We start from the raw sequence: 138,137 nt of genomic DNA, 5'->3' as shown, positions 1-138,137 counted from the left end.
AGAGATCCTGAGCTGCAGTCGCTTGGGTGTGAGATGAACAAGTCACCAGAGTTTAGGTCCGTTTTGATGCAGGCAGCGAGTTGTATAGGATCAATAAATATGTATTGATGTCGTTGTTGTTGTTGTTGTTACTCTGGTGTATATTTACCCTGTCTTTCCACCCCTATGCCCTGTTTGTATCCGTGACACTGTCCCGTCACGGCGGTTGTGTATTTGGAGTGTCCTTCTCTTCGCGAGGAGCTGAAGTCGAGGCCCATCAGCCAGCAGCACCTTTTGTTTGTCTCTCCTTGCACGCACAAAAGCGTGATTGTAAATGCAGCACTGGTTCCACATCGAGCTGGACGGCAGCGAAACTCGCGCTTCCCATTCACACTGCGACAATAGACGCACAATGAAAGCACAGAAGTAACTCCCGGTTTGGTCGTTTCCATTCAGTCTTGTGTCGACTCGGTCAGATCCTGCAAGAAATGAAGGGATGCTTGTTCGATAACCAGAGTCCTCTCTTTCAACAACATGAAAAAGTCTCAGATATGCACAACTGTAAAAAAAAAAAATAAATCTGTGGGTTCAGATGAAGGTTGGCGCTGCTTTGAAAAACAACTTTCTTCGTATTGAACTCATTTCGAGGGCCCACGTGACTCCAGAGAGAGAGAGAGAGAGAATATGAGATGCATATTTACAGCCACAGTTGTCAGAAGTCATGAGCAGTGTTTGTCGGCGTCTTCAAAGTGGAGCTGACTCAGCACAACGGCGACCTCCTGCATCATTCGGGGGCCTCGAATCGCTGAGAGACAAGAAGCGTTGAATCACATGCACCTGCACACGTATCATTATTGAACCACCGGTCAGTCCACACACGACTGATTTTCCTCCTCTCCCCCCCTCTCTCTCTTTCTCTCTGTATGCAGTTGTACATGAACACATGACAAGCTGGCATGAACAACAATGTGATCTCTGTGTTGGCCCCCAGGCTGCCGTGAGAAACTAAAGCCAACCACGTTTGGGAGTAATAACAACATGGAACTGATTACTATGATGAAGTTGGAATGAGTTTTTTTTTTTTTTTTTTTCTCAGGCAACTGAAGCCGCTGTCTCTCTGTGTCCCGCTCCCTGGACCAGCTGTGGAGCTTCATCATTAGTTGACGTTAAACACCCGCCATACTCTTTCTTGTTGCAGGGCCTTGTGTTGCTGAAAATATTCATCTTTAATTATGACTTATTAACTGACGTAATTGAGCGAAATAGCATGCGTGTGCCACATTGGACCAGTGAACCAAAACGAATAATCTGCAGATTATTAAAACCCCTTAATTACATAATGCATATAGATTCTTTTTTTTTTTTTTTGGTCTGAGTAGTAAAGTAAGTACTGCAATCAAGTATGCGTTTTCTCTCAATTGCACAACAATGAGTTAAACCAATCCCTCCATGCATCATCACTACTTTATGCACTTCAGGTCTGTGTGAACTGATTGTGATGATTTAGGAAGCGAATGAAACCTGACCATTTTATTCAATCGTATTATACTTATTTGCATTTAAAATCACTGTATATTTAAATTCTACTACATTTTACAGTGTTTTGCACTGTATTTCACAGTGCATGCCAAACGCACACATATCAGACGCCTGAACTCGTCCAACAATCTTCTTAAACACAACAGTACCTAACAGTACCTTTCTTTCAGCAGTTACTGCTTGAGTTGCATCTTTGACATGTATAGATGTATTAAGTACAACAGGTTTGCGTAAATAAGCCCATCATGTTATATTTCAAGTCAAAAAATGCACTGTTTTTAGTAACGGTAGTGAAATGAAGTGAAATATCCCGTAAGGAACTGACATTTGTAGAAACTTTAATGTAGGCAAACAATACTGAGAACAAGAAATAAATAATAAACAAAAGGGAGAATTCAGTGTGTGTCGCAAACAGTCAAGTTAAACTGAACAGAAAACAGTAACTTAATGTACACAAGAGGTCATCCCAACTGATAAGGAAAGAAAGCCACACTTTAAAGGAAATGACAAAACTGCATGCAAAGACTTGTTCCTATATATACACAACAGAGTATTTACAAGACAGTTTAGTACAGCACATAACATGACATGCTCAGGAGCAAGATTTTCATGTGTTTACGAAAACATAGAAAATAGAAAACAATGGATGAATGGATCACTGTCTCACGAGGATGGCCCAACTTTATGCTTGTTTACTTATACAAACAGTACAAAACAAAACATTTCTGGTGGTGTTTAGCTTCTGGTAAAAAAAAAAAAAGAAAAGAAAAGAAAAGAAAGAAAGAATGAGGACCTGTGCAGTTGTCAGCTGTGCAAAGTTTGTCTCTGCACAGTATGAAGTCATTTAAAAGTAACTAAAGCCGATTTGTCTACGACCGAGAGCGCACCGACACAGGAAGTCTGCGCTCTTCATCCAACTGACAGTAAAAATAGCAAAAAAAAGAAACAACTTATGGATGTGAACATCTTATTAACTCATGGTAATCATCTCGTATTTGTCCTTCAGGCTGCTGTCGTCGTCATCCTCGTCCTCTTCGTCCTCCTCCCCCTCCTCCTGGTGGGGCTTCTCCTGCTCGTCGCGGGGGTGGTGGAGCTCGATGAGCAGGTAGTAGATGACTGCCGCGATCACGCCGCCCACCATGGGCCCTGCCACCGGGATCCACCACCAGTGGTCCGCAGTGCTGCGAACAACAGCGGAGAGAAAAAAAAGACTTTGAAACAAACAAGTAACCGCAGTCTGTGGCTGGCAGTCGTCACTGGATCATTCAACGAGCATCGACTGCAACCGCCGAGTGCATGTGACATTATACAACGACACATGTCATCGGCTCGGGGTTGGCAGCTCAATGAACAATGATGTGAAGAGAGAAGTGTCCATCTGACACCGACGATAACAATGATGGGCGGTGGAGCAGTGGTTGGTGCTGGTTAGAAGCAAAATCATAAAGTCATTTCACACCCACATGAACTCTAAATTGCATCAGTTTCCCGATATATATTCCTCACTCGTTTTCTCATTTAGAGGGTTCAAAGCGACGTTATGCGTTTACAAGTGAGACCCTGATTCCGGTGTTACCTGAACACCTCCATTCCCCAGCCTGCCACGGCAGTGAAGAGCCGGGGCCCCAGGTCTCTGGCAGGGTTCAGAGGATAGCCACAGTTCAGCCCCATGGACACGCCGATGGCCATGATGATCAGGCCGATGGCCAGCGGCTCCACGCCTTTGGGGGCGCCGATGTTCCCGCCATCGATGATGGCGAGAATGCACAGAACCAGCATGCCGGTCCCCACCACCTGCAAGGGGCAGAGCGTCAACACAAAACATTGAGGAAGGAAAAATTAAAGACCCATGACAAGCAAACTATTTTTCTAACACTGCTCTTGTTTTTTAAGTTTTCTTTCATTGTTGTTGTCGGGCTTCAAATGCACTAACCACTCACATCAGTTGCACAACATTTGATTATCATTAACATTTGAAAATCCAGACATTGTGGCGTCTGGTTAAAGAAACACTGAAAACCTTCACATATTGTTGCGACAGTGCAGTTTTTGATTTGCAAGACTAGGATTATTTTTATTATTCCAATGCTGTGCGTGAATGTGTTAAATGTGTAAACTACCTTGATGAGATGTCTGATAATGTGTACGTTTATATAAATGTATCTTTATAATTGCACTCAACTTGGTAACAATTGAAATTCATAGCGTGTTTGGCTGTCACCGAGGTAACCTGGATACTTGTAGTGTACAAGTCATGTAATCTGAAGAACTGAAATGTTCAGATTATTATCAAACTCTTTGTAAAGGAGCCTATTTTTTAGGCTTCTGCTCAAGAATTATAGAATCAAAAAAGGCAGAACTTCTAACCACCAAAGTCATGTCAATTATAAAAAAGTAGGTTGACGAGATTCCACTGGAGCAATTTGTTTGTCTTTTAAAGGGTTAAACAAGGATCTTCAGCTTAATGTGAGCTGCCAGTCATTAAACGTATCTCTACACCTCACCTGACTTGGTTCTAAGCACTTCTAAGCCAGCACACATGTTATTTTTGGACCGCTGCAACAACTTTGTGAAAACAGTGTTAAGTAGTTGTGACCTTCCAGTGAATGGCAGGAAATGGGTAAAAGAAAAAAAAAGGGGGGGGAGGAGTGTTCTCAGACAAAAGAGGACAATCAATTTTGCATTAGCCACATTTGCCAGACTTTGCAGTGTTTGCGAGGTGAAATTGGGAGCAGACAGTGCAGGGGAGGTCAGCGGGCCACAGGCTCACCTGATCAATGAAGCCGCCGAGCACCGACAGGTGCCTCGCAGGATACGAAGCAAAAATATGACCCGTTGCATTGATTCCCGTCACCGACAGTATCCCACTGGTGAAGTCCATGAAAGCATCTGGCAAGACGACAGGAAGACAACTTCAACAACAGTCGTGCTGGTCAAAGCATAGCTGATTGTCATTCCCAATATACTTTAAATTTAAATATATAACAAATTCATGGAAATAAACAGAAAATAAACTTATGAGTGTAACAGTTAAAGACAACTGTAGGCAATAAATAGAGAGAATAACCAGGTCTTTCAAAGTAAAAGACTCTTATCTACATGTGGTAATGTGTCGGGAGTCCCAGCTTTTGAAAAGCCAGTCTATTTGGAGATCTAATCATGTGAAACACAGGAAGTTCAGCTTTCGGCTAATAACTGCTGTTTGGCACGATTCTTCTTCACGGGTGACTTTCTCTCTCTGTGTTCAGTCTCTCATCCGTAGGAGTCGACACAAGTAAGGAGCCAATTTTGAAAAAAAGCAGATAAGTTGTGTTCAAATGGAGAGAGCAACAATGGAAATATATACTCAGAGTTACAGCAAGTACTGAGCGATCTACAGAGGTACTCTGACAACAATATATGCAGTGAGACACTTCCCACTTCTCCGTCATTTTTACATACAAGCACATATTTTGGGGATGATTCACCATAGTATAATCCAAAGACGGCAGCAGCTCCTGTAAACGCTCCGAGAAACTGAGCGATGACATAGAAGGGAAACTTCCAGATCTTGAGTTTTCCTAGAATCACCATGGCCAGGGACACAGCAGGGTTCACATGGCCCCCTGGGACAGAGGACAAAGCACAGTGTGAGGGGTGGGGTGGGGGGTTGGGGGCGGCTGGCATTATATCCTCTCCATCATTAGTGAGGCCGTCACATCTACGAGAGGCAGCAGAAGGGGAGCAGGCCTCAGGGCGGATCGGGCCTGTATAATGTATGTTCCAGAGCAAAGATGCAGAATAATAGTCATTTATTAGAAATTCACACCCGGGGAATAAATACACACGAGGGGCGGAATTAATCAGTTCCCATTTTTTAATTAAGCCGTAATATATATGTGCATTATAAGTCTGTCTTCATGAAACGCTTCCGCTGCTGCTGTGATGTGGCTGCTTCAGACGATGGCGTCCATTCCTGTTTGGACTGAGTGTGGAACGCTGTCATGGACGAGTGGACGTCGCTCCTGATCGATGTGCTCCACAGGACATTTAGTGCCCGGGGTTATGTACGACCCCGGCGAGGCAGCGCGCTAGTGCTCACAAATCAATGGTCAGTACACGTTCATGGAATCTGGACAGAGAGCTGGCACGTTCCTGCCGACACCGGAGGCGGCATATGGCGGGAGGGGCAGCCATAAAGTTATATTATTACAAGCCTCCTGAGTAACAATGTTTTCACAACAACACACGCGAGAGTCTGTGTTTTATACGCTCTGGCTAACGCTCTTGAATATAAATTATTCTAAATGCATCAAGGAGCGTCTGGTGCTAAAAAAAAAAAAAAAAAAGTAGATCCAACGGCAGCAGAGGTGCCAAATTATCATATATATATATATAATATATATCATTACCAAATATAATTATATTATTACAACTTTTGCAGCTGATTTGACAGGCCCCTGATATCCAATAGAGTAGGACACCGATCTCAGTGCATCCTTTAACTATCATTCATAAAATTGTATTGCATAATGGGTATCCAGTTCACTGATCGATTTGGAAATGATTTGTGCTCCCAATGGAGGAAAAGTTGAACTTCTGTAAATATAGTCAATTAACTCTTGCGAAGATATGTGTTTGAGTATTTGATTGATATTTTCATAGGTCAGACATCAAAGTCTGTATTTATATGGTATTTATACACTCAAATATCTTGAATAGAGGTGCACAACTGCCTAACGGCACACATATCTCATAATTTCTAGTTTGTAGATTTCTTGAATAACCGATTTAAGATTATATGCGGCAATGTATTGTTTTATTTACAAAATAGTGCACCAAATATGATTCACATTTGGGATGTTTGCTTAAAAATGGGAATATCTGGAATATCAGATCTTTTGATAAAGCCACAGGGGAAAAACACAGCAGTGTTTCTGCTTTGAAAGAAACAACTTGAAAATAACACGATTGTCTTTTTTAATTCTACTATTGCCTTCTGTTTATCATTGTTAGTTGAACGAAGAGGTGAACAAATGACCAAATATCAAGGTTGCAAGTGCAAACATTTCACCTGAAACGCCACCGGCCACATACGCCGCCATCATCAGGCCCACAGAGAAGCCAATGTGGACGGTGAGCGGCTCGCCCAGGGTGTTTCGACTGAGGACGGTCTGGGCGACGGAGCCACAGCCAAACAGCTGAGAAACAGAGGCGGAGAAAACAGCAAGTACCTCCACTGCATCTCAGACAGAATCGCAAAAGTGGTTACACAACATTTCACAACATCCAAGCTGAACTGAGCATAAACAACATCCGAAACCTGAAGAATAGTGAGGTTTTTTTTTTAAAAAGAAAGAAATTCTCACCACCAAGACAAATGTTCCCAGGAATTCTGCCAAGAATTCCTTGAATATTCCATGTTTCAGAGCACAGTGTTGCCTCATGCTTCTCTTGTGTTGTACTTCCATGTATCACTGTGCCAGCAGATGTGAAAAACTGATGGAAATTCAGCCCTGAAGCTGATCCGAGGCAAAAAAAAAATCTCCACCTCTGCACCGCCGCAGCCATTCAGCACAGGCCATTGATCCGCGAGTACAACTCTCACTCCGTCTCCTCAGCCTCATCAACACCAACTTTCACCGCTTCCAGGGGTCAAACGGGTTCACGGCTGCTGTGTTTCACTTCGGAGTTTACATGTTCTCCTTATGTGTGGGGTGCCCCCCCCCCCCCCCCCCCCCACAGTTTTCTCTTGTAGCCCAAAAACAAATTGGATTTGAAATTGCATGTGAATGTGTGAGTTTGTGTTTTTTGTGTGATCAGCTGGGATCAGCTGAAAGCTGTATAAAAGATCCACACTTACGAAGATGTAAAAGTACAAGCAAAAGGGGGTATGATTTTTTTTTTTCAAAATGTAATTTATTTATTAGTTCAACGCTTTTTCATTTTGCACACCAGTCAGAATAACTTAGGAAACATAAAGGTAATCACTGTGAATACATGAGTTTGGGTCATATTGCTCCATCGACAGATCCATGTAGTTTTAAACATTGCCACAAGAGGTCAGCCTTCAGCAAAGTGCCACTTAATTCAAAGTGTAAGTCACACTTGAGTTACTGAGTGAATTATGGGGTTAAAATTTCGTAGTGAGTCAACATTTTTTTTTTAATAAAGTCTATAAATATTCTTCCAGTTTAAAAAAAAAAAAAGATAAAAAAATCACAGTGTGGTTCGTCAATCAGAGCCAAAGTCGTCCACGTCGTTCACGTCGTTCTCCACAACCTTAATGAGAGGAGGGGATTTCTTCCTGCGCCTGTCAAAGCAAAAAAAACAAAACAAAAAAAACCCAAGTTGCTAGAGTTTCAGAGTGAAGCAGTGAAATGAAAGCAGCGGAGACAGAGAGGGATACAGGCTGAAGCAGAGAGCCCGGGGGGGGGGGTCACCTCATTTCGTTTCGCAGTGCACTCAGTTGGCCGTGAAGCTGCTCGTTGGCCTCGATCTGCTCGTCCACTTCTCTCTGCAATTTCTTCTTAGCGTGTTCCAGACGCTCGATCTCCTCCTCCGCCTCATCCATCTGCCTCTTCGCCGTCTTCAGCCTCTGAGTCAGCTGCAGAGGTCACGGAGGTCAGATAGTCAACCATGACTCAGGCTCTCCGGTGAAAAAAAATCCGGCGTCTTTTAAAAAAAAAATTTTTTTATGTCTACTACCTGGTCTGTCTGGCTCCGCAGGTTGACGTGCTCCTCATCCGACTGCATCTTCATCTCCTTCACTTTGCGCTCCAGCTTGCGGTTCACTTGCTGCAGGCTGTTGTTGTCCCTGTGAGCACAAAGCGCCCGGAGATCACGTCGCTGCTACAGCTTCCTGTAACTAAACACCCCTGGGCAGTGGGTTTGTATGAGAGATGCTCTCGGTGTCACAACCAGGGAGAAAGTGATATGAGTGGCTTCACCGCGTGACAGCAATAAAAGTACCCGATGGAGTCATGATTCACAGTCCCAGCATCAAGTGAAAGCTTAAACTGTGTGGCGCAGACTCTGTATGTTTTGCTCAGATGTGAACCAGCTCACTTCTCTTCTCCTTGCAGCCTCTCCTCCAGTTCCTGGATGCGGCCGTTGAGTTTGGAGACCAGCGAGTCCTGGTTTGTCTTCTGGGATCCCTCCAGATGAGTCACTCTGCTCCGAAGGTCTTTATTCTGAAAAATAAAAGAGAATAATGTGAAATTACCAGCCAAATATCTGACCAATGAGCCACGAGTCTGAGGAGAAGGCAACCGAAATAAAATTAAAAAAAATTCTAAACTGGGAAGTAACATTGAAGATAAACATGTATAGTTTTGTCCCAGGTTGTTTATGTGTCTGAAGATTTGGTTATTTGGAATGTCAGATTGTTTTATCCTGACTCAGCAAGTTTTCAGACAATCATAATGACAACAGCAAATTAATAGTGACTGTCTTGTGCTGTTAATCCTAATCTCCTTATGGTTCAGGCCCCCGTCTAGCAGGGGCCCAGAAAACTGAGCAATATGTTGCATTCACAACCTTTTATGAGTGAGGAAAGATGCAAACAATGCATCAGTGCAAAGTGAGCTTTTTTTTTTTTTTAACCATTCAAATTTGGTCGGTACAATTCAAAGTGCTTCACAAAAAGGAAGGAAGGACAAGGAAACATGAAAAAACAGAGCAGCTCGAAGTAAGTCTCATTTACTCTCATCAAAGCCTGATAAGCTGAAACTATATTTAAAGTGATCCCGTTAAGTATTAAACTATCTGTTTTTTGTATTTTTCATCATACAACATTGAAAATAGTAGATGTAAAATAAGAAATGCAACATTGACTTTATGGACAAGGTCAGTGGTGTTCGGTGATGTCTTGTATCCACAATAAACACGATGAGTTTGCTCATAGAAATAATCCCATTTATCGAGCGTGAACGTTTGATACACTCCCTATGTCAATATATGCCATGGAACGTGAGGATGAGCCACATAGCTAACATGTTATCATGATATTTAGAAAGGGGTTTATACAGTTTGTCACTTTTACAAGAAGTCATGGAAACTTGCAGAGTAGATTTGACACATGAGGCAGAGGAACTTTCAGGTAAACGTAAACAACGAGAAAAGTACTTGTGAATAAAGTATAATTAATTCCGAAAAACATGTCCTTTTTTTTTTTTTTTTACAGTTGATTTTTAAGATTAACTCACTTTAATCCATATCGGTGTTCCGTGACACTTTTTAACCAATCCGAAAGTCGACAGTCAGTAATGTCTGGTTTGAGTTTGGTGCAGTAATGTAGAATGCTCATGAGTGGTTACCTGTCTCTCCAGACTGGTCTTGTCACACTCCAGGTCCTGTCTGAGCGCTCTCTCCTGTATCAGCTCGCTCCTCATCTGGTCCATCTGTCACACACACACACGCACACACACACACACACATAACCAAGCCGGAACGAGGTTTTCAGCAGAGCATCTCGTGTAACCTAACAGGTTGGTAAAGGTCAGGACTGGTGACAGCGCAGGACAACGCAACGCTGCCTTCATTTGTACTCCCCGGTCGGTACCGAGGGATAACATGGCTGTACATTATTAAAAAGGGCAGGGCCGGGTGACACAAAAACACATTGAATGAAAAGCTGACAGCTAAACTCTTAAGGCCAGAGGAAATGCTGTCTGGTCTGGAGTGGCCATCATCAGATCTAAACGCTCTCCTCGCTTAATAACATCTAGAGGCCCCCGGAAAGGGAGTGTAAATAGCTGCTCACAATAGTTTGCTGTTTCTCGTCTTAGCGCTGCGACCAAAACAGCATTTTGTGTCAATTAGTCCACAACGAGCTTCGCTCCCATGAATGGTGGCCTACTTTACCAGCACACTGAAGATGTGCCACACCAGAATTTTAAGAAGTTCATATTGATTCAGAGGGGTTCAGTCATAAAAGCTTCTGTGCTGGGAGACAATAATAGCAAAAAAAAAGACTCAGTTTGAAGCTCAGTTCAAAATGTCAGTCAGCAGCTTTTAGTGTCTTAAACGGGAGGAAATTCAATCACTCAGCCCGACATCTGTTTATGATTAAAAACACATTTCCTTTGACAGTGATTCTCGCACTGAAGCTGAGAAACACGTGAACACAATATGAGCGTTTAGTCCAAGGAAAAAAAAAGCACGGGAGACAATGAGGGAGGGAACCTGCCTGCTCTTTGGTTTTATCTAAGCGCTCCATCAGACGGTCGGCACTGCTGCGCTCATCATTAAGATCCTCTTCCAGCTGACTAATCCGCCCCTGAGATGAGAGGAAGACAAAAGAAAATGTGTCAAACCAAACAAGAGTTCAGTTTATAGGGAAGCCCAAGACAGAGGACAGGAGGGAGTTTTCAGAAAAAAATGGACTCAGGTTACTGAAAGTTGATGTTGAGTAACAGCACACCAGGAAACTGGAGGGAAGAGGGGGGGAAATGCAGTCATACAAAAATAATCGCTGAAAAAACAAAGATTTTAATTTGACTTGCCCACCGCTGTCAGACTGTGAATGTGTGACCGAAGGAAACTGGAGTTGGGGGGGTTGAGCATAAAGTTTTCTGAAAACACCCAGACAGGTCTGATAACTTTTTACAGTAAACACAGGCTTCCTCAGCTGATACGCAGTGTCAACAGTGAACATGCAAGTGTCACCGTGTAATGTTTTGTCATCAGTAAGACAAACAGTGCTGAGCCGTGAGGTGTTGTTTCCAGTTCTCTCGCGGTCCCACAGACGACAGGTGAGAGCGTGATCGCGGGTGTCTGAACAGATCGACGCCGGGGAACGTGATCAAAGGGTGAATGTGGGCTTTGACGCGTGTGACGACGGCGAACAGTGAGCATCGCGTGAAGGCCTCGCACAATGTCACCGCTCAGCAGATTTAATCTTTCAAACTTCAGATGGAAGCGCTTGATAATTCTCCTGATATAATTTGTTCTCACAATCCCATAAGACGAGCTGAAAATATCAAATAAACTACACTGAGGAGTTACACACATGGATGTAACAGGTACGACATTTGGACGAGCATACTTTCATACGGTCTTCTTATTAAAAACAAGATGTCTTCCTTAATCTTAAAGTGCTGGATGTGATTTACCGTGTCATTTTCAGACATCATCTCACTTTAATGTGCTTCCATTAGACGATTGTACCACTGTAGCTTTTGAAAAGCCCAATAGCAACACACAATTGAACGTATTCCAATAACATAATAAAATAACCACCACCATAAGAGACAGTTCTCAAGGAAAACATTTGATTCAAAAGTAAAAACACATACTGGAAGATAATTAATTAATCCCAATAAAGGTTAATACCTCGAACACTGATACAGACGTGGTTAAATAGTGTAATTCAAAGCATGCACATGATGCACACATGACGCACTTGACAATCTGTTTCACAACAGTAACTTCACGTGATCTTCTATTTATTGATGGGGGGAAAAAAACATCCCTGCTTGACGTGGACTCTTAAAGACTTTGGATGTGGACCCTGGACGTTTACCTCCATGAGCTTGACGTGCCGCTCCCGGTCCTCCACCGAGGCTGCGTTCCTCTCCTGCAGCTCCTCCACCTTTTGCTCCAGCTGCCGGCCCCTCTGCTGGGCCTCCTGCTGCTCCCTGCGACACCGCTGCAGATCCTCCTCCAGAGGAAGCAGCTGGACGCAAGTACAGAGCGCAGAATAAACACACACACCACCGACTGCAAAAGCAAGACGCACACTGCGTCTTCTTCAGGAGAGGTTCGTTACTCAACGTTCATTAGTAAAACACGGGATGCGAAAACATCCGAACGCCCCCGCAACGTGTGTTTTAACCCACGTTTATAGAAATCTGAAACGAGGCAAAGTCATTTCCAGCTAAACCGTTGCCTTCTTAAGAAATTTCGTCAGGAACTAAGTCATCTGAACTTCCATACCGATGGATCAGAGGGACAATGAGCACCACACCTCTTCCTGAAGTTTTTTGGCTGCCTGTCTGGATTTCTCCAGCTCAGCTCCCTTTTCCTGCAGCTGTCTCCGCAGCTCGGCCAACTCCCTCTGACTCCTCTCTTTGGCCTCATCGACCTGGTTCTGAAGCACATCTGTAGACGCCTCACACTCCTCCATGATGCAGTTCATCTGCCCGTGCGCATAAACAAAAGTTTCCGATAAGTGAACGTGGTGGATGAGAGAAGCAATGCACAGGAATTAGGAGCTGTTTTCTGCTGATGTCATGCTGTTTGGAGGTTAACGTAACAATCTATAAGCCCACATTTGGCTCAAAGAAAGGATTGGATTTCTACACAAGGCTAAAATAATACCAAAAAAAAAAAAAAGAATCCCCTATTTCATCTCACCTTCCTCTGCAGCTGCTCCACCGCCCTGTCCTGCAGCCTCCGCTCATCCTCCAGGTCAGTTTTTGCCTTCCACAGCTCCTCGATTTGCTTCCTCTCATCCTTGAGCTTCTCTTTCAGCTCCCTGTGCTCATGGTTCAGTTTCGTCAGCTTACTCTGTCAGAGGACGGAAACAGACAGGAGGTATGTTTTGGCATTCAGCCATTTTTTTTTTCTTTTTCTTTTTTTCTTTAAAAATTTTTTGCTTATTACCTGCACGTCCTCCAAACGAGTGAGCAGCGACTGATTGGACTGACACATCTCCTCCTCGTTCCTCCTCACGTCACTCAGCATCTCCTCGACCTGCTGCTTTTCCCTCTGAGGAGGCAGAAGAGAAAACTGAACATTCAGTTCTGGGGGAGGAAGAAAAACCCAAACATTTGAGAAACTTTCAGAACGAAGTACTGCTCTTTCCACATCAGCTGGCTCAGATTCTTCTGTCTCCATTATTTTGGAATCAGGACTCCTAATTTCTATTTATATCTAAGATAGTACTAGTTGACAGTTTTTTTTAAATATTGTACTCCCCTGCAAAAGCTATAACTCATTCCAATTGTCATGGCAACTTCACAGAATCGCAGAATCGCAACAGTACTGAGGAAAACCTCTATTTGGACGATCCAAACTCAGAGGCCGCTGCATTTCTGCTGTACTCGTCAGGAGTTGACGAGTAATAAGAGAGGAAAAAGATAGGACAGAGACAGAAAACAAATAAACTATAGCAGCTTATCTAAAAAAAATGATACCTACAGGATTTGCCAAATATCCTAAAAGTAGAGACTGCTGAACTGAAACTGGAACTTGGTTCCACATTAGAAGAGCCTGTTAACTTAAAGTTTTACCTCTCACTCTACTTTGGATTAGAAACAATAGGAACCTTCAATGCTCTAAAGATGGAGTGTTCTGGCGGGATAAAATGCAAACTGTCAACCTCAACACATGCATCACTCAAGAGTTCTTTTAAAATCCACAATCTGACATTCTTCCTTGAGCAGAGATCTTACAGCGTGGTTAGAATCGCATTATCCAAGCAGAACACTTTGTTCTTGAGGTGCTGTTTACTGGAGGCCTTTACTCTATAGTCCCTGATTCGTGTTTCCGTCTTTCTTCACCACTTTCAGTTTTCTGTTCAATCTTGTTGTTTCTCAACTCCTCCGTATTGGAAGGTGGACGCCTTGAGTATCCGGTGCTGAATAGATCAAGTTGAATGTGGTGATGGACAGCACAGAGGCGTATCAAAAAAAAAAAAACAAGAAGGTGAAAAGGGGTTCACACGTGTTCTCACGTTGTACCTCACCACCCCCGCCCACCCCTCCTCCACCTCCTTCCCACCTCCAGCTGCTTCGTTCTCTGCTCCATCAGCCGCTCAGTTGTCTTGCAGTCCTGGAGGGTCTGGCCCAGCTGATCCACCTTGCTGTTGAGCTCTTGTACTCTTCCCCTCAGCTGATCTCTGTCTTGGCTCAGCTCCTTCAGCTGCACCTTCGCCGCTCCGCTCTTGTCCTCTGCCTCCACCTTCGCCTGACCCAGCTGGGCATTGCTCTGAGAGACGGAATGAAAATGTCAAAGATCAACTCGGCAATAATCCTCTTCACATGTTTTAAAAAAAAATCAAAACACATTTACTTTTCTCCCGTTACCTCTTTGGCCTGATCCAAATCCCTGAGTAGTTTCTCAAGCTCGTCTTCAAACTCATCCTTCAGAGCGGCCAAGTATTTATCGTGGGTCTCCACCTCCTCTTTCAGGGCCCCCTTCAGGGCACTGAGCTCCCGCTCCCTATGGCGCAGCACTTCCTCCTGCTCCTCCTTCACCTGTAGCATCTCCTGGAAGTCCAGGCGGAGCTGTGCCAGATCCTGACAGACAGGACAAAAAAAAGCCTTCCAGCTGTGGATGATTTCAAACATGTGTTTTGCTCCGCGAGTGTAATTTACCTGCAGGAGGACTTCTTTCTGTGCATTTATCACCTCTGCCTTCTCGGCTCGGTCCAACTCATCATGCATCTCGGAAAGCTGATGCTGGAGATCTTTCATCTCCGCCTTTGATCGTTCCTTCTCGGCCTGCAGCTGAGTAAGCCTGACAAAATAAAATAACATTTAATAAAAATGCAGGAAAAACACATTCCAGCTCAAAAATCTTTCATCCTGGGGACACCCCCCCACCCCCCCCAAAGCTGTACACATGTTTGATAGAGGCAGATAAATTGTGGAAATCTACATAGATAGACTCAATAGGAATTCATGTGTTTCCAGTCAAATGACCTTTATCCAATCACGCGTCACAGTTCACTTGAATGACCAAAGGGTTTGAGCGGAGGTGCGGTGAAAGAAAACGGAACACAGTATTAAGTTAAAGTTCACAGGTAATCTGTTTAGTTCTGCATTATGAAGCTGTCTCTCCCTCTGTCTCTCTCTCTCTCTCTCTCTCTCTCTCACTCTCTGGTGAAGGAAAACATGTGACTTTATCTGACAGACTTTGTTCTGAGTAAAGACGATAAAAAAAACAAAAAAACTTGTTAAGAAGGTAAAAACACATACAATAGATCAATTGCGACCCATAGCATAAGTAAACTGCATAAACCCATAAAGACCATCCGCGCCAAACCAGTTCATCTCTCCATAAAGCTGAACGCAGATGAAAAACGGTATATTTATCCACATTGAGCCCAGTTATTCAGCTCAATGTTTCACATCTGCTTCCTTTTTTTATTGCGTTTGCTTCCACCCACATCGAGAGGAGCCAGCTGAGGTGGCTCGGGCATCTATTTCGGATGCCCCCCGGACGCCTCCCGAGGGAGGTGTTTCGGGCATGTCCCTCCGGTAGGAGGCCTCGGGGCAGACCCAGGACACGCTGGAGGGACTATGTCTCTCGGCTGGCCTGGGAACGCCTTGGGGTGCCACCGGAGGAGCTGGAGGAAGTGTCTGGGGCGAGGGAAGTCTGGGCAACTCTGCTCAGACTGCTGCCTCCGCGACCCGGCCCCGGATAAAGCGGTAGCCAATGGATGGATGGATGGATGGATGCTTCCACCCGCCAACGTTCTACTTATATGTTAACAACTCAAACTGTCACAATTAAGACATTTCTGTTGAAAAATAACCGTCAAGTAATCTCCTACTTTAACTAATTTGATTCACATTTTTAATTTGGCAGTGTGTTGTTGCTTTGTAATGGTGGCGCCGGTTGTCCTGGCTTGCTCATCCAACATCACAAGTGAAATACCTTGGATGTTACTTCTCCACATGTGCTCTGAAACCGTAAAAATAACATAAAACAACTGATGTGAAGATGGTGGGGGGGAAATGTGTTATCACTGTAGCTTTAAACAGATAATGATGAAATAGCAAATGATTGAACAAAATAAATGCAGCGTCTATTAACTGACTGAAGCAGGTCCAATTCCAGTCCCTCCCTTTCAAGTTGATATGTGTTGACATGTGACCATCTTCACCCAATGGTTTGAAATGTGCTTCCTTACTGCTGTTTTGTAGACTGAAGTTCTGCTTCAGTCGCAGCCAGTCTGTCCCTGAGTTTGCTGAGCTCCTCCTGACTTTTGGCCAGCTCCTCCTGGAGTTTCTTCTTCTCTGTCCTTGCCTTCTCGCAAGCTTTGGCGAGAGTCATTTCGTTCTGTACAAATAAACACGTAATGAGCCACAGGAGCGGGGAAACAAGGAGCAAGTTTGCAGGACGAGACTGAAGTACACCTTCATCTCAGTTTCCAGTTTTTGCTTCAGTTCGGATACTTCATTCTCCAGCGCGGCCTGGTTCTGTTGCAGGAGCTTCGCCGCCTGTAAAACACACGGGCGCGCACGCAAAGAAAAGCAACGCAGCGTCACCAGCAGGTTCAGGCTCAACGCCGACAACACATCTGGTTGCAGCTCTCACTTTCTCCTCCTCCTCCACATGCTCGGCAGTCTTCCACTTGAGCTTCTCGATCCGCCCGAGCAGCAGGTTGACTTTTCTTTGGGTGGTGGAGTCGTCATCAGTCGTCCTGAGGAGCCACAAAAGATATTTCTTGAACACACATGCAACGGCAGCGAAAAAAACTGTAGAGTGGAAATGAAATCTGATCAGTTAAGAGACAGTAAAGCGTCTCTGAACGTTTAGTTTCGGTTCAGTGAAAGGAAAATGTGTCACTTTTCTTTAAAAAAATTTATTTTTTTATTTGATCTGTCTGGGTGTGCAGTGGTTTTTGCAGATAATGGTGGTGCCACTGCACATTTTTTTCTTAAAAAAGGGCAGGAGACAGGCACCGGTAGATCTTATTTTATCTGTGAAAACAAGTTCATGCTCTGCATTCCTGACAGCCGCGTGTTTGAGCACACACAGCTGGAGCAGAAAGCCTCTGCCCCCCCCCACCCCCCCCCCCCCCCCCCCCCGACGACGCCACATGATCACAACCACAACGAGATAACGGTATAGAAAAACACAGAGTTTCAACAAAATTTGTTTTTTAAAAAGTTGTTACTGTATGTAACTCTTCATCTCTCGTTTCGTTTATTTTGTGAGCCTTTTTAACAGTCCCAAAAACACAGCACCGGATATGTGTAATTGAACACCAGCCTCACTGACCATCTGTGACAGGTTGGTGTCGGCTCGATCGTGCAAGACTCAACATGACGTCATTATTTGCTACATTACTACGTTAAATATGAAGCAACGGACTCTCAGATTATCTCTGATAATCTACAGAATTACGGATTTATAGCTCGGCGATCTATAAATCACAGGAAACCAGCATCACTCTCACTAATAAGATAAGTGCAGCCTAGAGGAACACTTCTTACCAGAATATATTTACAACACACTAATTAAAAGCTTGAAAATGTTATTTTATGTTACCGAAAGACTAATCCAGAAAAACGTAGCCTGACGTTACTTCATGTTTGTATGTTTGTTTGTTTATGCATAAAGCAAACCTTTAATTTTGTGAGCTTCAAAGGTGAGGATTGGTTCTGACTTCTTACAACCCCCAAAGATTTGATGGACTGATATTATTACTAAGTGAATCTTTCTGTAGGTTCGTTTAACTTTTAGCATTTGGAAACCTGGGATGTCTTCGGTCAGGCGCTCACCCGTCTTTCAGGTACGTAAACAGCATTTGTTGTGTGGCTTCTTCTGGCGGATCCGCTGAAAGCTCTTGCTGTCCTTTCAGAAGATCAGGAGTGACCTGATTAGGGAACATACGGCAAATAAATACGACCTTTTCAAATGAACACTTTGCCTCGACGCTAAACTCCTTACCAGAACGTCCCTGTCATCAGATTCATCAGTTTGGTCGAAACACAAGACAGAGGTGGAAGATTTCTCTGCGAAGGAAGGTTGTTTGGATGCAATCTGAGACCCTGCCTCTTTGCCACGATGGTCTTTGAACAGTGCGCTCGGCTTATTTTCCTCCCTCCTGTTTGCCAAAGTGTTGTCGCTGAGGAGTCGAGCTCTTGCTGACCCCGGAGGGTAGATCCCACCGGGGGTTTCGCCCCTGATGCCCCTCAGAGACGAGGCTCTGCTTGAAGCCGACGAGGACGAGGAGGAGTCTGAGATTCGACCGCTGTCCACGCTGCGTGACCGGTGGCATGCCTGGGCGTCCAGCCTGTGTCTCGGGCCCCTTCCCTTCCGCTGGCTGTTGTTGAACTGGCTGATTAGCCTTCCCACAGACACGATGGAGTCCGTCTCCACTATGTTTGGCGGCTTTGCAGGGATTTCTATGCCTGAGGGAGGCACCTTGCTTTGGGTCACCTCGTACGGATCTCCTCCTGCGCTCTCGGCAGGCAGGGGGATCCGGGGTTTGGTCGTATTGCCGGTGTGGTTTGGCCTGGCGTGTTGCTGTCCGGGCCGAGACGCTGAGGCTGCTTGTGAAGGGATGACGAGGTTCAGGTTATTACTTTCAGGGTCATAAGGTCTTAGGATCTCTGGGTGGTTGTGATAATGAAACATGGAGGAGTTCACCATCCTCTGTGTTCCCAGTGAGGAGCATCTTTCATCTACTGACCTCCTCACCATACCCGGGTTGTACCCCGCCTGGTGAGTGATGACAGAAATGTCCCTGTGGCTCTCCTGGACGGTACTGTTCAGAACCACGAAGGGTTGACCTTTGATCCCTTGAACCTGAACCCTCACGCCGAACAAGTTGTCCTGGCTGCCTCGGGGACCCGGCTGCATCACGTAGCCCCGCTGTGGCCTGACGTCCGGAGAGCCGCTCATCCCGTGTGAGTCCATCCTGACTCCGCTGGATCTGGAGATGAAAAACTAATGAGAACACAGACAGGTTTGTTAGAAACGACACGGAAGGAGCCACGGCCTGCATGGGAGAGTGACGTGAGAACCGACGCTTCAGGTCGGTTCGAGCCGAATGAATTGTTTACACAACACCGGAGCAGGGTCGAAGCCTCAGCAGCGCGCAGCTGCACCCACGTAAAGCCAGAATAAATGAACGACAGACGAGAGCCTGATATTGCTGCGCAATGAAAACAGCTCCTTCTGTGTGCTAATGACAGCGTACTATTGTGCAGCCGGAGCTGAGCCAAGTGCATGACGACTTCAACTGGCCAAAGTCACCGAGGTGTCGTCACCCTCCTCTTGGTATAACTTTAGGAAGAAAGCGTCTGGCAACAAATGTATTAGTGTCAGGCTGAGGCACACAAGTACAAGAGGTGCTGTTGTTAAAGCCAATATGGTTTCTTCTGAAGAGCCTAATCCTGCATAAGTCATGATAACGCTACAGAACACAACAAATTCATAAGAATATAATATTTCAAATGATCGGTGACGCCTCTTAAATTAGTTCTCTTGACATGTATTAATGCTTAATGAAACAGTTTTTAATACTAAATATGCTTCAAGTTGCCAGGTTGGACAAAATCGATCAGCGTTTTCAAAATGCCTGAAGTCGACCGTCCTGATCTTTTTTACATCATAAGATATATATGTCAATGATGGCTGTTAGAAACCATTTCCAAAGCAACTTCTCATAGTCAGTTTTAATTCAAAACATCTGATAAGTCCTTAAAGTCTGAAACTGCCATAACTGTTACCCTTGGGTTTGTTTTTTTTTAAATTATAACTGTTTTTTTTTTTACTTTTCAATTGCGTTTTTATTACATTTACATTCAATTAAGTTCTAAAGATGCATATTTTGATAGAATAATGACAGTTTTATCATGTCTTCGTTTATTTCCTTCACTTTCTTTCTTTCTTTTTTAATGACTTTCTCATTTTTCTGCCATCATCACATGTTTGACTCGGACTGTGAGGCAACAAATAACACAAGACTCAAAGCGAGGGCTATGGTATTTAAATAGTCAACACAATAAACCAAAAGGTCACTGCAAAACTTAAGTTCTGTGTCAAGTTTTAAAGAAAAAAAAATGTCTCTCAGCTCAACAAACCGTTTACTACAAACTTAATAAAAGTCATTATTAGCACTGTTGTAGGAGTCAAGTCTTCATGCCATCCAAGCAGAGATAGTTAAAAAATAGTTAGTACCATGAAGGAAGAACTTTTTCAACGACTTTCTGTTTCTCTTGGAAGATTTAAAGTTCTGAGTGTATCGGTATCAAACAAGTTACAAACTGACGTTTGTAGATTTGTCAAAGTTGTGCCGAATGGCAGCGTTTGTTCCAACCAACGGTTTGGACATGCGTTTTCTTCTCACTTTCATTTCAAACATCTGAACTCTGCAGTTTTAGGACAGAAGAACAAACTCTCGTCTGCGCCAAATGTGTCTTCCAAGAGAAAGACGTGTAAACGATCCGCGTTCGGATCGATCGGGTTGAACGTAACGTTGATTTAAAACGTAAGCGCGTGGAGGAAGAACGGCAGAGGAACTTACCGGCCGTGCGTCCGTCCGGGGGGCTGCGCCGTGCGTCGCGTCGCGGTGCGGTGAGGCGGCGACGGCGTCCGGTCAGAGTGTCCTGGCCGCTTCTGCCTCCTCCTCCGCCCGGACGCGCTCACACACTGGGGCGTTCACCGCCCGCTCACACACACACACACACACACACACACACACACACACACACACACACACACACACACACACACACACACACACACACACACACTTTCTATGTCATACCCCATATGGAAACAACCTATACGAGGATATATGCGCATATATGAAACCTATAAGCAGTTTATATGCTATATATATATGGTCTCCTGTACTGCTTCTTTATTTCCACATATATATATATAGCCCATATCTCACTTTGGCAACTGTCATACATTATCAAGGCAATAACTAAGAACTAACTAAAAAACAATTACGCAAGACGAACATATAGGTGCATATATGCACACATGTATACGTGCACATATGTACCTATATAGGTACCTGTATGCACGTATATGTGTACATATGTGTATTTATGTACATATAGTATAGGAAAACGGCCGATTTTCTATATGTCACATATATTAAAAACGTATATCAAAACCTATATTAAACCATATGTGTATATAGGTTCTTTCCATGTGGGACTTTCTCGCTAAACCTCAAAGTCAAATCAAATCAATCACAGGTCATAATCCTCGATTGTATGTGTGAAATTGTGGAAATAAATAAAATCAAATTGTATTTAGATAGCACATTGGTGTCGCACAAAGTGCTTTACACGTTACCCAATAAAAGTGGAAATACAATGACACTTTACTATTCTATTAGAATTATTTACCTGTATGCATTTTTTCGGGGGGAAATTATGATATAATTTACAGAATGTGTAAAATTAGTATTATCTTTTTCTTCATTTTTGTACAGGCATATACTATATGACGGGTTATGAGCACAACTGTTTTGATAAATCGTTTAATTAACCATTTTGTGAGCCTGTGGTGGGAACAAAATATAAAATACCTGCACTCCTTATTTGGTGTAAACATGTCTTGTCTGTTTTAAAAGTTATTCATACTGTGTGTTGAGGGTGGTCATAGTGGGATCCCTTATGGGTGTGAACGTGTGTGTTTGAGACACTGACGGTCAGACTTGTTGGAAAAAGAAACATTTATTGCTACAGTATTGTTTTGACACATGCCTGTAGGCTACTTCAAACTGTACACATACTGTACATGTGATAATAGCAGTATTTAAGGTTAATTGTATGTAATTATTAGCTGTTCAGCAGTGTGAAGCAAACAAGACATCATTTATTCTGTGACACAGTTTCTCCTCAACATGAAATGAGTCTAGATTTAGAAGACTGCAAAAAATGGAGTACTGTGTAAATTCAGCGAGAAAAGCAAAAAAAAGCAAAAAAAAGACATGAATAAATTCACAATATTTGTATAAAAGATAAGTTACATAACTTAGAAAACAAAACTTATATTCAAAACTCAAACATTCGAAGAGCTTGTTTGACTACATCTCAAAAGGAAAACTGATAGGTTTGTCGACCAGTGTTTCAATAAGTGTGATCCTGTTCAGTGCAGGAACACACATTTAAAACAAATACATACTAATACAAGATGAAGTCCACACATTAAAGAACATTCTGGGAGATCTATTCCATTCACAGAATGTTCAAACCCCTGAAATATTCACACACACACACACTCGCATCCGCAGACATTACACACATACATAGTACAGGACAAGCAAAATCTGTTGTTTGAACACACACACACATGTGGGAATGTCAGCCCTCTGAGCTTGGTGGAGTACAGGGGAAATAGTAGCCTGCTGTAGAAGTGGGGGGAACACATCTGGCTGGGCCATAATCAAACCGCAGAGTCCGAGTTTTCATCCATTCATTTATAATCGAACGGAAAGATCCATAAATATACAAAATATGTACAAAACATCTGCAGCTTACAATGCATTCGTCTCTTACAAGGTAAAGTTCAGGCACAAAGTTAAAAGTCCGTTTGAGAAGTGAGGAGATGATTGTTCAACTGCATCACGTTTTCCGCTCAGAGCGCACGGCCCAATTCAGAAATATACGCTGGATGTTCCTGGGATATTCTCCGTGTCGCACCTGGACATCAACGACAAAGCGGCGTAAGAAACCATTAATATCACCATTTTGAAAAGAGCATCACCAGTTCACTGTTTAATATTCGTTAAAAAAATACAAAGTTCCTCTTTCTTGTGTTTACTGAAAATAATGTCGCGTCTGTTTGAATTGTGACGAGTGTTAATCAGTGATATTGAATACTCATACAGTTTCGGAGTAAGCTTGATAAGAGTCGTCATGGGGTGCTCAGAGGTGGCCCATGGGGTTGGCTGGGTCCGTCAGGCCCGGGTGGAAAGCGAGATGCATGGACTGCGGATCCGTCATGATGGCGGACGCCTTCTCCTCCTCTCTCCTCCGCAGACACGCCGCCTTGGGGTTCAGGTTCCTCTCTGCAGGATTCAACCAACACAGAGGCAGAGCAACGATAAGGATGTGAAGGGGAAGGATTACAAACGTGTAATAACATGTAACACACATCTTGTAAGCTTGGAGTGCGTGTGTGATCTCTGGATTACTCATTTGGATTTATTCTATTTGTTTCTTCTTTTTTTTGGTACATGTTCAGAAGTGAATAGATAGATAGATTAATAAGATATTAGAAAGACATGAACTATTAGTGTTTCAAAAACGACAAAAGTGGGGGGGGACAATCAATAAATGATGCAAATCAGAACTAAGGCATTGGGAGTAAAGTTATCACCCTCCACATCTGGACACTATTATCATAGTCAAATTATGTATTTATGGAAATAAGAACTTTGCTTCACAGGATGTTCACATCACTGACAATGCCAAACTGGTGAATTAAATCTAAAGTTGCTGCCATTCATTGAATAAATCAGTAAAAACAACTCAGATTTTATAATATAATAGGATAGCTGTCTTTTGGAGTGGCAGTGGCTCCCTTGATAGAATAGATTATCTTCTGATCTGCAGATGATGTCGTTTATCACCAGTCTGGTTTTCACTGAGCTTAAAAACTCAATGTACAAAATACAAGCAGGCAGGAAGACTGTGTGTGTAACCAGTTAGTGGAAAGCAGCGCTTAAAGGAATCTGAAATTGAGTCTCGACTATAGAGTGTCTAAAGTGAACAATTAAAATGCTTAAATGTTTGTTAGAACTATTTTTTTCATCGTCTTCATGAAGATTATAGATGATGCGTTTATTCTAATTTCACGAGAAACCGCCATGAATTTTTGAGATTCTGACCTCAGATGCCATCAGAGGCATACAGATACAATATAAATATATATATAAATATGAGTGTGGACTGTTCAACCTTGACCTGACCAAAAAAATCCACTGAAGATTGAAACATAAAAAATATTTTACTGTGGCTTGGATTCACATGACACTGTAGTGTGAGCATATCTGATCGAAGTATTTGTGGGAAAAAAAGGGGGGTGGGGAAAAAAAGACATAAGATATAATAAAGAATGTCCCGTCTTTATGATAATTTGAAGTGCGAGACGGAAGAGGTCCCGTCACATTTCCCCGAGGCGGCCTCACGGATGCACTGACCTCTGACTTGCTGTTCCAGGCTGAGGATCACGGCCACGGCCTGATGGAGCACCAGCAGCTTGGTCTGCGGCTTCTCACTCTTCAGGTGCAGCTGACACATGTGGCCCAGCTCCTTGAAGGCCTCGTTGATGTCTCGCACGCGCAGGCGCTCCCGGGCATTGTTCGCCATCCTCCTCTCACGCTCGCGCTCGGCCTTCTGCTCCGGGCTCAGATCCTCATCCTCGTGGATGCTAACAGCATCAAAGAGAAGAAAAACCAGTGTGAATGTTTGCATGCACACGCGCACACACACGCATGCCATGTCGCACCTGAGTCCTTTAAACCTGCAGACTGGTGCTTTTCAAAGTGACATGTGACCCTGCCTGGATGGGAAATGAAGTGAACTGCATTCTGTGGATTTCTCTGCCCTCTGCTGGCCTCCGAGCCAAATTCACATCACTCCGCTTTCATTCCTATCATTTATAGAAACTAAGGATTATCCTGAGGCTGAATACAGATGCATCTCATATTATAGAAAAGTTAGATGTTTTCAAATTTATTTCTACAATCACAACACAGGAATTAAATAGTTTCACAATCGATTAACTATTGATTGTCAAAATGTTGGCCTCCAAAACGAACAAAAATAGGAAAAACACCAGAAATATTTCAATTCGATTGTAATAAATTGAAAATATCTTAAAGTTTGACTTCAATTACATGAAAAATCAACTTTCCCATTGTGTCACTGAAAAAGCAGAAACCCTCTGTGCACCTCTCAGAAGCATATTGTGGATATTGTATGTTTAATGAAAACTACAAATAAATAAAAAAAATAAAAAAAGAATACACAATGATGTGAAAAAATCTGATAAAAAAAAAATCAGTGTTTAAAGAGTTCTGAGGTCAGCTAGTGGAACAGACGAGACGGTTTAGCTACTTTAATTTATAACACAAGCAGAGAAATCGTTTCACCAGCAAACAAAGGCAACAGATGAGAATGATCACAAAATGTATGTAAACTACTGGGTTTTGAACGATGGGACTACTTTTGCTTTGTGAAAAGTATCCTCAGAAAAAAAGCTGATAACGCATCAATTGAGCCTCTTTGCGAAGATAAAATTCACTTATCAGAAGACCATAGTTTTTTGTTTTTTTTAAAGCCATTTAACAGCCAATATCTAAAATTTGTGTCGTATTTGAACAATTTCCGCTTTCCCCTTCATACATCTATTTCAATTCTTTTTTTTCTTTTTTTTTTTTTTAATGCAGAAAAGTGATGCTGGAGGTCATCCGCAAATGTCAGTCCTGATATCAGTCAACCAGATTACAGATCTCAGTAAATAGAAAACATGCACTCAGACATCAGGGCTGATGTCATGAAGAGGTTTGGCCTGAAGTGACCTTCAGAGACACACAGAGATTTGCACTTTAAGCCGCAAGAATTTCAGGACATATAGTGCAGTTTCAGTCGGTGATACACGGACTTATAAAAAAAACAACAACATTTGAAACAGGGAGGCTCAGAAGACTAAATAGTAATCAACAGATGATGAAACTTGTAGAACTGCAGTTAAAAAAAAAAGTCATTTAACATAATAATCTTAACCTTTTGAAATATGCCATAATTTCTGGCCTGAATGAATTTTATCAAGATAAAAAAATGTTGAGTTTTGAGGCATTTGTTTCAAACACGCGCTGCTTCGTCGTTGATTATTTTCCTCTATACTGTACCTCCTGGCAGCTGTTCTTATCCTCTCTTTTTTTTTTCCTCTTACGTGAATTGATTGCAACTTAAAGCAACATGAAGAAGAAATACGAGGCTGAGCTAAATAGGCTGGTCTCGGCCCAGCTGTCGGTCACCACAGGGGGTCTGACAGCATTTTAAATTAGTGAAACCAGACAGCAAAGAAGGTTCTTTTTTTCCCTGCTTCTGAGTGAAACACTTCAAACATACAAAAAAATAAAATAAATGAAATGTGCACTCATTAAACTCCACAAAAGTGAATAATTTCTTTTGTAGTTTTTGCTTGTTGTTGAAGCCTGTTAATCACACATCTCTCTTGTTCTTAGATACTCTCAGTTAATACCCTCTGAATGGTATTAACAGCCCTCGTTTATTTCATCCTCAAAATGTATTTAACTGCGGTAGTTTCATGCACTTAATTTACAGTTATTTATTTTTATTTAGCAAATCAATTTCTGTATTACACCTCTTTCCTTCTTTAATCTGTGTATACATTTGCATAAAATAAATTTTGCTGTTTTTGTAGAGCGTTTAACATTTTTTTGTAGTATACTTAAAACTGAGGAACTCTTTCATCATGCAGGAGGTGCTGGCCACTCAAATCTCCGCTGGGATCCATCTATTCACTGTGTCCAAGAGAAAACACGAGTATCCCACCTGTTTCTTGCACTGTTTTCGTCTGGTGTTTTGAGTTCGCTCTCTTCATCTGACCGCTGGCTGTCTGGGCTGTGACCGTGATTGGCGTGGATCATTTCTTCTCTTTCTCCACTCTCCATCTTCAGGTCCAGGTCACCCTGAGGCCCAACACTTCCTGTGGGAACGGCCACACAATGGAGGTTTAAAAAAACAGCGGACTACATTTTGGGGTTTAAATGTTTGTTGAGAGTGTGACTTAAAAGCGGCGATCAAACGAGACGGATAACTTGCCTCGGCCTCCTCCTTGAACGGGCTGCAGCGCGGCCCTCTGTCTGGCTGGATACGGGTGGCCGTTTTGCGTGCGGCTCTGGAACGCCGGGTGGTTGTTGTTCAAATTGACAGTCTCAACCTTTATGACAAACACAGAATACGATCAGATATGGAGAATACTGATGTGCCCATAAATTCATGCTCGGGCATTTCACAGATGGGGGGGGGGGGGGGGGGGGGGATCCTTTAAATGTCGACTTTGAACAACTGAGTGGCTCCATAAATCTTCCCGAGACAGTCAGTCACATACAGTACTCACATCCTCCATCCAAACAGTGACACAAACATCTGCCCTCCCATCCAACCCTTGAGTGGTAGTGCTCGCTCGGCAGAATTTATTTAATCTCAAGACAATCTTAATCCTTCTCTTAAAACTACTGTATACTCCCCGAACACACCCCTAATTCTCTTCAGGAATGATTCACTTCAGACTGACACATCATTTCGGGGGAAAAAAAAAAAAAATTAAAGTGAGACACGTTTAATACCCCTCCCCCTCCCCCAAAGGATTAGGATAAAAAAAAAGAAAAAAAGAAAAAAGAAAAAACGTTTTCCACTGCATACATTTTCACTCCAGCTGGGCTGAAATCCCCTGGTCTGCTGGAAAGGAAACGCGTTGGAATGGGAGTACATGATCCGACCCCCCCCCCATCATACCCACAGTGGAATTAAGAGTCCGCACATACTGTATGTACGCTTTGCACACGGGGCCGACGCGTCGCGGCGCTCGGCCATTGTGCTCAGTTTACGATTTCAAGGGCAACATGAGGGAAACATGCAGACAGCATGTGGAAAATTCCTGAAACTGAATACCAGGACACACACACACACACACACACTTTCCATGCACACCCTTCCACGTCCATTAAATACTTCAAAGAATTGGTTATTAACCATGGTTGGAGTGTGACAGTTGAGTGGTAGAGTGCTGCCGGTGGAGCCGGCGTGGTTCTGGTGGTTCTGCTGGTTCTGGTGGTTCTGGTGATTCTGGTGGTTCTGGTTCAGCAGACCATGGATGTCACTGGGCAGACCGGCCGTGGGGCCCACTGCGTGGTTCCTCAGGACGTGGATTACATCGTCCAGGCGGTCGAGACGGTCTTCAACCTGAGACTGAAAACAGTAGGAGACACTTCTTTCAGACTAAGTAAAGGTGAATACTGGTTAATCATTCAGTCTTTCTTTTCTAGACAAAAAAAAAAAGAAGCAATTTATATTTCACTTCTTAAATCACAAAGGTCTTCGAGAAAAGGTTGGTTTCGGTGAGAGAATGTTTAGGAGCCACTCTAATGGTTGCATATTAGACATGAATCTATAAATTATCTTGAGACTGGAAATGTGACAAAACTGCACCTATGATTCTTTTTCATTAAAAAAAAAATTAAAAATCCAAATAGTCAAACAAGACACCTCAAAAGAAACCATCAAATTGATATGTCGCTGGGTTAGTCGTCTGGATGGTCAGTCAGTCGTTTGCCTATATATTGTTCATTTGTTAGTTTGGTCGCTTGGACTTTTGGTCAGTCTGTTATCAAGAATAAACTGTGGCTACCTGCTTTATTCAGTTTTTGCTCATCAGTTAATTATAATCACTGCTGGATGTGTACAAAGAAGCACTGCTTTGTTTATTAACTTTGAATTAGGTCAATAATTAAACATTGTCCTTATTGCCATTGTATTGTTGTGAAAGTGATTTAACATGTTTCAGGTATGTTCACAGGTCACGTGAGGTCAGGTTATGTCATTACCATTGATATGAGGGAAGATTCATAATGCGGTGACACTGGAGCTTGAACTGAACTGCGGGGCCACATATTGGTGCCTGGAAGGCAAAGAGACAAGCGCAACACAACAAGCAGGGGTTAAAATGGGGCTAATTTCATTTCACCTGTGCAACGAGGAAAGCCGTTGGGGGGCCTGCACTCCAGCTTACCTGCAGGTTCGGCGGCGTTCGGCAGTGGAGACGGAGACCTCACTGGTGTGGAAGAGCTGGAGGGGAAGCTGCTGCTGGTGTGATCGGGGGAATAAATCTAAAGGCAGACAGAGAGAGAGAGAGAGAATCAGAGTGAGAGAGGTGGGGGGGGGGGGTGCAGGAGGATCAGAGCATGGATCATTTTAAAAGCACCCCTTGTCATTTCTGCGCAGGATTTTACAGCTGCTGCCACAACCTTTGGAGGAGCCTCATAACCTGAACTAAACTCGTCAATTCTGGCGATTTTACAGTTCGGGAGCCAATAAAAAGAAGAAAAAAAGTGCTGCAGCACTAGAGTAGCCCCGCTTTAATATTCACTGACCTGCTGTTTGAGGAAGTTTCGCATTACACCACCGGGGCTCTCAGGTCTTAGTTTTTACGCTCTGACCCGACCGTTCGAACATAACAGGACAGAGATGAGCTGGTCTAATAGGATTGAGGTGGTGCATACTTACAGAGGCCAGAGCTTTGCCCAGGGTGTCACCCGTCTGCGACCCTCCCGACATATTCCCCTGACTCCCTGCGACTGGAAAAAATGGAAGTAGCTCACATGAGATACAGCAGTGAGAAGCAGTAAAAAGTCTCAACTTCTTATCTGCCTTTCCTCACCTGTAGAGTTGTCCGTGTTGGTGATGGATGGCGTGCGAGGCGCTGCCGTGTTGCGGTGAAACGTGGACATGGGCGGGAGGCCTCTGTTCATATCGACAGCCATCACTGAGTGCGGCGAGTAGTCCTGAATAAGAGTGCAAACACACAGTTAAAACACTCCCGAGGTGGGGGGGGGTTGCTTGTGAACGTCCAGCATCCTCGCAGGTGAGTCTCTCACCAGGTGACCGTGTGTCGGCTGCAGGCTGCTGTAGCTCCCCGCCTGTGTTTGGTGGGTTGTAGCTGCTCCCAGTGCACCTTCATAGCCCTGCTGGTTCAGCCCATTTACAGCGCTCCAGATGTCAGGTGAATTGCTCATCCCCTCTAAAAAGAGTAACGATTTGTTATCGCCTGCACTGGAACAGCATCTCAAACAGCCGCGCAGCTCAATAGCAGGCTCCACGGAAGACAATGAAAATGGCTGAATTAAAAGGTGATCACCTGAAATGGCTTCAACACCATTGTACACAAGGTGATGTTTATTAGAAAATATGGTTAGAGTTTAGGTTTTTTTCACTCCAGCGTGTAAACTGAAATCAAAATGTGAGCTCAACACTTCTCACACACATATTCCACAAAGTGCTATGAAGAAACTAAAAAGACAGTGGGATGAGTGACGCATATAGAGAACAAAATTGTGTGGTTACACAGCGTGCAATTATTCCAAGGGATCAGATCATAGAATTAAATAGATAAAAGATAGAAACAAATCCAAAAGATAACATCACTGAGAGTGGACTGAAGAGCCACAGCGGGTGCACCATTAATTACGGGATTTTTTTTTTGTAGATGTTTTTTTTTTGTGGAAACCATGCTCCATGACGAGACACGCATGTTGACTGTTAGTGACTTGCAAAGATACTTACAATGCAGAATCACTGAGATAATTCAGATATATAAAAAAAAGCCCAGACCCTTCAGAGCTCTAAACACACCACAATCAATAAGAAGTTAGTAAAGGATGAATCCACTGTCTACCAGCTGAATTAGACTATGATCCAGATCAGCTCTTCAGGATAAATGTCAGTTTAAAGTCACTGAAGGTGTGTTGTTGCAATAGTTTTCTGTGGCTCCACAGAGAGATGAAGAATAGTTACACGTTTATCTCGTTTTGTCTCTACATTTTTCTTCAAACATATATATATATATTTGACTGATGGATTTGTTGGAATATTTCCAACAGTTTGCAAAGCTTTCCAAATGTACACACACATATCATCTTGCTCATCATTGGGTGGTTTTATTGTGACGTTGAATACACAAAATTGTATGAGCTCACCGAAGAATGTGCTCGCAAACACATTGTTGGGGCCCTTGGCTGACGGATGCAAAGATGAATTCTGGTTGACGTTGTCATTGCTGGGAGACTGCCCATAAACCTAGAAAGATCATTGAGGGAAAAGGAAAACAAATCTTTAGATACATTTCCATGTAAATGACAATGCACGTTCCATGTGCCTATATCAGCCAAATAGATCTGACCGGGACAAACATTTGAATACAGTCGGAGCGAGCTGAAGCAACAGTATTATGAAAACAAAGCAGAGAGCTGATGCACACTTAGAGCTATTGCGATAATCCGTAAGCTGCAGATCCATGCACCTCCTCATCCGGACTTAGGAGCCATTCACCATGAGAAATCCCTGCCCTAATCACGATCAGGTTCGGCTGGCTTCAGAAGACTGGGACACAATTCCCTCCCAAATAAAATTGAATTTCAAGCCTTCTCATGTTTTATCCTCAGAAAGAAACCAAACAGAAAACTGAATTCCCCCTAATAATCCCCCCCGGCAACGGAAGGCAACACATTGCCAATCTCAAGCAAATCTAAGAATTAAAGTCAACATAACTTGATCTTGTGCTTTTTATTATTATTATTCTAAAGTATGGTGCTGCACATATGCAGAAAACACACCAACACATGCTCTCTCTCTCTCTCTCTCTCTCTCTCTCCCTCTCTCTCTCAAACACACCAAGAGGTCTGGGCTGCACCTGCACCTCTCTCCACCGCTTTGATGTGCCCCAGGAAATGAAAATAAACCTCCCTGCGCAGCATCAATGGGGTGTCAGTTACCCGGACGACAAGTTCTGTAAAGCAGGCTATTAAAGACTCTCTTGAGTATGCTTGTGCGCACGCACACGCACACACACACACACACACACACACACACACACACACACACACACACACACACACACACACACACACACACACACACACACACACACACACACACACACACACAACCCCAGCCGTGACCCTGGTTGGCATGAGTCCCATGGTGATTGTGGGCTAGGCCAAACAGAGGAGCCCCTGTCGACACTGGGCCCGTCTGAGCCGCCATGGGCAGCATATGGCAGAGGATAAAGCCAATTGTCCTCCTTACCATCAGCATAGCAGGCGACCCGTTAATAATGGTCACACACCCCCCCCACCCCAGCACGCCCTCTCTAGGCCCCCACTGGAGAGGGGCCGTCACCATGGCATCCTCTTTTAACATAGCATTGATTTAGGAGCCATCAATCACGGGATCACAAATGATGAGGGACGTTTTTTTAAATTGGCAAACGAGAAGAGTATGAGAAGTTTTTGGCTTGATTTTGGATTCTATGTAATAATCTAGAATCTTAAAAAAAACAAAACAAAACAAAAAAACAGTCATAAAGTTGTACAAACAGGGCAGCCACAGCATGTTTTGTTTTTTTCCCCTCTCTTTATAAATGTACACAGTGAAATATCAACTTGCTATTCAAGACCTATGCTGTGCTCCAGCATGGCCAACTCCAGCCACATGCAACCAATTTTCTGCCTCTGTGATCCACGATGTCTGGATATGGTTAGTCTCACAGAGATCAAAGCTGCCTTTGATAATGGCTGCAGCGGTGGAGGGACTGCTCCAACATAGCAGGGTTAAATCAAATAGAAATAGCAGCAATCTGCTTCATGTCAAGATGTTTTCTGCTGCTAGGCTTGACTACATGGTACTCAGCAAACAGGAAGCGTGAGTCTCACTGGGTGCATTTTAACAGGACTTTTTCTTTTTCTTCTTCTTCTTTTTTTTTTAAACAGCCTAAATCCAGAAGCCAGTGAGATGAAACCATAACTGAATAAAGCGAATTATCTATAGGGTGTTGTGCATGGCTGCTTGTTTAATGTGTGTGGATTTTATTAGACAGGAATTAAATTATCATGTGGATTAAAATCCTCTTGGGGAAAAAAAAAACAACAAAAAAACACATCCACAACATGCATTCAATTGACCCGTAAATAATTCAACCTGATAATGTGCACATGCTTATTCTTGCATTAATGCTACAGATATACAACTTTAAAGTTCAGTGAACTTAGTGTGTTTACAGCTCATCACTGTGCTCACAGCTTCAAATCACAAACACCGGTTCCCCCTGTTTCTCACAACAAAACACAAACGTCACATACATTTTAATTCTTGTCAGATGTGCAATTTGGAAACATTAAAAAAAACCTCAACTAACTAACAGCAACTTTTATACAAGTTGCAAATTCAAATTGGATGTCTCAGTGATTTTAATTTGGAAAATTTCCCATCCATCAAAGGCACATTGTTTAAACTCATGAATGCAAACAAACAAACAAACAAACATCATCGACGAGAAGACAGTTTCACAGCAGCAGCATCTCCAACACACCCTGGCAGGGTCACGTAACCTCAAGAAAAAAAAAAAAAAAAAAGCGGACAGACACAATGAAAGAGTGTACTTACTGGTTTCATGTTGTAGCAGTACATCAACGAGTTGTTGCCTGCGCCAGAGGCAGGGTGAGCACAGTACATAACTCTGTTTGCTTCAGTGCAAGACTCCGGGCTGTCAAGTATAGTTCCACACACAGCTCCTCTGTCCGTCTCTCGACTCATGTGGATGTAGTCCACATGCACTCCTTCCCCCTAACCCTACCCCTGCTGGTCATGCAGCAACCCGCAGACAACTTATGCAAATCAGGGCTGGACCATTTCAGGCAAGCAGAGAGGGGTGGTGTTATTGATGCTGTTACAGGAGCAGGGCTGGACTGGTGACTGGACATCACTGTATATGTGAGCTTCATTGTTTTATAGGGAGGAAATTCAGCCAAAATAAGTAAATAAATGCAGAGTCTCGCAGTGCTTTTCACGGTTTTGTGTCTTGAATAATGAGATTGTGCAAACATGCCTTCATGAAAATAGCTCAGAGTTGTAATGATGAGGGAATTCCCCTCCTAAGTATGGACAAATGCCTCCTTAACCACATCAGAGGAGCCCAAGACAGTCATCTGTGTGGTGATGCATGTTTTTCTGGTTACATTTGACCCTGTTCTGGTGTCTGTTAGTGACAGATCAAACGCAAGTGGGTCCAGAAATCCCTCCTCAGCACCAAGGAGAAGTGGTGAAGCCACCAAGATAATCTTCTAGTGCACAGGTAGGGTTACCCAGTAAACAGAGGAGACCACACCCTTGTCTGACCTACATTTACAAATAGATCCAAATCTTAATTTGTAAGCACGTGTGGCGTAGAAGGCTCATCCAGAGGCTGGGTTAAAGGTTATTTATACCCTAGTCTGTCTGGGCGATCTGTTGACTCCCAACATTAAACTGTCAGACTTCCTGTTGTAGGTCAATTCCACTGTCTGCTGTCCTCCAGCCACAGTGCAAGTCAACAACCCAATCAAATCACTCAACGGTGTTCCTTCTGTTGAAACGGCAAACTTTTATAACTTATGGTATAGATTTCCTTCCGTGTCTTTGCACGTGATAATTTCACATTTGTCAACACGAGATAGAGGAATGTGTTCATGTAGACTGCAATCTATCATATGAACCATCCTGTGCGCATTGCATGAAAGCCAGCCGTGACAGAGAAGAATAAAGCGGGACAATTGGCACAGTGTACAGAACCGCGGCGTACGTGGCTCACTGTCCTGGCAATGCATTTTGTCCTACGGAGACCTCACGGAAATCCAATCAAATAATTCCCACTGAGACAGCAGTACAGTTTTATTTTGGGTTTTTTTTGTTTTATTTTATCATTAACACACTGTCCTACCAAATATTACATCTACCGCGTTTACATTAAAGTCGCATTAAAGGAAAATCTATCAGTAACATCTTCAACACTGTCAGAGGTATGAATGCATTTATGAAATAGTTGTTATCTATTTTGTACAAAGTATTTTTGGGGCACATTTTCCTATTTGCGTGAAGCGAAATAAAACTACCCATCAACATTGCTTTTTCAGGAATATATTTAGAAACCTGCAGTTGTGCTATAGAATCTCTAAACCGATCACAGAGCAGAGAGAGACATAGACATTACTGACTGCTTGCTTCCTATAGTATCCAGCTAAAGGTGAGCCGTGCCGTCCGCACAGCTTCCTTAAAGTCAAAGTTTAATCCTCGCTATTCACGCTAGTGCTAAACTGGGTTAGGGGGTCAGTCACAAAACAATCATGCGTGGACTTCACAGACAGGTCATACAGAGAAAATCCTCTCAATGCAGATGTAACAAAAAGCTAAAGACTTTTCTTTTTTTTTTTCCCCTCTAACAAATAATCCAAATACATGGATGGCTGCTGAATGACATTTTCCCCTGACAGAGATCAGTCCCAGCTCTTCTATCTAAACACACTGAGCATGCATAGCAAACACACACATATATCTCGGGTAAGTGATCCAAGAGCAAATATATACAGTCCTCCAGCCCTGAACTTTGCATCAATCTTAGTTAATTGCAGTCTTGTCAGGAGTGCGATTATTCAAACAGGTAATGCAAATGTTAATGAGTTCAAATTTGCATATCTTTATTTTCCCATGGTTGAAATGTCATTGGTTATGACGCGCTACAATGAAGAATGTCACTGCTGATGGCCCCCTGATATGGCGATGGCCATTAAGAGGCCAAAAAAAAAAAGAGCATCTGAAGGAGAAGGTGGGGGGGGGGGGGGGGGGGGGGGGGGGGGGAAACAAATGTGGAGCTGTGATCACAACAAAATGAAGACTTTTATATGCAAACAAATAAAACACATGTTCACACCATCACTGCATTAGTCACAGCAAGTGAATGCAGATTTGCAGAGTGCGGTTGTTTGTGAGGAGCAGAGAAGTTTATTACATCCTGTGATGTGAGCAAAAAAACAACAACAACAAAAAACAAGTTCCTTCTTCTTTCTTTCCAAATGGATGTGCTTTTATTGCGGACATGCTGTTGTGCATACTCCGCCTGCGACACACAGTTTCAAGCGTTTGCTGGCGCACCGCTCGTCGTCATGCGCCTGATTTGACATGGCTTAAATAACTATCTTCCTGCCAGTGATTGGCATTCGCACAAGAAGGGGTGAGTGGGACTTGGGGGGAGCAGATGGTGACATTCCACATGACCAAACTGATCAATCAGCATGCTGGGACGCAGGTGCAGCACAGGCGGGCAGCACCACACCATCTATTTCACCATCTACGGGGCACAAACACATGGGCACCAATCGTGGCACCCTGAGGGTCCGCATGCTCCTCTGTCCCGCTGTGCCAAGGTTGATGACATCAGAGTTTCCCATCCGCTCTTCCACAGGATGCCAAAAATAATAATAAAAAATAAAAAAAAATGTTTAAAAAGGAGGGAGGGGAATTAAACCTGTACAAAATCTGCAATAGCAGCCTGGCCTGAGAAAGGTTGCGTACGTGACGTCAAAATCAGGGACTCCCATATTTTTTTAATCACATTCGAAAGTGGGGAAAACCGACATATAGAACATATAGTGGACGTCAATTCAGACACATTGTGGTGTATTTGTTGTAGTGGGCGCAGTTCTTATAAACGGAGGAAGACGTGGGGAACTTTGACCATCATGAGGGCCGTAAAAAGGTCATCCTCCTCAACTGGAGGCCCTATTAAGACTTTATGAAGCTATATTGAGCAAATCTAAGAATAATAAGATAAGATAAGATAAGATAAGCTAAGATAAGATAAGATAAGCCTTTATTGATCTCACAATGGAGACATTTACTTGCTACATTCAGCTCTTAAGGACACTTATGAGTAGGAAAGACACGAAATGTGTAAACAGTTAGGTAAGAATAGAGGTATCTTATATATAATGACTATCAAGAACTCTAAGGGCCAAAAGTATTTACAGTAAGAGTAATAATAAGTAGATTAAAAAAAAAAAAGTTGGACTAAAAAATAAGATAAAAATCACAAACTATAATAAAGTAGAATAAGTTCTAAGGGGAGCAAAATATACAGTAAGATGAAATACAAGGAAAATAAACTATGATGGGGGGGGGGGGGGGCAAAGTGTAGAATAAAGTACAATAAACATACTATAGTAAAAAAAATAATACCAGTGTTGGCAGTGCAGGTTCAGTCCTAACAAGTGGTCAATTAGTGACGTAGATAATGACCAATGATTAAAAACAAAAATACCAATATCTCTCTGAATTACACTTATTAAATCATTATGTATGCATTTAATGTTTTGCCCTTTGGGCGACTATTAATAATGCAATACATACTTTTAGTATAAGGTTCAACTGCAGGCAAAATGTCTGTCCTCCTTTCCTCACCTGCAAAACCAACATCTTTTGAATGGAGAATATCCAGAAATTGGCTCATGGTTTGCACAAAGAAGGGACGGGGGCTTATGTGCCTCACCATTTGCACAAGTTGGAACTGGAGTAACAGATAGTACCTGCTTATTCCAGGCAGAATTTAAATCGTACGTTATTTTTACAATTAGAGAATGATGTTGCAACGCCGTCAATAATTGACAACTTGTCAAAACAATTGCTTGTTTGGCTGTAAAAAAAAAAAAAAAAAAAAAGATTTAATACTAACATTGTTGATGTTGCAAAAGAATTCGAAATGGTTTGAGAAAAAAAAAACAATCTTTAACAAAAACTTCTTTTTATCAAGTTGAATTATTTCCCACGAAGAAGTCAGGCCACCAGAAGCCAACAGCTGGAATCATCAACAACATTTAGCATCTTTTCATGAAAAATTACACAATTAACAGATGCAAATACATTTTTCTAATGAGCGGCTCATTGGGTAATCATTTCAGCTCAGGTTACTTTTCCATCCATTTACATTTCTTTTTCGGCGATTTATGGGCTTATGACTGCTTCGTTAAAAGTGTGTGTGTGTGTGTGTGTGTGTGTGTGTGTGTGTGTGTGTGGGGGGGGGGGGTTGTTACATATGGTCTGTGGACGAGGGGGAAAAAAAAGAGGCTTCAATTCTTGCCTGGATGTAACATTTCAAAGTGTAAAAGTTATAAATGCACAATAACTGTATTTTCTTTCAATAAAAGTTACTTATTTGTGTGGAAATGTTCATAATCTACTCAAACTCCTTTCCACTCAAATGAATGGGAATTTATTATGACCACATTATGTCTGGACAAGCTATTAACAACAAAGTCTGCTTGTGGGTTCGGATCAGAGGAGAGCTCAGCCAGAACATGCAGGCCTCTTTATAACCGAGCAGAGGTGAACAAGTTGGCTGTGGCGTTTGATAGCTGCTGGCGTGACTCTGCTCCGAGGATCTGCCGTGTCTTCGGGATAAGACCTGAACACCGGCGAGCTGATCTCATAGTCTGGCCTGAGCGCTGGAAGAAGTGGGGGTGGTAAGAGGATTGGTCGACTGGCCACCGCGGCACGTGAGCGCCAGACTCGCCGACCTCTGCGCCACAATGACCTCGCTGTCCCACATTCGCCAGCGAGCACCTCTGAGGAGACGGCGGGGGACGAGCCGGGTCACCGCCTGATCCCGGGAGAAGCGTCACCCGCGCCGTGATTCGCGTTTATAACTGCTGACCTGCGGTGTTTTCTTTCATAGAATTATCTGATAGAAAACATTGTTGTTTTTTTTTGGCTGATTCATCCACAATCACAATTTATTTTGGGGTCATTTGCAGTTGTAACATTTTATTTCTAAGTATGTAACGTTACACCATAAAGCACATTTCACTGAGTCTACCAACAAATTGGATGAGCATTCGTACTGTTACAGCTAATACCTTTATTTTGGAAGAAGAGGAAATTCTTGCTTTATGTCTGCAGTTGTTTCCCGACGTTCTGGTTTGTCTGAGAATTGAGCTTTTGAAAGAAGATAAAATACCTGCTATTGACAGTGAAACGGGGTTACGAGGCAACCCTTACTTTGAGTGTAATTGTGAGAGAAGTACTTTTACTTGATTATTTTTCAAACAACAGTTCTTTCCTGGATGGTTTAGTCTTGGCCTTCAACGTGTGGGACCCTGGTTTGACAGGAAGTCTGCTGAAGAACAAACTTGTCAAATTCTACCGTGGAAGTGGGTTAAAATAAAACCAACAGCCACATGTTTGTCTATTTGGAAGAACATCTTGGTGTTTATACTTGACTACTGATTTTCTGTGCTCACTCTACCAGGTCCTGTGAGCCGCTACCATGGAGTCTATATATATATATGTGTGTGTGTGTGTGTGTGTGTGTGTGTGTGTGTGTGTGTGTGTGTGTGTGTGTGTGTGTGTGTGTGTGTGTGTGTGTGTGTGTGTGTGTGTGTGTGTGTGTGTGTGTGTGTGACCACAAAAAACGGCAGCCGGTCTGAGAGGAGTATTTTTCCAAGTCTCAACATTTGAAGGAATGAGCAAGGGCAACGACTACAGTCAAGAGAGCCTCCAGCCCAAATCAGAAGCGACAGGAGATTGACAGTAAAACAAATCAGTCAGGAATAGCCAGCAACCAAAGGTCAGAAATAGAGCGGGGGAAAAAACAATGACGAACGAGGAAACAGCATTTTCTTGAGATTCAGACAAAGTGCCGCCACTCGACACCTCCGGTGGCGTTAACCAGTCAGTAATGACAGCTTCTGATGGACGCTCGCGACTTGTTATGAAAAGGTGAAGGGAAGGCCAGGAATAGGCAAAAACAACAGAGATCTGATCAGAATGTATTTGCACGATTTCTGTCTCGGATATTTTAATATCAAGCTTTTTTTTTAAGGTTTCAATATTTGACACTTCTTCAGTGAATCTAGGTTGGATTTATTTTTTTTTAAGTTCCAATGTGGTTTTTGCATCTTTGTGTGGAGTTTTCCTGTGTGTGTGTGTGTGTGTGTGTGTGTGTGTGTGTGCGTGCGTGCGTGCGTGCGTGTGTGTGTGTGTGTGTTCTCCAGTTGGTGACCTTAAATTGCCCCCCCCAGGTGTGAAAAACTTTTTTCGTTATCGTACTTTGAAATTTAAGTATTTATTTATTTGAAACTTCTATTTCATGCGCGGCCAGAGAGAAATCACCACTGTTATTAGTGCTGATGAACTAAGGTTGGTTGTTAACAGGAGCAATGACGACAGAGGCAAGTTCCTGTGAAGTGTCTCAGTATTTATACACTTGCATTGGTCATAAAATGATCAGATTTTTTTTTTTTTGTCAGGACTAACTGTTGCATAAAATCAGATCAACATGGGAATATCAATAGATGACGTGTAATTTATATGTATGATTAAGTACCACTCCGCCTGCAGAGGCCAGTCTTGCACCCTGAAACAGAAAAAAAAACAAGTTCTCGCAGGTCTGTAATAGATCAGGAAGGGGAATCTGGGATCATTTTGAGGGCCACAAAGACGTCATCCTCACTCCCAGGGCATCGGTTCGCACTGTGGTGAAGCGGTTAGAACTGATCATGGTTTACAAACACAGTCCTACCTTTACCGGTGAAATCAGTACTTTGTGGAATTCCCCAGGTGCCCGCATTTATTTTACATGACCAATTTATTGTTTGGAATGATGCAGATAAAAATACTGAATGTCTTGTTCCTTTCTCCTTTGTGTTTCGTCTTGTTGTTGTTGTTATTATTGTCATCTGTCTATTGATCCATCTTTTAATCTTTCATCCATTTTAGCAGTTTGAGTCCAGTTGTGATCTTTCTGAGTGGAAATGTGAAATAAATCGGATAGATGGATGGATGTTAACAGTTTACCACATGTCTCTGTTCCAACTTTTTAGTTGCTGCCAATCAACTGACCAATCTCATGAATTTACATATTTACAAATTGTTTCATCTCTTTGTTTTGATGATGATTATGATCAATTTCCCATAATGTTTCACTGCATGAAAAAAAACAAAAAAAAAACAACAACAAAAACTGTCACACTCCATTCGGACAGACGTAAAACAAAAAATACAAGCATATCTGGGACATAACTTCAAATCCTCAAAGCAAAGACTGAACAAAGACGGAAAGCACAAACAAGATTCCTGTTATTTCCTGCTGTTCCTGCTATTCTTATCCAGGCGGTATGAAGGCAAGCCAGGTCGCTGTGCACTTGTACGTACACGCCTTCCCTTCTGCGCGTCTGTTGCCGCCTCGCGTTATCTCTCACGAGCCTGAGAGCCACGGAAGCAGTGGAGTAACGTTACACTGTTCCATCAACAGATGGCAGCATAAAATAAGTCACAATGAAATAATTTATCGAGGGCTTGTTTTTCTTGACCTGGTGACTTTAATTCTTTTGAATTATCTTACGTGTAATCCAAGGGAGGTGACACACGCGAGGCCATCACTGATAACTGACTTGTCATAAAGAGGATATTATCATTGCATTACCAGGAGTGTGAGAAATGATGTGACATTTATAGACGCCCAATGTGACATAAGTAATATATTATATTACATTATATTTTTATCTGGTTATAATGACCTCGGTCCACACCACACTCTCTGGTTATTTTTCTTCTGACCACAACTGTGGCTCAGATTTCAGCCGAAGGAGAAAAATAGTACGCTCTTTGATGAGCAAAGACAATCTTTGGACGAGTGTTTTTTGTGAAGCCTCCTCACATGTTTTAGCTCCTGCATTAATCTGATGGAAACGTATCGCCGAATCGAAGGATCAATAGGTGCATTGGCGAAAGCTCCGTCCATGCTGGAGTGATACCATTCTAGCTGTTTACCCGTCATTGTCACTATCTGATCCAGCAGCTTCCTGCAGCATCGCCCCTGCAGGCTGATAGCGGTACTGCAACAAGTAGGCCCCATCAAGCCAACATATATTGAAACACGGCAAAACCGGCCAGGGCTTTTCACAATAAAGTGATAGAAAGCAATATAGTGGCGTTTTCGTCCAGAGGTTTCACAACAGAGTGGGTAAAATAGGCAATTGTCGACAAAGGAGGACCCCAGTGAGGGCTGGACTGTTATTCACTACAAGAACTTACAAAGTACGCATGGATCCAGTCAATCCACCGTTTGTAATTTATCCAGCTGAGGGTCACTGGAGTCAACTATGGATCAAGGCAGGATATAGTCACATTTACAGGCAGATCGGGGTGGTCAATCAACCTCGATTGATATGCAATCGCTGTGGAAGAAACTGGATCACCTGGTGAAACCGACAAACTCAGAAAGTCCCAGGCAAGATTTGAAACTATGATTCTCTCGCTGAAGTGAGAGCGCTTAACCCAAATGCCACCATGCAGTCCTTCATTTAAAACATTTTGCACTGGAAGAGGAAAAATTCTTACAGTCCATCAAATATTTAAACAATGAAATGATAACTATAGAGTGAGGCTATTAAAATAAATATTTTACACTTAATCATAACATTTATTTATTTGTTATTTTATTTATTTAGTTCGATAGACAATCCAAAATAACATGTGTGAATCGGAGCGACTATAATCAGTGGATTTAAAAAAAATACATTGAACATTTCAAGAAAATTGGTATTTTTTGTTTTTATACACCAAAGCTTATTTGACATTTTAATTCTCGATCATTGCAGTTGGAATAAATATAAAATATGTCTTTTGGTGAATTATAGATAGTTTTACCCCTTCACACATGCTGGTTCCCCACACTTTTCGGGTTAAAAAAGAATATACATTGATATATTTATCAGTCGTTCTCGCGGGTTGTTTTATTTGCGCGGCGCGGCGCTCCGTGTTTCCGCCGTGCGCGCGCGCCTTGACGCAGTCAGCTCGTCTGTAGCTGCTGCTGCTGCTGCTGCTGCTGCAGGCGTGCTATTTGCGGCAGCGGAGGAAAAAAAAAAAAAAAAAAAAACCTTTGCGAAATGCCTTTTGTATTCCCCGCCGTCTTTCTGTTCGGTTCTGTTCTGCGTTCCGCCGGGGGTCCGATCGCCGTGTTCGTCGCCATGCTGTGCGGTGGATTCAGCGGGCTGTCCTAGCTGACTTGAGCCGCTCCAGCGGCGGTGGGTCCGGTGCAGTGCACAGCCGGGGATGAGGCCTAGTTGTTAAAGCGCCCCCTCCACCACCGCCACCACCACCACCACCCCTCCATCGTGATGGCTGATGATCAACAACAACCTGGTCAGAAGCCTGCCTCGGGATTAGGCTCTCTTCCAGCGCTGGTGCCAGGACTCCAGGGGCCCGAGGCGAACGCGTTGCAGTTCAAAATAAAGAATTCAATTTGGTAAGGATGGGAGCGACGGACACCGCCACACTGTCCTTCTCGCTAGCTGTAGCCTCGTAATTAGCGTGTGTGTGTGTGTGTGTGTGTGAGACTGTGGGGAGCTGCAGGGAGGCGGCGTGTTGTTGCACAAAAGCGGAGGAGCGTTAAAAAATTTTTTTTAAATTAAATTAAAAAATAATAATAACAACCCGAGTGTCGCCGAGCAGGATGTTTGAGCCGCGGCGACGCGAGCCACGCTGTCCCTACCGCCTCCTCGCATCGCGCGTGAGCCGTCAGGTTTACCTGCTTGCACGAGCCGGGATCATTAGCGGGGAGCCACGGGAGGCCATGTTCTAATAGACGGTGCTGATGCTCTCGTGTGACAGGTGTCAAAGCTCAGTCCCCCTCCCAATGCCTCCAGAGCAGCTCTGCATCACACCACCCCCACCACCCCAAAAAAACAAACAAACAAACAAACAAAAAACCCCAACATCCCCTGGACGAGTCACATCTCGTGCATGGGTTTTAATAATCATGCAGCTTCGCATTGCGTTGTCAAGGAACGGTCATCTTTTGCACCGCTTCACTCGTGTCATTTAAATTAAGATGATTTTTTGCAGCCAGCGAGGGCTTTTTGCATGTCATTTTCAAAGATGCAATATGTCAACATTCTTTTGTTTGCATCCTTTTCGTGCACCTGCTTTCATGCAGCCCAGAGAGTGTCTCCAGGGCGGCCAAACCTTTTAAAAAAAGACACTCATCAGGACACTTTGGAAATTAAAATACCCTCAAACCTTGGGATTCCTCAATCCTAAACCCTCCTCTCTAGCTACTGTACCACTACGGCCCTAATAATTATCACTGTGTCATGGGAATGTAGGCTATGTTTGGAAATCTGTACTAGTTTGTGTCCAACCATTTTTTTTAACAGTTTCAAAAGATAAAAAGTCTCAAATCCCTAAATGGACTTCTCTTCTGTATCAACTGAGGTGTCCCAAAGCGCTTTACATTAATCACATTCACCCATTCACACACTAATGGAGGCTGCAGCCAATCCCATTTGGGAGCAATTTGGGTGTTCAAGTTGTTTTGCTCAGCGACACTTCGGCATGTTGGACAAGGGGAAGATGGGAGTCAAACCTGCAACCTCCCAAGTGGGAGACGACCGCTCCACCAACCGAGCCGCGCCTACTCGAAACTTTAAAAAGCTGTAAAACATCTATTGACTGACCTGTTGGGATTTTTGTTTTCTTTTGGGGTTTTTTTAAATAAAAAAACATAATAAAACAGTCTAATCAACCTGGACCCGCCCAAACTCTGGAACTAAACCAGAAGAGATTTGTTCGAGGAGCATTATTGCGTTATAGCAGAGGCAGCATCATGATGTAGATCAGTTGAATAAAAAAATAGTAGCCAAATTTTTAAAAAAGCAAAAAATTCTTCATGAGGAACATATTTTAATTAAATCACTGCTGTCACATAACCCTGGAATGACATTTGTTGAAGTATTTGGGTGTTTCTTGGGAAAGAAATCGAATTATAATCCACAGTTCATCTCAGGTTCGACAGAGAGATTTACAGAAGTTGGAAGAGCTTTTCAAAAGCATGCATGTATAAAGTTGTTTTTATATTTTGAATTTGTGATTTTCTTTTAATGACCACGTTGCAGTCTGTAAATCTACTCCTGTAACCCAGTAAAGTGCAGTCGTCACGTCGGTCTGTTTACGAACTTTTCCAAACGTACTATATGTTTACTACTTAACTATAAAACAAAGTTCAATCAATGCTTTGTTTTTATACCATGGAACAAGGCGATTATATTTCTTGTGTTTCAATTTGTAGCTTTAAAACTAAATCCACGGGGCCCTGATGAACTTCATAATAGAATCATATGCAACTAGTATGGCTTATTGTCATATATACGTTGCATAGGAAGTAGAAATACATGTGGAATGTGGCAATTTTAGTCTTGTTTTGATCATATTTCTGTTTTTTTTTTCTCTCCGTCTTTGCAGCAAATCTGTACAATCAAAAGTGGACGGCATATTGGTGAGTGTCCTCTTTTTTACTGTTCCTGCAAGTTGCAACATTTTGTTCCACATCCTGTTTATCCAAATAATCTAAAATAAACACGTGAGCCCGGTGCCGCGTCGACCCGCTGCTGTCGTCAGTCGATTATTTCTGGATCTCTTTGCAGAAGTTTTTAGGGAGGCAGCGTCACAACGCGCTTGAAAATAAACTTGTTCATCTGCCCTGTGAGCCAGAATGTGTGAAGCATTTCGGTGACCCCCCCCCCCCCCCACACACTCCTGTCGGGTTTCATTTAAAAAAAAAAAATAGGTCAAGTGGGTCTGCTGTGATGTTGCTGACAAACAAATAAATGACAGCAAAAAACGACGTCACTTCCTCGTGATCTCTGCTTCACGCTTGGCAACCTCAGGAAGTGGGTTACAGGTCCCTCAATATACAAATGACTCAACTGAATTCTTGTACTTGCTTTTACCTCACGCATGTAACGTTCATTTGATTTCGTCAATTCTTTGTTATATGGGAGGTTGTTGGGGGTTTTTTTTGTTGTATTTTTCAGAAGCCATAAAAATTTGAGTATAATGTACTTGAGTAAATTCTTTTGTAATTGTCGAATAATATAACAGTCATCTCGTCGAATCGCCGCTTTTCCTTTAATCTCCGGTCTTGTTATCTATTTATGCGCATTTTGTCTTTGGATTTATCTGAAGTGTCTCACACTTCTCGCCGCTGTATTCAGCAGCACAGCAATGTCAGCCGCATCAAAGCGCCACGATACAGCTTTGTCTATTTTCTTTTTTTTTTTTTTGTGTGTCATCAATAAAACACACACACACACACACGGCTGGAGGCTGCATTTTAATTTCAACGAGTCTGTCTGGTGTTTGGCAGCTTTAAAGTCTCTTTCTGTCCTGATAACGTGTCCACTGTTTGGCACTTCTAACGCCGCCGCGCTGACATTGTCGCACGCAAGCACATCAAAAGGGGGGGGGGGGGGGGGGGGGGGGGGAAATCTGGTTTATATGTAAATGTGCATTCGGCGGGATTGATATCGGCGGCGTCCTGCTATTTTTTAACAACGTTATGTTTACATCCGCTGCACATTAACAGACAAAACATTCAAAATTGTATTGCTTGTACAGTATATTCAGTTATGCATGATGCAGATTCCGAATGTTTGAAGCGCATAAGTTTACTATTGAAAACAAATCTTGTCCTAATATATAAATAACTATAAAGAGCCCACTCTTTAGCCCACTGAAGGCCGCTAGCGACATCCTTGCTCTCGGCTCTAAATCGCTGGTCCTACTCCGCAGTCTGACAGGTCCAAGGACGGTCGTTATAATTGCCTTGCAACAAAAGAAAACCTGCGATAAAATTCTGACGTCAGAAATTAGGCGTGATCGTGACTGCCGCCGCTCAACTGACTAATCAATAGGAATGCAGGATGGAAAAAAAATGACATGCTGATGGTTGCGGCTTCAAAACGTATCAAAAATTCTGTGGTATGTTAATAAAATGTCTCTACAAACAGGTGAACGCCCCAAGAGCGAGGGCGCCGTTCATGTCTCACTGGTTTCTTATTTGTGAATGGGTGACGTAGGGCTGTGCAAAAAAAAAAAACAAATCGATTTCATTGATTTATCGATTTTGTAGCTAAAAAAAGACTTATTTTGCAAATTTGACACCCCTCCGACACAGTTTTTTCACATTCCGTTATACCAATACTTGTGGGTTTCTGTAGTTGCTCTTGCACTTTTGCGTAAAACTGGGTTAAAGTTTGACTTTAAAGCTTCATTCACTTTTTATTTTGGGATTGTTTACATGCATTTTAGCCCCAAGGACAATCACAGCAATAACGTTGCACTTTTGACATGTCGGGAGTCATTTTTAAGTGTATTGAGGGAAAATAAATCAAATCAAAATGCAAATTTTTTAATTTATTGTTAGGCCAAGTCGCCTGGCCCTCGGGTGGCGCATGCTTATGGTGTTTTAATCTTTCACATTCACTCGGTTGAGTTTTCATCGTGCAAATTGCTCACATCAAACTTCACGTCGTGCCCAAAGTTGTTTGAATTGATGTCGTACAGTGTGGCGAGCTGCAAATTTATGAGATTGTTTCAAATCCGTAGCCGGCTTTCGAAAGGCTGCAAAATTAATATTTGGATTTGGAAAATTAAAGGGAACAAATCGCAGCCTTGAAGTGGAGGATTAGCAGTGACAGCAAGTAACAATAATTGACAATAATAGGCCATGACTTTTGGGGGGGGAATAGTGCAAAGAAAGTTGCAGCCACGGCGTCAGAAGAAGACGGGGGGGAGGAATCACTCTGTGCTTTGTCGCTGTAGTGTGGAGTAAATAGTGTTTTCATTCACTGCATATTGGCTGACAGCTCTCACCGCATTCATTTAAGTATCGGTTCCCCTGGCAACAAAGAGGCACATAGAAAAAGACGAGGTAAGACGTATCCAGTCGAATCCACCCGCTGAAAAGCGGCCAAGGTGGGGACGAGCTGGGAGACGGACGCGTCGCAACTGTCACAATGCGGGTTCGCGCTTTCAAAACTGCTGCCGAATACAGAAACGCACACTCAAAACATTCTTACATCACAACTGTTCTGATGATTTTCTGTTTGCTGGGGAAATATAAACATAGCAAAATAGTTCTTAATGAAAAGTGAACTGCTTAGTCACGCATTTCTAGATTCAAATCATTTTAAATGTGCTTTTTTTTTTTTTTTTTTTTTAGCATATTTTTATTGTGACTTTTGGTTAAAAAGGATTCTAATGTAGCACTCTAATATTACAAAAATACTAAAATCATAACGAATAAAGTAATGGGAAAATGCAATTTTTGCAAGCAGTATATTGCCACCTGACTGCCTATTAAATTTAAATAATCTTGACGGGTTTTCTCTCTTTGCTCTGCTTGTTTCCATTCCAGCAAGATGTTGAGAAGTTTACAGACATCGAAAAACTCTACCTCTACCTTAAGTTGCCTTCTGGTCCCAGCAGTGGCAATGATAAAAGGTACGACACAGACACGCTTCTTCACCCCAAGGTTTCGACTTTGCTCTTTGGCCACCGCCTTCTTCTTCTTTTTGTTGTTGTTGTTGTTGTTGTTATTTTTTGTTTTGTTTTTTTGTGTCACACACAAACGCTCACATGCTTTGCTTTGGCTCTCGTTAACATGTCGGCTCTGTTTCATTGCTTGTCAAAACTCCGAGTCACCTTCCTCTGGTGGCCACACAGACTCAGGTCAGGCCGATAGCCCCTCCAGTTAAATAGAATTTAATTCCGTTTTTTTGGCTTTGTGGAGTTATTTATTTATTTATTTATTTTTTAAGTGAGGGTTGTTGGACACTGTTGAGGTTTCCCTGACACAAACCTCTCAGTCATTTGTGTGACCGATTCTCTTTATGAAGCAAACCACTGAACTCTGTAGACTTCTGCTATACCTAGCTGTCTGTGTTTCATTTGTTTCCCCATATCTATTCATCACCCCAATCCCCAAATTCTGCCCATTTGGACTGAGAATGAGAGGGGGTCCTCCACTCCTGGATTATGGTATTAAAGTTTCTGTATTAACAAGAAAATGATGCGCAACCGTTGGGGCAAATCGACTCACCAGATTTATTCTTTCTCTTGTGCGCCTATTCCAGTGACCAGAGTTCCATGTCGTCGAGCCGCACTCAGCAGATGTATGCATTCAACTGGATACGCAATCACCTAGAAGAGCACCCGGAGACGTCCCTCCCAAAGCAAGAGGTGTACGATGAATACAAGTGAGTGCTGCCGGCGGCCGAGCTGTGGGGGGGAAAGGTCGATAAAACGCCCGTGATATAACGTGGACCCTCTTCTCCCACAGGAGCTATTGTGACAATCTCGGCTACAATCCACTGAGTGCTGCAGACTTTGGAAAGATCATGAAGAATGTCTTTCCGAACATGAAGGCACGGCGCCTGGGCATGAGAGGCAAATCCAAATATCCTTAACACTCAAAACTGTCACCAGGGTTCTTTACTGGGGTGGTTTGGATTGAGTTTTTTTTTTTTTTTTTTTTTTAGTCTGTAAATTCACGTCGGTGACTTTACCCGGAATAAAAGTTACCGTTTGAGTGATCTTGGTAATAAAACCAGACTTCTGTTTGTCAGAAAACATGGTACCACACCCAGCCAGTAAAACGTTTATTAGTAACTATCAATATTATGTCTTTAAAACACCTTCGGCAATACTTCACTTAGTTCAGAAGTTGCTAATGAAATAAAATGTTCTCACTTCATGGACGATTACGGTGCAGAGACGTCTTGGTACGATACGTTCAGCTAACCAGACTTGGACCTTGTCATTTGTTATGGCCTCGTATTGAAGGGTTTTGTTTCACTCAACACAACAAAGTGGATTTTCAGGAAAGATGGTATTACCAAGGAGAGAAATAAGATGTCAATCGCACTGCCATGAGAAGTGAGGCTTACTAAACTGGTGGATATTTTTAATGTGGCTCAGTAAAACAGGGAATTGTCATAGAAATTCAAAGGATTTTTTTGGAGCTTTTTTTTTTTTAATCAAAAACACTACATGTGTAATACAAGTTGTGTTTCAAATTAGACTATGTTCCTCCTCATTTTCTTTCGTTTCGTTTTTGCTCTTAGTCTAAACTTGTAGGCTCACATTTGTGAAGCCAGGTGACATCACTGTCCCGTAATGTTACCGTAATTTCCGGACTATAAGCCGCTACTCTTTTTACACGTTCCAAAACCTGCCGGTTAAGCAATGACGCGGCTACTTTACGGATTCTTATGGGTTAATGAGCTTCGTTCAGGTGCATCGCCGAACTCTACACTAAGAGCTTTATGCTGAGGTTTATTGTCTTAACAAAAAAGAAAAAAACTTTCTGGTTTTTCAATGCCAAAGGCAGAGAGAAACATGAGCTCAGATAAAAGTCCTCCTGAAGCAAAGACAAGCACAGAATAGATCAGCAACGCGACATGACTTGGCCCGAGCCAACATAATGTCACCTTCAGCAATGTCGTAACCATAATTATTGTGTTTTGGAAACCTTAACTCCTCTGCACATACTGTTATAGCGGCTTGAGGAAGAAAGCGTTCGTTCACATGCCGTCGCTACCCAACCTGGATCTGCAGAAATCTGGCGATGGGGTGAGTGGCGAGTTACACAGTGAAGGCTGAAGTCACCAAAGATTGTTAAACGCGTCCCGGCGCTCACCTGCCCGCCCGCTGTGTCCCCCGACAGTGCGAGCTGATGGAGTCGACAGGCCAGTCTCCGAGCGCCGAGGACGAAATGAGGTCAGCGGCGTGTGGACTGGTGTGCGAGTGGGCTCAGAAGGTCCTGAGTCGTCAGTTCGACAACGTGGAGGACCTGGCTCGCTTCCTGCTCAACAGCCACTACATCGGTACCAAGTCCATGGCTGCTCTCACTGTTATGACCGGAACGCCCACAGGTAAAGCCCCACTCTGATCTGTAGCGTCTTGTTCCGTGTGAAGCTCATCTGGTTTGATAGTTCCTTTTTTTTGTACGTATACGTTGAGTTGCAAAACATAGATCTAATTTGCTGTTAACTTACTCTACTAAGATGTTGGTGGTTTGTGCTCCATTTGGATGATGAGCCTCCGTGGTTTCACATGCATGTGAATTGTGGATAAATTGCAAAGTTTAATCACTTGGTTGCATGGAATACAGCCTCACTGCTGCTTTTACTTTGCAAATGAGGTGTCGGGACAGAATTGTTGTAAAATGATGCTGGCAAAGCCTTATAAAATCTAATTTGAAAGCATCATTTATCCAAATATTTATCTATGATTTCCTTTCATGATGCTTTACAAATTACAGTTTGTTTACCCATTATTTAAATTTACATATTTATTACCTTCCTCCATAGTCATTCAACGCATGTTGTAGCAGGTTTGCCAACGGAAGAATATATAAGAGTTCTCTGTACATCTGAGGCCTTCTTTATAAGCTGAACTAATATAATTGTTTTTGATTTTTTAAAAACCCAACAAATTCCCCCTCAGGAATGAAAACGCCAACTCCAGCCTCAGCGTTTGTGCCCACAGCGGAGGCAAACTCATTCCAGCCCCAGGTGAAGACCCTGCCCTCGCCCTCTGTTGATGCAAAGCAGCAACTGCAACGCAAGATCCAGAAGAAGCAGCAGGAGCAGAAGCTCCACTCGCCCCTGCCCGGTGACACCCAGATCAAGCGAACAGAGGCCAGCACCCCGGGGCCCACCATCGCCTGTGGCAGCCCTGCTCTGCTCTCCCCTCAGCCTACCATCGGCATTGTAGTAGCAGCTGTTCCCAGCCCAGTCACGGTGGGAACCAGAATTTTTTATTTTTTTCCACCACTCGTCATGCTCAGGTACGTCGTAATAGCTGTTCCTAAATCTACGCCTGTGTTTTCATCGCAGGTACAGAGAAGCAGACAGCTGATGACCTCGCCGAGTCCCGTGGGGACGACAGAAGGGAAAGTGGTGCCTGTGAACTTCCAAGTGGTCACTCAGTCTCTTAAGCAGTCCCCCAAAACTCCCCAGAACATCTCAGCCAGTCCTGTCGGTGACCGGCTGGCGCGGCACGGTACACGGTACGCCCAAATCCTGCCCAAGCCCTCCGCCACTAGTGCCATCACGCTGCGCTCGCCGCCGACCCTGCTCATCACCAACAGCCCTATAAAAACTGTGATGCCTACGCCTCATGTCAGCTCGGTCAACGTGGTGAAGATGACGGCCATCGCCCTGGCTCCGAGCAGCACCAGTAACAGCAGCAGCACAACTGTGCGACCGGCCTCGGCTGGCGTGACGACCATAGCTGCCTCGGACGATTCCCTGCACTCACACAGTGTGAGTTTAGTCGCCGCTCCATCTCCTGCAGTCCGACCCTGTGCCGCAGTGTCGACCCCAACCTCACTCGCCGACGCCAAATTGGTGTCTGAAGCTGGAAACGACTCGTCGGGCACAGAGAAACCTGCCGGGGCCAAAGAGGAGAGAGTGTCTAAGTTCAGGGCCGCCAGTGAGCCAAGCTTCCTGGTAAAATGCTCGCCGTTACCTGACAGAGGGTTAAGGATAAAAAATGACCCCACATCCCCTCACCCTTCTGTAGCTGGGATCCAGGACAGCAATAACAGTAACTGCCATGACAGTACTTTGTACTTGACTGTTGATAATCAGAACTCCAACGGCAGCATGCCATCGAATGGCTCCTCTGCTCTTACCCCAACGTCAAAGGATCCCTGCATAGACGCCAAGAGCCCCAGGAAACGCACCGGTGGGGAGTCTCATGTGATTCCTGTGAAAAGGGTTTTTATCTCCCAGCAGCCACTGGCTGTAATTGACAATCCCAAACCTGGAGTGAGTGCTGCAGTGAAAAGGATTCCCCGACCAGGAACGCCTGCCAGACCAGAGAGTGCCCCTTGCAAAGTGACTGTGAAACACACTTCTATCGGGCCCCCGCAGATCCTCGCGCTCTCCGACGCACCCATCACACACACCGAGGGCACCCAGACTGTTGTCAAACCCCAAGACATGGTGGTGAAACACGAAGACCATTCTTCCAGCCCCGACGCCAGCAGGGGATCTGCTGGAAACACCGCGACCGATCAGGCGTTGCTGCAGCAGATCACTGGCGACCCCCGTGCCATACCAGCCAACTCAGGACCACACGAAGCCTCTGTGATGAGTGACTTAAAGAGCACAATATGGGAGGAGGGACAGCTCGACGAGCTCCGGAAGCAGGCGTTCGGCCAGCAGATACCAGCAGAACACAAACAAGCCCCGACGGATCAACTTACCATAACCATAGGTCAAAGCTCCGAGGCCCCGGGCCAGCTCACCCTCACGCAGGAGATGGTCGACTTTGCAGGTTCTCAGCCAAGCATGGACTATTTTCCCTTCAATGATGACGACATGACCCAGGACAGCATCGTGGAGGAGCTCGTGCAAATGGAGGAGCAAATGAAGCTGAAGGGTCTGTTTAGTAATTGTGTGGACGTGTCCCTTCAAGGCCAGTCGGCGAGCGGCCAAGGCTCCATCCTGAACGCTCACCAGGCCAGTGCTACCTTCTACCACTCGGCTCACAGCAGCACCACTCCCGTCCAAACTCCCACTCCGACACCGACGCCAACTCCGACGCCCACCCCCACCTCTGAAATGACGCTTGCCCATACCCTGACGAGGGAGAGTCCCTGCTCCCGCATGGCTCCCATCACCCCCGTTGATGGAGCCATGGGTCGCCACACCCCCATCAGCACGCCGCTCTCCAACTGCAGCAGCAGCGTCCCTCCGAGTCCAGTGGAGTGCAGGAACCCTTTTGCTTTCACGCCCATTAATTCGAGCATCACAGGCTACCATGATGCCAGCATTGTCTCCAGCAGCCCAGTGAAGCCCATGCAAAGGCCCATGGCGACGCACCCTGACAAGGCCAAGCTGGAGTGGATCAACAACCGCTACAACAGCAACTCCACAGGCCCTTTATCCAACCACAGCATCGGCATCCTGCCGAGCTACCAAGACCTGGTAGATGATCAGTTTCGAAAACCACACGCGTTTGCCATTCCTGGCCAGTCATTCCAGCCTCAGTCAAGGCCAGATGCAGCTCACTTTGGCCGCGTCACCCCCATTTCCCCGGTACAGCACCAGCCACCGCAACAGCAGCAGCAGCAACAACAGCAACAACAACAACAACAACAACAACAACAACAACAACAGCAGCAGCAACTGGCGACCGGTGTCACGACTCCTACCAAACAGGAGAGCTTTGCAGTGCCTGCACCTTTGGACAACAAGGCCTCCACCTCAAACGCATCCAGCACTTTCCGCTGCCGTAGCGTCAGCCCCGCAGTGCGCCAAAGGAACTTCAGCGGCAACACCGGCCCTCAGACCACCACCACGAGCACCACCACCACCACTCGAGCCGTGGTTTCGCCCTTTAATTCCCCCATCACCTCGGAGGTGCTGAACATCCTGTCCAACAGCCAGTCCGTCACCTCCGTCCACAGCATGGTGCAGCGCAGCCAGTCTGTCCCCCTGAACATCATGATGCAGAGCGAGATGCTGCCGGTGCAGGGTCCGAGCAACGCAGCCAAAATCACCAACGTGCTCCTCAGCAAGATGGAAGCCGACGGCGACGACTCGGTCCGCGGCCTCGGCATCAACAACCTCCCCTCGAACTACACGGCCCGCATGAACCTCACGCAGATCCTGGAGACCACGCCGGGCTTCGCCGGGGGGACCGCCCACCCGACTCAGCTGCCCGTGAGCTCCAGCCCCGCCGCCTTCGAGCTCCAGCAGCACGGCTACCTCGCCGCCGGCAGCGAAGAACAGGGGAGCTTCTCTGCCGGGGACAGCCAAGCACAAGCGGGCCCTGGCGAGCAAGACCAGCAGCTGCAGGAGGCTCCCGCGCAGACACAACCGCAGCTCCTCCTCCAGAGCACACAGCAGCAGGAGGTGGAGGACGAGCAGCAGCAGCTGGATTTCAACAACACTGTCAAGGACCTGCTGGGGGACGACGCCCTCAACCCGAGCTCCCAGTTGGTGGGTCAGGTAGCCTCGGAGCTGAACGCCGTGGCGTCCGACTTCTCGAACGACATCAGATTAACCTCAGATCTTTCCAGTAGCATCACTGACCTTAACACATTGGACACCAACCTGCTGTTCGACCCAAATCAGCAGCAGGAACAATATGAAGACTCGACACTGGAAGAGCTGAAGAACGACCCGCTTTTTCAGCAGATATGCAGTGATACTGTGAACTCTGGTTTTGACTGGCTAGAAAGCAAAGACCAGCCGACGACAGTGGAGATGCTGGGCTGATGTTCACCTTTTATTCCGTAAGACTTTCTGTTCTCTGTCGTTTGGTTTGGTGCATATGTAGTATATCCGTTTTTTTTTAAAACGAGAGTTTGTTGAGATACGTCTGGACTTTGCCACTTGTTTTGTTTCAAAGTGCCAGGCTGACCAGAAAAAAAAATCTCTCCCACCGATGTTTTAGCGACTTCCCTCCCGTTTCATTTGTCGCCCAACAGTTTCAGTATCGAACCACTTTTCTCCCTCAACTGAAATTAGAACGTTTAAGCATTTCAAGGCGGAAAGTGGCCCGGGTGCACTGACACAGCAGGTTTGTGTGCGACGAGAGATGAGCAGAGCGCGAATTTTACAACAATGCAATATTTGTGTTTAGGGTTTAGGAACAACTGAGGAAAGTGTTTATGGGTAGGAAATTTGGCACAAAAAAGACTTCACCAAAAAACGTACACTGTTGTATACTAAGTTTAAAAGTTCAACCAAATGGAGAGGATATTGGTATTGTAGTATATGCACATATTAGTTGTAGGACATTTGCCTGCCATATCTGAATATTAAAAAGGGCAGCATCTTGAGCTGCCAGGTGCTGAACTTATGACATAATCTTTATACTTTATCATATACCAAATCAGTGGAAAACTGATTCACATCTGAGCATTGTCCAAGAATGAAACTTTCTTAAAGCCTATAGTTCTTGTACTGTTTAATATCTTATAAAGGGAGTAGTTAAATTGGTAGGGAGAAGATGGGGGGAGGGGGGGGAGGGGAGGAGGTGTGTTCAGGCCACTTTGTGGACTATTCAAGGAAAGGAATCAACAACTGGCTGCCTTATTCCTAAAGTCCCAGGCCTTGCACCATCTTCAGAGAGACTGTACATAATTTAATTGTTAAGATATCTTTGAAACCATCCAGAGCTTCATATCAAGGCAGCTGTTACACTGACATTTTCAGTAATATTTCTTATTCCGTTTTAGTTTTTGCAGTGTTATGACGTAGATGCGTATTGTATAGGCTAATGACTACACTGTGTGTGCCCTCATCGTTGATGGATTTTGAATAATTTCATAATTTCATTTCATGGAAACCATGGCAGACACACTCTGTCTTGAGGTTCTTATTTCATTTTTTATTTTTTTATTTTTTTATTTTGTGGTTTTGTTTTGTTTTTTGTTTTTTTTGGGCATGCTATACTCCCAGCTTGTATGAGAGTATCACTGGTATGGGGAAGGCTCAGTTACACCGGAGACGAGAAGCTGACGCGTGTGTTGTGATGTCATCTTGAGATCAAGCAGCAATGAAGCGATGTTTGTTGAGATCCAGCCTTATTTCCATACCAAAGACGATCTGTTCGAAAATCATAAGAGATTATTACAAGTAGAAACACTCCTAGTAAACATTAACAACGGGAAGCAGGCGGCCTCAGAGATATTAAAATAAAAAAAATAAATTAAAAAAAGTTCTATTGCATTTGGGGAAAATGGATTAAGTTGCATAAATCTTATGTATAGTATGTAAATTTGTGAAATGGTCACTGTCCTATGTTTTATAGGTAACCTTGGACCTGAAAGCATGTTGAAACCATCACTGCTAGCCAGGTAGGCTCTGTGATACAGTAGGATGCTTGCTTAAGTTTCTGGCTATTGTCAATGTTGTACAAGTCATGTTAAAGCTCCATCTGTAAATAGGATAGATACATAGAGATTTGATGTATCAAGACACTATATTATGGCCATTATTCTAGCTAAGTATGTGCCATTGAAAAAGAAAAGAAAAGCTTAACAGATTCATAGTCGGCAAGATACTGTATGTTGTGTGTTACATTTCTGGCTCAATGTGTCGTAAAAGTAATGCTGTCTGGTCTTGCTTGCTGAGTTTATTTTGGTTTTTTCGTTTTGTTTTGTTTTGTTTTTGATTTTTTTCTATTCAAAGATAATAGGTCTCTGCAGTTGCAGAAGTGATGTGTGCTTTGAGCAGGATCAATAGCATGGTATATTGATTAAAAAAAAACAAGTTGTGATACTGTTAGCTGGTTTGCGAACATCTCTGTGACAGACATTGTGCTCAAAGTCTTTCAGCAGACACTGGAAAAAAAGAAAAAGAAAATTACTCATGTCTCAACAAACTTTGGAGGTTCACGTTATTGCACTAAATTTTTATGACACATGGCTTTGCCACATCTTTATGGACAAATGTAATGATGGATGCCCGCAAAAAAGGAAAGGAAAAAAAAGAAAAAAGACAAAAAATATTTTTTATGGCAAGATGAGTAAGGAAATAAAAACAAATTGTCAGAAAATGACTAATTGTCTTGTAGCAAAATGTGCATTAATCTCAGTGAGATACACATTTCTTACTCATTCTCATACACGAGAATATAAAGCATTGAAGCATTGAGGGGAAAAAGTTAAAAAATAAAAATAAAAAAAAATCTTTTGAAACCTACGTGCTCAATATGTTGATAAAATGATTGTACGCACGCATGTGTGATGACTTCTGTTGTACTTTGTATTTTTGGTAACCACTGTCTTCTGTGATTTGGGCAGGTTCTGTTAACCAGACTGGCAGTGCTAGTTTCATGAGTTACATTACTTTCATTGTGTGCTGTTTACTAAGTTAATGTATGTTTTGTATGTTTTGTTGATTCCTTTTTTTTTTTTCTTTTTTTTTCCCCCCCAGACAATTTTACATGTTTTTATTTTTGAAATATGCATTTGTGAAGACATTTGAACATTTTCTCTTCATTTTTACTTTAACAATATGGCACTGATATTTGAATTTGAATGAAGGAAATGCACCTCTTTATGAGTACAGAAGCTCCATCAAGCAGTGACTCTGATTCTTTACCTTTGACTGACCCAGACCTAACTCTGTTCGACTATCTTGTCCATTTCTACCAGTAGAAAAGAAACGAAAAGAAAAAAAAAACCCTCCTCTGTGGTGTTGTCTGGTGTTCTGCTTAATGTACAGTAGCTTGTTAATATTGCAAACCCGTTGTTTCTTTTTTCAATGGAAAGTACTCACTGGTGAGATTTTTAAAGTGGTTTTAAAAGCCAATAAACTTTTTTAAAGAATGTCTTTGTGTCTCTTAAGTGATGATGATTTTGTATTTTATTGCAGTAAATAAAACGTGCTTCACGGCCTGAGAAAACCTAACTTGACAGGACTTTGTACTTATTATTAGATCTTAAGTATTTCTTTGATTACAAACGAAAAATTTATTTCTGTATTCACTGTTTTCGTGAGCTTTGTTAAAATGCAACGACAACACAGCTTTGAACTCCAGTGGCTTGCAAAAGTATTCGTGCCGATAAAAGACACTTACATTTGTGGTCACAATAAGACTGTTAAAATGAAAGGGGTATGAACACTGCTGCAAGGCACTGTACCTGCCAATGAGAATGTTTTTTGAAAACATTCAGCATGTGTCGAGTACAAACATTGCAAAACAAAAACAAAGCTTGGACCCGAGTTTATGGCAGTTTATTGATTTCTGTTTTGGAGACGTAAAGATATTGATGCACATTTGCTTTGGCCGAAGACCTTGCACAATTCAAATCATTTTCTCAATTAGGTTTATGCAAATTCTCTGCCCATCTTCCCATCACCCTCTTGAGGTTAGAGGTCATCGGCTCTTCAAATGACCTCTGACGTCGGTGTGTGTGTGTGTGTGTGTGTGTGGGGGGGGGGGTGCTCTCCTGGAGACAAGCTGCAGCCAATCACAGTGCAGATCACTGGTCCTCTGCTCTGCTTTCCCAGGGCCTCGTGATATTCATAACATGTTAATGACCTTAACCCTATTGATTGTGGCCGAACGGGCTGACCTTTAGCCATGTGGAGCCCAGTGGTTACCTCAACCTCCACAACAAAACATTAGGCAACATGAGTTGACATATTTTACGAGAAATACATGATTATGTGCTGTTTATTTACATGGCCAGAAGAATTTGATAGTACGCAGGTAAAACCAGCTAACAAGACAGACAACGCATTGCTTATATATGTCATCCTGCTGTTATAGACTTTTTTTTTGCGTCGTTTTCACAGCTGAAACTATCACAGAGGATTTTGGGGGAAATCCTGTAACTGAACATTGTTTACAGAGAGTAACATGCCTTCAAGAAGCATTCATTATGAAGAAATGTCTCTGTTTACTTATAAAAAGAAGATAATTTACATACCCAGTTCCAAAGCTTTCTTTTTTCAGAGGTTTTAAAAACATTTAACAATAATAAAAATCGGAATTACAGAGTAAAGACGTAGCAGATGTTATTAACCTGACAGCTGTTTTTGAGCTTTGAATTATAACGTTGAGGTTTAAGATGATTAAATCCGTAGTTAGCTCCAATCAATACATAATTAAACTCTGGCCCCCCTTATTTGATTGGATATTGAAGCGAGGAGGTGCACATTTGTGGCAGTAATCCCTTAAAATCATTGCACCGGCAACTGAAGATAAGTCTGAGTATCAGAATACAAAATGTTTTGCCAAGCAGTCCCTGCTGCAAATGTGATGACTTTATTCACCTGTACCAATGAATGGGTGTTTTGCTGATCCAGCATGGCCGAACTCACAGCTGGAGCCCATTGTAGTGCTATTGAATGAGGGCTGGGATACGGGAGGGTCATTGTCAAAAGGCACGGTCGCCAGATCAATACCTGAATTCATTAAGCAGCTGACTTGCAGCCATCGATATCTCTTCATAATTACCAGGTTGTGCGGTAGGCGCAGATGCTGTCGAGTGTGACCTTATTATCTGTTGGTAACTATTAAATCCCAGTATTCATCTTGCTTTGTTGTTTAAAACATCACACAAACAAAATGTCACTAAACCGTGGTGCAACATGTGAGATCCGAAGTTGATCGGTTCAGTGGTCAGGGGGAGTTAATGGAGCTGATTTGGGTTTGTTGTCTTAAAATGTGAATTAAAAACGATAAAGAAGCAGCAACCTAAAGGGAAGCTGGAGTTTTATAATATTACAACACATTCCTTTAACACTCAGTCAGTTCAAGCTATATAAACAACATGGGTCAACAAAACATATGAAGCAACTGGCAGGCATCGTCATATGGAGTCATTATCTGGACTGCCAAACTATGTCAAGAAAAATGAGTACGTAAGTAAACTGGAAAAAAATCAGTGAACATTTGAGCCACTTTTAGCAGTTTTTTACTTGAACGGGTAGTCATACACACTGTTAAGCACCTAAGGAGGATACATCACTTGTACTGATATGCACGTTTTGCATCATAAGGGTAATTCAAACAGTAATCTTTTAGCACAGCGAAGCTGGTTAGTGGTATGATCACAAACACTGAATTAATACTGTCGATCTGACAGCATCAATATCAACGAAAAGAGCTGCAGCCCCTATTGCATGCATCATGTACAGTCATTTTAATCTTAATCAGAATTTCTCATTGGCTCAAATGGCTGCATGTGTGCTATAATCACAGTTATCAAGCTCAAAGTCACATTTAGCTTTATTTTACAAGTGACTATATTTGGTAACTTCCACATTTATTTCTCTAGCTGTGAAACTAACAATACTAAAGTCATTAAACTAGTGAGAGACATTGACATATGTAAGATAAACCTTTGCAGCATTTATCAACCTACAATTACCAGTACATATACACCTTTGCTTTTTGCCACTCATGCCGTATTTGACATAATTTGTTGTGTACATAAAGCCAGTACAACCATATGCCAATATATCTAAAAAAGTCATGTTTAGGCAATTTTTAAGACATATATTTGTCGGATATCAGCACTCATTAATGATATTGCATACAACTTTTATGCATGTGATTCATGTTACATCTGATTATGTAATCGTCTTACTTTAGCTGTGATAAACATCGTGAATGTATGAAAAAAAGTGCTTAAGTCCTGGTCAGAGCCCCTCCTGGTCGTCCCCTGCGGACCCCCGGAGCCCCCCAGCCCCACCCACACTGCGCCTGCGCGAGGAGGCGGGGCCGCGGCCCCCCGGACACCCCAGATCGGAGCTCGGAGCTCGGCTCCAGGCAGAAGCGTCACCCGGGACCAGCGGACGGCACGCTGGAGAGCGGCGGTGTGCGGAGGTGGGGGGGAGAAAAATGACAGTATACTGGATAAATGGCGAATTTTAAGATGAAAAGAGTCCAGCGCTGGCTGCTTTTGGTCTTGTTTCTTCCTTTATCGGGTGAGTTTCTCATTATTGTTGTTATTATTGACGCAGTCTTTGTGAATGAGCGCACGTCTTCTACGTTAATTGTATTCGCGGTGTCGCTCCTTATTTAAAATACAACTTAATTGTTGTGACTCGCATTTTTTCTAAGAGGACGCAAATAGAGGGATTGCTTAATAACGCTGTTATATGTTAGTTTATTGGTTGTTGATTAGGTAATTTTGTTTGCTGAGCTTTATTTTAATGTCAGATATTTACGCCAGGCAGTGAACGTCACATGGATATACTGAACAGCTTTATGAAAGAAATAAGATCAGTTTTTCCTGTCTTTTTGTGTTATGTTGTCGGTTCTAAAAAATTATTTACATTCTTGAAATATCTGTGTGTTTGTTCTATGATTATTGCTCATATAATTATGATAGATGTTGTGCAGCTCATGCAATGCTCATCGTTGGATTTCTGCTTCTTTCCTCTTTAGGCGTTTTATGTTTCAGCGAGTTGTCCTTCATCACAGAGCCCACAGATGTGACTGTGCTACCAAAGGACCCAGCTGTACTGGACTGTCAGGCTCATGGGCAGCCTCCGGTCACCATCAAGTGGCTGAAGAATGGAGTAAAGCTGGCAGAAAGTGAACACGTGCCATTTCTGCCGAATGGCTCCTTGTACATACCAAAGACAAAGCATACCAAGGAGGATTCCGATGAAGGGTTCTACCAGTGCCTTTCCCAGAACAAATATGGAGCTATCCTGAGCCAAAGATCACGTCTGACTATCGCTAGTAAGTAGGGGGCAGAGAGTGTAAAAGTAGTGTATTTTTGATTTTCCTGTTGGTTCAACTTGCAGGTGATGTTCTCTTTGTGGTGTTGTCAACATGCCAGCTTCCGAATGGCAAGTTCATGGATTGTAAACCTGGAGATGGGAAGCAGATGTATCCCTTCCCACCCTTGTGGTTTTTTTTTTTTTCTTTCTTTACAGGGGGAAAACCTCTAAAGCTTGAGCTCCCATGTCATTGCATGTTGCCCATGCTTGAGTTTAAAGCTGTCAGTCCTGTTATAGGACCATTTTAAGAGGCAGTTAAAGATAGATGGAGAGTCAATCTAAAAGCTCATAAATACTCTATGAATTAGCTGTCAGAGGTTTAAATATGCCAAGTTTGATGGTTTCTCTTTTTTGGGGAAAAGTCTCACCTGCACATGGTTTTTGGAACTCCTGGAAAAAAAAAAAAACATTGGCAACAGATACAAAGTTGATTCTCTCTCTTTAAATGATGGTGGGATTGCATTGTCACTGCAGACTATTGCTCTGTGTAATTGCTGAATGGTCTGCTACACAGAGGAATCTCTGAAAGGCCATTTGCCTTTTAGCCTTTGTTTGGAGTGCCCCTGACTGGCCCAAAAGAAAAGGCTAGATTTCAGGGCATTTGTTTGTCCACATATCAGTGGACAGGACAGCTGTGTCTATTCAGTGGGCCTGGTCTACCATGGACACTTTTCACAGGTCTTAGAAAGGATATCCCATGACTGGTGTCATGGAAACTTGTGTGGCCCTCTCCAAAATACCGATTTTGACTCTGGCACAAATCTTTTGCACAAAGCTTTTCTCAAAATCAATATTGCTAAACTATACAATTTTCAGATGGCTCAAGAGTTAGAAATACAGGGATGCAAGATGTAGGGTCAGACGTTTCTAATAGATATATGAACACACACGGTTCTGCTTGGGTTGCAGATCTTCTTAATGATTTTGATAGCAATTTAAAAAAACAAAAACAACAACAACCCTGAAAGTTAAGCATATAAAACTCTTCAAAAGTCAAGTTTGGTCTGGCATCTAGTCTTTTGTCAGTGAAAGGGTTAAAGGTTTTTTTGGTCAGCTGGAGGCGTGGAGTGGAGGATGGGACTCCTCTGTGCTTCCCTTCTGTCCAGAGGTCCTGGGGGTCAGGGGTCAGCAGTGGAAAGGCTTTGTGATGTCACAGCCCTGCGTTGGATGGGCTGCCCTGCTGTTCTTTCTTTCACACCACAATCCCTTTCACTGCGTTGGCCCCTCTGTTGCCCTGTCAAGCAGAGCGCTTTTGTTAAAGAAGGGCCAGTTTGTCATGTGAATGAACAGGCCTGATACACATAGTAAATAGTGGGTTCAAAACATGTTTTCATCTTGGGTGTATGTTGTCTAGTCTTTGCACTGAATCACCAGTTTCCACATGTCCAGTTTTTTTTTTTTTTACAGTCAGAAGATAGATGTCACGTCTTTATTACAAAAAAAATGTAGGAGCATTTAGAAAAATATTATCCAGCTGTGCCTTATTTATGTAGTAACATTTCATATACGGATAAAAAAACAAAACAAAAAACAAACAGGAACCACCAGGTACTGGTTTGTGGGCTGATGGTTTAACTGGGTTCGATCTGCCTAAAATTTAATGGAGAAGTGGGGGGATGTGATGTGAACTCTGACCTCTTAGGAGAAACCCTTATGCTGGTTCACCCAGACACCGAGTTTTTGTTCTCAACGGCAGAAGTGACCACATTAACTGGAGGCCACACCCACCATCTACACCCTTCATCCCTTACATTCAGAAACATTAGGTTTAAAAGTTCTCGCCATGCTGCAGTGTATTTTAAACATGCTCACCCGTCAACCAGTCCATCTCTAGTCTGGACAAGGTATGGCCAGATGAGGCAAATAGTTTTCATCTTGAGTTTTAATGTTACAAATTAACTTTATACTTAAACAACCAACATATTGTTCATATGAATAATCCACAAACGCATCCATTAGTCATTTCTGGATGTTGTTTAGGCTGCACCTTGATGCACTTCACAACATTAGTATATGATGTTGTTGATGTAATAATAATAAGATTCAATCTTGAATCTCAGAGGCACTCTTTTATATCACTCTCCCGGAGCTCAGTATTTAAATGTGGAGTTGCAGTTGAAGAACAGGGTATTGATTTCCTTTAACATGATATTGACATACTTCCTGTGAGTGAGGGGGGTGGGGGAGAGTTATCACCTTAATGAATGAAGGTCATTGGTTATATCTTATAGTGTGTGTTTCTGTTTAAGCAGATTGAGGGTGGTGTTTATTGAAAGCTTTTCTGAATGAGCACAAAGCATTACTCAGCAAACTGTGCACAAGTGTATATTCCTACTTAATGGATGTAAACATGTTCCAAAATTTTAAAAAAAAAAATGTTTTGCCATAGAAACCTTCAGAACATATGCACAAAACTGAAATTGCTTTAGTTTGCCCGTCTGTGACAAAATTGTTTAACATATTTGTACCCTTGTTGATCAGCATTGTGTGTTAGTAATTTTACTTTCAGTTCTTTTTAAGCAAAGTGTATTGATTAGTTTTTATCTATGATGATGCATCATTCAGTGTCATTCTCCAATTGATCCATTGATTGGGCCAGCTGGCCGGAATAGAACCTGATTGCTCATCTGCACAAAAGCATGGTCAGGGTGTCTTACAGGGATCAATTCCTTTTATATAATCAGTTAGCATCCATCAAAGTCATAGCATTGAACGCATAATGTATAACGTTCTACCAAAATTGAAAGGAAATGTTGTTTTTCGGCAAAACGAAGGAAAGGAGAGAAACTACTATTACTTGGTTATACACTACATTTTAGTCCAAATAATTTCTAATTGATCATGATATATGCCCGTTTATTTTAACAGGTATCTCAGAGTTTGTGTTGCATCCTGTGCCTGTGGTGGTGACCGAGGGCTCCGTGGCACGATTCTCTTGTGCAGTCACCTCCAACCCTCCTGCCACCATCACCTGGGAGCTCAACCAAAGCACACTACCTCTCCAGACAGACAGGTGCCTGCACACACTGAGTCATTTTAGACATGTTAGTCCTAAAATAATCCACTTGGTTTTGTATCTTAGTGGTCAAAATCTGTTAGTGACACTTGACAGCTTGACACTAACATTATGTATATGTGTATGTGTCCTCAGAATAACAGTTTTGCCCAATGGAGTTCTTCAGATCTACAATATACAACTGGAAGATGCTGGACAGTATCGATGTGTTGCAACTAACATTGGTACCCGGTTAAAGAGTAGAGTAGCCATACTGACAGTCAACCAAGGTACAGTCATTGCATCAGCTTGTGTTTTTTGACTGAGCATCAATTTTATAGTATACCATGTGAAACACTGAACTAATTTGGTTCTTTCCGTTTTTGTTTTCTCATCAAGATGCTGGCCTTAAACCACGTCAAAGGCCCAGAATTATTGCGGGACCACAAAATGTTACTGTTTCCCAACATCAAACTGTGGTGCTGGAGTGTGTGGCCACAGGTAATCCCTGGCCTATCATCTCCTGGAGCCGCGCTGACAGTAAACCCATTGACGTATATAATGCCAAAGTACTGGGCAATGGGAATCTGGTTATTAGTGATGTCAACTCCAAGCACAGTGGAGTCTACCTCTGCAGGGCCACGACGCCAGGAACCCGCAACCACACCACTGCTGCAGCCAACCTCACAGTTCTAGGTACGGTGAATACTTTGATCAATTTACGACAGTGGTCTTCAGACTACACAGTGTGAGCTTTGCTGAGTGATACAGACTGGTAACAGACTATATCTTCATTGACGATTCTCTTCCACTTCGTTATCAGTGCCACCAAATATAGTTGAGAGGCCCGAGAGCCAGACCCGTCCAAGAGCAGGCACTGCCAGATTCATGTGCCAAGCAGAGGGAGTCCCTCCGCCACGCATCAGCTGGCTAAAGAACGGTGAAGCAGTTCACTTAAATGGAAGGATCAAGATGTACAACAGGTATTGTGTAACTCATAAACTCAACTGAAACTATTTGATGTTATTCCTCTCTGCTCTTTGCTAATTCCCGTTGTTTTATTTTTTAAATTGTTTCACAGTAAACTGGTCATTACGCAGATCATCCCTGAGGATGATGCCATCTACCAATGTGTGGCAGAGAACGAGCAAGGTTCTGTGCTGTCCTTGGCACGCCTTATTGTTGTCATGTCTGAGGATAGACCCAGTGCACCAAGAAACATCCATGCTGAAACCATCTCGAGCTCTGCTATCTTACTGGCCTGGGAAAGACCGCTCTACAATGCAGACAAAGTCATCGCCTACTCTATCCATTACATGAAGGCTGAAGGTGAGATTCAGATGACTGTTACATCGGTCAACAACATAAACAAAACAAAAATCAACTCTGACCCGTGAGCGCACTAAGATGTGAAGAGACACAAGCTGATGGTCAACCATAACAAGCGACGTCACTCTCTCAGATGTGATCAACTTTCCTCGGTGAAGGCCATCTGCTGTTTCTGCAGAGAGCAGAGGTCAAGGAGGACTTTGCTTAAATAACAACAGGCTTAGTCGGCCCATTGTCCACTCCCCAGCTCATTCCACTTGCAGTTAAAGGAACAGGCCTCCATTTCAAAAGTCTTGCTGTTTTACAGACATATAATGTCAGGATATAGTTCACTTTAACCACTAAAAACACAGCGAAGCAACTCTATTAAGTGAGCTCTTATTATGTTTAAGTGGTCTGAAAGGAGGTTTGTTTGTGCATTTACACTTACCGAAACAATGGATGGAAGGAAAAAAAAAAAAAATCAGTGATATGAAGAAACTGGAAGCATTCTTCTCAAACACTGACAGTAAATTCAATGTGTTGTTGTTTGCCTTTATGTCAGTCTTCCTTTGATTTTAATTTGTGTTTCTTAACCTTTCTGATTTCTTGAAACATCAGGTCTAAACAACGAAGAATACCAAGTTGTCATTGGCAACGACACAACCAGTTATATCATTGACGACCTTGAGCCAGCTCGGAACTACAGCTTTTACATCGTGGCTTATATGCCAATGGGAGCCAGTCGTATGTCAGACCAAGTCAGTCAACACACCCTGGAGGATGGTAAGCATACAGCCATGAGACTGCCGGCATTCCTTGCAATAAATCACTCAGGTAGTTAAGCCAACAGGCGCACAAGTGATGTGTGCACAGAGCACATTCTGATCGAAGAGGAGCACAATATTACTCTTGTTGGAACAGACATCTTATATATTTGACAGTTGATTCTTGGGAATTATATGTGATGATAAAGTGTCCTTTTAGTTTTTACTGGAATGTTAATCTGAAAAAGCCTCGATCCACATGGATGTGACGGCGTGCTGGATTTCTGATGTCTGTGTTTTCCTGCAGTGCCTCTTCGTACCCCGGAATTAAGTCTGACCAGTCACAGCTCAACGGACATCCAGGTGAGCTGGAAGCCACTGCCGGCCAAGCTGAGCCGCGGCCGGGTGTCTGCGTACAGACTCTCTTACCGTACAGCGGTGGACAGCAACGTTGTGTCTCTGGAGCTGCCGCAGAACAGCACCGAATATCTTCTGGAGGGCCTGCAGCCTGACACCATCTACCTGCTCCGCATGGCTGCAGCTACACGTGTCGGCTGGTGCGAACCATCGGCGTGGACGTCGCACCGGACACATAAGATCTCCAGCAATAAAGGTAAATCTGCTGATACACAAGGAAGCTGCCGTCATTTCGAGCTGGCCTGTTTATTTATTCTCGCAAATAATCCACAAGTTTTTGACGCATAATGTCTTTCGGCTCAAGTGCAGATATAGAAGTGTGATCGAAAAGTAGCAATGTGGCAATTAGCGTATCTATTTTGCTGCCCTTTCAATATGAGGAGGATCAGTACAGTTCACATGGAGTTGCTGGCATATGACTAGAGTTTGCTCTTGTAGCATTGTCCCACAGTCTTTGTGTTGGTTACCCAGAAACCTTTGGCCTCCGCTGTCAGTGATGTTAGAGTGGCCTCAGTCACGGGTCATAAAGAGAGGGCCTCAGGCATCTATGTGGGGGAAAGAATAGGCTATTTTCATGGCCGAGTCCGCCGGGGGAGGTTGTTTATCCACTAAAAGCTGAATTTGCTGTTTGAAAAGTTTGGTTAATACATTTTGTACAGTCCACGCTACACCTTTGTTGAATTGAAAGCTCGTTGTAAATTGTCAATGGAAATGATAAAGGAAACGGTATATGTGAATCGTATAACACCTAAAAATAATGTTTTGTACATTCACAATCTTGTTTATGATGTCAGGTCTTTTTTTTTTTTTTGTCCTCAATAATAATCCAAATCTGCAAATGAATTGATCATGCTCTCTCTCTGTTCAACTCAGTGCCTTCAGCACCTATTCTTCAACTTGAACCACTTAACTGCACAGCCATCGTGGCACGCTGGCAAACCCCCTCAGTCTCTGTGGCCGTTCAGGGTTTCCGTCTGTGTTACCATGAAGAAGGCCAGCCCGAGCAGCCCACCATACAGCTGCAGGCGCAGACCTTTTCCTACACCATCAGTGGCCTTGGTGAGTAACTGGAAGGCTCTCGTCCTACATTTGACTATTTTAGCGAGTTTCTATTGTCAGGATTCGAGCTCTGATCCGCACACAACAGAAAACGATTACCCCCCTCAAGCTGGACTTGTTTGCGTCACTTAATTTAATTCAGTGGGCAGTTGGCTGCTGCATCTGCATCTCCACCCTTTGTCCCTAATCAATATGAGCTGACCTTCTCGTCTAACCAGCGGTCCCCCTCCAGTCTGGCCGTGGTATTGTGTGAGATCAGGCTCCCAGGGTTAGAGGTCAGAGTCCAGATGTCCCTCCCACCACCGTTTCCCATCCCCGAGACTTGCATAATTATGCCGCGCTATTGTGTTTTGTCCACGGCCAGACCTGCCCTATGAGACCCCCAAACACTTCCCCCCATTAAGCTGGACACCAAAGCACAGAAGAAAAAAAAAAAAAAAAAAAGCCAAAGGGATGGGACAGGGCTGGACAGAGTCGCTGACCTCTCGCCATGACACAGCAGTCTTGGATTAGCACCCTGCCCCCAATGGTCATCTGTGCTCTTTATGTAGATAAGCAACACCCATCTTTATTAAAGCATTATAAATGCAGTGTCAAACAAGGTATAGTAATCTAACCTCGCCAACAATTTGATTTTGTATTCGAACAGAGCTTGGTTTGGCTCTGTTGTACCACATAAGTGTAAATGGTTTGATTTCTTTTAAAAGTAATAATCAATAATCAGTAGTAACCAAAAAAATTTAATAAAAGTCTGCTCTGTTCTGTGTTTGATATCAGACAAATTGCAGGTTTCAACAGCCCAAATATGGCCGATGCTATCAACAGCACCAGGCTCCGATTTGAAGTGATGTTTTGCAGGTTTTGCTCCCAAGTTTAAGGCTATAACACAAGGGCAGTAGGAACAACGTGAAAGAGGAAACAAAAGGGGCCCACCTCCTCTCCCACAGTCCTGCACCCAGATTCTTTCTGTTCTATCTTGGCCTGACCCGTGACCTCAGCCAAACCCCCCCTGAGTCCCATGGGGCTGGGATCCCAGCAGCTGAACACTGCCCCTGGGCCCAGCCCCCACAGCAGGCCTGGACACACTGCCTTCGCTGGTCAATAGCCAAAGGCTGACCTTTCACACTGGAGGCATAAAACAAATCTTAACACTCCCTAAAAAACACCCTGATTTAGGGTCTAAGGCAGTGGTAGCTTTCAAAGTTAAAAACAGGGAATTCGTATGCCTACATTTAATGTACATGTTTCCAGCCTGAGGAGCAAAACAACTGTGTCTAATTATGATTCTGTTTTCCTTGATTCAACCTCGCATGTTTTGTGTACTGCCCAAATATTTGACAAGATACACCTTTGTTGTTACATCCAAAATTGCATTTTTTTTTTTTTTTTGTATTGCATTTTTAAAATACAGTCTAATTTTAACCTCCATAGTTGTAACTGTTTATACACTTTAAATAAAAACAAAAAAAAACAAATTCAGTACTATTCTGTGAACAATTCCATAAAGCGTATTGATCATGTCACCATATTTTACTCAGCCCAGGAGCTGGTTGATCTTTCTCATGCTCCTTACACAAGACAACACATGATGAATGAGGGGTTGGGGTGACTCAGTAGGCCACGCATTGTCCGTCCATGGGGGATGGCCAGTTATGACCTGCAAATGTCCCCCTCCTGCGGCTAATTACTCACGTCTGCCTTTTTCTAAATAGGTCCTCGTCTATTCGTTGACACCCACCCCCCACCCCACCACCACCAGCTTCACTATTATTCGACATTTCATTTGCCAAAAGCTGCCCCGTTCAATGCTTCAAATGATCCGCTTTGGAAATGTGAGTTCTTTTCAGCAAAATTGCAATAAATAACTTCATGTCATTTATTTCTCTTCCAGATCCAAGAAGAAAATATCATGTCAAAATTCTTGCAGTCAGTAAAGTGGGAGACGGTTATCAGACGGACCAAACAGTTAGCACACAGGGATGTGTGTGTAAGTACATTGGTCTAATGTTTTTTTTTTTTTTTTAATCACCATAGTTTATCGTACATGTACTTTGGACTTGGAATGAATTTGATGAAAACTTGTTTTTTTGTTTTGTTTGCATTAAAATTAGCGGCCAGAGACCAAACGGCGGCAGCTCCTCCACCTCCGCATCAAGTGACAGTCCTGGCCAGTAATTCGTCATCGGTGTCTCTGCGGTGGAGTCGTCCTTCTTTCAATCCTGGAAAAACTGTTCGCTTTACAGTCCGCTGTACACCTGTGGGCACGCATAATGCCTCCGCTATCCGCTACCTGCAAACGTAAGGAAGAGTCCAACAAGAGAGTAACTCTGAATAAAGTCATCTATTCTATACTGACAAAAGATCCTTCAAGTTTCATCAATGCTTAAATGATTATGTTTCATGATTTATTTTTCTTCACTCAAAAAACATAGCCTTGGATTATTGCCCAGCAACCGTATGTAATGTAAGAATATTGTTTTTCCGCAGGACCAAGCAGAGTGTGACGGTTCAGAAATTGGCTCCAAACACACGCTATGAGTTTGTGGTGCGTCTTCATGTGGACCAGATGTCGAGTCCTTGGAGTTCCGTCGTTCACTGTCAGACTCTGCCAGCAGGTAGTGGACCGATTAATGCTGTAGCTTTTGTGTTGTCATGAATTTGGTGCTCTTCGTGCTCCATCCCTCTTTTCCAAGAGTTCAACTTCAACGTGCAGCATCGAATCTATGGAAACAAACCTCTAATTCTTTGCTCTCCAGTATTTCTTTTTTTAATATTTCGAGATTATGAGAGCCTCTGAGTCGCGGTTGTGGAGAATTCAGACTTGAGATTAGATAAGTTTTACGTGTGTGTTTGATGTTCACATGATTTCTCTGCTTTTAGCGCCCAGTCAACCGCCTGCAGGCTTGAGAGTCACTCTGATTGAGGACGACACTGCTCTGGTGTCCTGGAGGGAGCCCACAGAGCCCAATGCAGTGGTCACACACTACACCATCCTGTACGCTTCACAAAGAGACTGGACGGCTGGACATTGGCAAAAAATACAGCGGGAGGGTACGTTTGCTCACCTTCATCCTCAATTGGTGTTGTGGAAGTAAGATGAAATGATCGATTGTTTTCTGTAGATGATTTTGACATTTTGTTGAATCGAGGGTTTCAGTGAATCAGTGACAGTCCACCATTGTTTCCTCTTCAGCTTCCGTCTTAATGAGCCGTTACTAGAAAGACAACAGGGCTTAATTTCTGCAATTGTGGTAATGATTTGGTATCGGGATCTAATAGATCATGTGAAGTGGCTGCTTTTTTTTATAGGAACTCACACGATGGCTCTACTGGAGAAGCTGGAGCTGGGAAATTCGTACCTGGTGAAGATCGCCGCCTGCAACAGGGTGGGCGAAGGGCCTTTCTCTGCCATCGTGGAGCTGGCGCTGAGACGGGGAAACACCCACCGCAGCAAGAACCCCAGACACTCTGACAGCTTCACAGATACCACAGGTCAGCAACCTGAAACGCCGGAGTATAGTATAGTATGTTAAGGCTTTTCTGTGGCAGGAAGGAAACCACAAGGAGGTGATTTTCACTGTTACATTCAAGTTGTGTTCATTTTCGGGTTCAAATCCAAGCTGAGACAATGGTTTTTTTTCTTTTTACTAGTTAACGTCTTGTATGTGCCTAATCTAATACGACAGTAAAATGAATACACATTTAATTGTTTTCACTCGGTACTATCTACATTTCTTTATTTAATAATTCTGTCTGAAAACTTTTTTTTGTTTTGTTTTTTCCTCCCAGTGCACTCTGATGGTCTCTACCACATCGATCAGAGATCTATGACGGGGATCATTGTTGGTGTGAGCATCGCCTTGGCCTGTATTGTTATGTGTGCCTTGATCCTGATCAGTAAGGGCAGACCAAGGTACTGAACATAAAAGTCTTTAAGAATTAAAAAAAAAAAAAAACATTTACAGGAATATTTTGCAACAACAAGTTTCTCATAATGTTTATTTTTCATTCATGACAAATAGAAAGTCCTCCAGTCCTAAAGTGATTGCTGTGGGAGTCTCTGAAGGTCCACATGCTGGCTTGTCGCTGCCCAGTGAGCATCACATAGAGAACGTTGAGGCGCTCGTGCCAATGATAAGCGATCACTTCTTAGACCCGAAGGTGAGACACGCATGGGAGCTTTAAATGACCTTCTGATCAATGCCGGTCTCACTGTCGCAGGATTTCGCTTCATCTAACGATGAAACGTCTCTCATGTCCCCCTCATTTCCTCGTCATCAGGATGCGTCCAGTTTAGTCATTAATGGCTCCGGTCCAGTCGGTCAAAGCAAGAGGTGGCTCCTTTTCAAGAGGGAGGTCAGAAATCCAGCTGACTGCGACGTGAGTGTCGATGACGTTTTCTGCTCTTCCAGATGTGCCTTCCAACAATGTTTCATTTTTTATGTCATTGCTGTCTCGCCTTCCTCCTCAGGTTGAAACGAGGGCCAGCTTGTACGAGGCCGGTAAAACCGTCCTGAGGTACGAGGAGCGTCCGGGCTCTGCACCCTTGCCGCCGTCGTCCCGGGAGATCATCTACGGGCCCCTTCACTCGGAGAGCTCTCACACCAGCGAGGGCAGCCAGGAGACGGGCGACTCCGGACACTACTCCAACGAAGAAAGCAACGAAGAGACGAGCAACCCGTCGACTCGCCGAAGCTCCAGACCCGACTCGATCGGGTCCAACGACGTGACCTCTGTCCCCGGGGCGAAGCCGTCTTTTCGGGCGACGCGCGAGGAAAAGCCGAGCCCCGCCTTCCGTCACTCCGCCTCCGAGGGCTCCCCTCCCGCCTCGCACGCCTCCCCGGCAGCCAGCTCCTGACGCCACCCGGCCCGTGCCTGCTCACCAGCGGCCGGAGCTACGCCACTTCCACCTCGTTCGCTTTCTGTGTGAGGCCCCTCGGGAGTTTGTCCGCGAGGACCAGGAAGCTCGCTGCTGCGACGGAGGAAATGGCGCCACAGCTTCGGAACTTACCTCAGGATTTTGTATGAATGTTTGTTATAACATTTTTTTTTTTCTGTTGTTGTTTGTTTGTTTTTTTTGTTTGTTTTCCCAGTTTTTAACAGCTTTCTACCTGTTCGTCTGCGTTTGGCGTTGTCTGTCCTGAACCAAAGCTCACCCACGATGAATGTTAAATCGAATGTCAGAAATGTACTGTGATACATTTTCCATTATATTTAATTACTTTCCACTGGAGCGGAGGGTGGAAGTCGAGCCTTTTGTTTGATGACCTACCTCAGTGTTCCGTTTCTTATTGACTCGACTACCTCCCTTTTCACCTGGTTTGTGTGCAGTATTACCTCAGACTCAGGGGACAAAGTGAAAACGCGTTCATTGCCATGTGTTGTTGCCTCTGTTCGGTCATTTATTTTCTAGTTTCTCTTCTCACAGTTGAAAGAGCTTTTGTTTCACATTGTTTTTCTCTTGGAATGGTGTATGATGTGAAGACGACAAGTGCATTAGATTGTGTCAAACTATTTTAGAGCTTTATCAAACAAACCTGTACTGTTTGACATTTCCAGCGCACTACACCCAAAGCTTTAACTTGGCCTTAAAATGAAAAGGGCTTTACGTTCTATGAAAGATGACATCCAAAGACAGGAGAAATTGTACCCAAAGAGTTTTTTGAAATTACGATAAATATTCTAAAGCAACCAAAAGTCTAGTGGGTGTAAATGAAAGATGCGTTTGCCAAAATATTCTTCTTGCCAATGATGTAAATTTCCCTTCGAACTGGTGGATTTCGTAGTGTAAATTTTAATTGATGCTTTATTCTGGTGAAAGCTTTAACACAAGTGTCCTCGGCTTGTGTTCCATTTGCCTTCTCGACCATTGCTAAACGCAGCGTTGATGCCGATGCTATTATCCAAAGAGTTGTCTGCTTCCTCAGATGGGTATGGCTTTTTTTTACTCAGTTGATCCTTGTGATGACGTATTGAGACAAGACCAAAGACCCAGTGTCTCTTTCCAGTGGCGGAGGATGGTATTTATTCTTTCGCTGAGAATCGTCTGTCACCTTTCACGAACAAAGCAGTATGTGGAGGGATTCTCTCTGTCTCTCTCCTCTGTATTTTCTGTCCAGGTGTGACATTGAAGGATACTGACTATCATAATGAAAACCCAATGTGTGAAGAGCAACATAATCATTTTTATACCTTTTGTAATACAAATTATCTTAACCAAAGAAGCTTGAAGTCTCTGTTATTTAGTGATTTTCTTTGGTTTTCATTTACATTCTGAACATTTCTGCATTATATGGGATATGATTTCCACTGGGTTTGAATACTAGAAAAAGCATTTTTACATAGTTGTTTTTTTTAAGCTTGAGATGTCAAAAACTGCTCCGCTGTCTTTTTTTTACAACTACTTAGAATATTCCTTCGAGCATATTGTTGTGAACCAAAAAAGTTTTCCCAATTTGAACGTGACAGATTCCACAATACGATAAATTTTGTAATTCAAGTTTTTTTCTGTGTCATGTAATAATATAGAAGATTAATTTGGACCCACAAGTAATTCTGCTGACTTGACTCAGGTTTTATATGTAGATCTAGAGTGTAGATTTTACTGTTCTTATTTAAGTTATGGTTTTCTGATATTTCTGCTTTTTAATACCAAAATACTTTAATCCAAAGTGAGCAACAAAGCAAATTATTTTATGTGGTGAATTGTTGCAACTGATTTTTTTGATACTCTCAAGATGTTCGAAAATACTAGGTAATAAAAACTTTCTTGGAAAAATGCATTTTGTGTTGAACTTTGTTTCTTTAGGTACTTCAAATTATGTTTGTAAATGATTTTTTCCATCAGGTTAAGGTAAGATGTTATTACATGTTTGAGAACAGCATGAATCCTTTGATAAGATCTTTTATTCAATTTGTCAGTTTATCAGTCGTATTGTGTTAAATTTATTTTATGAGAAGGGCATTTAGCAGTTTGGCAGCATCCGGGTAGTTTCTAGTTAGTTATTATAGAATATTACAGATAGAGAAAAACAGAATTCTACAGTCCAATGATAAAACGTCACTGTACTTTTTTGTTTTCTTTCTCCTCCATATGGTTGAACATACATGTAGAGTTGGTAGTACCAAATGTTCCAGTTAGGGGGCAGCAGACTCCCACGGCATCAGCAGCTCTCGAGTATTAAGCAGCAGAAGAAGACTCGGCTCGGTCTTGTTGTTGTCCGCTGCGCCACGCAGCGTTTCCGCTGCGAAAATGCGCATCGAAAAGTGCTATTTTTGCTCCGGACCCGTTTACCCTGGACATGGAGTGATGTTTGTACGGAACGACTGTAAGGTACGGTGTCGTTATTGTGTCTGGGAAACGTTATAATGCCCGGAAAGATCTCACGTTTGACTCGTTAGCAGTTCGGCTAATGCAGATGCTAGCATAACGTGCTCGACTCACTCACGTGGGATGTATACTGTCGAACAGAAAATAGTCATATGTAAACAAAAAGGTGAACTGAGCAGACAACGTTCCATTTGTTCTTCATATGCGTTAAGCATATCGCTCTGATTTGATTGTCTTTATTAGAGTTAGGTGGTGATTTGTGTCCATCGGGCCTCGTTGTGTCCTGGTGGAGTATTAGCGCCTTTTGCTGGTAATAGCTGGGAACAGCAGCTGAATACAAAGAAATGAGATGATATTACTATCTACTTACTATTTTTTATATTTTACAACATAGTAAAAATCCCTTCCAAAAGGGTTCGTGCTGTGCGTGAGTTATTATTATTATCTTTTATAGAATGCACTATGTTTCCACCAAATCCATTTTTTTTTTGGTTTTGGCTGTGATGCTCAGAAAAACTGTGTGAAGTCCTGCTGACCATATCATCAATGACCTTGTTTTGATTTTTAAAGGTTTTCAATTGTGTCAGTCTTTGAAGAGTAGTTGGAAATTTACATGTAATTTGAGATCTGACTCATATTGGTACATGGAATATGTGAATGCTTTCACCCCTGTAGGTTTTTAAGTAAAGGCAGTAATGCATTTTTAGCATGAGCATTTCTCGGACATCTTTTCCTATTTGTGGCACTCGTAATCATTGACTTGCACTGTAAGCTTTGTGTGACACATTAATTCACTAAAATAAAGACACATCTATAAAATGTTTGGAATTAAGGTGAGGTTGAATTTACGACATGTATTTCAATGAATCTGAATTTCTAGTTTGAATTCGTGAGCGCCTCAAAGATTTGCTCATGATGTATCAAGGTTTTAAAGCAGTATAGGAATGTAATGTCAAATTTGAATTAGTTAACACGAATAACAACACTGTTGTTTCCTCTGGTGGATAGGCTTTAATCTGAAAATGTTAAAATTTTGTTGAATTTCCTCTCAACACTGGATTATTGTGTTGTGGTAAAGCGCTAACTTTTTTTCCCCTTCCTTTCTTAATAAACGTAGTCCTTCAGATTCTGCCGATCAAAATGCCACAAGAACTTCAAGAAGAAGCGAAACCCAAGAAAAACAAGATGGACCAAAGCTTTCAGAAAGTCTTCAGGAAAAGAGTTGACCGTGGTAATCTCTCTCTCTCTCTCTCTCTCTCTCTCTCTCTCTCTCTCTCTCTCTCTCTCTCTCTCTCTCTGTCTCTCTCTGTCTCTCTCTCTCTCTCTCTGTGTGTGTGTGTGATCTATTTAGTTTTTTTTTTTTTAAACTCTGCCTTATTAAACACACTTTCTTTCTTTCAGGATAACGCTTTGGAGTTTGAAAAGCGCCGCAATATTCCTGTCAAGTACAACAGACAGATGTGGGAAAAGACAGGTAATGTATACGTTTTATTCTATGAAGCATTTCTCTGAGCTTATTGGAGCTTATTTGTTTACTGACTTGTTCATATCTCAACAGTGGAAGCGATGAAGCGGGTGGAGGAAATCAAACAGAAACGACAGGCAAGATTTATCATGAACAGGTAAACGGAGCAGTTTGTTTTGTCATTCATCCCATTTTTGGCATCAATGAAATAGAAGGAAACGATGATTTAAAGAGTCTTAACATCTGTTTTTGTTCTGCGTTGTGTAGGTTAAAGAAGGGCAAGGAGTTGGAGAAAGAGGAGGCCATCTGCGAAGTCAAGAAAAATATTCACCTTATCAAAGCGCCACACGCAGGTAAACATAAACATCAGCACACTGTCAAATTACACATCCATGCTATATCGTCAGTCTCTCTGTCAACAAAGTTTGTATTTCACCATGTTATTTATGGTACATATTTGTGAAAGATAAATTGGGAATTTCAAAAGGTGGTGATTTCAAACATGCTTTGCATTCTCTTTGTTTTTCCAGGAAAGGCCAAAAAGATGGAGGACAAAATGGTGCAGAAGTTACAAGAAGATGTGGAAATGGGCGAAGATGGTTAATCTCACACCAGAGCAGTCGTTCCTTTTGTGTGATGAAATCCTTCATTTATATTGTACTTCTGTTTGGAATTAAAGTTTCCAAATATCAGCTGATGCATATAAAGAGTTTTGATTTGCTATTACAAGACTGAAAGCATTGACTCAACAGTTGCATTTTACTGCTTAATCCTTTTTTTTTTTAAATTTGGTAATGGTTCAGCTGTAAATACACTCAACAGTTGCATTACTTGATGAAATAAATATTTGAGATCTGTTTATCAATCTTATGTGAGATTATTGCCACTTATTAAAGACAAAAGTAAAGCTGCATTTTAAAAAGAAAAATCATGGCACATTTGTCAGTTCTATTATTAACACCTTAATTCTAATGTAGAAGTTAAGAAAATGTATAACTGTACAATATTCTAATGGGATTTTCGTATTGCTCATTCAGGAATCCTGTCTGGTATCAAAGTTGGAACTCTTAACTGTAATTTTCCTTATTACTGTTTTAACAACTAAAAAGTCTCAAACTTATTGATGGAGAATAATTATTGAAGTGTTGATGAAAATTAGTGAAATTTATATGAATAAATGCTGTATTCATATCCAAGTTTACATTGTATTGCCACTTTAACAAAAAGTCAAACATTTGGGATTGATTTTAAAGCCAAGTGAGAGGTTTTCCATTTTGGAAATCAAAACAAAAGCATAGAATATCTCAAGAACATTAAGAATGAACGTTCAAACTGATGTTGAAATAAAAATACAGCAAAGAATAAATATTCAGGTATTCCATTACGAAGTTTTATTAAAAGATTAAATGTTTAGATCAAGTTTTTAATTTGTAATATGCCACTAGGTGGAGTTCGCCTGCGTCCAGGGAGGAACCATAGTACCCTGTTCCGCCAGGGGGTCTCATCCTGCCTTGAGAATAGCATTTTTAAAGTGAAGAATTGACGAGGACAATAATGTTGAGAATTATTCATTGAAATAGCTGGGTTTTTTTTTACTGATATGCTGGAAACTCCAGTGTTTTATCAAAGTAGTTGACAAAACACTACAATGTGAACCAGTGATTGTGAAGTATCATCAGCATCAGGAAGTATTGCTAAAGATGGCATAATGCTGAAATGATTCTTATTTTAGTTCCACTCATCTCCTACCATGGAGACAAAGCCAGGACAGGTCACAGGCAAAGACAGAAAACTACACACACCACTAATTTACCTCACATGCATGTTTTTAGACTGGGAGGAAACTCAGCGAGAGCGACATTGTCACTGTGATGTGAGGACGAACCACTAGTCCACTATTGGACTTTTCATTCACAAAATAAAAAAAAAAGCTCAGGTTGAATTCAACAGACTTTTTCTATTATGCAAAAATACCTTTCTGCACTAAAACAAAGCGAAACATTTTTAAGTTATCTACTATTTGTATCCCAATGCTATTTTGCTCATTTTAATTATCTGGCTCTGGATTGAATGGGGCTGGACTTAAATTTGTCAATTCTTTAAAATGTAAGGTTTGTTTTTTTTGCTCATCGCACAGTAGTTCAATCTTATATCAGTTATTTAGTTAATGAAAAACTACTACTACGAATTGTTCCAACTTTAAATCGAAGGTGGTTTTATGTTTTTTCTTGGTTTCGGAGCCACCTGTCGCAGTGTCGATTGCTTTGGTCTGAGCCTTGCTCTCGTCGGACTCTCTACCGTTGATTCGTTGGCCTGGCTGCCGCTGTCTTTCATCCTCCACAAGAGGCGAGCTGTACTGCTGCTTTCACACGAGTATCTCCGCGCCGAGGCTACATTTCCACCAACAATGTCCGAGGAAGTGGAAGATACGAGGCCGCTGGACGAGCAGCAGGTACGAGGTGACCGGGGGAGGAAAGTGCGGCGCTGTGAGCAACATGAACGGCGGTTAGCTTCCGCTGCTGGCAAGATAGCAGGCGGCTAGCACCCCATGCTAGTTAGCATGTAGCTAATCTCGATTCATCCGCGGAGTAATTATCGAACTTCCAATCAGCCTTTCCTGGTAAAGTTAAGCCGCGTGTCTGAGGACACAGAAAGGGCTGACCTCATCCACGAGGTCCGTGAATCAATTTCGGAGCGCAGCGTGAAAGGGGGGAAAAGATTGACGCTAATGCCAAACATCCGTTTACCCTCATGGGTGTAGAAATTCTCCACAAAGTCATGGTGCTCGGTTATTTACTGTTGTTTATTTGAAAGAGGAAAGACGTGTGCACTTCCAAGGAAATGTTTTGCTCACGCGCACAGCAGCAGATTGGAACATTCCCACCCCGACAGTCTGTTCTGTTCCAACAGGAAATGGAGGACAAAGTGATCAGCCCAGAAAAAGCAGAAGAGGCCAAGCTGAAGGCCAGGTACCCCAACCTGGGAGCCAAACCCGTGGGCTCAGACTTCCTCAGGAAAAGGCTCCAGAAAGGGGTCAGTATCTGATTGGCAATCGGCATATTTGAAGACACAGATTTATTTAATGCTGAAAGAGACTGTTTGGGGACTTTGCATTCCCTTTCACTATTGCGCCACCGTGCGGCCCCATTATTATCACACGGTAAAGATATAAAAACACATTGCTAATTACTGACAGCCACGGAGGGTAAACAGGGTATATATTAGGAGATCTGAGGCAGAAGTAGTGCATATAAACTATGATCGGATGGATCAAATTGGTTCGCCATTTTTTCATAACAAATCACATGCATCTATCAGAAGAGACGTTACAAACACCAGAGGGCTACTACATATAGAATCATATTGTTCATCTTCCTGGGGGATTGTGTAACCAAAAAGATCTCGATGCTATTTTTGTAAAATGAGTGTAATTTTCAAAAATTATTTATGTAATGTAAAAGAAATTAAGCGAATAATACTCTACGTATAGAAAGTAAAAAAGTGGGTGCAGGATTAAACTAAATTGGAGGATTATAAACCAGATATATTTAAAGTTAAATAAATACGAATTAAAAGGAAAAAGCAAGGTTGAGACAGTTGAGGTTAGCAGGTTATAATTTGTTGCTTTATATAAAAAAAATGGTTGGTTACAGAATCACAATGTAACTCGGTTTCATAAAATCAAATTATTTGGTTTGATGGATAATCCATATTTTTCTATTGCCCTTTTTTCCCTTCTCTTTTGTAAATTGTGTTTTTAAATTGCTGCTTTTACTTTGCAAAATTTGTTGGACTGTATGTGATGCATTTGTCATTGGTGTTTCATGTTTTTTTTTTTTTTTTGAGACTCGCCCTACACATTGTTATGCTACACAAACCTCACTGCTACTTTGTGGCTTCTTCTCCGTCCAGCAAAAGTATTTCGACTCTGGCGACTACAACATGGCCAAGGCCAAGATGAAGAACAAACAGTTGCCATCGGCCCCGACGGAGAAGACTGAGATCACGGGGGATCACATCCCAACACCTCAGGACCTGCCTCAAAGAAAGACTTCCATCGTGGCCAGCAAACTCGCCGGCTGATGGTTTTTGCGTTTACCGTTTTGCTCCCATTCCGACGCCCACTTTATAATCTACCTGCTGTTTACGTTTTGTCCCGTCGGGTTTCCTTTTGTATGTATATTCTCCATGAACAAAGTATGTACCAAGCCAAATACTTGAGAACAATTGGAAACCTTTAGACACTGAAGTGTCGTTGTGATAATTCCAGCATAGTAGTAGCTGAAAAAAAAAATGTTCCTCAAGAGCTTAAAAAAGAGACTTAAACCCCCACGGATTTCTGAGCACGAAGTCACACCTGAAAAATATGAGCAGATTCTAATCTAATCTTCTTTTTTTTAACAGAAAATTTTCACTTTTAAGGATATATGCCTCCATACGGTTTGTCTAATGGCTGCAGAATTGCGGTTTTTAAGGATCTGAAGGAATCGTGTTCATCTGTGTTTCTGATGAAGAGCTAGACAGAGAGCGTAGCACCAGTCTGCATCAATGCGGGTGCAAAGAAGGCATGTGTGTTTAAAAAGTGAAGTCCTCTTTTCTTCTAATCTTTAACCGTTTGTGTCTTTCCCTCTCTGTGTGACACGATTTGATTCTGACCCGTCAAAGTACTGAAAACGTGAGACCATACACACACGCTTTGTAGCAGCCAGTTGCGTTCAACTCATATTAGTAACATTTGGTATGCAATGACCTGCTGCCGGTCCTCGTTTCATCCCGACCTTTAAAATGGCCTTAAAAGTAATGAACCGCTGTTCCTCTTGAGCAATATTTGCTCCCTCAGTGAGAATCATAGTTGTGAATCTTGCCTGAAATGTCTTTCACTGTCTGACTGGAATCACTTAGGATTTTATGGAAAGAAATTCCTTTGACATGTCTGGAGTGTGCGTGTTCATTCACTGTGCACTCGCTGTGCCATTTGTTATGTAAATAAAATAGTTTTGCATAATATCTTCCACTTCCTTGTGTCATTGTGTCTTCACTTTGTTCTTTTTTGATATAAAGCTACCTTGGGGGGGGGGGGGGGGGGGGGGGGGCATGCATGGGCAAAGGCACAGATTTATTTGCTGTAAGGATAGAATTCAGAGCACTGCATCAGTCATTGTTTAAAGGATGAACATCTTATACACTGACAATGATGAGCACATACCTGCTGCCATCTTTCAATACACATGGTGCCTCTTAAATCTAGCTCTTGAAAACAAATACATTTTTAGAATGGCATTTGAATCATTGTCAAATACTAATTCCTGCATTCCATAGCCATCATCAAATATAAGTGTGCAGAGTACTCTGAGGCTCAATCATAACTGGCCTTCAATTATGTGCTATTCAAAGGTTACCAAACAAAATGCAGGATGTCACTTTTTTTTTAATGACTGTCCTATCAAATAGGGTACATAGGACAGAGGATGAGGACAAGGGACTATGGCAGGGGTCTGCAAGCCCTTGGCCCTTTGATAGTGACTCCCTGATTTTGTCAAAAACAATTATACCTTAAACATTTTATTTTCATATCTATGCAGAATGTCATTTGTCTTGGCTAAAAAGAACTAAAGTGAGGGCAAAAAGCTAAAACCACAAGAAACGGGGGGAAAAGCTGCTTAAACAGCTTTAAAAAAAAAAAAAAACAACTAAAATGGATTTGTAACAGGAAAAAAAGCTTAAAAATTGAGTGGGGGATAAACACACAGAACACAAAGAGCCAAGATTTAAACCTCTAAAATGACAAATAAAATAATACAAATGCTTTAAAAGAAGGCTGAAAACTCTCAAATCAGCTCCAAAAACAGTTGAAGATGTAATGAAAAGTTTACCATTCTAAACTTGTAATTTAAAGTCCATAAATGCAACATAAGACAAAGTTTATATTTCTAAAACATTAGAAGCGGGTGTCAGCCTCATTTTAATGGTCAAACATATTTTGTGGCTCCAGTTAAAAGTGACTTTGGTGGGAAGAGACAAAAAAATGGCTCTTTTGGTGTTAAAAGTTGCACAGCCCTGGACGAGGGAGTGAAGAGGATAGGTATTAGGGAAGCGGTGTGTTTTGTTTCTCCTCAGGATTGGGACGCAGCCTTTTTGGTGCCACGAGCGCGTTTGGCCGCTGGGAGGCACGCGAGGCGCGCGACTGTTGGGACGCACAGAGCAACCTAGCGTGTCCGGGCAGGCGCAGCCGCCAGCCGCCTGGCAACAGTTTGAATCTGACCTGAGAGAGAACGGAGCTCAGCTGAGGAGCCCAGGAAACTTTTTTTTTTCTCTCTCAGAAAAAAAAACAAAACGAAGAAATGTTGGCGTCTGCGGGCAGAGCGGCTCCCTGAAGGCGCTCAGAGGAGAAGCTTTGGAACGACATGGCAGCCTCGGAACTTTACTCCAAGGTAGGACAACTTCAAAAACTTTTGAGTTTTGAGCGGTGGCAGCTAAAGTTAGATATTCACAGTAGTGATGGACATTACCGATCGTCTTACTTCTGCCAGTTTAAAATGTTAACCTGATTATTAAAAAAAAAAAAAAAAAAACGGACTTCATGATGTCCGGACTTATCTTCTGTAATATTCCAGGGTGCAGTGGTTCTATTTTAACGGTGCAGAACGGGTCTGACCCTGTCTCTCTCTCTCTCTCTTGTCCATCAGCATGCCCGTGTATGGCTGCCACATGCAGAAGAAGTGTGGAAGCCAGCAGAGCTGCTCAAAGATTACAGTCCTGGCGACCTGACGTTGTGTCTGCAGCTGGAGGACGGAACGGTGAGACCCTCCGAGTCCTCATCTGCCCCCCCCCCCTCTATAATCTCTCTCTCACACAGAGCTGCAAATGTCTGTCTGTCAAACAAACAAACAAACACACACACTTCTCTGCACAGACAACAGAGCTCCATGAATCCCCCATTTGGGTTTGTGTGAAGGATTATTCAAGGCAGCTGTGTTGTTTGCACACGACTTCTCTGGCAAGGCGAGCACCGTGTGTGTGTGTGTGTGTGTGTGTGTGTGTGTGCGTGTGTGTGTGTGTGTGTGTGTGTGTGTGTGTGTGTGTGTGTGTGTGTGTGTGTGTGTGTGTGTGTGTGTGTGTGTGTGTGTGTGTGTGTGTGTGTGTGTGTGTGTGTGTGTGTGTGTGTGTGTGTGTGTGTGTGTGTGTGTGTGTGTGTGTGTGTGTGTGTGTGTGGTTTGGAAAGGCTGACGTATCTCCCGAAAGGTGCCTAAGAAGTTTTCCTTTCACCCTTCCTGCAGCGGTGATGTTGAGTTAGGGCATGCACAGCAGGTATGGAAATAAGGTCAGTCAATTATCACCAGTGAACATGAACAGACGGAGCCCAGGGGGCTGGTTGTAAGCTTCAAATGGAGATGCAACTAACCTTTTTTTCATGGTAAACTAAATATTTTCTTGTTTTTATTTTTGTTACATGTCTCTGTGTTTCACAATTATTCCACGGCGTTTGCCGCAAGGTTTTACTTGCAATCTTTTGCCAACAGAAGTAAAGGCGCCTTTAAACCGAGTTGACGAGAATTGTGTCAAGCGATGATAAAACATCACCCTCCACACATTTATACACAAAGGCACAAGTCTTTAATTCCAACATGCTACTTTCAAATTCGGCAGTATTCCCGTGAACACATGCCTCACAGTACCTCAGCACCAGAGTCCTTCTCAGACTTTTCTATGGGTACATAATATCCCAGACATTTCTTTTTCCAGCTCTCTAAAGTATTCTCTTCAGTTTCTTTCAAAATGATATCCTAATAGACAAAAAAGGAGAACACACTCTGACACTAATGGATTCAAAGGTTCAGTTTTTCTCCTGTTAAATTCTTAAAAGTATTGCTTTCATTTGAGCCTTTTGTCATTTTTTTTTTTTAAACGTTTGTTTAATTATATACATGTCTGGTGGGAATGTGTTGGCGAAGTAAGGTATAATAGTTTGTATGTGGCTCGTGTATTATTATTTTTCTTTCAGATCACAACTAATCTGTTTGTCCAGATCCCGGCTCCTTTCGAGCGTTCCCCCAGTGAAGTGAGTTGACCACCCTCTTGACTCTTTCCAGAAAGTGGAGCACAAACTCGACCCTAAAACCAACGACCTGCTGCCGTTGAGAAACCCCAACATCCTGGTGGGGGAAAATGACCTCACCGCCCTCAGCTACCTCCATGAGCCAGCAGTGCTGCACAACCTTAAAGTGCGCTTTATCGACTCCAAGCTGATTTACACATATTGTGGTAAAGCTCTCCTTTGACTCACGCTGTCGCCGTCACAGTAGACTTTGGAGCGTCGCTCGCTGTACACGCTATCATCGCTCATCATGCCGTTTATTGCACGGCAGGCTGCTTTTAAAGGAATACAGCTCTAAAAGTAGAACAAGCTTCCGGACTAATGGACTCATAATTGCTACATAGAATATTCAGTGTTGATCAGTTTGACTCATTTATTCAGATAAGGAAGGTTTTTTTTTTTTAATGATGTTTTATGTGACTTTTATCTCCTTGTGGACTGCAGGTATCGTTCTGGTTGCCATCAATCCTTACGAGAGCCTGCCCATCTATGAGGCCGACATCATTAACGCCTACAGTGGCCAAAACATGGGGGATATGGACCCCCATATCTTCGCAGTTGCAGAGGAGGCATACAAGCAGATGGCCAGGTTTTAAGACTCTTAAAATACTTTTTTTTTTTTTTAGCGCAGGTTTAGTGATCGTTCCTTCTGCGGCGATCGTCAGGAGTCGCTTCTCGTCTTGACGCTTGGTCGGCATGCCGTCTCGTGTTCATGCAGGGATGAAAGGAATCAGTCCATCATAGTGAGCGGGGAGTCTGGTGCCGGGAAGACCGTCTCCGCCAAGTACGCGATGCGCTACTTCGCCACGGTCAGCTGCTCCTCGGGGGAGGCCAACGTGGAGGAGCGAGTCCTCGCTTCCAACCCCATAATGGAGGTAACGTCCAACGCGGCAGAGAAGTCAGACAAGAGTCGCTTTATTAACCGATGCCACCGATACGCAAACATGCCTGTTTTGTGTGTTTTGCTCAGGCTCTGGGAAACGCCAAGACCACCAGAAATGACAACAGCAGCCGCTTTGGGAAATACATCGAGATTGGATTTGACAAGAAGCACTGCATAATTGGGGCGAACATGAGAACCTACTTACTGGAGAAGTCCAGAGTTGTGTTTCAGGTAAATTTTCAGCGGGATTGATTTTACACGCGTGCCTTTAGGTGACTGCCTTCATTGTCTGGACGTGGCCCTTCTGATCCCTCTATATTCGGCATTTTTTCTTCACGCTAAATGGATTAGAAACACTCTCATGTTTGTGTCATGTTTAACATGCGGAGACGCAAACAACTTAAACACGCGAGCCCGTCTGGCCTTGGACTCTTGGCACCTTTTTATCAAGCATCCATAAGACATTTTAATGTAGTTTAATCCTGCCAGTGAATGTGAGTTCAGAAAGAAATTGCTCTTACCATTTGGCATATTCCCACACTTCTTTTTTTAGGCCCAAAGTGAAAGGAACTATCATATATTCTACCAGCTGTGTGCCTCTTCACACTTACCGGAGTTTAAAACCTTCAAGTTAGGTATGTACTCCTCGACAATCGTAGCAAAATACGTGTCATACAAACAGATGTATAAGATTAATGCAGAAATCTATTGGTGAATGTTTTGAAGGCTGCGCAGAAGACTTTCACTACACGAACCAGGGCCAGAGCCCCGTCATCGATGGAGTCGATGATGCCAAAGAGATGTGGAACACCAGGAGGGCTTTCTCTTTATTGGGTGAGAGTCCAGTGCATTTCAGCGCAATTTGCATGTACAGGCGCCTCTCTAAAAGAATAGCATGACATTAAAAAGTTCATTGATTCGTCAGTTTTTACATTCACATGTATGACAAAAAAAAAAATCTGAAATTTTTTATAATATTCTGACATTATGCATTTTTGATCCTCATGACTTCTGAGCTATAAAGGATCAATTCTCTTAACAATTGATGCAAGATTTGAGAAGTTTTTGATATGCGCCTGTACATCTTGATTCATCATTATCGTATTCGTTTATCAAAAATAATTTCCACGTTTGCTCCATTTCATTGTAGGAGTCGGTGAGAGTGATCAAATGGAGATTTACCAGATTCTTTCAGCGATTCTCCATCTCAGCAACGTGGAGGTGAAAGAACAGACGTCAGACAGATGCAGCATCGTGGTAAACGCCCACACCCAGATATTTTCCATATTTTTTTTTTTTTTTTTTTTTAAACTTGTTTTATGTCTGAGGTGCGAGCAGGACTTGGTCTGTGTTATCGCCATGAATGTTGTTGTTGTTGTTGTTTCCAGCCAGATAATGTTCACTTGGTGGTTTTCTCTGAGCTCGTGGGGGTGTCCTGCGACGACATGGCTCACTGGCTGTGTCACAAAAAACTCAAGACCACCACGGAGACCTACGTCAAGCCCGTGTCCAAAATGAATGCGCTCAACGGTCGCGACGCCCTCGCCAAGCACGTTTACGCCAGACTCTTCAGCTGGATCGTGAACAGCATCAATGTGGCCTTAAAATCTGCGGTGAAGCAACGCTCCTTCATCGGCGTGCTCGACATTTACGGGTGCGTTGTCGTCACTTTTTGCTCGCGACGCTGAGTGGGATTGTTTGAACTTAAATGTTTTTGTGTGTTTCTTCAGGTTTGAAACGTTTGACGTCAACAGCTTTGAGCAGTTCTGCATCAATTATGCCAACGAGAAGCTCCAGCAGCAGTTCAACATGGTATTTGTTTTGTTTCCACGTTCAACACATTTGTTTTCAGCTTTCTCATCATACAAGGCTCATGCAAATAGGTGTACGTTGAATTTCTTTGTATTATTGTGATATTCTTCAAAACATACCGTCTAGTACGCTGCCATGCAAAGTCACAAATTGGAGACCTTTGAATAATTGTGGTCGTCTGACAACTGACTACATGTCCACTACTTGTCCCTCCAGCACGTCTTCAAACTGGAGCAAGAGGAGTACATGAAAGAAGAGATCCCGTGGACGCTCATTGACTTCTACGACAACCAGCCGTGCATCAACCTCATCGAGGCCAAACTTGGCGTCCTGGACCTCCTGGATGAGGAGTGCAAGGTCTAATGTCGTTTCTATTTTCTACTTTCTGAAAGACCTTTTTATTTTTTTGGTTACTTCCCGGAGCCTCCACCACAACATGTTTGGAGGTTGTGAGTAATGCTATGACTAAGTGATGTGTCAGCGTTTCCTCTTTCCACAGATGCCCAAAGGCTCTGACGACACATGGGCACAGAAACTCTACAACACCCTCCTGAAGCAGAATGCTCACTTCGATAAACCCAGATTATCCAACAGAGCTTTCATCATCCACCACTTTGCTGACAAGGTGAGACGCCAAGGCCCCGGTGGTTAACACAGCTCAATAAAAAGTCGTTCATGGGTGTTGAAGGAATTTGTTAACAGAGTGTTGAGGTTTTTTTTTTTGGTTGTTTGTTTTTTTTTTTTTCCCCACCGATACAAACCATGGTTCAGTCTGGATCACTGTGTTTTCGGTTGTTACACACGAGTGTGTGTACGTACACGACTTTTGCTCAGCATTGTGTGACGACTCCGAGGGAAAACTCACCATGTGTCTCCTGTGTGTGCTGGAATGGGTGCCAGCTCCACATGAGCCTGAGCTAAACAAGCAGCGTGGAAAACAAATAGTATAAATCAGTCAGTTATTCATCTAACTTGAGCGTGAAAACTGTGGTATAAATGGTATGTTACTCTATCCATGCCAATGGCAGCAATGTGTGGCGAGTACTTAGAAATGTTAAACCACTGTGGGCAGCCTACTTCATCCTCTGGATTATTATAGTCTTTACTCTTTTATCCAAAGAGCCCTGTCTGATCTGGTCTTTTTTTTTTTTTTTTATGTCTAGGTGGAGTACCAGTGTGTGGGCTTCCTGGAGAAAAACAAGGACACGGTCAATGAGGAGCAGATAAACGTTTTGAAAAAGAGCAAGGTAAGATAATGTGCATTCTTCTGTTGATCTAGTCTCACCTGACATGATTCTCACTGGGAGTAAGAATCATATGTCAGGACCTTTCCCGCTGCCAAGAAGCCCCGAAGCAAGCAACTACTAAATCATAATGTGCTGGAAGTTCATGGGCAGCAATCCCTGGAATTGTTCAGCCAAAACTATTGGAGGAAGTGCACCACCTATGGGCGTTGGATTGAAAATACTGCCACCTGCTGTTCAGTTTTCACTTTTTCTTTTGTTGCTCAAAAAAAAAATCTGTTTTCAGTTTAATTTGCTGCTCAAGCTGTTTGAGGACGATGACAAAGCATCCAGTTCCCCAAACAAAAAAAGTGGCACCGGTGGAAGAGTGGGTCCGACTCAGAAGGATAATAGGAAGACTGTTGGACTGCAGGTGAGGAGCTTTATCTCATTGTGGAAGAGTTGCATGTCCTAGTCCCTCAAGAAACCCTGAAGATGAATCATTAATGTGACAATTTGTAAATGCATTTATAATTTTATTCCAGCTGGTAAGTGTTTTTGTTGCCTTTGAGCTATATACATCCAACAACAATCAAAATAGGCGGTTGATATTCTCTTTTAACTCGGTTTATTCGATTAATCATTATGTCTTTTAGTTTCGACAGTCACTACATTTGCTGATGGACACCCTGAACGCTACGACCCCTCACTATGTACGCTGCATCAAACCCAACGACCACAAAGCTCCATTCACGTGAGCAGGATTTCTTACACTTTCATGCTGATGTCATTCAGCCAGTGGGGAAAAAAACCCCAACCCAAGACATGAAAAGATGTTTGAGATTGTTTTCTTTTTGTTATTTTCTGTGAAGGCTAGATCCCGTGAGAGCAGTGCAGCAGCTCCGAGCCTGTGGAATCCTCGAAACGATCCGGATCTCAGCTGCAGGATTCCCATCCAGGTGACGCCTCAGCAGCATGATTCAGTTTAGACCTAAACCTAAATACAACTTGGCTCATGTACGGTAACTGTGCAAGAGTGAAAATGTAATAAAAGTGTTGATATTTATCTTTTTAACTTTTGTGGAATACTGTAGAATAATGTGATTTTTTTTTTTCAGGTGGACCTATCAGGAATTTTTTAATCGTTACCGAGTCCTCATGAAGCAAAAAGATGCTCTTCCCGATAGAAAGCAAACGTGCAAAAACCTTCTGGAAAAGCTCATCCAGGTCTGTTTAATTTGCATAAAAGTCATCCCATAAAGGTAAAATCAACATAACCTTCACAAACGATAAAACCTCAATTTGGTGTTTTGCACTTTACTCCAAGGACGAGGAGAAGTACCAGTTTGGCAAAAACAAAATCTTCTTCAGGGCCGGCCAAGTGGCCTATTTGGAGAAGCTGCGTTCTGACAAGCTGCGTATGGCCTGCGTCCGCATCCAGAAAACCATCCGCTGTTTTCTGGCCCGCAAGAAATACCTGAGGATGAGAGAGTCTGCCGTCACCATTCAGAAACACGTCCGGGGTCACCAGGCCCGCTGGTGAGTCGAGACGCCGAGCAAAAGTAACACCAAGCAGCTTTTCTCAAGCGACCTACACAGTCTCAAACATGTTCCTACAAATGTGTCCTTTCTGACAGCTACGTCAAGTTTCTGCGGCGAACCATTGCCGCTGTTATCATTCAGCGCAATGTGCGAATGTGGGCACAAAGGAGACGATACCAGCAGCAGCGCTCTGCCGCCATCGCTATTCAGTCCCTCTGGAGGACCTACGTGGCCAGGAAGAAATACTATAAGGTAACTTTTTTTTTTTTTTTTGTGACCGGGTTCAACGTATTTTATACTGGAGCTCAAATCATTGTTGGAAAATCACTTATTCATCTGTATGGTGATAATATTGTGGCTTTACTGTGTATTTTAGCGAAGGAAACAAACTTTTCACACTTAACTTTTATGGATCAAACTGTAAAATGAGAGACTTAATTTGAAACTGAGACACGTTGTTTTTGATCGTTTCTATTTGCGTTTATAGAAAATACTAATTATTCCGTTTTTTTGTAAACAGCATTTAGTTCAGTTTAGTTTAGTTTAGTTTAGTTGACACTATCCCAAGCAAGTGACATCAATCTATTGTCAAAGTGGTCGCTCAATCTTTGTCCAAGCTAATCTAAACATGAGTAATTTATTTTTTTAAAAGGCATGAATTCAAATCTGATGAAAACCATGTGTTGTTACTTCATTTGTAGGCCGAATACAGGAATTAATTTGTTTTCCTCACTATTTCATGCTCAAAGCTTCACTTCAGACTGGGTACGAAGACTCCCATTTCTCAAAAATAGGTTCCCCTGGTGTTTTCTAGGTTCTTAGGACAAGTTGTCATTCATTCATTACAATCCTTGAGTCATAGTATCAATATAATATGATCAGTTTCCTTTTTATATTATTTATTATTTCAAATGATCTTAAAACATGATAAGCACACATGCATCAATGTATAATCAATCTAACATCCAACAATAAATTAAATTTTTTTGGAGTATATTTAATACTCAAAGTCTAAAAGGGACAATAACATGTGCACTATTTTTAGTTGACGAAGCCTTGCTGTCAGAGACCTGCTCATTATTTTATGCCGCACACGAGACTCTGAGCTGAAACGTCTTCATCTTTTCAATGTTCCATCCTAACAAATCCTATTAATGAAACTTGTATTTACAAAATGGAGCGTGTCAAAGTCTGTTTTTGTTCATACAAATGCTAAACCTCTCTACACAATGAATTGCACGTCTTTCTAGCTTTTGTTTTACTTTGAAACTAAAATCTCAATGAGTGCGTTTGTCGTGGCAGATGATGTTCGAGCAAAGGACGGTGGTCATTCAGAAGTGGGTGAGAGGTTGGCTGGCCAGGCGGCGTTGCAGACGCGTCGTGGCTGCCGTCGTCTTGCTGCAGAGCTGTGTGCGTCGCATGAGGGCCAGGGCGGACTTGAAGAAGCTGAAAGTGGAGGCGCGCTCGGTGGAGCACTTCAAGAAACTCAACGTCGGCATGGAGAACAAGATCCTGCAGCTGCAGCACAAGATCAATGAGCAGGTCAGCAACTTGTGAAGCCTTAATGTAGAATCATATGTGTGCTACGTACTTGTTTACTTTGAATTCCAGCAATAAAAAGAATGCCGATAAGCCATTAGGTCATTGGGAGTTTTGATATCACATGATGATCATGTGCGTACGATTCTTGGCCCTGCAGCACAAGGACAACAGAGAGCTCAGTGAGAGGATGAGTGCCGTGACGAAGACTCTGACTGCGGACAGAGACAAACAGTACAGAGAGATCGAGAATCTTCGGAAATTGGAACAAGAGACCAGAATCAAGGCGGAGAAACTTCCCTCGCTGCTGGAGCAGCTCACCTTCCTTCAGCACGAACTGGAAGTCACCCGCAAGGAGAAAGACGACCTGGAAGAGCAGACGAGTGTCTACAAGGAGCAGACGCAGCAGGTAGGCCGGGAAACTGAAAGTTTTATATTGCAATGATGTTTCAGTTAATGTCTGTTGGGTCCCGCATGATTTATATATGTGCCTAATTTTCTTTCTGTTTCCAAAGCAGGGCTTTAATGTCCATAATTGTTGCTTCTTAATTGTCAAAGCACTTCAGAAACGTTGTTTTCATTGGTGCTAATGGAAATATTGACTAAAAACGCACGATAATGGATTCTCAACAGGTGGTAGATGAGCTTAATATGAAGAATAACTTGCTGAAGAGCAACATCGATGAACTGAACAAGCAAATCCTAGAACAGGACCAGGAGCTGACAGGTACTGAACTTTGAACACCTTCAAGAATCACTTGTAATGACTGAATTTAAAATGCCTTATCACATGTACTCTGTCTCAGACATCAAAACCAACAATGAGAACACCAAACATCTGGAGAAGAACTTGGCTGAGGAGCGTTCTCGCTACCAAAATCTGCTGAGTGAACATCTGCATCTGGAGGAGAGACACAAAGACCTGCAGGAGGAAATGGATTTCAACATTGTGAGAGAACTTTGATTTGTTTTTCACTATGTGACTGTTTGTTAACAATAGTTTGTTTGAGGTTTTATAAGAAAACACAGTTACTAAAACACAGTCGTGTGTTTTGCTGTAAATAAAGATACGGAAGATGTCAAGCTGTGCAGCTTCACCCAACTTTTTCTGTCTTCTAAACCCAGCATTCCGTCTACCTTGCCAGATTGGATAGTGAACACACCAGTGGCAAACTCGTTTTTTTTTAGTTTTTTTTTAAACTTGCTGTACCACCAAATGTTCAAGATTGGCATTGCTTAAATTTTACATGCTGTACCTTGTTTAAATATGTGATTAATGCACTAAGAATTGATTAATCTTCATTAAGTCATCAGTGTCGGTGTAACTAATGTTGTAATGTCATTATGAATCATGCTTCGTCGTCCTCCTCAGAGTTCACGGAAGCTCAGTCACAAGAGGACAGACTCCAACTACAGCAGCAATTCATCCGAGTTCAGCGAGAGTCTGTGCTCCACGGGAGATGAAGACATTTCTCCTCCACCAGAGGTACGGAAGAGAATCCCCCGCCGCCTGCGGGGTTGAATTCATTATCGGCGCAGAAAATGCAGAGTCGCGTTTCAAACGGCTGCAGCTGATGATGAGAATATCTGGTAGTTTATCAGAAATTCCTCACATAATGCGTGTTTATGAAATGACAGTACAATGTGGGAAAACCCGGTTTCCTGGCTCTGTCCGAGGTTTAATCCTATTAGTGCAGCGTTCCAGTTAGTTTGTGAAGGGACTTGTCGCCAGTGCTTGCTGTATTTGTTTTTAGGATGAGACTAAGGCCGCCGTGGACCTGCCAATCCTTTTGAAGTTCCAGAGAAGAGTGACGGAGCTGGAGCAGGACAAACAGTCCCTGTTGGAGCAGCTGGATAAAAAAGAGGAGGCTCAGCAAGAAAAGGCAAAAGTATGAAAAGGGACATTTTTTCCCAGAAATATGAAAGAAGCTGTGTTGTATTATGCAATTATTTATCTTTAGTTGCGTATTCAATGTTTACAATGTGTTTTGTTTGCTTTTTTTCCCAAAGGAGGAGGAAAAGAAGAACTCCGTTGGCAGGGTAGAACTGGACCTGGAGACACTGAAGGTGGGATTTTCTTTTTAATATTCAACATTAATTCCAACATTCATTGAGAATTTAGAAAGTACTTTACCTTTTTTGGATAAAATAATCATTTTTGTCATTTCTGGAAACGCTTTCATGTCAGCGGCAAGAACTTGAGAACGAGAACAAGAAACTGAAGCAGGACCTGAATGAGCTGCGAAAGTCTCTGACCAGTGAGAATAGTGATGCAGCGCCCCCTGCGCCTGGCTCTGGGCCCTACAGCATACTGCTGGACCAGCTCAGCTCGTCAAACGAGGAGCTGGAGATGCGAAAAGAGGAGGTGCTGCTTCTTCGCTCGCACATGGTCCGCCAGGAGGCTCTGAAACACAAGGTGAGAAACCACATTTTGGATGGATTGAATTCAGCTTCGACATTTGTCAAGAGGATTTAGTGTAAAAGTGAAATATGGGATACATAATGTAATAATGTTGTTGTTGTTGTTTTTTTTGTTTTGTTTTTTTTGTGCCCGACTGCCAGGACTCTGCTCTCGGAGAAGTCGTGAGTTTAGATCTCAGTGAAATTCCCTCGTTTCAAGATGTTAGCAGGTAAGGTCATGGGCATAATCCCTGAATTCCTCAGATGAAATAAACTTCTCAAAGTGTTATAGCACCAAAGCACCTCACATTTATTATTTTACTTCTTTTTTTTTTTTTTTTTTTTTTTAACTCTTACTCACATCTTGAACATGACAAATTGTTGCTGTACAGAACATAACTGTGTATTTTGAAGGATCCTTCCCTCGTGGTTTTACCATCATAACATCAAACTTTCACTTGCATGTCGTCCCAGATTAATCAGTGTTGATCATCCTCCTCAGATCCACAGACATTCACACTCTGAATGAAGATGGAGAGCTCTGGCTCGCTTATGAAGGCTTGAAAGAGACCAACAGGTAATTTCCCCCCCGAATTAAACTTAACGCACTACAAAGCTGAAAACATTTCGTCTGTCATCTGAATATGTCAACAATCGAATGAATCTGCGTCTGTCCATGGTTGAAGGATTCTGGAGTGCCAGATGCGCGAGCAGGAACACGTTCACATTGAGAAGCTGAAGAAGCTCTCCGGGGAGGTAAACAAGTTAAAGGGTGAAAAGGAGCAGCAGCAAAAGCTTTTTGCTCAGAGCCTCCTCTTACCGGAAGACGCCCGAATTGAGGCGAGCCTTAAACACGAGATCACGCGTCTCACCAAGGAGAACCTGGTGAGTCTGCCCGCCGTCCACACCCTGGAGAGATTTTACTCATCCGTTTATCAAGTCACTGTGGTGTTGATTTCACAAAGCAGCGCTCTGCCAATGTAAATGTTAGTCATGTTGGCCTGGTGGTGTTTTTTTTTTTTTCTTTCTTTCTTGCAACATCCACTTGTCTCTGCCATTCATCAACATCTTGCTGTTCTTGTAGGAACTACTGGAGGACGGGGAAAGACAAGACAAAACCATACGGAAGTTGAAAAAACAACTTAAATTTTACCAGAAAAAAGTAGACGATTATGAAGGTAATCACGTGGAACGCGTCTCCTGGCGTTGTATTATTACTATAATTTTCTTACATGGTCCTGTTGTCTTTAGCGAGCCTTCAGCAAAGGTACACCGCCTCCATGATGAACCCTCCGGTCAGAACAGTACAGATCACGCGCAAGGAGAAGGAGTATCAAGGCATGTTGAAATACAAACAGGGAGAGGAAAACCGCCTGCTGAAGAATCTGGTCACAGGTAACCCCCCCCAAAAAACCTCAAGTCGTGCACGCAATTTTCTATTTCTCCACAGTTGTGTCGCGTCTGCCTGTTAAATTTCGGCATTCTTTCCAGATCTGAAGCCTCGCGGCGTCGCCGTCAGCTTCACTCCGGGACTTCCAGCGTACATCATCTTCATGTGCCTACGATATGCAGACAGCGTCAACAACGATCAGAGAGTCAGCGATCTGCTGAATTCAACCATCGGCAGCGTCAAAGGAGTCATTAAGGTGCCGTATATGAAGCCAAACTATCCAAATAATCCAAGTCATAGCTTCTTTTTTGAATTTCTTTTTGCTCCCCCTCCCCAATAATATTTTTTGTAGAGGAAAGGAAATGACTTTGACGTGGTGTCTTTCTGGCTGGCCAACATGTGCAGGTTGATGCACTGTCTGAAGCAGTACAGTGGGGATGAGGTGAGCTTAAAACGGCGTTCACGTTCACGGTTAAATGTGCCGCGAGGATTAACCCGCGACGTCTCTGCGATGGCCTGCAGGTCTACACGAAACACAACACCGCCAAGCAGAACGAGCAGTGCCTGAGCAATTTTGAGCTCTCGGAGTATCAGCAGGTTTTCGGTGACCTGGCAATCCAGATTTACCGTCAGCTAATCAAGTGCACGGAGGACATCCTGCAGCCCGTCATAGGTGAGCGAGCGTCGTCATACCCGGCGTGGCGACTCGTGTCAACGTTCGCGATGAATGTACAGCCTGTGTCTTTTTTTTCTTTCTAGTGGCGAGCATGCTGGAGCACAACAATGTGCAGGGCGTGCTGGGCTCCATACCGACGGGCCTGAGGAAGAAACGCAGCAGTGCGTCCGAAGAGGACGCCGTTACGGTGGAGGTCCTCCTGCAGCGCCTCGGCCTCTTCCACAGCACCATGAGTCAGCATGGCATGGACCCAGAGCTCATCAAGCAGGTGGTCAGGCAGCAGTATTACATCATCTGCGCAGTGACACTCAACAACCTGCTGCTGAGGAAGGACATGTGCTCCTGGGCCAAAGGCCTGCAGATCAGGTACCACTCGGGGGGGAAACACACAGCAAAAGACTTAAACCCATCTTTTCTTTATTTTATAATGCAGAAAGAACAAGTCCACATTTAACACTGTGTGGCGTTTTCCCTCTTCTACTAACCGTCTGTGAACTGCATTCAGTATACTGGAGAGGAATCATGTGTCATGTAGGATTTCGCCAACTTGTTGGTCTTGGATTTACTTTGTGGGAGTTTCTCTTTTATAATGTGCCAGACTTTTCCCATGAGAGCAAGCGCTGTGCTTCTTTTCCATTAAAAAAAAAATAAAATAAAAAAAAATTTTACATTTAGATTCGTTAGACCACAATTTCCTTTTTTGAATGAGCTGTGGAACACAAGAGAAACTAACTTTGGTTGTCCCAGCTACCATGCAATGTTTTCTATTGCAGAATCATGTCTGTTGTTTTAAGTTCAGTCTTACTCTACTTTTATGTATGTGGTTGATATTGATTAGTTATTTTAATGTCTAGTCAGTGCTGAGATTTTTTTTTTAATGGATTCACTGTTGTGGTTGCTGAAAGCTTTAGCTTTATCTTATATATTTAAAAAGTGTGTCAGACACTATGGTGACCCACTACTCCATCGTGTGGTACAAAGTGGTATTGTTGGTTATAGGCCAGTGGAATGACGTCACAGTTGATAAAACGGCTTCATGACTGCTGTTCGCTCTGATTTTGTAATTAAAAAAATATATACATTTCAAATGAAAAAAGTTTGCTTATGGCACCTTGTAAAGTTTATGGGGGAAAAAAATGTAAGATTCTAATGTTCTAAATGATCGAGTGACACAACAATTAATGCCCGTCTGGCTTCAGGTTCAATGTTTGGCAGTTGGAGGAATGGCTGACGGAGCGGGAGCTGACGGGCTGCGGAGCTGCCGACAATCTGGAGCCGCTCCGACAGGCCGCACAACTTCTGCAGATCAAGAAGAAGACGGACGCCGACGCACAAGCCATCTGCACCATGTGCACCGCCCTCACCACAGCTCAGGTGCAGCATCAGCAGCACCTCGCAGCAACACCTGCACACACGGCGTTTCACTCGTCCTCTGAGTGTTGTGTGTTTTTTTTTGTTTTTGTTTTGCAGATTGTGAAAGTGTTGACCTTGTACACCCCGGTGATGGAGTTTGAGGAACGGGTGCCCACCAGTTTCATCACAACCATTAAAGTGAGTGGAATTTCAAGCTCGTTTCTTTGTCGATCTTGTTGTCGGTAATATGATTGATAATCATCTCTGCCGCTTGTTCACTTCAGACAATTTTGAAAGACCGAGATGAGCCCTCCACCTTAATGATGGACACCAAGAAGATCTTCTCCGTCACCCTCCAGTTCACGCCGTCCTGCGTGGCCCTGGAGACCATTCAGATCCCCGCCAGCCTTAATCTGGGCTTCCTCAGTCGAATCTGACGGAGTCGCACCTGATAACTTGCACCTCTGAATTCTGTTCACTGCGAGAAAAAACAAAACAAAACACCAAAGATGGATTTACGCCAACGTTCGTACCTGGAGAAGTGTTTTCAAGTCCAGCTTTGGCGGCAGGAATCCACAACGCTATAGCAGGCTGTTTACATGTTTGTAGTGCTCAAGCCAAAGAGAAACGGAGAATCAACTCTTGTAGAACCTTCCACTTTTTACACGGTCATATTGCAGACTCTGGTTCATTCTCATATTCACAGGTAAGATTGTGTTTTAATATTGACTCTGGAAATGTGTGTTTACTTTGGCAAATGTCACATATTTGATGTGTCAGATATACAAATGTTTTTGGATCTATGAACTGAACTGTTTCCGTGGAGATATTCGTAAAAAAAAAAATATATATATTTATGAGCAATGTTAAACTGCTGTTGTGTCTCATTTAAATGTAAACTTTTCCTTTGTATGAACTTCAAGCGCACTGCTCTGTTTCTGTGACTTCACATTCCTGTAACTATTAAATATCAGCTCACTAGTATTTATGGACGGACAAGGTGAAACGACAAAATAATTCAAGAATATATGTATTTAACAAGTCTTCTAATGCTGTTGGTCAAATAAAAGGCTGGCTTTTCAGAAGGATGGTCCTGTGGGCTTTAACATACCAGAGCTTCACTTCTTCAGGAGGCGAACTCTCACGTCAGAGGTAAAACAAATCCATCCTGATTCCTATTTTGACTTTTAAAGTAATTGCCGGTTAATGCTGTGGACAGACGCGTGTTACAGGTTGGATTAATGGCCAAACTCAATCTTTTATTTAAGTATGTAATAATCCTACCTCAGATTTGTTAAATCTCCTCGTGTTTATGTAGTTTTCACTGAATTTTAAATAAATCTTAATGTAATCTCAGTCAAACAGTCTGCCTCTGGGTTTTGGAGCTGTAATCTACAAAACTGTTTGTTATGAACCCGTATTATATTCAGCAGTAGATTAAAACTATTTTTAGAGTACAGAGAAGGAAAAGGTGTAAACTGTAAAAGTCATATTTGAAAAATCTATAGAAATGTATGTTTAAAAAGTTTAAGAATCATTTAAAAACTTAATTATACATGCTTTAAGTATTTTTGTGTTTGGGGAACGTTAAGGAATTTCTCCCTGGGATTAATGAAGCATTTCTATTCTATGATCTTATGAAATCTAACATTTTGAGATACAGTATTTTTTTTTACATAAATGACTTGAAAGCTAAAATTGGAAACAAAGCAAAAAAAAAAAAGGTTAATTCTCAATAAATGTAGAATATATGAGAGCCTCACTGTATGGGAAGAATACAATTTTAGTGATCTGTCGATGTTTTGGGACAATATAAATAATAAAGATAATGTACATGGTTTTTTTTTTAGTCATCAGTGCTATGGATTTGCATACACTTAACATGCAATTATTTAAAGTTTCTCAAGTGTTTCACAAGTTGCTTTGATATTTCTTGTCCTCAGAGGGAAACCATAACAATCCCCATGTTTTCGTTGTGAAGGGCCAGTGATCTCCCAGCCTATAATTGCCCCAGTAATGTCGGTCAAACACCCCGCAGGTCGGGGCAGTGGCTGAAATGCGGTCATGTAACGTGTGAGAAGGAGGAGGAGGAGGAAGAAGAGGAGAAGGAGGTCTGCATCCGGTTTCTTTTGTGGGAGAAATCCTTGATCAAACGAGCACACCCACTCAGTCATACTTACTGTCACAAGACAGGGGGGCGGAGTCACACTGACAAAAGTCCCCAGCAGGTGTATGTTATACCGGAAAACTCACCTGGATGTGGCTGGTGGTTCTTTCACAATAAAACGGCATGCCTAAAAAAGGGTCAATTGCTATGGAAAGGTACCAAATTTTTTTTTTTAATTAATTTCGTTTCACCAATATGTTTCTTTTTCATAATTGTGGCTTAAGAGTAGATGGATATATGCATGTCTAGATAGGTGTATGTATATTGCATACTGTATATTTCAGTGTATATTTTTATTTCAACAGTAAGTCATAATCATCATAATCAAAATAAAAAGAACGCTTTAAACTTTAGTTTATATGTAAAGGAGAAACTATATTGCAACGTGAGATGTTCCTCTACAATGATGCTCTTCCACTGGAAATCGTGACATATTTCTTGTCCAGACTAAGTTATTTTACAGCAGGTAAGCTGATGACTCGTAAATAATTCTCAATCACAAATGAACCGTGAACGTTGCCCTCAATCAATAACATGGAAGCATAAAAGCACTTGTTTGAAACGCATTCACCGTTTCAGTGCGCCTTTTATTTTGAAAGCCGTGTGTGGCACGCGGGGTTAGTTATTCCACCTTGACAGCTGCTTTGGGGCAAAGCTGCGTTGTCCAGGGAGGAAATTCGTTGATCGTCTGCAGGTGGTAAACAAAGACGGACAAGAGGGGCTTCGACAATAATGCAACACCATGGCTCTTTTGGAACTGTACACCGAGGTAACACTGAGTGTCACCGTGTTTTCCATCAAATATGTTCAACTTTCAGCAATTGTGGAGTTTTGCAACTTTACAGAGACATATGGAAACTTTCCCACTGCTTTGACAAGTTATTACTTTCGTAATTAAAGATATAAATACTCCGCTATTGACTTTATTCTTGTTTTTTTTTAAAGGTTATGATGATTTCATGGCTTTCTTTCAGAAATGTACTTATAGCAACAGTGAATTAATAAAATGAATGAAAATCTAACATTGTCTCGCCGTAATTTTTATATATATATATATATATATATATATATATATATATGTGTGTACAAAGGTTGGCATTAATAAATAACATAGATATTGAACTGCTGTAATCCTCTCCCTCAGTACAACAGAGTGTGGATACCAGATGCAGATCATGTGTGGAAGTCAGCAGAGATTGTGAGAGACTTCCACCCAGGAGATAAGGTCCTGGAACTGCTCCTTGAAGATGGCACTGTAAGCAAACTGTGACTAATAGAGAAAAAAAAAAGTCGTGGATTTATGATGGTGGCAATCATTCACTTGATCCATTCTTTTTTTTTTTTTTTTGCAAAACACTTCTCTGGACAGGAGCACTTCTACCCCGTCGACCCCTCAAAACCACAACTCCCCCCTCTCCGGAACCCGGACATCTTGGTGGGGGAGAACGACCTCACAGCTCTCAGTTATCTTCATGAACCTGCAGTCCTGCACAATCTCAAAGTGCGATTTGTGGAGTCTCGGATCATCTACACCTACTGTGGTACAGTTGCAAGAAGCTTTTTCATTGTCAGATGATATATTGGTGCTAAGCTGTGGGGGCTTTCGGCATGTGGAGCTTTTCAACCGTTTCCTCATTTTCAGGCATTATACTCGTGGCTGTGAATCCCTATAAACAACTCCACGTCTATGGAGATGCAATCATTCATGCCTATTCGGGCCAGAACATGGGAGACATGGATCCACATATATTTGCAGTGGCAGAGGAGGCTTACAAACAGATGGCCAGGTGAACAAAAGCATAATTGACGCAGGAAATAAAGTGTATTACAGCGGTGTCATCGGCCTCTTCTCTTTTCTAGAAACCACAAGAACCAGTCCATCATTGTCAGTGGTGAATCTGGAGCTGGAAAAACGGTGTCTGCTCGGTATGCGATGAGATACTTTGCTGTGGTGAGCAAATCTGGAAGTCAGACCCGGGTGGAGGACAAAGTCCTGGCATCCAATCCAGTAACAGAGGTGTGATTTAAATTCACGATATTTCAACCATGCCACCTGGAAAAACAACGTTTCAGCAGCGTAAAAATTTTTCAGTGTCCAGTCGTCATGTTTAATGTACAGAAGGTCACACAGGACATGTTTTTTTTTTTGTTTTTTTTTATCTCAGGCAATAGGGAATGCAAAGACCACCAGGAATGACAACAGCAGCCGCTTTGGGAAATACACAGAGATCAGTTTTGACAAGAAGTATCGTATCACTGGAGCCAACATGAGGACCTACCTGCTGGAGAAATCCAGGGTCGTTTTTCAGGTAAGGCGCAACGTGGAAACCCGTGCTGTTTTAAATTGAAGTTTTATTGCGACTATTATCTGACAATGATTCCTTTTCAGGCCGACAACGAGCGCAATTATCACATTTTCTACCAGATGTGTTCTTGTGCACATCTGCCCGAATTTAAGACTCTGAGACTGTGTGAGTGTTTGCGTTGATGCTTTCTTGTGCAAATTTAATGCAGAACTGAATCTTTTTGTGTTCAATGAAATGCACAAGCTTACAACAAACTTTAACGGTATACATTGACGCATTGAGCTGATATTATTGTGCGCAGCCTCAGTAAAATGTTCTTCATCTGCAGTGAGTGCTGATAAGTTCAGGTACACTTGCATGGGTGGCAGCACGACCATCGACGGTGTCGATGACAAGAAGGACATGGAGGAGACACAACGGACTTTCTCTCTTTTGGGTATAGAGTGCCTCAGCTGACTTTAACTCTCCTTAAAAAACAATGCACAAATAACTACATTTTGACCTTTACTTTCTTTCTTTTTCCTTTGCTTCTCCAGGACTTAAGGAGGACTTCCAGTCAGATGTTTTTAAAGTCCTGGCAGCTATTCTGCATTTGGGGAACGTCGAGATCAGACACGTTGGAGATGAGAGGTCATCGGTTCCTGTGAGTTAGTTTTCTGGATTTATCATTTTATAATATTTTTCATACCATGAAAGTACCACGAGCCAAAATCCCTTATGATTTCTCATGTTGACTCGTTTGTTTTTTCTCTGTAAGAAGTGCAGAGAATTGACTGTTGCTGCTGGTGCTATAGGAAAAAAAATAATTGAGTTGAATTAAAACTTTATTGATTTTAATTCATCAACGGTGGGATTGATGAATAAACATGAATTACAACATTTATCCAAGTTGAGTGATCAGTGCATGGACAGAATCAGCATTCAAAGTAGCAAAGCACACAGAGAAAAATACATTCATTACATGTCCACTGCACAGCTCCCAAAGAAATTAATGACCTAAGATGATTTCTCTTAATTTGTGGTGCTGAAAAGAAATGTCAGACTGAGGCTGTTGATGTGGAGGAAAGTATGTGGTCCCTTTTTTAAATTATTTCCTGTAGTTTGTGAACCACCTGCCTCTCCCATAGGGAAGATAAATCTTCTTTCCGTACTCCAGTTAACTTAAAGCGGAGCTTCACGATAATGTAGAGACAGTTATATAAAAATATATATATATATATATATATATATATATATATATAAAAGATGCTAACACATGTTTTAAGAGTCCTGGTAAATGTGCTTTCAGTAGGAAGCTACAAAGCACTAATGGAAAAAGGTATGCACCAGATCTTCAAACATTAACCAAGTTAAATATAAAACTTGGAATTTGTTTATCTTTCAGCCAAACGATCCCCACCTGGCCGCCTTCTGTGAGCTGCTTGGTGTGAATGCAGAGGAGTTGGCCCGCTGGTTGAGTCATCGGAGGATCGTTCTGGTGGCTGAGACCGTTGTGAAGCCCCTGCCCAGAAAGAGGGCGGTGAACGCCAGAGACGCTCTCGCCAAGCAGCTCTATGCCCACCTGTTTGACTGCATCATAAACCGGATCAACACGGCGCTCCAGGCTCCAGGAAGACAGCACGCTTTCATAGGAGTTCTGGACATTTACGGGTAATACGAGTAGGACTCGTTTGTTTTCATCGGCTGTTGGAGTTAAAAAAAAGAAAGAAAAAAAGCATATTTTCCTGCCGTCATTGCTTCAGACGTCTTGCTTGTTGTCCTCAGCTTTGAGACGTTCACCATCAACAGCTTTGAACAGTTTTGTATCAACTATGCGAACGAAAAACTTCAGCAGCAGTTTAACTTGGTAAGAAACTCCACTGTGTGCACTCATTGCGTGTCGCCGTGCCTCAGCTCAGACCGACTCTCGTCTCCTCCTGACTTTCAGCACGTGTTCAAGCTTGAGCAAGAGGAGTACATGAAAGAGGACATCCCGTGGACGCTGATAGATTTCTATGACAATCAGCCAGTCATCGACCTGATTGAAGCAAAGATGGGGATCCTTGATTTACTTGATGAAGAATGTTTAGTAAGTTTGATCGATGGGATTTAGGCTATTTTTGCTTCCTTTTTTTTTTTTTTTTTTTTTACAAACTTCTTATGCAGATTAATTTGTGTCTTTTTCGCTTCACAGTTCCCGCAAGGCACTGATCAGAGCTGGCTGCAGAAGCTGCACAACTACTTGCACGCTAACCCTCTGTACGAGAAGCCCAGGTTATCAAGCGAGGCATTTGTGATTCAGCACTTTGCGGACAAGGTGACTGTCGACTCAAAGCAACACAAAGAATCTCACAAGTTCTATCACTCGCAGTGGAATAAATCCTGCTGTGGTGAACTATAGTACGGTGCAAAAGTATTCAGGCTGGTTTGAAGAAGCATTATTTCACGTCGGCACTGAACTGTTGCATTTATGCTACCAGGACTGTGATTTTTGACTTTTTTTCCCTTGACAGGTGGAGTATCAGTGCACAGGGTTTTTGGAGAAAAACCGGGATGCTCTTTATGAAGAGTTAGTGGACACGATGCGAGTCAGTCAGGTAATCAGTGTTTTGCCGACATAGGTTTTCAGATTTGTTCAAAAACAAAAAACTGATTATATTTCATGTGAAACATTGTTTTACATGGTCTAATGTGTCCTACTTGTGACTTTTCTCAGTTCACTTTTCTGGCCAACTTTTTCCAAGAGGAGGAGCAAAACACGGTGAACAATAAGAGTGTCAAGGTGAGGCCTGCCAGGCCTTCAGTGAAACCCACCAATAAACAGCTCAGGACCTCAGTTGGAAATAAAGTGAGCATTTTGACTTTCTCTACTCACTCTGGACTCGTGTTCTCCATAAAATTTCCGTAATCGCCTGAATTCATCCGCGTGTGAGAAGTTAGTAGGGTATTATGTATCCTGTCTTTTTTTCTGAATGAACATTACGGTTCCGTGTAGTTTCGCAGCTCTCTCTCCTTACTGATGGAAACGCTGAACACCACCACGCCTCACTATGTGCGATGCATTAAGCCCAACGACGACAAGCTCCCATTTGAGTGAGTTCAAATGTATTTGGATTCAGAACAAGTTACCCCTTCTATTTAATAGCACTTGACAATATTTTCCTTTTCGCTTACTTGTGTTTTCAGGTACGACTCCGGAAGAGTAGTGCAGCAGTTGCGAGCCTGTGGAGTCCTTGAAACCATTCGGATCAGTGCACAGAGCTATCCCTCCAGGTGATCTTCAAGAAATATGTGCATGCACTCATGAATTCCCATGAGATATTAGTTAACATGGCTGTTATTTGCAGGTGGACGTACATCGAGTTTTACAGCCGATACAGTATTCTTATGACGCATGTAGAGGCAGACCTCACGGACAAGAAACAGACATGCAAGACTGTGCTTCAGAGGTTAATTCAGGTCAGCTGCATTGTGCCAGCATCTCCTAACATAAGCAGTACTTTGCGTGTTTATGACTCTGCCTTCACGGCTCGGCTCTCCAGGACTCCAACCAGTACAAGTTTGGCCGGACGAAAATCTTCTTCCGAGCTGGTCAGGTAGCTTATCTGGAGAAGCTGCGTCTGGACCGACTCCGGGGAGCCTGCGTAACTATCCAGAAACACGTGCGAGGTTGGAGCCAGAGGAGGAAGTTTCTGGCCATGAAAGTAGCAGCAATCATCCTGCAACAGTACATCCGTGGAAAGAGGACAGTTCGGTGAGTGATCCTTGGAGTGGATCCTTCCCTGTATCGGTTGACATGTTAAAATGCTTGTTTTGTTTTGTGAATCTCCAGTAAAACAGTGACTGCCCAAACACTGAAACAGGGCTGGGCATCACTCGTGATCCAGAGGCACTGGAGAGGCTACCGCACGAGGCAGATCTACCAAGTCGTCCGCCTGGCCTCCATTACTATCCAGTCCTTCACACGAGGCTGGTTAGCCCGTAAACGGTACAAGAAGGTCTGTGATTGAAGATGTATTCATCCATCGTGTGGAGCGTGTATTGGACTGGAATGAAAGATTCCGTGTAACCAGGTGATGTTTGCACTTTGTGGAACATGTCTTTGTTACTCAACAGATGATGAAAGAACACAAAGCGTTGGTAATACAAAAGTATGCCCGGGCATGGCTGGCACGACGGCGCTTTCAAACCATGCGCCGGCTGGTGCTAAATGTTCAGCTCTCCTTCAGGGTGCAGCAGCTCAGAAAGAAGATCGACGAGCAGGTAACGACGCATGCTGAACTTTCTCAGATGCTGAACTTCGATGAAGGCAACTAAACTGGGTCCGCTTAATCTGAACAGAACAAAGAGAACCGTGGATTGATGGAGAGACTGACGAGCTTGGCCAACTCCAATTCTCAAACTGTGGACAGACTTCAGGTGATGGAGGCACAGCTGGAAAAATCTACCAACCAGAGGGCGTCTCTGGAGACACGGGAGAAGAAAGCAAAGGAAGACGCTGGTCTGGTCAGTATTGAAGCTTAAGTGAACAATTTGATGAATCTGTTTGTTTTGCTAAAGTGCTTTTTAAACCATTTTCATTTCCACTTAAAAAATATTCAGACAATTGCAGAGCTTCAAAAGAAAATAGATGCTGTAAACCTTGAAAAGCAGAACTTGGAGACACGGTTTGAAGCATCCACCCAAGACACAAAAGGTAACAAGAACCGTGGTTAAATTTAAAAAAAAAATGATGGTAGAAATGTTAGGTCACAACTTCAGTGGCTCTTCACAGGGATTAAATTTGCCCACACCAAAGTTATTTACTGCACTGTCTGCACACTAATACATCTTTGGGTGGCTTTACAATATTACAGAGAGCTTTGATCATATAAAAAGGAGTCTTCTGGAAGAAAAAGAAAATGAAGCAAGGCTTAGAAAGTAAGTACTTAATAAGTGTAACTTAATATTTGAAAGTCTAACTCTTTCGCACCGTCTTCAGCTTGTTGATGAGCCGTTTCTCGGCAGGATCGCAGAAAACAACATTGATATTCAGAGAGAGGACCACGAGAGCGAGGTGGCAACTCTGAAGGAGGAGATAAAAAGACTGAAAGAAGATAAGGCCACTCTGCTGAGGAGGATAGAGGAGGGGGAGCAGTTAAACTCTGACCTGCAGGAGCAGAACGTGCAGCTCACCAAACACGTCAAGGTCATTCCCGAGCTGCGCAGAGACCTGAGCAACCTGGAAAATCAGAGGAAAACCCTGGACCGGAAGCTCAAGCAGCAGACGGAGCAGGCGAAATGTACAAAGTGCAAACTAGTAAAATGGCAGTTGTAAAAAAAAAAATTACACAAGTAAAATACTTTTCTCACAGTTTCTGAACATTTTCTTCAGGTAAAACGATGGAGATTGCCACGCGGCTTCTTGGCGGTGTTGTCGAAAAGGAAGTTCTTTTGGGGTAAACCAACTATAGTATGTGTTATTTCTTTATCACTATGTTTTTTTGGGGGGGTAATCTCAAGCATTCTTTCTTTAAAGGCTGACCCAAGGTGACTCTGAAAAGATGGAGGAACCTGATGACCTGCTGGCGGTTTTCGAAGGCCTGCAGAAAGCCGCCAGGTCCGCGTGTTCGCTTGCCTCAGAGCGGTCGCAAATTTGAGGCAAGCCGACGTGCAGCCTCAATCTGTTTTCCTACGTGTTGGCAGGATCCTGGAAAGCAACCAGAAGGAACAGAAGGAAAGCCACGAGACGCAGGTGGAAGGTTTGAAGCTGAAAGTGGCCCACCTTCAGAATGAGAACAGCAAGCTGCAAAACCTTTTCCAGGAGAAAAGCAACGTCAACGAAAGTATCCGACAGGAAGTGGCGAGGCTCAGCAGTGAAAACTCGGTATGCTGTCGCAATGCTCACACGCTATTTAATACACATGAACTTTACAACATAATATGAAGATATTTGCTTCAATGTGATTCGCAGGACATCCCGGAGCTGAAACTTCAGGTTTCAGAGCTGCAGAGACAAAAGCAAGAGCTTGAGAGCAACATAGAGCAACAGGAGAGAGAGATAACGGGTACCTTTTCTCCTCCCAACAGGAAGTTTCTATGCAGATTAACATGATAACTGGTCTTTTGTTTTTGTGGTCTGACAGAAAAAAACAAGGAGATCACCACCACTCTTCAGAGCAGAATCACAGAAGAGAGCACACAACGCAGGTACGCCACAGAGGAGACGGTTTCCTGATTGCAGGAGAGCTGCTCATTTATGAATCATTGTGATTCTCAACGTCTTTTCAGACTCCTTGAGGGGAAAGCTGAAGTCCTCGAGGAGTCTAACAGGGAGCTTGAAGGCCAAATGAAGGAGCTGGAGGAGGAGATCGACCACTTGAAGAGGCAGCAGCTGATGGAGATTGAAATCAAGAGGAAACTCAGACAGGATGCGTCACAGTTAACTGCTGAGAACATGGTGCGTTTGCTGTGTAATGCTCAGATTATGTTGTTTCTTTATTATTTCAACTCTCTTATTTAAAAAATTCCAGGACTTTGAGGAGATGCTTGACCAGAAAAACAGACTGATAAAGAGACTCCAGAACCAAATAAAGAGCCTTGAAGCCTCACACAGAGGTAAAGTCGTGGCCACGCACCACACGTTTTTATTTTTTTGTGTGTGTTTTTAGCCTATTTATCACTTTCTTTTCCCTCTTTCACAGTGAAACAAACATCTGTCGTTCCAAGGGATTACCTGGGAATGTTGGAGTACAAGAAAGAGGATGAACCCCGGCTAATCCAAAACATCATTCTTGGTATCGGTCCTTTTTACTCTTTCTGTGATAACAGCCATATCAAAACCATTTATTTTCACATTCGATGCCCTTTTTCCCCCAACAACTTTTATGAGCAGTGAAGACATGTAATAAAAAGGAAAACATAAAGTAACAATATCATCTAAAACTGTCCTAAAGGGGTCATATTATATTATTTTCCACAAATCTTGCTTTTCCTTGATTTTCAACCATTTGCATATTGGTTCATATGAGCTGCATTCAGTCTGTGTGAGCTGGGCTGGCTCACATGTTTATTACTGTTGGGGAAAACCATTGGAAAGGGAATTTTCGCACAATACGACCCCTTCAATTTGCCCTCAGATTTGAAGCCCAAAGGCGTCGTGGTCAACATGATCCCAAACCTGCCATCTTACCTGCTCTTCATGTGTGTTCGTCACGCCGACTATCTGAACGACGACGCCAAGCTCAAGTCTCTCATGAATGCAGCCATTGGTGGCATCAAGAAGGTCATCATGGTGAGGTTTACACTTCATCCGTTAGCCATACCTTTTCTTTTTTTTTTTTTTTTTTTACTATACACGTGTTGAATGAGCAGTATTTACAGAATAATGATTACGTGTGCAGCGGTTTGACTATAATTAATAATCTGACTTTGAAATATCATTCGACGTGAGCGTGCATGTCTGTTTCAGAGTTACGGTAAAGACTTTGAGCTGCTGTCCTTCTGGTTCGCCAACACTTACCAGCTGATCAACTGCCTGAAGCAATACAGCGGAGAGGAAGTAGGAATTCTCTGCATTTGCGGCTTCACCGTTGGGGTTTATGTTTGCGGATGGTTTTATGGACAGGCAGTTATAATGGCATCAGGTCTGGGGGGGATTTTGTTGACCATTCCAAGTTAAATGTTGGGGTGTGAAACCCTCCTATATTTTGACACCCAATCAAGTGTGACTTGTAACAAAATAAGTATAAAGCAGCAATGCTGGATACTGATTAATCTTTTTTCTTTATGTTTTTTTTTTTGTGTAAGGACAAGTATGTAGCACAAGTCAGTGCCACACACTATAGCATTTCTAGGAATAAATAAACACAGAACTGCACAACATACAATCATACATTGTTTACCACTTGGGCATTCATAAACATATCTGTTTTTTTGTATTTTTAAATAATACTATCCTTTCAAAATAAAAAATAAAAAGTTGAATCCCAAAGTTGAGCTGAAGTTGGTGAGCAAGCATATTGTTGACATGTTTTCTGCTTTTTTTTTTTTTCCTGTTCTTACCAGGAGTTTCTGAAGCAAAGTACTCCACGACAGAAGAAGAACTGCTTGCAGAACTTTGATTTGTCCGAATACAGGCAGATTCTCAGCGATTTGGCCATCCACATCTACCATCAGTTCATCTCAGTCATTGAGAAGACCCTCGCTCCTGCTATTGGTATTTGAGAACTTACGTCCTTATCACAAGCAGCTGTAGGTTTGACCTCACTTGTGACAAACCTTGAAAGCAGCTTTGTTGTTTTTGTTGACAGTGCCCGGCATGCTGGAGCACGAGAGCTTGCAGGGGATTTCCAGCATGAAGCCGACGGGTTTCAGGAAGCGATCCAACAGCATATACGAGGACGCAGAGACCTACACCATCTCCTCCATCCTCCAGCAGCTCACGGGCTTTCACTCCACCATGACCCACCACAGCATGGACCAGGGCCTGGTGAAACAAGCTGTCAAACAGCTGTTCTTCCTCGTAGGCGCCGCCACCCTCAACAACATCATGCTTCGCAAAGACATGTGCTCCTGCAGGAAGGGAATGCAGATCAGGTCTGTATGGTGTCGAATGAATTAATCTGAAAGTAGGTCATTTGGTTTTATGGACGTTCTGTGTCTTTTTAAAAAAACATTTTTAATAAGATGTAACATCAGTTACCTGGAAGAATGGCTGAAGGAGAAGGAGCTGCAGAGCTCGAATGCTATGGACACCCTGAGGCCTCTGGCTCAGGCTGCCTGGCTGCTGCAGGTCAACAAGTCCACTGACGAAGACGCCAAGGAGATCGTTGAAATGTGCACCGAACTCCACCCCGTTCAGGTCTTTTATTTCATTAACACATTCAAGATGTTTATGATATGACAAATCTGTGTCCCTTTTATTAAAAAAAACCCCAAACAAAGCAAAAAACTTGGATTTAAATTTGCAGATCATCAAGATTTTGAATTCATACACACCCATCGACGATTTTGAGAAAAGGGTTTCCTCTTCGTTTGTCCGTAAAGTCCAGGTGAGCGCCTCACGTTCAGGCATTTTTTAAAGCCACGAGCCTCTTCTTATTGGATTTCCCCCCCCTAGATGAAATATCTGCTAAGTTTGCATTTCTTTTCTTCCACTATGTGAACTTCGCAGTCACTACTGCAAGACCACGAAGGCTCCACGCAGCTGATGCTGGACACAGACTATCGCTTCCAGGTCATGTTTCCCTTCCGCACGTCGTCGCAGGCTCTGGAGCTGCTGCAGGTCCCAAACAGCCTCCATCTGGACTTCCTCACCAGGATCTAACACGGCCGCCTTCCACCCCTTCATCCATCACGACTGATTTTAAAGCGCAGCAAAACCTTTTTGGCTGCATTGAATGGTAGCTTCAAATATGTGAACGTGGTTCTGTAAACCATCCGCCGCACGAGTTTAAAGCCGGATTCAGAAGGACTAAACAGCCTGAATTGTTTAGGCATTTTAGAATTATCACAGAGAATCAAATGAACATATATTTTATTGAGTTGTGTGTATATTTTAAGATATTTTCAATAAATCAATCAATATTTTCTGTCAATTGGTTTTAGTCATTTGTTCGACTTAACACTTGAAGGATTTGTGTTGTAAACTGACAATGGTTTGTGACAAAAATGCTATAATTCTTGAATAACGTCACATGACATGAGCCTGGTGGGTTTTTTTTTGTTTTTTTTATTGATTTTATTTAGTGGTGTTATAATGCAGGGGTTGTCAAAGTGTGGGGTAATGGCAATCACTCACACAGTTTTTATCTTTTTCGATTCCAAAACATGCGAATGACAAAAGACAATACAAGAAACAGGCCCACAAAAGGAGCAAAAAAAACTGTGACACGTAATGAAAAACAAAAAAAAAAACCCTGCTTGTTGGAGTTTTCATGTGTTTCCGTATGGCCAAACCGGAGTGGGAGGAAGTTTAAAGCACATTGAAGCCTCTGGTCCACCAAACGCTCATTTGAGATGGCATGACGGCATCTGCAAGATTTCCTGTCACAATATGAGACTGTCACAGATGTTTGTATAATAAACAATATATCATCAAGACTTAAAAAAAAAATAAAAAAATCTCTGATCTGGGGCCAACCACCACTTTAAATCAAATTTTAAAAAAAAATAACCGCTCAATCATCCAACGGCTGACAGCTATTTTTAAATATGCATTTAAAAAAAAAAAAAAAAACATCTATGTTTTATGTCTTTGCTGTATTTCTCTTCGATTAAAATGCAGCGTGTTGTGATGTAGATAACGTCTGAGGCTGGATGCTGCTGAGGATGCAAGCTGTGTGCAGCATCACGGGGATGGATGCAGGTCCTCCACCTCCTCCTCCTCCTCCTCCTCCTCCTACTGGAGGAGCATCTTCTCCCTCTGACGTCATGACAGCAGCATCAGCTGTTAGCTCCGCTTTAAGCCGTTTCGCCGCCGATCGCTTCCTGCACCGAGGAAATATATGAGATCCCCTCTGATCCCTGAAATGGCGACACAGGAGGTACAGCTGAACGAGACTCTGGCGCACCTCAAGACGGAGTCGGAGACGCTCAAGTCGAAGCTGGAGGAGGAGAGAGCCAAGCTGCACGACGTCGAGCGTGAGTTGCGGGGCGGGCGGAAAATGGGAGAGGGCCGCGATTCACCCCGCAGACGGAGGCGAACAAGCAGGCAGATGCCCCGGCGCTGGAGCATCATCCTCCGCCTCTGCCGGGGATGTGATGCCCGGGGCTTGGGGGTGGTGGTGGTGGTGGAGGGTGGTGGTGGTGGTGGTGGTGGTGGTGGGGAGGGGGGAATGATCCGTGACCTGCTCGCTCAGATCACGCACATCAAGCCAGGATGTTTTTGCGTTTTGCTCCCCATTTTAAAGCCCCAGTCCGGATCCGAGCCGCTTCCAGCAGCTCTGCGATCAGTGACATTAAGCAGGGATGTGACGTTAAAACGTACAAAAAAAAAAAATAGCGTGTGCTTTATGAGATTCGGGCTATTTGTGGATGTGAGAGATTAAGTAAAGATTAATTCAATATTTTCCTCCATCTACTATGAGCCTGCTGTAGTCTAATCCTCAGTGGTGTACAGTGGGAGCCTCACTGTAATGTCTCTTGTGTTTACCAATGAACATAGTTTTATTTTACATTTTTTACCCATTCTGTTTATTATTCTAAAAGTAAGAACTCCTATTTTATAGTCTACCTTAACAAAAACATTGTTGTGGAAATTTATACCAACTATAATGTGCTATTAATCTGATAAATGTGCTGGATATAGTTAAAAAGTAGTTAAAAAGAAGTGGATTTTTGTTTGTGCACAGTATAGCATACATACTGTATTATTTCCCAATTATGGAATATATGATCTATTTTCAGCTATTTCATCCGATTTTATCTGTAAACAATCTAAAAAGCCACGCTGAGTAATAACCGAGACTGGAAACAGCAAATGACATATACTCCAGTGTTGCTTGTTCTTTTGTGAGTAGTTTCTTTTTGCTCATACCTAAATACAATTTACAACCTGCTTTTAAAATCAGAAGTTGTTCCCAAATTCCTTCACAATTTCAATTAATATTCAAACGTTTTCATCTGAATTTCACCCAATATTTTTGTTTAATTTGTCTGAGAAATATGCTTTGAACATATATGTTCTACACAGGTATGACTTGAATCCCATGCCAACAATTAAACATAAAATAGCTAAAAGTTAGCAATATTATGAGTAGTTGCTTTTTTTTCTTCTTTCTTTTTAGCTGTACAGTAGTGTTAACCAGAAATGAGTAAAGCTTGGGCAATGTACTACTACTTGTACTTGAGTACAATGTTTTAACCTTTCCACCTCTGCGTGTGTGTCCATGCAGTCCATCAGGTGGCGGAGAAGGTGGAGGGTCTGGGTCAATTTGTCATGAAGACCCGGAGAACCCTGAAGGGACATGGAAACAAAGTCCTGTGCATGGACTGGTGCAAGGACAAGAGGAGAATAGTCAGCTCCTCACAGGTCATACATTTCACTCCAGAGTTTTTCCAAAACACGTGTTGTACTCCAATGCCTGTTCATTGTTTTTGTTCGACGGATGTTTTTTCACAACGCAATCTTTATGTTCTTCTTGCAGGATGGTAAAGTGATTGTATGGGATGCTTTTACCACTAACAAGGTAATTCCTCATTTTCCCCAAAATTTTTTATTAAGATCAAACCCATTACAAATTTTCACGAGTAATCCTAAAGAAACAAACCAAAAAAAAAAAATCTCAATATAAAACACTAGATTATAACACCATAGTTATTTCGGGGAAGAAAAGTTGTTTTTAAAAGATTTAACAGGACAGCGATGAAACTTGCTCTGTGGATTTCTAAGTTAAAAAACAGGGTTTCATCTGTCTGTGTGATGCAAATTTTCTCATTTATTTATTTATTACAAAACATTAATGATAAAATAAGTGCACAATAAGTAATGATCGAAATGAAACACATTTTTTGAAAATAATTTATTTGAACTGTAGTAGAAATTGAATAAAATAATCAAAAAAATCTTGAATGCAAAATCCAATGAACAGCACACATCTCACAAGGTCTAATTTTCTTTTTAAGTTGTCAGTGGATTGTATATCACAATAATATGTCATAAAGTGAAAACCATGATGAAATCAAGTATTCAATAAAGATGGTGTGTTGCCTGGTCTAAAACAGAAATTATCAAAGTGTGAGGCGAGCATCCAACTGGATCCGCCAGCAATGTGAATCTAAAGGAAGCCTCTTCCCAGCATGATTTTCCTCTTTTAAATTCTTGAGAAGAAATTGTGATACTAAGAAATAAGAAGAGGGTGAAGCTGTTAGTTCAAAGAAACAAGCATTTATTAGAATAGAACTTACTTAAAGTTTACTGGAGATGAATACAAATCATGAAATGAGCTTGTAACATCAACGTTAAGACAGTCGACAGACCAACGATGTATGAATAATGACCAGATATTCATATGTATGAAAAATCAAGAAGAGATATGCTTTTAATAGACAATGGATCCCAACAGCTGGTAACAATCAGATTTCATAATGTAAAAAAAAAACATGAGGAAGCCTAAACAAACAATTGGCCTGATGAATTCTCATTGTCATGGTGCAAATTATGCAACTTTATCTTTTGATGTTTATTAGGAGCATGCAGTGACAATGCCCTGCACCTGGGTGATGGCCTGCGCCTACGCCCCCTCTGGCTGTGCAGTCGCTTGTGGGTGAGTGTTTGGATGGTCCAAACTCTGCTGGGCTGTATTATTTTTATTTTTCCAGCTTATCCTAAAACGGTAAACTGATTTTTTTTTTTCCTGTTTCAGGGGCCTTGATAACAAATGTTCAGTCTATCCTCTGTCTCTGGACAAGAACGAGAATTTGGCAGCAAAGAAAAAGTCAGTGGCCATGCACACAAACTACTTGTCTGCTTGCAGTTTCACCAACTCAGACATGCAGGTGAGGGCACACACACACACACACACACACACACACACACACACACACACACACACACACACACACACACACACACACACACACACACACACACACACACACACACACACGCACACACAATTGGTAGTCGTGTGTTAAATATTTCCTGATGTTTTACTCACACGTTCATATTTCTGTCATTAACAATCACAAATCGCTGCTCTCCACTCACCAGTGAACGGAGCCTCCACTCTTTATTAATAATTTACAGAAGCCAGTTTCTCCTGGTTTGATGTTGCCGGTCACATGACGCTTCACACAGCAAAGACAGTCCATTTATAGCTGGATGTTAGACAATAACAAGGCTCGGTCTTTATTTTTCCTCCTTGCGGTGTGCTCGTGTTAAAGATACTGACGTCCAGTGGGGATGGGACGTGTGCGTTGTGGGATGTTGAGAGCGGGCAGCTGTTGCAGAGTTTCCATGGACACGCGGCAGACGTGCTCTGTCTGGACCTGGCCCCATCTGAAACTGGAAACACATTTGTTTCAGGGGTGAGGACACGGATTTCATTGCAGATTTTTTTTATTTATTTATTTATTTTATTTCTGATTACTGTGACTATTTAAAGTTGAAGTACATTTTTGTCTCTGCAGGGTTGCGATAAGAAGGCGAATGTGTGGGACATGCGTTCAGGACAATGCATTCAGTCCTTTGAAACTCATGAATCAGACATAAATAGTGTGCGGTAAGTGACCGAGACAAATTGGCTCAAGGTATTCACAGTTTATAGTCTAGCTTATATCTAATAATGCAAATTGTTCATTGAAAACCTGCCCCATAAATGGAATGTATATGCCTTGATAACATGACTCATTTTAGATGCACTTGTATGCTTATGAGGGATTCAACAGGGCAGTTTGCAATTGTTTCCAACAGTATGTGTGTGCTTTGTTTTGTTTTTTTTATTGATAGGTACTATCCCAGCGGAGATGCTTTTGCATCTGGGTCAGATGATGCTACAGTAAGTATTCTGATTTATTTTCTTAAGCCCTAAAATGCTACATATACAGTGTGTAATATAATTCTGTCCGAAACGTGCGTAACTGTATTGAAACATTCCAGACAAATTACTCACTCTTTGTTACAGTGCCGCCTGTATGACTTAAGAGCCGACAGAGAAGTGGCCATTTATTCCAAAGAGAGCATCATATTTGGGGTTTCCAGTGTCGATTTCTCACTCAGTGGTAACATAGACACACTCACTCCTCGAATTCCCGCTAGAGCTTGGATATAATAACAGACATGCCTATATATACATATGTATATATATATTTTTTTTTTTTGTCATTTTAGGTCGGCTACTGTTCGGTGGCTACAACGATTACACCATAAATGTTTGGGATGTTCTCAAAGGAACACGAGTGTCCATTCTGTTTGGACATGAAAACCGTGTCAGCACATTGCGCGTGTCCCCAGACGGGACGGCCTTCTGCACAGGTTCTTGGGACCACACTCTCCGGGTAGGCAACGTTTGTTAAAATTCTTCAATTTGACGACTTTGCAGAATTCCATGATGTTTTGTGGTGTGACCACTCTTGGCACTTTTTTTTTTTTTTTTCTGTTTCAGATCTGGGCTTAAGTATCACTGACCAACGAGAAAACAGGCATACTGAAGAATACTGAGGACACAGCGGTTTCTGTTAGCTATATCACAATCACAGACATAGAGGCTCGGTTTTGGTTGTACATAGGCATATTGATAGCATTGTATATACTTTAGTCTACTGGCCAGGGTAGAATTACAACAAATAAACCAAACGGCACGCTTGTATTACAATATGATTGAAAGAAACTTGCACAAACGTACCCGTGGTTTAAATGAAGATGTAAAAAATGTATTTCAGAAAATATTATTGATAGTGACATGCATCCATCTAGGATAGAAGTGACACAATAAAGTGATGTGTTGTATGTGTCCACATAAAGGATATTGCTTGTTTGTTTATTTGTTTTTTTTACACAGAGAAATACTCCAAAAGTGCAGCCTGGGTAAGAAAAACTAGAAGCAGTAGAGTTTAAATAAGGACTTCACTTGACAATATTGTGGTGATTAGACTCGTTAGAGATTAGTCAACATCCTTCAATCTGCAGCTTCTCGACAATAATTGAAGTTGTGACGGGGCAATGGGATATGCCATCACAAAGAAAAGTCTGAACTGGAAAAGTATTAAATATGAAAACATATATATGGATATAATCAATGCCGTGTTCACCAAACAACTACTTCTCTAGTCTCAGCAGCAACTCACCTGCCAATATTATAATAAAAGCACATTTACAGTTATACCTGAAAACCACAATGTTACTTTTTCCATCCCTGTGATCTTAACATTTGATTTATCTCTCATCTCTGTTTGTTTCCAGCAGTGAAAATCACTCAATACACAATGTGCACATCACCTCAACCTGTGGCCCCGCTCTTCCCCCCACTACTAGCTCCTATCTGAAAACGGATACATAAGAAAATAATAGCAACTGGAATGTACTCCTTTCCATGCAGTTGTCCAATGGCTGTAATTGCATTATTGCTGTAATTATTTTAATGTAGTTTAGTGTACAGTTATTAAAGGGACTATTAATCAAATATTACAGACTTAATAAACTGAGTTTTGATTATCATCACTGTGTCATTGCTGTTTGTTTTTACTGCTGTTGTTATTATTAGAAATCTATCTTATCTAGCTTCATTACTTGTTAAGATCCATTTGTCCATCTTCTACTCTGCTTTATCCTACAGGGTGGCAGAGTGCTGGAGCCAATCCCATCTATCTATCTATCTATCTATCTATCTATCTATCTATCTATCTATCTATCTATCTATCTATCTATCATAATTATAATAATAATGCTTTGTTTAATGTACATTTTAAATAAAGTTTGGGCGGAAGTGACGTCGACGTTAGCTTTGGTGGGTCTGCTGATTCAAAACAATGGCCGACCTGACATCCAGCGTTCCACCGCTGAAGTCATTTTAAATGTTTCACAGACAGCTTGTATCACCTCTGTGTGGGAGATGCGTTGTCGCGATGGAAATGTAGTGAAGTGAGTGCATTTTGTGGGAAAGAAACCAGCCGCGAGGGCAGCTTTTAGTCTCCAAAATGAGCGATGTTGTGGAGAAGACGCTGACAGCTCTGCCGAGCCTCCTGTCTTTTGACTCTCAACCCGGCTCCGCAAAACTCTCCTCCGCCTCAAAACTAGGAAACCTCATCAGAGGGATCACTGAGCTGACGTCTAAACATGTGAGTCTGTCCCTAAAACACCACGGCTGGAGTGAACCACGACATGTCTCGAGCCTGTGTAACGTTAGCCTGTGGCGCTGCTAACTCATAATGCAGGTTGTAACTCAGCGATCACGCTGCACTTTACTTCACTGAGGTGAAGATTAATGTGCAGACAGCTTCCCATCTGCTAAAGAAACAAGTGGAAAACAGTGAAATACGTTTCAGGTATTTGTGGTGAGCTCATTTGATGCAGCGGTCATTTTGTGTTGATTACATTAACATCAAAATGCAGTCAACATGTAGGGAACTATTTTTGTTCCAGACAATGTAGAAGGTTTCATTGAAAACAACTGTAGGGCACAATTAAAGAGAGATTCCTGTTGTTGTTATTTAAAGCTTCAATACAAATGTTTTCTTAGTGTATAGCTCAGTCATGCTACATTAATTAAGCTAAAACTATATTAATTACAAATCGAAGACAGTCCCTTTGTGAAAACCCAAAATACAGCTCAACATACAAGCACATCACAAATAGCAACCCTTCATTCATCCGAATTCAGTAATCACAGCAGCTCCATGTTACACAGATATGAAGCCATAAGAATTTCACACCATTAAGCTATCACAAATTTGAATAAGCATCCTATTCAGTAAATGTTGATAAGTCATTACAAAGGATCTTTTAAGTGAACGTGATCAGTGACAGCAAGCAGCTTAAGTTATGTCTTACTTCAAGTTCAGTTTTTGATGGTGTTGTCCTCGTCTCTTGCAGGAAGAAGAGAAACTCATTCAACGTGAACTAATAGCAATCAAAGAACAGGTTTCCTCCCCGAACACCACCATGGTAAGCTCCTTTTGGATTTTGCTCTTAGTCTTGCACAATAGACTACATTTTTGTGACAGACAAGTCAAGTTCACCTGACTGCTTTCTGTCTCTCTGTCTCTGTCTCTGTCTCTGTCTCTGTCTCTGTCTCTGTCTCTGTCTCTCTCTCTATGTCTCTGTCTCACTCCATTCTCACCTTACTCAGAGGCAGATGAAAGAGCTCATGGTGAGAGCGATCTACTGTGAAATGTTGGGCTATGAGGCGTCATTCAGCTACATTCATGCCATTAAACTGGCTCAACAAGGAACTGTTTTGGAGAAGAGAGTCGGTATGTTGTTTGCTAAAAATGTACTTGTTTTATAACTTTTCATACGAGTTCTGTCACAAGCAGCAAGTAGAGGGGGGTAGAGAGCCTCTGACGTTTACTGAGCATCAAGCAAGGAATATTAAATGCAATTTTGGAAATCTCAGTGCCTCCCTAACCAAAGTTTTCATTTATTTGTTTAGTCAACATTGCTATTAATGTGCCAGAGTTGGTATTTTTTTCATTTGTTACATGTTACAGAGTTTCCCTGAAAACAGAGAATGAAGATTAAATCAGAATTGACCAAGGTCATCGATAAAAATGCAACTAAAATCACACAATGAATGAAAGTGTTTTAATGTTATTAAAACAATATTCTTAACACTTTCAGTAGTAGATTGACTGGATCAGTTATTTTATATTGGTCAAATATTTAGCATTATTTATGAACATTGCTACAGCTGGCATACTTGGAGCATGCAAATATGTCTGATTGTGGTTTTCAGGTTACCTCGCTGTTTCCTTGTTTCTGAATGAAAGTCACGAGCTGTTGCTTCTCCTGGTAAACACAGTGTTAAAGGTGGGTGTCCAGTTTTTCAAGCTTTATTCATGTAATGTGTGAAAGATATGATGGGAGTAGCAAACGATCTGCTTGTAAAACAGGTTGCGAAAATCACTGACACTGTATTTTTTATTTTTTTTAATTCCTTGTATTTCTATATTACAAATAAAAAATTAAAAGAAAAGAATTAGGGGGAAAAAACCCACAAAATAAATATACATTCTTGGGAACGTGATCATTTTTCACTCATTCAGTGAATTAAGCACAAACATAATGAGTTCACCTGTGTTTGATTCAGGATGTTGACGTGTTTATCTGTTTTGTATTTCCAGGATCTTCAGAGCACAAACCTGATCGAAGTTTGCATGGCGCTAACTGTTGTCAGCCAGATTTTCCCCAAAGATATGATCCCTGCAATCCTCCCTCTGGTGGAGGAAAAGCTTAATCACCCAAAGTAAGAAATCTGTTTTTTGTTGTTGTTTTTCTTTTTAAAGCTTTAACACAAGCGTTTGTTGTTAAATTTGATTTCTGCCTGAATGTTTTATATAATTAAAATATCTTCCAACTTGCAGGGAAATCATTCGACGAAAAGCTGTCCTGGCGCTTTATAAGTTCTACCTAATAGCACCGAATCAAGTTCAACACATCCACAACAAGTTTCGCAAAGCGCTGTGCGACAAGGATCCAGGCGTGATGACGGCGTCACTGCACATCTACCTGCAGATGATCCAAGTAACTTCTCTTTCTGGAGTCTTCTCAAAAATAGTACAAATATCCACATTTTCCCACAATGACAACATATTTCTTTCTTACAGGAGAATCCAGAGGGTTACAAGGACCTGACGCCAAGTTTTGTGACCATCTTGAAGCAGGTGGTGGGAGGAAAGCTGCCCATGGAGTTTAACTATCACAGTGTTCCTGCTCCGTGGCTTCAGATCCAGCTGCTGAGAATACTCTCCCTACTTGGGAAAAATGACCAGAGGTAATTGTTCCTCCCTCATATGAGCTGGATATTTATGTTTATCTTAAGTAGATCACGTGCATCCTCCCCCCCGTCTTCACAGTACAAGTGAGATCATGTATGAAGTTCTTGACGAGTCTTTGCGGAGAGCAGAGATGAACCATAACATCACCTATGGTACAGCTTGAATTTCAAAAACATTATGTTTTGCACTTTTGTTTGAGGTCATTTTCGTGACTCTTGTATTTGCCCCCTTTTCCTTCCCAGCAATTTTGTACGAGTGTGTAAAATGTATTTACACAATCTATCCCAAGTCTGACCTTTTGGAAAAAGCTGCAAAGTGCATTGGCAACTTTGTCCTTTCGCCCAAGATAAATCTAAAATACCTAGGTAAGAGCCACACCAAGCATCAGTCAACACAAACAGTTTCTTCTACTGAAAATGAAAATAACATTTTGTGTCTGGTGTTGCTGCAGGCCTGAGGGCACTCACTTACGTGGTCCAGCAGGATCCCAAACTGGCGCTGCAGCATCAGATGACCATCATAGAGTGTCTGGATCACTCCGACCTCATTATCAAACGGGAGGTGAGGCGGCTGCCTGTGTAGTGTTTAAAAAAAAAAAAAATGTGACCTTGTAGATTTATGCGAGGCTTCTTTATGTTTCCTTTAGACACTGGAGCTGCTCTTTCGCATCACTAATGGCCAGAACGTGACAGTCATTGTTGAGAAGATGCTGGACTTTCTGCGCATCAGTAAAGACGACCACACCACGATCGACTTGGTGGGGAAGGTGGCGGAGCTGGCAGAGAAATATCCTTTGTGTGACAGTGCTCGGATTTAAATGCACGATCGCGCTCCTTCTGTGTCCTCCCACTGAGGAACTGAGTTCATACTCTAATTGATGTTGAAATAATGACCATTTACAAAGTATGCTGTACCACCGCACAAACGAAGAAACAGCTTTTCCTTTTTCAAAAGAATATGAACAGATTTTTCATTTGCTAGTCTTTAAGGTGAAATGAAGATGACAAATAAGGTTTACCCAGAGTGTCACACATTTATAACACGAGCCTCTTAACACTGCAGAAATACATAGTCGAGTTATTCTCATAAACGCTCTCCAAGTAACTTCGTAAAATGGACTAAAATCCATTCATATAATAAAATGATAAGAACTGAGATTTGTTCTGATGGTAAATGTCATTGTCTTCAGAGAAAATTCACCTGTAGCTAAATGTCCCAATTTCTTTTGAAGTGAGCTACAAAAAAAACAATCGTGTCTTTTTGTTGAACTTTGTGTATTTCTGGGTTTTATTTCCGATATACCATTATACATATGCACCAGACAACGAGTGGTTCATCGAGACAATGAACACAGTGTTTTCTCTTGGCGGAGACAAGATGCAAGCGGACATCCCGAGCAATTTCCTCAAATTGCTGGCCGAGGGTGCGGTGACCACTGGTTCTCCTGTGATCTTTCTACATCGCTGCCCAACATAACTGGATTTCTGCTCAATCCCCAGGTTTCGACAGTGTGGAGGAGGACAGGAAGTTGAGGCTCTTTGCTGTGGATTCGTACGTTTCTCTGCTGCGAGGCGAGCCGGGCAAACTGCCACAGTGCTTCCTCCAAGTCATCAGCTGGGTGAGTGCTGTGAGCAAAACCAGCACATGGATCATCGTCTGGATCCTCCTTATGTGAAAATACACAACTCATGACGGGTTAACGAGCCTTACATGTAAAAATTTGGGAAAGTGACCCACTTTGCCAGTCGATCTGCGTTAAAAAGTAGAATTAGAACAGATAAAAACAGACTCTTTGCGGTGCTGTCTTGTTTTAACACTCGTTCTTGGTTCACTGAGTCTTGTGAAGAAGGTTTTCTTTCGCTTCACTTGATCCCTACAAAAGCAGACAGATTCTTGTGGTTTTATTTGCAAATTTTAAAAATCCCATCTTGAATTATACTTAAATATACCTTAGTTACTCAAAATATTATAATTTTTTGTTTGTTTTATGGTTGTGCATCTATAATAGTGAATCATCCTTTTTACTTTTTTGGTTGTGCTGCATAGTGTCGTAATGTTTCGAGCTATTGCCAGGCTTTTCTCTCTGTGGCGTTGCATGTTCAAAAAAAAAAGATCCAAGAAGCACTTCAATTTTTTTTTAACTGCTTTTCGCCGTTTCTAGGTCCTCGGGGAATACTCCCACTTAAAAACCGACCTTGAACCGGCTACAGCGATGAGACTGCTGGCCGGCCTGCTGGACATGAAGAGCAGCAGCAGTGAGACTAAGAGCTGGGTCTTCATGGCGATGACCAAGCTGTGTGAGGGTGGCGCCGCCGTTTCTGTGGCTCAGGAGGTTTGTGAAGCCTACAGCAGCTCGCTGGACACCGTGCTGAGGCAGAGAGCGCAGGAGCTGCAGTACCTCAGCCAGCACTCTGAACTACGTGCCAAGGTGTTGCCCCGGGGTGCGGCTCTGGAGCCCGTGGAGGTAACTTTCATTTCAGACTGGAGGATTGCAGTCCTGTTTACAGTGTATACAGCGACGTGGCTGCCATGTTGTTTTCATAAACAGTCGTATTCTGAAACCATTTAAACCGGCATCAGCAATTATTTTTTCAATTGAAAGCTAATTTAACGGTTTATTTAAAAAGAATCTCATAATTTCATTTAAACAATTAAACTTCCATATATTTTAACTTTATTAGACACTGACTGAAATATTTCAAGCCTTTATCCAATTCTTATATAATTTTAGCTTTCACGTCACAAGCTGTTTCATAAAATTGGATATTTTTCTGGTGGCTGTAATTGTTGGGATTAAGATGTAAAAAATGCTTGAAGATTTTTAGTTAATATGCCATGAATGTAGAAATATGTGATTAAGCAATGAGCTTTTTAATGGTGTTTAAACTATTTGACATGCAACTGTATTTGTAATATCCTGTTGTATGTTGTTTAAATTTAATATTGTCATTAAAGAGAAATATACCTGCCGAAAATGTTATTGATCAAGAAAGAACAGCAACACAAATATAGTTTAAATCTTGGTGTTGATCAGTGCTCCTCCTGCAGAGGGTGCTGTGTTGGCTTCTCATGATTCAAACATTAACTTTGGCTTTGAATGCACTGCTGTTACAGACTATTGTAAAAACATGCGTACACTTGCTCTTTATCCTTTTATGTGCCTAATGTGACCATTTATCATCAGACAGGGAATCATTAGAGCAGATGTTTAGCAGGGTTGTTTTTGGAGCTGCTCTCAGTATCACACTGATCTTTAGCCCGTTAAGAAAAAAAAAAAGCAAATGATTCTTGTGGTTACTTTTCCCAGTGAAGGTTGAGGTTTGACTGGTAATGTTGTTTCTTTCAGGTGGATTCCTCTCTGTCCTTTCTGGATGGATTCGTGTCGGAGGCGTTGGCGGCTGGCGCGGCTCCATACAAGCCTCCCCATCAAAGGCAGGAGGAGCTGGCGCGAACCAAAGGTGCGACGCCTTCTGGCAGCGACTCCGCCGCCTTGTCGGGATTTGTTCTGACTCTGCTGTGTTTCCCCAGCCCTGAGCCTGGAGCCCTACGGCCTGTCGCTGCCCATCAGCATGTCCTCCTGCAGCATCGCTGACAGACAGTCTCCCACGCTGCTGTCCCTGAGCTCCGGTCTGTCCGGCGACAGCGCCGACCTGTCGCACAAAGGAGGGTATGTGACGTGGACTGAACGCCCGCAGGCTGAACGAGGGTCCCGTGTGTGTCGCTTTGAACTCACATCGGCAATCGGCCGTTCGTTTCAGCTCCACCACTTTGAAGCTGGAGGGCGTGAAGAGGGTGTGGGGTCGGGACGGCTATCTGGCCCAGAAGGAAACGGCAGAGGAAACGGCTCAAGTCGAGGTTCCCAGCCCCCTGCGGTCCCCCAGCCGGCAGGGCGAAGGCGACGACTCGCACAGTCACACGCCGACTCCGACCGCCGAGTGTGAACAGGAGAAGCAGCAGCTGGCCTCCTCGCTTTTTGTTGGGCTGGCTTCCCAAAGCTCTGTGTGCCTGGTGAGTTTTGGTAGCGCTTCTCTTTGTGGCTTAGATGCATTTGTTTCCAGATGGATGGGGGGGAAAAAAAATAACTACAAAACAATAAATCTTTTGGGAGTCTTTGCATTTATGTAATGCATGAAAATCTCCAAATCCTGAAATGACATTTGAGACTGGGGAACCGTCAACAAAAACAAAAGTGTGATTTCCCTCCGAACAGATGGGTAAATCTGATGCGCCGCCACCGCGATTCAGAAAAAAAGATAAAGGTCGGAGCACACCATCAAACACCGGTGAGCAAGCGTCGGAGTCCCTCACCTCTCCTCCCAGCACCGTGGATAACTCACTCCGCGACAACCTCCTGGACTCTAGCATCGCCTCAAAATTGATCGCCCCGTCACCCGAAGAGGCGTCCGCCCTCCCTCAAGGTCACACTTCTACCGCCAATGGCACCTGTGATCCAGAGACTGACTTTACAGATATTGACGTAAAGGGAAATCCCCCCGATCTCGTCGGGGACGGTCTCACAGCAGCTGCTGAAGAGCCAGACGAACCTAAAGACCGGTGCCTCGCCTCTCATCTTCCGGCAGAGCTTTGTGGACTCTCTCACTCAGAAATCGTTATTCTGTGCACCAACCAAAGTGTGGATCTCTCAGCCTGTCATGTGCAGAAAGAGGATTCCTTAGAGTTTGTTGTTTTTATCGCCAACTCCTCCGACTCTGCCATTCAACAGACTCTACTGAGAGTGGACTCTGAACACCTCCAGGTAATTCCTCAATGTTAAAATAAGAACGATTTTGTCCGTTACTCTGTCAGTCTGAGAGAGTGTTATATTTTCTTTTCTTTTTTTTCCCAGGTATCTGATGTGTGTGAGAGCCCTTTGGAGGAGGTGGGAGGCCACGGTGTAGCTGTGTATCAGTATTCAATGACAGTGAAGCGTCCCGACGTTCACGTTGAACTGTCGGGGACCTTTTCCTACCGCGCTGCTGCCGAGACGCCTCAGGAAGTGCAGTTCTCGTACAAACTCCCTCTCACCAGCTTCATCAGGTGAGTCATCAGGGTTGGTTCTGAACACAGAAGCCTCAATGTCATTACAAGGCAATTCGTTTGAGTTTCCTGCTTACCTGCAGGCCTTTGACGGTGTCCACAGAGGAGTATGGGACGATGTGGTTGGCCTTCGCTAATGACACCAAGCAGAACCTGAAGCTGATTCACAGAGACGGCGAAGAAGCGCTGGCGGCCACTCTGAATGTGCTGAAGAAGAAACTCCAGCTTCACGTGGTGGAAATTATAGGTGAATACATTTGTGCTCAGGATGAGTTTAGCTGTCTATCTGCAGGATTGACGACGTAAAAGGAGGCAGAATTGCCATTTACGAGTTATCAGCTGGGATAATTAGATGCATTGAGCTTTACTAAGTAAAGAAGATTGTTTTTAGTGAAGGATTATACAACATAAACTTTGTTTTACTTATGTGCACCAAGAAAAAAATGTACAGTGATTTGAAGCCAAAAAAAATGTAATATGCGGAAATAGTAAAAATGACTTGACTGATATTGATTTGCAGGCATTAAAGAGGAAAAGCAGACAAATTTCTAAATACTGACTCATCATCCTGCTTTTAGATGTCCCAGAAGTCATAAACATCTTGTAAAATACATCTTATTTAATTTAATTGTTTCTGTGTATTTCACGAGGAAAACAACTAAAAGATCATCAATTCACAAACAGAAGATGCATTACGGTGTTTAATTACCATTGCGGCTACTTGTCTGTGTACCACTGAGTAATCTGCACCCCCCCCCCCATCCACAGGTTTGGAGGGTATTGTTGCCTGCCGCCTCCTCCAGGAGCAGCCGTGTCTGATGCACTGTCGTGTGCACGCTGGTGCTCTGGCCGTGTGGCTGCGCTCTCCGATCCCCGACCTGCCCGACTGCCTGATGTACCACTGTCAGAGAGCTTTACACTGACGCCACTGAGCCGGGAAAGCGCTCGGAGCAGAAGGTGCCCGTCTGATGCAGTAAGGTCACATCTATACATGACAGTATTTACTGCTCAGTTGTCTCTTCCACTGTCATTTATTTGTTGGGTTCATTTTTTTTTTTTTTTTATCATGTCTTCAGTTGTATTCCGTTACAACAAGATGGCAGAATGCGTCACTCAATGACAGTCCGTCGAAAGTCATAACAGGTAATCAGCTCAGGGCCAAAAGAGTTCGTTTTTTTCCGCGGAGTGAAACTTTATTGTCTTAAAACTATGACAGGGCTCTTTATGACTGCAGCATTGTTTCTGGTGGTTTCTCCCACTTTGCTTTTAACTGATCTCCAAAAACAAATGATTTTTTGTTCGACTCTCTCAGCTATACCTTGTTTCTAAACCTAAATCAGAGAAGCTGATGTGGAGTTAAATGCTGAGATGGTTGATGGGCAATAATCAAGAGTACGGTTTTTGAGCATAAACAGAGGTTTAATGGTTCGACTCTCACCTCGTACTGAGAATTTTCCAGGTTGGGGGTCATTCTGAGTGGCATTTCCCTGTTTTCCCTGTACCTGATTGGGTATCCTGCCTTCAGCTGTTAGTCAGCAGGCCCACAGCTGGATAAAGTGTCAGTGCAGCAGATAAACGAATGGACAAATGATGACAAACAGAAGAAATGTGGAGAAAGTGATCTGCTGAAGTGACTCATCTCATGGCTTTCTAGGGATTTAGGTTTGGCCTGTTTGAATTTGACATTTTAAGCCATACATAGTTAAATTCCCTCAATGATTTTTTTATTTTTTTTAATAAAGATTTCTCAATGTCACTCAGACCTTGTTTGGCCTTAGTTAACATTTTGAATCACAGATGTTGCTGTGCTTGTTGATCCTCTTTGTTGTGGAACAAAATCAAAGGTATCAGCTCAGCATGAATGTTCACAACACCACATGCAGCCTTTGATCAATTATTCAAATGTTCTTATACTTGGCTGTTTTAAACCGAACTTTAAAATGGTCAACCTGTCTTGGAAATAAACAAATATAAAAGCTTCAAGCTGCTGAGGTTTCAACTCGGCAAAATCAGGTTTACGTTCTTCTACGACTAACAGCTACTGTCATTAATGTCTCATTTGTTTCTTATATCCACCATGACGGTATTTTGTCTTAAATATTGCAGTAGTCGTGTCACCACTTGTCATTTCGCTGGAGATTTACAGATGTTGCCTTCTGTGTGAGATGATTATCTATGCACTGGTGTTTCTGGTTTGGTTTTGGGTGGATGTTCGTGCTCTCAGATCGTTCTATTTTTGTATCAATCCAGTATTAAAAATATATTTATTGACTTTATATTCTTATAGTGTTTTGTATTCACATCACAAAAAACAAGTCATCCAGCTTCACTTTCCGTTTCATTACTTGATGCCAGGCTTGATTTTTTATTTTTATTTTTTTTGTGCACGTCACAGCCGGTTAGATTTTTTATTTTGTTGTTGTTGTTTTCTTTGACTCCCTTAATGCCCTGATCTGAAGCACAGCTTACAGTGTCTCAACTTTAACCCAACGCCTTATGTTTGAATGCCGAGACGGCGTGTTTGATTTGTGCCTGTGGTACATTGAAAGAAATCTTTGTTTGTAAGAGTGCCTGTCAAATACAATTTGCTAAAGTACAAATAAAGTCGGCATGTGTAATCTCACCCGTTGTCCACTCTCTGCTGATTCGTCTCCCTCACGTAGAGGTATTCAGTGACAAGCACACAGATGTGCTGGACATGATACAAGAGTATACGTGAATACGATTTCTGATGGAATTTGACCTCTGACTGATATAACAAATCTATTATGTCCCATGAATTGAAAAACTTCTATTGAATCAGCTTTATTTGAAGACTCGATGACGGTGAATGCAGTCTGATCACTGTTTCACATGACATTAAAAGCCTAAAAAAAGAAACAAGCCCCTCGACCCGATGATCAAACTTCTACATTCTTCAGCGTAGTTAACACAAATTCTAAAAAAAAAATCTCATTTTTCAAAGCTCCTGATTTCAAGTTAATACAAAAGCAAACTCAAACTGTACAGCAAAAAAAATTATAAAAGCCATGTGACTCGTCATTATTGTGAGTTACTTTGCTACCGTTAACGGTGTCCTCATTCGCAGGCAGCGTGGTGCAAGTTCTAACAAGTTTGTATGTGATTACTTAATTCTTCAAAAAGTAGTGAAGTTACATGGAAAAGAATATTGAGCTCTGAAAAGTGTTAAAATGTAGACGCTGTGAGTCTAATGTGCTCACTCCATAAGGTTAGCAGGAGTTACATCACTTTGTTGGATGTCAAATGGAGGTGAACTGTTATTTTGGTGTGTTTTCGCACACACTTGTCACAACACCTGTTCTTGAACGAAACAAATCATTATGAGAAAAAAAAAACCTCTAAGATAAACAACAGATACACAAAGTCATATACTGACTAAAGGATTTCTATCTTGTATTGAATAAAAGTCTATTCTGCATGCTGAAACACACCTGATCTATATATTTGTTTATTGTCAAAATCACTTGTCTTGCAGACAATTAGAGAAATAGTAAGGAGAATTGGTTAAAACTTCTGAATATCTTGACATATTTGCACGGGTTCACAATTTCTTTTCATTCCTGTTGATTAAATTGAATTTGAAACCCCCCCCCCCCCCCTCCCCCAATTTGTTTTACTTCTTCTTCTTGGGTATGAACTATTTCGATAATAAGCACTTTTACAAACGCATGTCAACATGTTTGTTTGACACCAAACGTGCCCCAAGGTGCATTCTGGGTCCTCAGAGCTGAAGTGGTTGTGCTCGAGGGATGAAGCGCATGGCCAGACCGTGCTCGTCCTCCACCGGCTGCTGCGACAGGTTGTTGGTCTGCCTGATGCTGCTGAGCGTGCAGCCTTGGCGCGGACACACCGTGTAGCGAGACAGCAGCGTGACTAAGATGGCCTTCATCATCACCATGGCGATGTATTTACCAACGCAGGATCGAGGGCCGCAGCCAAAGGGCTGGAAGTATCGGCTGGGCACCTGCCAGACGGAGGAAGTAAACGTGACTCTCTCTTTTTTTTCTCTCCACATTTCACAGAATTAAGCATACTTACATTTTTCTCGAAGTTCACGAGGCTGAACTCTTTAGATTTGGGGAAGAATTCAGTCTTGTGCATGAGGCCAATGTTGAGAATGATGTTGGTCCCTTTCATTATTCTCGTGCCTTCGATGTTGTCGTCTTCCAGAGCTTTCCGCATCGTGAAGTCGACCACGGGATGAAACCTCATCGACTCATTGATGAAACTCTCCAGCACTTTCAGACTCTGATAATCCACGTTCTCTGCCTCCCCGTCGTCTGCAAACAAAGGATGAGTGAGAGAGCGCTGCACGTCGGCGTCACACCGGCAGAACGGATTGGATGGCGCTCTGACTCAGGGAGGCGTTCATCTCCTCCACGATCTGCAGCTCCACGTCGGGGTTCTGCTTCAGCAGCACGAGCATGAAGAACAGGCTGATGGAAAGTGTGTCGGGAGCCGCGATCACCATCTCGAGCACGCACTGCCTGACATCGTCTGCCGAAAGCTCTCCGTGGTTCTGTTAAAACAAGAACGCATGCCGACGTGACCACACGACTTCGGGTCAATAGTGGCACCGGCTCCACGCGGGGAGACCCACTTGGGCAAAGATGAGCTCTGTAGCAAAGTCGAGCTCCCCGTCCAGCTTCTCCGCTTCGTTAATGATCTTCCTCTTGATTTCAAGGAGGCTTTCCATCACGTCTTGGAGTTCTTGGCTATTTGCGACACAAATACCATTTTAAATAAACAGTTAACTCAAACACTGCAGTACCATGATGTTTCTAGCTCCTTACGCTGCTCTCTGGTGCTTGTTGTACAGCCACCCCATCTTAAAGAATATATCCGGTTTTATGAGGACCGTTTGCCAGGTCTCAAAATATTGATGGATTTTCAATAGCAAGTCCCTTTCTGTGGTATCGTGGGAAGAGGAACAAAAAAACAGATTGCAGTTTCACAGCTCATTGCATGGATCACTTTCACTCCCCGGTAATAAAAACTGAAAAATGTAAAGCGTGTGCAGCTGACCGTTGAGTTGCACCCTGAGGAACAGCTTGTTGGAGATGTCCACCACAATGGCTCTCAGGAGGTTCAGAGCGTCCACGTGTCCGGAGGAGTCCGTCATATCCTGCAGGCTGTCCAGGTGTTTGGATGTGGAGCTCACACAGACCCCCACTGTCCTCTGCAGGCCCGGGCCGCTCAGGGCTGGAAAAACGCCATCAAACAGGATGTCTATATGCAACAACGCCCGTCACTCACAACGTAAAAAAAAAAAAAAAAGTGTGATGAAGTTTCAAATCATGTTAATAAGTACCGAAGAGCAGTTTTTGAGATAACTACGTTTATACAGGTTTTTCATTCACAATTCTGCACGACGTCACGCCTTCCGATTCAACTAATTTCTTACCCTTCGTAAAATACGCTCTGACTTTTCTCCAGAGGGGGATGTTGTTGTTAAAGATAATACCCCTCCCCTCCATCCCAATGCACTCGAGGCCTCTTTTGCTGCCGAACCGTGACGTGTACTGGTCGCTCCTCAGAACGTGATACACTGCAGAGGACCTGCGGAGGAAACCAGGCTTCGTCGTCGTCGTCTCGTCACACATTCACTGAGAGCACCGGGCGTTTACCTGCTCATGATGATGGTCTCCTCGCCGTTGATCCACACCCGGGTAATGCTGCCATACTTGTTGTTGTAGTAGTTGCAGGCTGTTCCGATCCCAGACCACATGAACCTGCTGTAGGTGAGAATCGGGCCGAGTCCGGCCAAGAAGGGAGGACCTGACGTCGCAAGACATCAGAGTCTTTAATCTATTTCTTACTTTATAAATCATTTAAGCGTGTCTTTAGAGCACCTTTCAGATTGGGAAATTCATTTCAATGTGATACAAAATACTTCTATACAAACAGTATCTTCTATAATAGAACGGTAAAGAAAATAAATACTGTATTAATATGAGTGAGGAATAACTTACACTGTAAGGCCAATCTTTGGCATCTACTGTACCCCCCCCCCCTCCTGAACACTTTAACTAACACAGACAATTCAGGGTTAATATAAAAACACAAATTCATCTTGTTATTCATTTTCTGGGCGGGCCAGTTACTGGTTGAGTTCTCTCCCTCTTACAAATGGAACCAGATTATCACCAGTATTTTTGATTTATTTGAAACCGCTGCTTATTGTACCTGACAATAGCATGAATAATTTGTTGAACATTCAATGTTCACGCTGACACACCAAGAAATAAAACAAAGTGGTTTGTGCACACTCAACCACAGCTGCTCCAAACAGACAATTAAAGCCTTTCTGAAATCAGAAAGGATGAATTTAAATTCTTTAAAAAAAAGAAAGCTGTGCAAAATGTGCAGCTTCTCCTTCACTTGAACAATAACAGCCAGAGAGAAGCTGTTTCTGAAATGCTTTGTTGGACATTTTGGGACCGCGTACCTCCGACTGGAGGGGAGAAGCTGAAATTCTCTGTAAAAGTAGTGACATTGGTCAGTGAATATATACTTTGTCATCCTCTGCCGATGCCTGCTGTGAACATACAAGATCAACATTTGTTTCTGAATCAGCTTCTCTGAACATCCAATTGTCCTTTTGTCCCTGATTTAAAAAAGAAATACATTTTAAAAAGAATCCCACCATGACACCAACAGCTGCACCGCCGCATTAAAATGTCTTCAGGAAATTTTTAGTCAAGATATATGCTGCTGACAGAATTGTACAACAGTAAAGAAAAAAACAAGGTTTAAAATAGCAGAAGCTTAAATCTTTCACCTGGAATGTCTGAATGGTGTTTTTGGCCACAGATGTTGAGAAGCAGCAGCAGCAGAAGAAAAATCAGTAGGACGGTGACTGTCGAGGCTGTGTCCACCATCACGGGACCAAAGGTCAAGGTCTCCACCTGCAGCGTCCCCTTCATGTCTCCAGCTCAGCGGGTCCCTGGGCTGCCTGCACACTGGCTTTGATGCCTACTTTGGAAAGCCCTTTGTCTGGTAACCACCAGTCACAACCTGCAGATTCATTTGGCAAACATAAGAGAAGAGCCTCGGCTTAGCGTCTCTCTCCTTCTCTCAGTGCAGGTCTGGACACAACATCTTGCACACAAACACATTCTCGTTCAGTTTTGCACTGAGGGATGATGTTTCTATCAGACGTACAGTCTCACCTGTATCATTCGCGTCATTCAGATTTGATTGTTTTTTAAGTATTTGATTCTTTAATAGATATATTTGTCAGTGATTTTGTTATCAGAAGACCATCCGAGTTGTCACAATGGATTTTATTTTTATTCCTCAGTTTTTTGATCATTTACATAAAGTTGCATCAAACTAGAACAGCAGATTGTACGGAGATACAGAGCAATGTGATGAGTTGTAAAAACAAACAAAAAAAAGAAATCTACTAAACAAGACAATATGCCATCAGATTCACACAGGAGTTATGGAAGCAATATCTGTCATAGTAGTTAAAAAGTTCCAGTTTCATTTATCATTGAGGGTTTATTCAAAATCATCCCCTTCCTTGTAAAATGTATGATAACTTTGCAAAATTATTACAATTCTCAACCCTTACATGTGAATAGAAATTGAATTAGAATCCATTATTCTAATTGCAACAATTAGTGTCTCATATAATAAGTTAAATATTCCCATATTACACATTTTGGATCATTGAAAACAAAGTGACAATTTTGAGGAATGTAAGAAAATTAAAACAAGCTCTTCGTTAAAACACCTCACAGCGTTTGCTTTAAAAACCTAGATTCTAATTTCTTAGTTAAAAGGAATAAAATCACGGCACTTACGCCTCCTTTTTATGTCGTCCCTCGTCTGACAGGTTGTAGTACAGTTTGACAAGGTGCAGGGCTTTCTCCACTCTTTTTAACATTGTTCCACCAAAAAAAAAAAAAAAAAAGAAAAAAATCACAGCGACTCAAGTGTTTATAAATCCTCTTCCCAGTCTTTCATTTTGCTGGTTGCTTGGGAACTTGGCCTCCTTGGGGTCACAAGTACCACTGCATGCATGTTGCTGAGAAGGGAAAACCAGAGCAGGTTTTATCCTCAAAGCAGCTTCAAAAAAGAAGAAGAAGCAAAGAAAAGTGTTTTTTCTCTAATTTATAAGAATGTAAAAAAAAACCAAAAAAACAACCCAGGTCTTTCATTGGTTGTGCACTGCGTTATTTTTTTCCCCGATGGGATTACTTCACATTTAGTTTAACTGTGAAGAAAGAACCCCCCCCTCCAGCTCTATTCATGAAAGGAAGGCTTTTCAAGGGGAAAGTAATTAGCTGGGTCAGACTGACCCGTGTCAAAGGGAGCGGGATTCACCAACAGGTTCAAAAGAAGAAACATGGGAATTAGCTATAAAACAAAAAACCCCCAAAGAAACACATTTTCATGTTTTCAAAAGCTCAACTGTAAGAATTGAACATGGAAATGTGCTTCATATAAATGAGAATGTGCTCTGTTCATTTTGTGGAAATTCACATTTGCATGCAACATGCAACAAAACAAAACAAAAAACTGTTTGTGTAAAGTTTCTGTGCACCTAATGAGCTGTCTTTCAAACTCACTACCTGTGAATAGCTGGTGGATTAAAAGTACATGCCTTGTAGTTTGGGGTTGGTGTGTTGGCTTGATCGTTTTCTTTTTCTTTTTTTTTTTTAAGAAATGAATGTTAAGATGAATGCAACCACTTGTTATATGAAGGATATTTACACATCCATGTGTCCATCTTGCATCCACAATCTTGAAGTCGCTGACTGAAAGTGCTCTGAGAGCTTCTTTGTAGATTCACACAACGTCCCTCTTGTTCACAACTCATTTATTCCACTTTCATGTCACTTTGAGTGGGGGTGAGCCGGGGATGATGTCCAGAGCAAAAGAGTACCACAATGACAAGAAGCACAAGCAGTGCAATGCAAGACATGTCACTCTGGAAATATGCCGATTAGCGGCTTCTAAAACGGGGCGAGCCTACAAGATTTTTAACTGTTTCCCAGATGCGTTCGGTTACGCAATGCGTCATGTGGTCCTCCCCGTAGCTACAGACAGATTTTGACATGTTTATCCGTCTCCAGCAGCTCGAGCGTGGTTTCCCTGTGACGTCTCATCTGCTGGCAGGTGGTCAGATATGTGCTGTATGCACTTGTGAATGTCAGAGTGTCCAGATCACTCTGCAGAGGAGGACCAGAGAAGAGGGCGCCAAACATGAAGGAGAGCGACAAAGTTTCCAGAATGCTTTTGGTGGGGGCGTGCTCGCTTCTGCTCCTGGTTTCGGCAGGTTTGGTTTACCTGCTGGTTCGGCAGCAGGAGCTGGCGGAAGAGCTGGTGAGGCTGAACTCTGAGATGCGGGAGCTGTCCGAGAGCTGCAAACTGTATGCACAAATCCTGCCACATGACCTGCGAGAAGCCGGAGAGCTGAAGAAGCTCCAGCGCACCAGGAGGAACCACGACGAGGAGCCGACGCAAGGCCAAGAGGAGAAGGACACGCTGATGCTGATGACATACTCCATGGTACCTGTAAGTCACCACAACCCTTAAATTCACTTTCTCTTGTTGTTTTGAAACCTTGCTTCTTGATTTTAGGTTTTTTTGTTGTTGTTTTTTTGAAAGATTACATGTTCTGTTTTTTGACAGATGAGAAAGACAAACAATTAATTCAGTGGTCTGGTTCAGCGTCTCAGGAAGACTTGCGGTTGAGAGTTTCCTGGAGCTATAGAGTTGCAAGCTCTTCCCAAAAAATGTATTAACGTGGCCCATAGAGCTGATAGTTTTCTCAGAAGCGTCAGCATATAGTGCAAATGGACCACAAATAATCAATGCATACTGTCTTACAGCAGTGGAAATTTAAGTCCATTTCTAGGAAACGCTGCATGACCCCCGCTGATCTTTGATTTCCCCAAAACATTACAACAAAGTCCAGAGCTGGTCCACACGCCCACTTTGACCAACCCACGAACGCCTTCAGTTTCCTGGGTGTCCTCTCGATTCAAGAAAGTCTGTTATTCTGGTTTTTTGGACCTTTTTTTTTTTTTAAGTTTCTTTGAAATATTGCAAATTCCATTAAAAAAAAGAGCAAAGAACAAGCAAAGTCTACGATCTCCAGTGAGGAACTGATGTATTAAAGTGAATTTGTGGCAATTTCTTATAATAAGATATAATAAAAAAAACTGCCCGTTACAGTTTGTAACTGATTCGTTTTTCTGTTTATATCTTTTAACACCATAATTAGCATTTAGTTTCACTGTCGTTCTGTTTTTGTCTGAATTTCAGGTCAAGGTCTTCTCCGAGCTGTGTAACAGCCACAGTGGAATTTGCATGCCAGGTGACTGACAAACTCTCAACACGGGGAGAAAAAGTGTGTGGGATTTTGATCTTGTTTCTCCATATTGAGAACAATATTTACTGTTTTTCAGGTCCACCTGGCCCTCCAGGTAAAAGATGACACTTTAGTTTATTACATCGCCTGTTTGAACCTGTTGCTGTGTGAAAAGGAAAAAAACAAAAACACTTTCTGTATTAGGTGTGCCTGGTATACCCGGTTTCCATGGGCCGCCAGGGCCGACGGGACCACCGGGGTCAGAAGGGAGACAAGGAAGAAAAGGTGACGGCTCCGTCAATAATCTTTCAAATCCGATCAGCCGCCCATACGGGGCCAAAGGAGAAGATCAGAGCCGACAAACGAACTCAGAAACAGAAGTCGTTGTCGTGTTTCAAACAGTCTTTCATTGTTCAGCTGTGATTACATAATTCCATCATCCCACTCATGTCTACACGAGGCTCCGTCGACAGCCGAATCAAAGATGTTTACTGCAGCGTCGCTTGGCAGTGCTGCTCCATCCGGGGTGTGCTGTCTGCAATACTACCGCGATTTCATGTTTTATCATCGCTGTGTTGTTGTGACACACAAAATGAGCTATTGTGTCGGTCAGACGAGCGACTGAATCACTCATTAAGTCCAGCCAGGCTTCCGAGAACGGGAATTCATGGCAAAAAATCTATCGAGTTTCCTCCCACAGCACAATAACATGCATGTGAGATTAATCGCTGACTTTCAATGATCTGTATGAAGG

The 138,137-nt window shown here is 42.6% G+C and overlaps 13 protein-coding genes across 21 annotated transcripts in view; 9 read left to right on the top strand and 4 right to left on the bottom strand.

Moving 5' to 3' along the window:
- Positions 1–2,488: 2,488 nt before the first annotated feature.
- Positions 2,489–6,968, bottom strand: aqp9a (aquaporin 9a; the record flags this gene model as incomplete). Its single annotated transcript, XM_080504482.1, has 6 exons — positions 2,489–2,699; positions 3,095–3,312; positions 4,289–4,407; positions 4,986–5,123; positions 6,572–6,698; positions 6,867–6,968. The coding sequence occupies 6 exons, from the start codon at positions 6,966–6,968 to the stop codon at positions 2,489–2,491; spliced, it is 915 nt and encodes a 304-aa protein (XP_080360608.1).
- Positions 6,969–7,620: 652 nt separating this feature from the next.
- LOC308136213 (cingulin-like protein 1) lies at positions 7,621–20,810 on the bottom strand. Of its 3 annotated transcripts, none has more exons than XM_080504467.1 (19): positions 20,711–20,810; positions 18,127–19,114; positions 17,958–18,052; positions 16,768–16,873; positions 16,587–16,670; positions 16,361–16,509; positions 14,820–14,961; positions 14,529–14,741; positions 14,224–14,430; positions 13,105–13,209; positions 12,856–13,008; positions 12,467–12,637; positions 12,023–12,175; positions 10,688–10,777; positions 9,816–9,899; positions 8,566–8,690; positions 8,206–8,314; positions 7,941–8,104; positions 7,621–7,810 (listed from the first exon to the last, which is right to left on the bottom strand). In XM_080504467.1, the coding sequence occupies exons 2-19, from the start codon at positions 19,096–19,098 to the stop codon at positions 7,732–7,734; spliced, it is 3,201 nt and encodes a 1,066-aa protein (XP_080360593.1). In that variant the 5' UTR covers positions 19,099–19,114; positions 20,711–20,810; the 3' UTR covers positions 7,621–7,731. The 3 variants fall into 3 exon arrangements, with proteins under 3 accessions (XP_080360593.1, XP_080360595.1, XP_080360594.1); XM_080504469.1 differs by having other exon boundaries at positions 17,958–18,025; XM_080504468.1 differs by having other exon boundaries at positions 18,127–19,128; positions 20,711–20,806.
- A 1,663-nt stretch (positions 20,811–22,473) lies between these two features.
- Positions 22,474–33,523, bottom strand: LOC308136220 (transcription factor 12-like). The gene is made up of 13 exons (XM_080504477.1): positions 33,402–33,523; positions 30,938–31,037; positions 29,840–29,982; positions 29,623–29,746; positions 29,469–29,539; positions 28,975–29,071; positions 28,790–28,863; positions 27,939–28,154; positions 27,012–27,123; positions 26,736–26,889; positions 24,353–24,582; positions 23,037–23,218; positions 22,474–22,850 (listed from the first exon to the last, which is right to left on the bottom strand). Exons 1-12 carry the CDS (start codon positions 33,468–33,470, stop codon positions 23,076–23,078), a joined length of 1,533 nt encoding a protein of 510 aa, XP_080360603.1. The 5' UTR covers positions 33,471–33,523; the 3' UTR covers positions 22,474–22,850; positions 23,037–23,075.
- A 9,045-nt stretch (positions 33,524–42,568) lies between these two features.
- rfx7b (regulatory factor X7b) lies at positions 42,569–55,604 on the top strand. Its single transcript, XM_080504489.1, has 10 exons — positions 42,569–43,068; positions 45,063–45,096; positions 48,019–48,105; positions 48,604–48,641; positions 48,737–48,859; positions 48,943–49,059; positions 50,150–50,234; positions 50,329–50,536; positions 51,111–51,406; positions 51,503–55,604. Exons 1-10 carry the CDS (start codon positions 42,941–42,943, stop codon positions 54,896–54,898), a joined length of 4,512 nt encoding a protein of 1,503 aa, XP_080360615.1. The 5' UTR covers positions 42,569–42,940; the 3' UTR covers positions 54,899–55,604.
- Positions 55,605–61,005: 5,401 nt separating this feature from the next.
- LOC308136426 (protogenin B-like) lies at positions 61,006–73,280 on the top strand (the record flags this gene model as incomplete). Its single annotated transcript, XM_080504763.1, has 19 exons — positions 61,006–61,072; positions 61,536–61,835; positions 64,745–64,889; positions 65,028–65,161; positions 65,271–65,567; positions 65,695–65,854; positions 65,953–66,200; positions 66,801–66,965; positions 67,254–67,559; positions 68,237–68,422; positions 70,314–70,409; positions 70,534–70,720; positions 70,910–71,037; positions 71,303–71,473; positions 71,732–71,914; positions 72,212–72,335; positions 72,445–72,583; positions 72,704–72,802; positions 72,894–73,280. The coding sequence occupies 19 exons, from the start codon at positions 61,006–61,008 to the stop codon at positions 73,278–73,280; spliced, it is 3,522 nt and encodes a 1,173-aa protein (XP_080360889.1).
- Positions 73,281–75,620: 2,340 nt separating this feature from the next.
- rsl24d1 (ribosomal L24 domain containing 1) lies at positions 75,621–78,076 on the top strand. Its single transcript, XM_080504485.1, has 6 exons — positions 75,621–75,755; positions 76,870–76,983; positions 77,154–77,226; positions 77,311–77,374; positions 77,485–77,570; positions 77,748–78,076. Exons 1-6 carry the CDS (start codon positions 75,675–75,677, stop codon positions 77,819–77,821), a joined length of 492 nt encoding a protein of 163 aa, XP_080360611.1. The 5' UTR covers positions 75,621–75,674; the 3' UTR covers positions 77,822–78,076.
- A 1,468-nt stretch (positions 78,077–79,544) lies between these two features.
- Positions 79,545–82,213, top strand: arpp19b (cAMP-regulated phosphoprotein 19b). The gene is made up of 3 exons (XM_080504486.1): positions 79,545–79,669; positions 80,128–80,250; positions 81,130–82,213. Exons 1-3 carry the CDS (start codon positions 79,625–79,627, stop codon positions 81,298–81,300), a joined length of 339 nt encoding a protein of 112 aa, XP_080360612.1. The 5' UTR covers positions 79,545–79,624; the 3' UTR covers positions 81,301–82,213.
- A 1,280-nt stretch (positions 82,214–83,493) lies between these two features.
- Positions 83,494–99,001, top strand: LOC308136209 (unconventional myosin-Va-like). 3 transcript variants are annotated; one of them, XM_080504456.1, is made up of 40 exons: positions 83,494–83,648; positions 83,904–84,014; positions 85,308–85,479; positions 85,757–85,901; positions 86,031–86,187; positions 86,283–86,426; positions 86,749–86,830; positions 86,922–87,029; positions 87,346–87,452; positions 87,584–87,849; positions 87,926–88,007; positions 88,224–88,364; positions 88,507–88,632; positions 89,171–89,254; positions 89,538–89,663; positions 89,887–89,984; positions 90,103–90,189; positions 90,349–90,457; positions 90,558–90,769; positions 90,868–91,024; positions 92,075–92,314; positions 92,472–92,720; positions 92,945–93,038; positions 93,118–93,260; positions 93,684–93,797; positions 94,066–94,200; positions 94,322–94,378; positions 94,500–94,727; positions 94,874–94,941; positions 95,214–95,288; positions 95,398–95,596; positions 95,796–95,889; positions 95,963–96,106; positions 96,203–96,357; positions 96,454–96,543; positions 96,624–96,774; positions 96,861–97,143; positions 97,977–98,151; positions 98,248–98,328; positions 98,415–99,001. In XM_080504456.1, exons 1-40 carry the CDS (start codon positions 83,622–83,624, stop codon positions 98,565–98,567), a joined length of 5,469 nt encoding a protein of 1,822 aa, XP_080360582.1. In that variant the 5' UTR covers positions 83,494–83,621; the 3' UTR covers positions 98,568–99,001. The 3 variants fall into 3 exon arrangements, with proteins under 3 accessions (XP_080360582.1, XP_080360583.1, XP_080360584.1); XM_080504457.1 differs by lacking the exons at positions 96,861–97,143; positions 97,977–98,151; positions 98,248–98,328; positions 98,415–99,001 and having other exon boundaries at positions 96,507–96,543; positions 96,624–96,763; XM_080504458.1 differs by lacking the exons at positions 96,624–96,774; positions 96,861–97,143; positions 97,977–98,151; positions 98,248–98,328; positions 98,415–99,001 and having other exon boundaries at positions 96,402–96,463.
- Positions 99,002–99,146: 145 nt separating this feature from the next.
- On the top strand, positions 99,147–112,079 carry myo5c (myosin VC). Its single transcript, XM_080504461.1, has 40 exons — positions 99,147–101,066; positions 101,442–101,552; positions 101,667–101,838; positions 101,940–102,084; positions 102,158–102,314; positions 102,463–102,606; positions 102,687–102,768; positions 102,932–103,039; positions 103,140–103,246; positions 103,988–104,253; positions 104,368–104,449; positions 104,531–104,671; positions 104,777–104,899; positions 105,096–105,179; positions 105,299–105,430; positions 105,578–105,675; positions 105,769–105,855; positions 105,930–106,041; positions 106,125–106,336; positions 106,415–106,580; positions 106,699–106,845; positions 106,924–107,088; positions 107,185–107,278; positions 107,439–107,502; positions 107,590–107,864; positions 107,957–108,020; positions 108,101–108,181; positions 108,268–108,448; positions 108,536–108,629; positions 108,708–108,771; positions 108,853–109,021; positions 109,095–109,179; positions 109,266–109,358; positions 109,701–109,855; positions 110,033–110,122; positions 110,629–110,779; positions 110,874–111,159; positions 111,250–111,424; positions 111,534–111,614; positions 111,737–112,079. Exons 1-40 carry the CDS (start codon positions 101,040–101,042, stop codon positions 111,887–111,889), a joined length of 5,223 nt encoding a protein of 1,740 aa, XP_080360587.1. The 5' UTR covers positions 99,147–101,039; the 3' UTR covers positions 111,890–112,079.
- A 1,028-nt stretch (positions 112,080–113,107) lies between these two features.
- On the top strand, positions 113,108–117,680 carry gnb5a (guanine nucleotide binding protein (G protein), beta 5a; the record flags this gene model as incomplete). The annotated part of the gene is made up of 11 exons (XM_080504762.1): positions 113,108–113,205; positions 114,459–114,595; positions 114,711–114,752; positions 115,753–115,829; positions 115,929–116,061; positions 116,449–116,592; positions 116,695–116,786; positions 117,014–117,062; positions 117,189–117,285; positions 117,395–117,561; positions 117,669–117,680. Exons 2-11 carry the CDS (start codon positions 114,503–114,505, stop codon positions 117,678–117,680), a joined length of 906 nt encoding a protein of 301 aa, XP_080360888.1. The 5' UTR covers positions 113,108–113,205; positions 114,459–114,502.
- A 1,414-nt stretch (positions 117,681–119,094) lies between these two features.
- Positions 119,095–129,597, top strand: ap4e1 (adaptor related protein complex 4 subunit epsilon 1). Its single transcript, XM_080504490.1, has 21 exons — positions 119,095–119,340; positions 120,095–120,166; positions 120,351–120,474; positions 120,957–121,030; positions 121,345–121,466; positions 121,585–121,744; positions 121,828–121,994; positions 122,077–122,150; positions 122,241–122,363; positions 122,450–122,559; positions 122,645–122,795; positions 123,320–123,421; positions 123,498–123,616; positions 124,160–124,462; positions 125,345–125,456; positions 125,527–125,665; positions 125,757–126,006; positions 126,209–126,754; positions 126,845–127,035; positions 127,119–127,282; positions 127,804–129,597. The coding sequence occupies exons 1-21, from the start codon at positions 119,200–119,202 to the stop codon at positions 127,956–127,958; spliced, it is 3,399 nt and encodes a 1,132-aa protein (XP_080360616.1). The 5' UTR covers positions 119,095–119,199; the 3' UTR covers positions 127,959–129,597.
- Positions 129,598–130,678: 1,081 nt separating this feature from the next.
- Positions 130,679–134,062, bottom strand: cyp19a1b (cytochrome P450, family 19, subfamily A, polypeptide 1b). The gene is made up of 9 exons (XM_080504476.1): positions 133,838–134,062; positions 132,684–132,834; positions 132,461–132,615; positions 132,082–132,258; positions 131,850–131,964; positions 131,657–131,771; positions 131,413–131,575; positions 131,095–131,336; positions 130,679–131,020 (listed from the first exon to the last, which is right to left on the bottom strand). Exons 1-9 carry the CDS (start codon positions 133,980–133,982, stop codon positions 130,778–130,780), a joined length of 1,506 nt encoding a protein of 501 aa, XP_080360602.1. The 5' UTR covers positions 133,983–134,062; the 3' UTR covers positions 130,679–130,777.
- Positions 134,063–136,071: 2,009 nt separating this feature from the next.
- Positions 136,072–138,137, top strand: part of LOC308136212 (uncharacterized protein) — a 12,184-nt gene continuing 10,118 nt past the window's right edge. For 2 of the 5 annotated variants that reach the window (XM_080504464.1, XM_080504466.1), the window contains exons 1-5: positions 136,072–136,584; positions 137,338–137,389; positions 137,481–137,498; positions 137,588–137,668; position 138,137. The exon at position 138,137 is cut by the window's right edge and continues 101 nt beyond it. In XM_080504464.1, coding sequence (XP_080360590.1) covers positions 136,273–136,584; positions 137,338–137,389; positions 137,481–137,498; positions 137,588–137,668; position 138,137 — 464 coding nt within the window. In that variant the 5' untranslated portion in view covers positions 136,072–136,272. The remainder of the gene's footprint in view (positions 136,585–137,337; positions 137,390–137,480; positions 137,499–137,587; positions 137,669–138,136) is intronic. The other 3 variants (XM_080504463.1, XM_080504462.1, XM_080504465.1) reach the window with 3 other exon arrangements.

The sequence above is a fragment of the Blennius ocellaris genome, assembly GCF_963422515.1.
Source record: "Blennius ocellaris genome assembly, chromosome: 11".
NCBI classification, from domain to species: Eukaryota; Metazoa; Chordata; class Actinopteri; order Blenniiformes; family Blenniidae; genus Blennius; species Blennius ocellaris.
This window is presented reverse-complemented; position numbering and strand designations above follow the sequence as displayed.

What these genes read in the sequence shown, in the direction of transcription:
- LOC308136213 (XM_080504467.1), bottom strand. Translation starts at nt 19,098, where the DNA reads ATGGACTCACACGGGATGAGCGGCTCTCCGGACGTCAGGCCACAGCGG. An exon ending in AGGCTGCAAGGAGAAGAGAA is followed by an intron (nt 8,315 to 8,565) that starts GTGAGCTGGTTC and finishes TTGTGCTCACAG; the next exon opens with GGACAACAACAGCCTGCAGC. An exon ending in GCACTGCGAAACGAAATGAG is followed by an intron (nt 7,811 to 7,940) that starts GTGACCCCCCCC and finishes TTGCTTTGACAG; the next exon opens with GCGCAGGAAGAAATCCCCTC.
- LOC308136220 (XM_080504477.1), bottom strand. Translation starts at nt 33,470, where the DNA reads ATGTACTGTGCTCACCCTGCCTCTGGCGCAGGCAACAACTCGTTGATG. An exon ending in AGCCGACACACGGTCACCTG is followed by an intron (nt 29,747 to 29,839) that starts GTGAGAGACTCA and finishes ACTCTTATTCAG; the next exon opens with GACTACTCGCCGCACTCAGT. An exon ending in TGGGCAAAGCTCTGGCCTCT is followed by an intron (nt 29,072 to 29,468) that starts GTAAGTATGCAC and finishes GTCTGCCTTTAG; the next exon opens with ATTTATTCCCCCGATCACAC.
- rfx7b (XM_080504489.1), top strand. Translation starts at nt 42,941, where the DNA reads ATGGCTGATGATCAACAACAACCTGGTCAGAAGCCTGCCTCGGGATTA. An exon ending in GAGGTGTACGATGAATACAA is followed by an intron (nt 48,860 to 48,942) that starts GTGAGTGCTGCC and finishes CTTCTCCCACAG; the next exon opens with GAGCTATTGTGACAATCTCG. An exon ending in TGCAGAAATCTGGCGATGGG is followed by an intron (nt 50,235 to 50,328) that starts GTGAGTGGCGAG and finishes GTCCCCCGACAG; the next exon opens with TGCGAGCTGATGGAGTCGAC.
- rsl24d1 (XM_080504485.1), top strand. Translation starts at nt 75,675, where the DNA reads ATGCGCATCGAAAAGTGCTATTTTTGCTCCGGACCCGTTTACCCTGGA. An exon ending in TTGTACGGAACGACTGTAAG is followed by an intron (nt 75,756 to 76,869) that starts GTACGGTGTCGT and finishes TAATAAACGTAG; the next exon opens with TCCTTCAGATTCTGCCGATC. An exon ending in TATCAAAGCGCCACACGCAG is followed by an intron (nt 77,571 to 77,747) that starts GTAAACATAAAC and finishes TTGTTTTTCCAG; the next exon opens with GAAAGGCCAAAAAGATGGAG.
- arpp19b (XM_080504486.1), top strand. Translation starts at nt 79,625, where the DNA reads ATGTCCGAGGAAGTGGAAGATACGAGGCCGCTGGACGAGCAGCAG. An exon ending in GGCCGCTGGACGAGCAGCAG is followed by an intron (nt 79,670 to 80,127) that starts GTACGAGGTGAC and finishes CTGTTCCAACAG; the next exon opens with GAAATGGAGGACAAAGTGAT. An exon ending in GGAAAAGGCTCCAGAAAGGG is followed by an intron (nt 80,251 to 81,129) that starts GTCAGTATCTGA and finishes TTCTCCGTCCAG; the next exon opens with CAAAAGTATTTCGACTCTGG.
- LOC308136209 (XM_080504456.1), top strand. Translation starts at nt 83,622, where the DNA reads ATGGCAGCCTCGGAACTTTACTCCAAG. An exon ending in GTTTAAAACCTTCAAGTTAG is followed by an intron (nt 86,831 to 86,921) that starts GTATGTACTCCT and finishes AATGTTTTGAAG; the next exon opens with GCTGCGCAGAAGACTTTCAC. An exon ending in CGGGGTCACCAGGCCCGCTG is followed by an intron (nt 90,770 to 90,867) that starts GTGAGTCGAGAC and finishes CCTTTCTGACAG; the next exon opens with CTACGTCAAGTTTCTGCGGC.
- myo5c (XM_080504461.1), top strand. Translation starts at nt 101,040, where the DNA reads ATGGCTCTTTTGGAACTGTACACCGAG. An exon ending in GAAGAGAGCACACAACGCAG is followed by an intron (nt 108,772 to 108,852) that starts GTACGCCACAGA and finishes ACGTCTTTTCAG; the next exon opens with ACTCCTTGAGGGGAAAGCTG. An exon ending in CCTTGAAGCCTCACACAGAG is followed by an intron (nt 109,180 to 109,265) that starts GTAAAGTCGTGG and finishes CCTCTTTCACAG; the next exon opens with TGAAACAAACATCTGTCGTT.
- ap4e1 (XM_080504490.1), top strand. Translation starts at nt 119,200, where the DNA reads ATGAGCGATGTTGTGGAGAAGACGCTGACAGCTCTGCCGAGCCTCCTG. An exon ending in GAACCATAACATCACCTATG is followed by an intron (nt 122,151 to 122,240) that starts GTACAGCTTGAA and finishes TTTCCTTCCCAG; the next exon opens with CAATTTTGTACGAGTGTGTA. An exon ending in GACCTGTCGCACAAAGGAGG is followed by an intron (nt 125,666 to 125,756) that starts GTATGTGACGTG and finishes CGTTCGTTTCAG; the next exon opens with CTCCACCACTTTGAAGCTGG.
- cyp19a1b (XM_080504476.1), bottom strand. Translation starts at nt 133,982, where the DNA reads ATGAAGGGGACGCTGCAGGTGGAGACCTTGACCTTTGGTCCCGTGATG. An exon ending in GAGACCATCATCATGAGCAG is followed by an intron (nt 132,616 to 132,683) that starts GTAAACGCCCGG and finishes TTTCCTCCGCAG; the next exon opens with GTCCTCTGCAGTGTATCACG. An exon ending in GGAGATGAACGCCTCCCTGA is followed by an intron (nt 131,337 to 131,412) that starts GTCAGAGCGCCA and finishes CTTTGTTTGCAG; the next exon opens with ACGACGGGGAGGCAGAGAAC.